General features: G+C 38.0%; 1 protein-coding gene and 1 pseudogene across 2 annotated transcripts; both read right to left on the reverse strand.

Moving 5' to 3' along the window:
* Positions 1–5,515: 5,515 nt before the first annotated feature.
* Positions 5,516–113,595, reverse strand: NTN4 (netrin 4). Of its 2 annotated transcripts, XM_028105452.2 has the most exons (11): positions 113,431–113,595; positions 110,086–110,615; positions 73,784–74,062; positions 47,669–47,795; positions 45,536–45,724; positions 33,096–33,158; positions 24,705–24,918; positions 24,244–24,359; positions 16,652–16,720; positions 12,407–12,577; positions 5,516–6,844 (listed from the first exon to the last, which is right to left on the reverse strand). In XM_028105452.2, exons 1-11 carry the CDS (start codon positions 113,483–113,485, stop codon positions 6,708–6,710), a joined length of 1,950 nt encoding a protein of 649 aa, XP_027961253.1. In that variant the 5' UTR covers positions 113,486–113,595; the 3' UTR covers positions 5,516–6,707. The 2 variants fall into 2 exon arrangements, with proteins under 2 accessions (XP_027961253.1, XP_027961254.1); XM_028105453.2 differs by lacking the exon at positions 33,096–33,158.
* Positions 70,019–71,406, reverse strand: LOC114210971 (aspartate aminotransferase, mitochondrial-like; annotated as a pseudogene).
* Positions 113,596–144,179: the final 30,584 nt, after the last annotated feature.

The raw sequence follows: 144,179 nt of genomic DNA on the forward strand, positions 1-144,179 counted from the left end.
AATGAGCCCTGGGGAGGAGATTTCCCCAAAGTAGATTGAGGAGCTAAGATATCAAAGACACATTTAGATGTTTCACAATTCTGTTTAAGGCGAGGTTAGGAAGTAGGGTACATAAGAGCTGGAGGGAATTCCCCTTCTCTACCATCTTAGTTCTTGGGTAACCATAACAAGACTAATGATTCCCTTATTCATAAAATAACATTATGATGAAGACCAAGTAGATTTATGACCAGAGGGAGATACATTTGTAGAACCAGAACTAATGATTAACTCTGTGACTTTGTTGAGACTATTCTGTAAAAGTGTTGAGAGCAGTGTTTCTGGTACTTATTAAATTGTCCATCCCTGGTCCCCAACCAGACCTTCTAAAACAGATGTTCTGAGGTAGGGTCCTGGGACTCTACTTTCTAACAAACATTTCTGCTGATTTTTATGAACATTATTTGAGGATCACCAGTTGAGAGGCATTAGTAGGTCATAAAGGTGGATAATTAAGGTTCAAATGCTAGCTTGGCTGCTTATTTCGTGGCCGTGGACAAGCTATTTAACCCTCTGGTTCTCAGTTTCTCCATAATGATAGTAGTGACTCTGCAAGGTTATTGACTGAGGCCTGAGGAGATAAGTCATGTGAAGTTTAACACCATACCTGGCACCTAATAAGGGCAAAAGTGATAACTGTTATTATGAGTACGTATATTGAAAAAGACCTCTAGGCAATGCTTACTGACATTAAATATTTTGTGGACTATTTACTTTGTAAAAGATAAATTTAAAATTCTGTTTCAATATGCGATAAAACTAATGGTTTCCTAATTTCCTAATTACAGTTACCTAAGGTTTCTCTGTTGCTTTATAATCTTTCGCTTTTCTGTGTCCTCAAACAAAACTAACAGCAAGAGACTTGGATGGAAAAATTTTGTAATAAATATTCAGAACTATCTCTCATAAATCATGGTATCTAGCAATGGAAGAATTGGTTAACTGAGTATATTCTACTTTGAAATATTTTGTGTATTGTTACTAGAACAGACTCTCTGGTTCCTATCCCAGCTGTTGCTTTCCTTTATTCTTATATATTTTTTAATATATTTTTAAAAATATCTTATTTTTAAGTAATCTCTACACCCAACTTGGGACTTGAACCCACAACCCCAAGATCAAGTGTTATGTGCTCCACCGACAAAGCCAGTCCCATGCCCCTATTCTCTTATATCTTTATGCCTTTTGTCCTGCCCCTTGCTTTCTCTCCTTGGTTGACAAAGTGCCTACTTTCTCTATTTTTTTCTGTTTCCTCATCTCTCTCTGGTGTAACTTCTTTTCATTCATCTTGTAAGCAGTATTACTCCACACAGCAAAAGTCAGAGCTGAGAGAATTGACTTGGAATGCTGTTGAATTTCACAGCAGCTTATTCAGAGTTGGTATTGATAAATGCACATACAGACCTTATGCCTAAATAGATCTCAGAATGCCAGACCAAAAGGAGAACAGCAAAGGTAAAAAAACAAAAAAAAAAAAAACAAAAAAAAAACCCAGACTCTTACTAGTTCATTTTGGTATAAATTATGGTAAACAGTGTTATCCTAATGGCAATGTAAAAATGAGAAAGTCAGTAGAAAATTATGTAATTGTAGGATAGAATAATGGGATACATTATAAGCTGGAGTATGGAGGAGAACTGAGAGAAATGCTGACTTTCAGTGTTCTTCCTTCAACTATGATCTAAAAGAAACAGGTAATGCGTTGGTATCACCTCCCATGAATTCCTTTCTAAAAGCCAGAATCCCTTTTTAGTGGTGGAAATATGAACTCTGGGCAGTAGAATTCTTGGGTTTAAATCCAGGCTCCACAATTATAAGCTGAGTGTCCCTGGACAATTTAGTTAGTGTCCCTGTGCCTCAGTTTCCTTATTTAGGAAATACAGATAATAATAGCACACACTTCAGGGGTGCTTAGGAGGATCAAACGGGAATAACACACAGAAAGCACTTAGAAAAGTACCACCTTGAAGTAAACTCTCAATTATCTATTGCTATTGGTGTTATAATTTGTGGTATTTTTTATTTGCTAAGCTTGAAATCCTTGGTGGTATCCTGACAGGGAAGAAGGTGTCCAGGGAATTTCTGAGCAGACCAATTTGCTCATACTGTGAGAATTTGCATGGTAGTTATTTTTCTTTCTGGGAAGCAAGGTTCCCTGTCTGGCGGCTGTTCACCCCTTTATTCAGTTAAGTGCACTATGATTTGATCATTTCTAGTATATCTTGGGATATTTTTGGATTTATAAATTAATTCATTGCTAATCTGCCTGTGACTACATATTAAGAAACCAGAGATATATTCAGCATGTACGAAAACCCTCCCTTAACAGAACGTGCATCTCTATTCTGGAAATATCTATTTGGTCCAGTGCATCTTTCCTTCTTTCTCATGACCAACATTCCGCTTTTTTTGTTATTCAGCATATGTGAATTGACTAATAGTAAATCTGGGAATTTGTCATTTAAAATATTGTAGGTCTCAAAAACAGCCAGTAATGCTCAAAAAAGTAGAGAGATGTTTAAATCCCTTTGGCAAAAGTGTAGGAAAGCAAGGTAAAGGGCATCATTTTTCAAAAAGTATTCTCAGACAAATCATTCTCTGAGAGACTTAAAATAACATCAGTCATGCAAGGCACACCCTTTTACTTCTATTCCATTTTTATCATATCAATCTCCCTTGAAAATTGAGGTTGTTCATAAATATTTTCCTTCCAAACTGTGGGAAATAAGTCATGAGTAACTTTGGCTCTTTGATAAAGTTAGGTTAGGGGACTGCTTATCATTGAAACAATGAACACAAAAGCATTTCAGTCCTGGGGCCTCTGACAAAACTCCTCAATACCCAGGCAGTGCTCACGCTCCTTGTTCTCAGGCATTCCAGGGGAGTGGCCACAGGACAGGCCGCACAAGGAATTTTCAAGGTCCCTTTTCCCACCCTTCAGAGTTGATAAGTCTCTGATCCTTTAGAAAAGGATTTGTTCTGCAAGAACCCAAAGTATCCCAAAGAACTATGTTTACCCATAACGAGCCTTGCTTTCCGTTTAATATAGCCAGAAGGACACTGCTTTTTGGACTCGTGGTCACATCCCCACAGATTTGACCTCATTTGGTGGACACTATTAAAAGATTATCCTATTATTGAGAATTTCCATTGCATCACATACTAAATATTAGTAACATTCCTCTATGGGGAAAGTGATGTAATAAGAGGGCATAGACTGAGTTGACCTCAGGCAAATTATATGGGTAGGTATGTGGACATTATGCAACTGATCTGCTGACTAATAAAGCCCAATGGTACTGGGAATAATGCTCTGGGGGCAGAAACTTTCCTAATAGCTCTCGAAGGAGGTGAAGCCATAGATGGAATTTTTCTTTGACTCTGTTGCCTTGGTACTGTGATTGTTGTTTTGCAAAATGCCAAGGAGGAGAAAGTGTAGATAGGAAGTGTGGCAGAACAATGAAATAATGGAATGGGAAGGGGGCCTTGAGGTGGCTTGCTCATACTTTGACTGGTGGGGAACATAGGTTTCTTTTTTTTCTACTTTAGAAGCCAAATGATGCTCATAAGGAATTAAAACTGCAGTTGGCGGGCTGCAGGTGATTTAAGAATGAAGATATTAAGAAACAGTTATAACAATGATTTTTTTTTTTTGAATGTTGCCAGAGAAGGTGTTGAAAGAGCACCTAAGGAAGAAGATTCCAGTTAAAAAGGACTGAGCCTGGGTGGCTCAGTCGTTAAGCGTCTGCTTTCGCCTCAGGTCATGATCCCAGGGTCCTGGCATTGAGCCCCACACAGGGCTCCCTGCTTGGCGGGAAGCCTGCTTCTCCCTCTCCCACTCCCATTGCTTGTGTTCTCTCTCTCGCTGTGTCTTTTTCTGTCAAATAAATAAAATCTTAAAAAAAAAAAAAAAAAGGAATGGGAAGACCCATTAGGGGCCCAGTAATTTGGCAAACTAGTTAAAATTAAACTTTTAGTTAAAACTTTGCTTAAACAGACTTTACAAACAATTGATTACATTTTAATTGTTAAAAAAATAAATTACAAAAGTAGTACATGATCAATGAAAGAATGCCAAGCAATATAAATACATGCAAAATAAAAAGTGAACATCTACCTCCTTCTTTCCCTTACGGGGTAAATACTGCTATGATCTATCTTTCGGGCCTTTTAGACCACTGTTTATATTTAAATGTGTTTTGGGGCAGGTGTTATTACTATACGTATTGTTCTGCAATTTTTTAAATTTAACATATTATGTACATTTTTCTACTCTTAAGAAATAGACATTATTTGTATTCTTTTTAATGGGCAATAGTTATTTTTATTTTTTTTTTTTAAAGATTTTATTTACTTATCTGACAGAGAGAGACACAGCGAGAGAGGCAACACAAGTAGGGGGAGCAGGAGAGGGAGAAGCAGGCTTTCCGCTGAGCAGAGAGCCCGATGTGGGGCTCAATCCCAAGACCCTGGGATCACGACCTGAGCTGAAGGCAGACGCTTAACAACTGAGCCACCCAGGCGCACCAGGCAATAGTTATTTTAAATAAAGTGAAATGGAAAACAAGGCCCCTTGGCAATTCTGAAAGTTAAGAAAATTCTATATTTGATGTATTTAAAATATTTTTCTTGATGTGATATACTTATCAACATGTTTGATAAGCTGCTTGTAAATCATCCCCTACTAAATGGCATTCCACCTACCAGGATAAGATAGGAAAAGATAAGACATGCTACAGGTTATAAAAGCAGATTTCATGAGAGTACGTATGGTATAATTCCAATTCTGTAAAAGGTATGTACATGTGTAGAAAGCAGTCTAGCAGCCTAGGCACTAAAATGCTAACAGCTCTCATCACAGGATGGTTTAAATGTAGGTCTTTTTTTTTCCTGATACGGTTTTCTGTATTTTCTTCTTTTTTTTTTTAAGATTTATTTATTTATTTTAGAGAGAGCAAGCACAAGTGGGAGGGGCAGAGGGAGAGGGAGAGAGAATCTCAAGCAGACTCTCTGATAAACATGGAGCCTGATGTGGGGCTCAATCTCACTACCCTTAGATCACGACCTGGCTGAAACCAAGAGTCAGATGCCTAACCAGCTGTGCCACCCAGGTGCCCTGGTTTTCTGTATTTTCAACAGTGAACTTTCATTGCTTTTTAACAAGTAAATGTAGTATAAAATGCACTTCATCTGATAAAAGTTCATGTCCAAAGGCTACAGAAACTAATCCCATCCGAATTAGCTTCCATGCTATCCCCACACCCCAGAGTAAAAGAGTAGAAATACCAGGCCCTTCTTTCATTTTCTTAATTTAAGGAATTAGGTTTGAGTTCCCTCATTAAGACAAAGTAATCTTTAGGAGAGTTGACCAGGAAATGAGACAAAAATCAGGAAATCATATTCCTTTATTACATATATGAAATATAAAAAATTAACAGAGCAATATATATATATATATTTTGCAAGTCCACAGGACCTCAGGAAAAAAAATATGTTCTGTATGTGAAGTTAATCTTATGACACTGTGGTTTATGTTTTGTATATTCAAGTACAGAAGAAACTGTATGTATTGTGGTTGTGCATGGGTACAGAATATGAGTAATAATGAAAACTGTAGTTTGGTGAACTATCACATACACTGTGTCAAAAAAATGAGTAAGTGTAATGGCCATATACTGTTAATAAAGATAAGGAGGAAACTGTTCCAACATTCAGGTTTAAATACTAAACAGAAAAATAAAACAAATTCTGTGTCTACAATAATTTCTGCCGTGTATACAAGTGCATTGCAAATAAATGAGCTTTTAAAAATTTAAAGTCCATTTCCTTTTCATCCAAGCATATTTCTACTCTTAAGATTTCTTCTTCCTCTTATTTTAAAGTCTCATTTTGTTTAGTTTTTAAAAAAATTTTTCATCATGGCTGGTATCTGTGGAATCTAACCTCTAGCCTGAAGCTGAGACTTCATATGCAAACATGTTCTCCTTTTGGGTTTTTTCCAAGTGTTCAGAGCTAACACGTACAACTTCCTTTTGTCCACACGTAGTGACAGTGCTTCTGTTTCAGTAGGTTTTCTTACACGCCCTTTATTTTTCTTTCTGTCAACCATGGTCTTCCAACTTTCCCAACACAAGTGGTAGGTAGTAAAGTGCTTTATACAAGGAAATAGTATATACATGTGGAGAGATTCCATTTAACACTCCATAGACCAAAGTTCACACACATCACACAAAGGCAGGCTCTTTTTTAAGAAAAACCTTTTTTTGATAGTAGGGTTGGGGAGTCCTTAAAATCTCCTTAATTACTTTAAGTAGCACAAATAGAAGTAACATATCTGAAGCTGGAAGGAGTCCTTGTTAGATGTACTCCTCTTAATGCATTACTGCTAAATATCATACTGCTATTAAAAATACTCTGAATAGTTATGAATTACAGAATCAGTCCCATAGGAGGCAGTTATCAGTGTAGGATTTTTCATTTGTCTTTATAAAACAAACTGTATTTAAACATGGCCCCCAAAGAGACAGGTTAGACTAGGCCCATGCATTGGAATATTTCTATATATTTTGGCACTTAAAAAATTCCAGTTTTGTTTTTGAGGTCTCCTTTCCATTAAGCTTGTGTTTTCTACATAGAGAAGTGTCATTATGTGCTATATACCTTTGTTGCTACTTGCACTTTCTTTTTAAAATATCCATGACTTTTCTTCCAAGGGCTGGCTTCCAGTGCTGGACAAAACTTTTCATATTCACGACTAGTTTGCCTGTTCTTACATCTTCATGTCCTGCCACAAGGTACTCCAAACCTAAAAGAGAACAAAGTTAGGGGCTCTATAGTATCATAATGTATTGAAGTGGGGGAGGAGATGTGACTTCAGTGGTTTTATATGCACGGTTCATGGTTTTATATATTCATAGTTGAAATAGGGAGTCCCAGGCAGTGATAGCTGGTACTTAATAAGCATTTACTATGTGTTAAGTGGCTTACATACTTAATAAGCATTTACTATGTGTTAAGTGGCTTATTATTTCATTTAATCTTGAAAATAACCCTATGAAGTAGGTATTTTTTTTTCTTGTTTTACAAATAAGGAAACTAAGGCTCAGCAAGATTACAAAACTTGTTCAGTGTCTCCCAGTGAATAGTAGCACTCTGACTCAAGCTCAGGTCTGTCTAGCTGTAGAATTTTTACTTTATGTTATACTACCTTCTAGGGTAAAGAAGGATCCTGTGGGTACTTAGCATACTGCTATAAATTAGTATTTCTTGGAGACTCACTATGTATGGTAGTGCATATTAAGGAGGATTTTTATAAAAGTGAGACAACCATTTGGAAAAACATATTGGAAGAGAGTTTTGAGTTGCTGGAGTGCTGGGGGGTGGGAAGGATGGGGTGGCTGGGTGATAGACATTGGGGAGGGTATGTGCTATGGTGAGTGCTGTGAATTGTGTAAGACTGTTGAATCACAGACCTGTACCTCTGAAACAAGTAATACATTATATGTTAAAAAAAAAAATAAGATAGCAGGAAGGGAAAAATGAAGAGGGGGAAATTGGAGGGGGAGATGAACCATGAGAGACTATGGACTCTGAGAAACAAACTGAGGGTTCTAGAGGGGAGGGGGGTGGGGGGATGGGTTAGCCTGGTGATGGGTATTAAAGAGGGCACGTACTGAATGGAGCACTGGGTGTTATACGCAAACAATGAATCATGGAACACTACATCAAAAACTAATGATGTAATGTATGGTGATTAACATAATATAATAAAAAAGTGAGATAAGAGGAGAAAAAAAAGGAGTTATGAATGATACAAAGTGACACATATCTCCTATAGAAAGTAAATGTGTTTTTGGAATATAGGACGTTTGTTTGTCATCTTAAAAAAAAAAAAAGATGAGACTTCACCAGACCTTTGTAATTCAAAATTCATTTCAGGCTTCAAATAAAAAATTTTGGTTGACATACAGAAATGAAAGGACAGTCTCATTACCTATACATCAAAAAAGGAAATATGTTAATCTCCTTCAGTAGGTGTTTGTAATACTATCAATATTGGTATTTTGAAACAGTTTTCTTTAATATTATAGGACAGAGCAAATAAGTAATTATGTTTATAAAAGAGAACTTTCCAAGATAAAGAGACATATATTTTAAAACTTAAGAAAAAATAATAGATGTTAAAATTAACCTGAAAATATCAATTTAAACTCATGGGTTTATATGTATATATATAAATATATATTAATAAAATAAAAATAAAACATATTACTATATTATATATATTTTTTGTTCATCCACTGAAATGATCTAAAAACAAAAGGCTCCAGCAGCAATGAACACCTATAGTAGACATACTGTGCTCTCTAATTAAACAGATCTCACTAAAAACAAAACAAAACAAAACAAAACAAAGAAAACAAGGCTTCTTGCAGAAATGCTGTTGCAGGCCCAGGACAGGAAGATACAATGTAGCATGGGATATCTTATTGTGCTAAAAATCGAGGAAGCTCTCAAAGATTAATGGGGATCATTGTAAAAGGACATGGGAGCTAGCAAGAAAGGGTTACAACTTGTTAAAGTTGTGATAATTTGAGCACCAAGGAACATAATGATGGTATCTATTGAAACATACTGAATCAACAAAAATCCATAATTCCAAAATGATACTCAAAAAAGAAAAATCCAGAAAAAAATTGGTTTGTCATCTTTTGAAGCAGCTGTTAAGACCATTACTTACTTTGCAAGGTAAGCACTTTGGGAGTTATAAGGAAAGAATTTAGCATTTACCCTGTGTTTAAATAGGAACTATATTGAATGGTAATCCATAGCCCAGATTGAAAGAGAAAATCCCCTTACAGAAGAATGTCAACTAGTAAATGAGGGGAATCAGAAAAACATCGTTTCTCAAGCTCTAATGAAATTATTGATTCAGGAAGGATTACCAGTTGGTGGTAACATCATCAAATCAACGGTCAATGGGAAACTGGATATTTGTATCATGACTAAATAACATCACACTCATTACTTTCTAATCTCAAAAGGGAAAACAAAACTGCCCAATGGAGAGATCAGGCTGTCATCACTCTAACCCAAGGGTCAAGTTTAGCAACCCTGATAGTGGGTTATCCAGGTCTTATGTGTCTTCCGATATGATTTAACATGAAGTACATACCCAGCAATATCTCTAGTGCATTCTAATCAAAATGTTTATCTTGAATCTATCAAGATTTTTTTAGAGATTACAAGAAACATGGGAGGTAGAGGGACAAGCTAAATGACATGACAAGGAACCAACCAGTCGAATATAGAAGGTAAGATAATCTACAGGACACTTGGCCTGGATTCTTCAACACTAATTATTTCTTCAACAACAATTAAAAAAGGAACTGTGCTTGAGTAAAAGAGACTTGAGAGTCTTAAAAACTAGATACAATGTGTGATCCTGGATTGAACACTGACAAGGACAAACCAGTTCTAAAGGACATTTTGGGACCAGTTACGGAATTGGAATACAGTGTGAGTATTAGAGTATATGAGAATAAACTATAATTGAAGGCAATGATCACTAACTAAATAAAGTAGGTTACAGAATAGAGCATACTATGATTTTATTTTGGTTAAAAAATATAATACGTACATGCACAGAGAAAGACCTTGAAAGATTTGCATTAAGCTGTCAACAGAGAGGATCTCTGGAGGTAAGAAACTGAAATTTTAAATTTTCCTCTAAATTTTTTTAATGTATATGTGATAGCTTCTATAATAAGGGAGTTATTTAAAATATTATTAAAAGAAATCAGCCCTAAACTTAAACATAGCTATGATGGTGTTTTCAAAAAAAAAAAGAGAGAGAGAAAGGGATAATAATGATAGAGACTTTAACACCAGAGAGCACAAGTGAAAGAAGGGTTATAAGGTATTTAAATTATTTAAAGAGTAACCTTAGCATCTGCATGAAAAAGAATCCCAATATTTAATTAATGGACTAATTAAAATATAATGGTCTTGATATTGTTTGTATTATACCTAAAGTAATAAAATCCTCATATAAAAATACAATAAATAATTTTTAGGAAACTTCATTGTTAAGTTTAGTATTTTAAATGAATTTACTTTGAAACTATCAAGAGAACAAATACTATAGGAGTTTGCCATTAATTTAAAGTATGAATATACATTGAACTGATAGAAATTATACTGAATAAATCCATTAATTATGGAGCAGCATCATGCCAAAAATTAGCATGGAAAATAACATTATCTGTTGTATCACTAGCATTTACTTTTTATTTTCTTATTTTTTGCTTTCAACATCTACTTTACTACATGTTTGAGGGCACAAAGTTTATTTTGTTTCCATAGAGAAAGAAAATATAATACTTTAGTGCTAGTCTTGATATCTTAAATTGATTAATGAATGAGTAAATGTATGTATGAATGTGGGAATGAATGAATTTACAGGGTTGTCAATTAGATTGTTCCTTTTCATAAAGTAGCAGAGGAAGCTAGTTGGTGTGTAAGGTTTCCGAATTTTCTTATCAGCTTTCTTTGGCCTTAGCTATTGAACTTGTAAAAATGGAAAAACAAAGTGAAATGAAAGAGTGTCTGGTTTTGCTTTGGCAGGTTCCAGTCTTTTCTTCAAAGTGAGTAAACATGTTTTTAAGAATTCTTTGAATAATTGCACTTATGTTTTCAATTGTGATGAACTCAGTGGATTCTTTGACTCTGGCAGAAACCTGATGAGGAAGTATAGTTTACTTCCTGGAGGGTGGCTCAGATGCCCAAAGCTTTTCTTTTTTTTTTTTTTTTTAATGTCTTACTAAAAAACTGGGCAGATTATTTTTTCTTTTGCCAAGATAATAGAAAGTGCTTATAGGAAGAGCCTCTACACACAGATTATTGGGAAATAGAACTTAAATTAAGGAGTCTTCATTTCCCTGTGTTCAAAATCTAAGATTCTGATTACTTCATTTGTTCTTCAGAAACATATTTATTATTTAAAATGTCTTCTTTTCCTTATTAAAATTTAAATGAATTTAAATAAAATATTAAAAGGGCATAAAAGGATATAAGAGATTAGTCAACAGTCAAAAAGTCAAGAGTTTTATATTTTAGATTGTTTAGGTTGGGGGGAATATTTCATTGAGAGTTTCCCTTTTTCTTTGTCACTCAGTTATCTGTTTCTCTTTGTTATTAGTCAAAGACTACAGTGACTTCTTAAGAACATAACTGGGGTTTCCTGGACTTTTATTTGAAAGGAATTAGATCCAGAACATAAATTATGTACCTGTATTAGCAGTGCAATTAAGAAACAGATGGCAAGTACATAATGTGGGAAATACAGAGCATTTTTAAAAATATGGTTTTTTTAAAGATTTTATTTATTTATTTATTTGTCAGAGAGAAGGTGAGAGAGAGAGAGAGAGAGAGAGCAAGCACAAGCAGGGGGAGCTGCAGGCAGAGGGAGAAGGAGCCTGATGTGGGGCTCAATCCCGGGACTGCAGGATCATAGGCAAATGCTTAACCAACTGATCCACCCCAAAATATGTTTGTTTTAATAGAACTTACTATCTGGGTACTGTGTTATTATTTAGGTACTAATGGTAGGTACTAGAGATGCTATGATCAAAAATCTAAATCCCATCCTCAAATTTAATGAAGGAGACAGAAGTAAGTAGCATATGACACAATATGAAAGTGTACTTGTAGAGTATAAAGGTAAGAATTCCACGCTTACTTGCTTGGCTCTTCCACCGTAATTACATTTGAAGATGCAAATTTCCCTTAATTTCAAGTTTCTCTAAGATTCTGTAGTGGTTTTGTTGTTGTTGTTTTAATTTCTGTTTCTAATTTGAAACCAGAATGATCATTTAATGAAAAACAAGATGATGAGAATTTGAGAGTTGTTTTCTATCCAGGAGACACAGATGCTTCTCATGCAATTGTAAAAAATTAATTCAATATTATTTGCACAGATGGAATTTTGCATTCGAATTTCCTTTGGGAGCAAGTTCTACCCAGGGCACCATAATAGGACCTAGCTTTCAGATGAAGTGTTAGTGCCATCCAAATTTATGAAAGTGTTTTCTATGCTACTGGTACAAGCTGAGACTTCTCTTTTAGGGCAGAAAATATTATATTGCTGGATTTTAAAATATTTTACTTTTATAGAACATGTGGAAGAGAAATAATTTTTTTATGTCAGTTCAAAGAATTCCATTTGGATTGTCCCCAGAATTCAGATGGTGAAAAGGAGAGATACTCTTTGGTGAGTTTATTTCAGTTGTGGTTTAGAGAACGTTAGGACAAGGAGCAAATCAGCAGAGACAAAGCAGTTATTAAGCTACAAAAGTCTAATGCTTACCAGGATTGAGGATTGGACAAGTGCAGCCTCTGTTAGTCCACGATTCTGGATATAATGTTCGTTTTCCTCGTAAAATTTTCAATTTGGTAGATTTTAAGACTTTTTTTATCTTCACATTGACCTCAGCATGAGACCCTTTGTCGTGAGCTGATAAAATCTTTATTTTTATCACTGTAACAACACAATCCCAAAAGTCAAAATGCATAGAATTTCATACTGCCTTTTGAACTTGGAATAACTTAAATATGCATTTCAGAGTATAATGGAAAAGTTAACTAATGATGATGCAAATGTGGAAATTTGCTTTAAAAATCATTAGGCTCATCTTGATAAGCACTGAGTAATATGTAGAATTGTTGAATCACTGTATTATACACCTGAAACTAATAAAAAAAAAAACCTGTATGTTAACTATACCAGAATTTTAAAAAACTCAAAAAAACCATTAGGCTCACTAACTTTTGCATTGGTTTCACCTTATTTATCTATATTAACTGTACTGTTCCTTCTTAGACATTTTCAACCACTGTTTCCCATTTCATTATGCTAAGAGACTGTCAGTCATTTGCCTACTACAAACATAGTCTTAAACACAGTTAGCTATCAAATCCAAATAGAAATAAGGTGTATAGGAAGAAGAATGCTTTCTATTTAGATTCTGACTATATTTTCCTCTGGTTCACTGTGTATTAAAGTTACAACAAAGAACAAACACAATGTTACTGCCAGAATATATTTTACATATTCTAAAGAGATTAAATAATTAAATATTGATTATTTAATCTTCTTCCCTGGATGAAAAATGCAAACTGACTGGGGTTAGGGTGGCTGTCTTTCCACAGGATGGCAGAGCTTCAGTATTCCCTATAACTCACAATTGTATTATGCTCTGCTCTTCCATCTATGAATTGGATATGGCTGGGGATTAAGCAGTGGAATAATTTGGGGTGGGGAAGAAAGTACACCGAAGGAACACTGGATGTAGTGTTCTATATTGTTAGAAGAGTTCTTACATGCTCATTTATATCTTGATGGAAAATTCTGTGTAATGAGGGAACTCTATATTGGCTGGTCCCAATTCATGAGAATATGGTTGTCAGATAGCAGTTTTTATAGAATCACCAAATTTTAGACTTTTAATGGGTCTTAAGAGTTCATCTAGTCTTGTTTTATGTTTGAGGAAGCAAATTTTAAGAAATTAAGTGAACTTCCCAAATTTGCATGACCAGTTAGTTAGAGGTAGAGTTTGGGCTGGAACCCCAATAAGATAAATGTATGAAGGGTATGTAGCATAGTGCTTGGCTCATGGCTAATGCTCAACAAATGTTCACTATTATTTTTCTACTAGACTGTATGCTCAAAGAGAACTGGGACCTCATCTATTCACTCTTATAGCTTAATAAATATTTGCCAAAGGAATAAACAATGAATCAAGTTTTTTTCCCCATTAATAGAGAGAATGGGGAGGGGGAAACCATTTTTTTCCAAGTCTGTGGGTGTTTCGCACCTAGTAAGAACAAAGTATTTAATTACATCATTAAGAATGTCCGAGTTTTCTTTTCTTTTTTTTAAGATTTTATTTATTTATTTGACAGAGACACAGCGAAAGAGGGAACACAAGCAGGGGGAGTGGGAGACAGAGAAGCAGGCTTCCTGTGGAGCAGGGAGACCGATGCGGGGCTCAATCCCAGGACCCTGGGATCACGACCTGAGTTGAAGGCAGACATTTAACCATCTGAGCCACCCAGGCACCCGTGTCCAAGTTTTCTTAAGGAGAAAATAATACAGTTGTATTAAAAGATGCCAGTGCAGTTGTTTGTAAATTAGAGAGCTACTAAATATTGAAAACCAGTTGGTATTTCCACTAAACTGACTACCTTTGGACTAAATTGTCATGTTTTTTGCTTCTGATAGTAAATACCATTTTCTCTAAACTAACTTTTCTTTATTGAGCACTATACATTTCAAGTTTTCTTCTGTTATTTAGCCAAGTTGTCAGGTGAAAGGAGGGAAATATGTATGTAATTTTAGATAAGATTTATGAGGTTTTTAACATTTACTTTTTTATCTTTTATGAGATTAAGTACAATGTTATCAAGAACCTAAACCCTTGATTTCAGAAATCATGACTCAAAATATTCTCTTCATTGTAATGTGTATTTCGGGCAGTATGAATTATGGAACAATAAAAAGCCTTAGATACTAGGCTTTTTAGTCAAGAATATGTTGGCAAGATAAGGCATCTAATTTGCTTTACTAGTAAACATAAAGCCATTTAGAATTTGAAGATAGTAACAGTCTTAGGGCAGTGACATTTTCCTTTATCTATATTTTCCTGGTACTTGAAAGATACAGGAGTCTAGAATATACAGAGAGGGCAGGGAAAAAGCTTGGATGGACAGCTAATCTCAGTGCTTCCCAAATATACACCCTCTTCCTCCTTCTTGCCAGTTACTGAGCATATAGTGTGTGCTAGATATTGTGTTGTGTTGAAAAAGTGCTCAACATCGCTCGGCATCAGGGAAATCCAAATCAAAACCTCAATGAGATACCACCTCACACCAGTCAGAATGGCTAAAATTAACAAGTCAGGAAACGACAGATGTTGGCGGGGATGCGGAGAAAGGGGAACCCTCCTACACTGTTGGTGGGAATGCAAGCTCGTGCAACCACTCTGGAAACAGTATGGAGGTTCCTCAAATAGTTGAAAATAGAGCTACCATACAATCCAGCAATTGCACTACTGGGTATTTACCACAAAGATACAAAGGTAGGGACCCAAAGGGGTACATGTACCCCAATGTTTATAGCAGCAATGTCTACAATAGCCAAACTATGGAAAGAGCCAAGATGTCCATCGACAGTTGAATGGATAAAGAAGATGTGGTATATATACACAATGGAATATTATGCAGCCATCAAAAGGAATGAGATCTTGCCTTTTGCAACGACGTGGATAGAACTAGAGGGTGTTATGCTGAGTGAAATAAGTCAATCAGAGAAAGACATGTATCATATGACCTCACTGATATGAGGAATTCTTAATCTCAGGAAACAAACTGAGGGTTGCTGGAGTGGTGGGGGGTGGGAGGGACGGGGTGGCTGGGTGATAGACATTGGGGAGGGTATGTGCTATGGTGAGCGCTGTGAATTGTGCAAGACTGAGCTGTACTTCTGAAACAAATAATGCAATATATGTTAAGAAAAAAAAAGGAGGAGATAGCAAGAGGGGAAGAATGAAGGGGAGTAAATTGGAGGGGGAGACAAACCATGAGAGACGATGGACTCTGAAAAACAAACTGAGGGTTCTAGAGGGGAGGGGGGTGGGGGGATGGGTTAGCCTGGTGATGGGTATTAAAGAGGGCACATTCTGTGTGGAGCACTGGGTGGTATGTACAAACAATGAATCATGGAACACTACATCAAAAACTAATGATGTAATGTATGGTGATTAACATAACAATAAAAAATTTAAAAAAGAAAAAAGATATTGTGTTGTGTGCTTTTCAAAAATCCCATTTTATGGGATAGGTGGCATCATCCCTATTTTACAGATGAAGAAATCTAGAGAGGTTAAGTTATCCATGTGATAGACCAGAAATCAAACCTATATATGTTTGAATCCAAAGCTCGAGCTCTTAATCACTGTGAAATAGTGTTTGAACTGATTTCTGCTTAGTATTACTACATGATAACTGGAACAGATTATTACTCGAAACTGGTATTACTACATGAAACTGGCACAGGAATCATTTTAGTGGCTAGAGAGTTCCCTTGCTTCTTTTCCTCATAGTAGGACGGCCTTGCCTTTGCTCTACAAGCCTCCTGCCCTCACCAGAACATTCAACAGCATCTTTATTGGAATTATTATATAAGACTAATGCTTTGATATATTGAGAATGTCATAGACTAAGCCTCCCAATTCCTAAAAAAAAACTCTTTGTACTTGGTTTGAATAGATTCTTAGAAGCATTCAAGGAGGGGCTCCTGGGTGGCTCAGTCGTCAAGCGTCTGCCTTTGGCTCAGGTCATGATCCCAGGGTCCTGGGATCAAGCCCCGCATCAAGCCCCGCATTGAGCCCCGCATCGAGCCCCGCATCGGGTTCCCTGCTCAGCGGGAAGCCTGTTTCTCCTTCTCCTATTCCCCCTGTTTGTGTTCCCTCTCTCGCTGTGTCTCTCTCTGTCAAATAAATAAAAAAAAAAAATCTTTAAAAAAAAAATAAGCATTCAAGGACTTCAAACTTACCATATGAATATTTCATTCCACAGAATGCCTTGGAGTTTCCTAACACCTGTTCTTTACATTCACATTTACCTACAGAAAGTAAATGAAAAATAGTTATTTAGAAACAAAGAAGAGGGAAAAAAAAACGAGCAAGTAAATCTAGGTAGCATAACTCATTTTTTTTAATTGAAGTATAATTAACATATAGTGTTATATTAGTTTCAGGTGTCAGGTTGTAGAACTCTAAAGCTTGAGTGATTCATACAACATAATCCATAAATACTAAGAAACCATACAAAGTCATTTAAACGAAGTAGAGTCACTTTCTGAATTGAATTAGTTATCATTCAATAAAATATTGACTTAGGAGAAATAGAGGTAGAAACAATGATATATTTTAATGCTTATAATTGATGTTACGATAGATATAGTCCAGTATTAAGACTCCATGCTAATGGAAAGGAACAATGGAATGGATAAACTATAGGAAAGACAACTGTCTTTTTACAATTAATGTTCACCACAGCAAAAGTCAAATATAGTAAAATAATCGAGCAGTCTTTTGAAGGTAATGCCATCCAATTTAAAAGTATTTATTGAACACCTTTTATGTGTAGGACATGATGCTATATACTTCAGAGTCTATAAAGATGAGCAATATACAATTCTTGCCTGGAGGCTTACAATTCAGTAAGGTGAATAAAGCAAGTGTACACACAGTGTTCTAAGACAGGCACAATATGTTTGGGTGGGAGGGCCACATGTTTGGGAAGATGGAAAAAGGCTACATGGCTGAAGAAGGATTTGAGATGGACTCTGAAGTATAAGTAGGATATTTTTTTGACAGTTTCAGTGATGTATGACAGTTATTGTGTGTCAGATATTTGGTACGCCCTGTGAAAGACTTTCAAAATGCCTTTGATAGAATCTATACACAGCATTCTCATTGATTTATCTGCTTCCTCTCTAAACTGTGATCCTTGGAGCGCCTGGGTGGCTCAGTTGGTTAAGCAACTGCCTTCAGCTCAGGTCATGATCCCAGGGTCCTGGGTTCGAGCCCAGTATCAGGCTCTGCCCAGTGAGAACCTGCTTCTCCCTCTCCCTGCCGCTCCCCCTGCTTGTTCTCTCTCTCTCTCTGTCAGATAAATAAAAAATAAAATCTTTAAAAATAAATAAATAAACTGTGATCCTTGAGGATGACAGTTACATCTTATTTATCTTTATATTCCTAGAACCCAGAAGGGGTAGGATTTCCATTCTTACATAACAATTAGATATAATTTTATCATCCCTCCCCTTCTGCCCTCACGCATTGCATTTTGTAGGCATTGAGTGGCATGAAAGTAGGTAACATTTACTAAGGAGCAGTTACTGTGTGCCAGGCACTATTTTAAGTGTTTTATATTTATTTACTCATCTAAGATTCTAACAGGTAGAAATTTGACAAGAATGTAGAGATATTAGAGTGAGGAAAGAAATGTAAGAGAGAAGGGCAGGGTGTGTTCATGGAAGAGTCAGTGGTTCTGTTTTTCTTGGGTACAGATTGAGTTGTGAATAGTAGAAGATATCATGGAGGACCTGGACTGTTAGGGCCTGAATTTAATGTGTTAGAGAAAGGGGATTTTTTTTTTTTTTTTAGTATAGTTCACACACAATGTTACATTAGTTTCAGGTGATTCAACAAGTTATATGTTATGCTATGTCACCACAAGTGTGGCTACCATCTGTCACCATGCAAGGCTATTGCAATATCATTGACTGTATTCCCTATGCTGTACCTTTATTTCCATGACTTATTAATTTCATAAATGGAGGCCTGTATCTCCCATTCCCCTTCCCCCATTTTGTCCATTGATAAAGGGGAATTTTCAAAGCTCATAAAAATTATTGGCATGGAAAGAAAATGGAAGCAGGGACCAGTTAAAAGCTGATGAAATTGATGACAGCAACAGTAACTGAAATGAGTGCCAACCACAAGCCATAAACTATATAAGGAACTTTATCCATATGATCTTGTTTAATATCTATAATAACCTTATGAGATAGGCATTATTAACAAATGAAAAAATAAAGGCTCAGAGAAGTTAATTAGCTTGTCCAAGGCAACATAACTAACAAGTAGATGGGTCTGGGTCTGGGAGAATCTGAAGCCCCTGATCTTTCCACTGTATTCTCTGTAAGTCAGATAAAATGTGGGTCTGAACAAAAGAGATGGCTGTAGGTCTAGAGAGGAAGAAATATTAAGGGAGGCTGCAGACTTAGGGTCTACAAATCTTGTCAATGGATTGGAAGAGGAAGCCTAAGAATGAACTTGGAGTTTTCCTGTCACCTTGCAGCCAAGGTGACAGAAGACTGAAGTATTACTAACAGAAATAGGGAAGTTAGGAGGAGAGCACTTCAGGGATGTATAACTTAAGGTTTTTTGTAGCAATCAGTGGTTTAACTTAATTGTTCAAAGGATATGGAGTAGCTCACAGGAGAAAAAGCTGAAGAACCAGAACTCAGAAAAGACAATCAGGAGAGCAGCAAAGATCTAGGTATCAGGAACTGTTGTGCAGTCCCTTTTATGGATTTGCCATCGGAATCGTGAACTGGGATCACTTTCAGACCTCGTCACTTTCAGCTCAAGATTTAAGTTCCGGGGAGAGCACATCTGATTGGCCTGGCCAAGACTGTATTTATTGGGCGGGGGGGGAAGGGTGGCTCCCTAGAGAAAAACTGGGTTGAGCTACCGCAGAAATAGCAGGAATAAAGGGGAAATGGATCTGGTTAGGCAAAAACAACAGAGGTCTAGCATGAGGAGAATATAATGAATTAGAGTTGCTGACAAAACATCCGCGTGGAAATGAGAGTATGATTCTGGTGAGATGAGGTTGGGTAGACATGGTGATGTGGCAAATAGTGACATACCGGCTCTAACTAAAGCTGCTCTAGAGACCAGAGAATGAGATGTGTAAGTGGAAAAACACAGTGGAATTAAATAGTGGGAATGAGAAATCTAAGGTTCTTAAAATTAGCTGTTGTGATTTGTTAAATAATATTGCATATAATCTAAACATAGCAGAGAGGGTTACTCATTCGGAAATTGGAGTAACCTAAGTAGGTAGCCCACAGCCTTTGATAATTCCACCGAAGCTGGAGAGTACGGTAACTACCGTGCTAAAAAACCTAATGGAGCTCCAAATGGCATATATTATTACTCAACTGATGTTCTTCTTTGTAGTCCTTCAGCCAACAGGAACATACAAAGTTCCGTTATTTGAAGATCTTCCTGTGGTTGCTTTCCAATACTCCCTTTTCATATGTTAAGAAATCAGACATTAAAAATTTTTTTCATAAAGATTACCATTGTAATCATTTTAAAAAAAGATTGTATTTATTTATTTGAGGGGGGCTGGGAGGGGCAAAGGGGGAGGGAGAAGGGCAAGCAAGACTCTGCTGAGTGCAGAGTCCTTTGCAGGGGCTCAATTTCACAATCTTGAGATCATGACCTGAGCTGAAACCAAAGTCTAACGCTTAACCAACTGAGCCACCCAGGCGCCCCTAAAATTTGTTTTTGAATGAATCTTTGTTGATCAGGCTTTAACCCAGATGTGTTGTCTTAAAGGAAATCTGGAAGGGGAGAAAAACCTAGTTAGTTAATATTGGGCTATTAGAACATTGTTTATAGTCCTGTGGTACTGGTTAAAACCAGTTTTCTTGTACAAATTCTGTAGTACTACTTAAAGCCAGTTTTGTTGTACAAGTTCTATGGTACTAATTAAAGCCAGACTTGTACAGGAGGCAAAATTTTACATCTAAGACGATGGACTCTGAAAAACAAACTGAGGGTTCTAGAGGGGAGGTGGGTGGGGGATGGGCTAGCCTGGTGATGTGTATTAAAGAGGGCACATTCTGTGTGGAGCACTGGGTGTTATGCACAAACAATGAATCATGGAACACTACATCAAAAACTAATGATGTAATGTATGGTGATTAACATAACAATAAAAAATTTTACATCTAATGTTCTCTATCTCCTAAGAAGTGGTAGAAATTAAGGGTATCTTGTTGGTATAGTGCATTATATTTCTAGTTTGAGAAACTATGGTAGGTAAATAGGTAGGTAGGCACATATATTTGAGAACGAACTATAGTGCTTAAAAAACTGACCATTTTTTTGTTGTTGTTTAAAAAAGGTGCCACGAGCACAGCACTCTTCTATACCCAATGGGAATACTGATATTTAGCAGGAAACCAAACAATGGCTTCCTCTATCTGGAGCTCCTCCAGATGAATTTCAGAGACTCTCTAGGGGTAGCACAGACCTAACAGCTGTTATGGATGTGAGTTCGAAGTGATTCTGATGCCAGCACGTTATGTGCTGAATTGGTGTATCGCCAATTCCCTAGTAACATGATTGGCTTAATGAATGTCCTATGGTCCTAAAAACTTGATTTTTACAGATTTGGCCAGCAGGCAAATTTGAATCATTATGAAAATCATTGTGTTAGTAAAATAGAAGAAAAGTTCCAAAAGTGGTTGAGTTAAAATTATAGAATTCAGACTATTTAGCATTGAGGCCAAAAATTAATGGGAAAGATTTTTTTTCTTTTTCAAATGCTAAAAAAGATAAATATGACTACTTTGTATTCCTTTATCTTTCCCACCTTCTTTCCTGTTGTGAACTAAAATGAAACCATGAGGAAAATGATCAAGATTATGTTAAGTGAAAAAAAACATGATACAGAATTACAAATACAGGTGTTTCTCAAATTTGGGTTCTTGGTCCTTGAAGAGTCCATAAGTTCTCTATGAAAGTGTATTAAAATTGTGGTTTCTTACTCTGCCCCAGTCACCCTGGTCTCCTTGCTGACCTCAGGGCTTTTGCACTTGCTATTTCTTCTGCCTAAACTCTCCTCCCTCTTTTACCTGTATAGCTTACTCTCTTAACTTTTTTAGTTTTCTTTTTTTTTTACCTCATATGTCACCTTTCACAGGATTTTCCTTGATCACCTTTTTTAAAAGTATGCCCCTCTGACCACTTATTATCTCCCTCCCTGCTTTACTTCTCTATTATATTAAAAAACATGACACTAAATATTTTACTTATTAATATTATTAGTTGTCTTCCTCCACAAGAATGTAAGCTCCTTGGAGGTTGGGATTTTTATCTGTTCTGTTCCATTACTATATTTACAGTACTGGCATACATTGTGGGTATTCAGTAAATATTTGTTGGGTAGATGAATGAATTTATAAGGAATTACTAATTAGTGAGAAAATGACAAATTGGAAATACACAGAAAAAGAGACCTGAATGGTTAAGAAAGCATGAAAAGTTACTAAAACTGTTAGTAATCAGGAAAATACAATTTAAAATGGCAAGGTCCCAGTCCATACTCATCAGATTGGCAAAAGTTGAGAGATTTGATAATGTTAACTTTAGAAGCCCCAAAATATTAAATGAGTTGAATTGTGCCTGAGTTGGTGAGGTAGAATAGTGCTTGGCCCCTTGTATGTGCTTTATAAAAATTTGTTAAATAAATACAAAGTATCAGTGAGGATATAAAGCAACAGGATATCATACTTTGCTTGTAGATGCAAATCTGTATAACCACTTTGGAGAGCTATTTGGCAATATGTGGTAAATTTGATAAAAAACCATACTAGTGGCCCAACAGTGGCTAGGTTTTACCCTAGGAGAAGATCAGCAAACTTTTTCTATAAAGGGATAGATAATAAAGGTGTTAAGATTTATGGGCTGAGACAAAATTAAAGATACTATGCAGGTATTAATATAACTATTTAAATTATAACTATAAACCTTAGAGCAGGTAGCTTGTGAGCTGTAGAAAAACAGTTGGCAGGCCAGATTTGGTCTGAGGGCCAGTTTGCCAGCCCTGCTCTAATGAAACTTTTTTTTTTTTTTTTTTTTTGGTGAATCTCCTTCTTAAGTGCACCAAGTCACATTTAAGAGAATATTCGTTGGGGCGCCTGGGTGGCTCATTCAGTTAAGTGTCTCTTTTCGGCTCAAGTCATGATCCCAGGGTCCTGGGATCCAGCCCCGCATTGGGCTCCCTGCTCGGTGGGGAGTCTGCTTGTCTCTCTTCCTCTGCCTGTCCCCCCCAGTGCTCATGCTCTCTCTCTCTCTCTCAAATAAATAAAATCTTTTTAAAAAATTATTTTAAAAAAAACATTCGTTATAACATTACATAAAATTGGAAATTAGAAATATCCTAAATGGCAGATAATGAGAGAATAAAAAGTGGCATATTCAAGTAATAGAATGCATAAATCTAAAAAAAATACATATTCAGATCAAAGAAAGTTTTAAAGGCATAGGTAAGTTATCATGTGCATGCAATTTTAAAAAACACTCTATTTATATATGTAGTAATAGTAAAAACATTAAAGATAATGATAAATACCAAAATTCAGGTTAGTGGTTATTCTGTGGAGTAAGGGAGGCTAGTGAAGTTGGAGATTGGTACAGGTCTTCAAATGTATCTATAACACTTTAAAATTGAAATGAAAATATGAAACAATTATGGCAAAACATAAAATTTGGTTAACAGTAGCTGGTGTGTATATGGGTGTTAATAATACATTTTTGGCATTTGTAATGTTTAATAAAAAGAATTTTTTGGTGACAATTTCACAATACACACAAATCATTATGTTGTACACCTAAACTAATATGTTATATGTCAATTATACCCCAATAAAAATTAAAAAAATTATTGTAAGTTTCATTTGGATCATTTTGGGAGCACTTTACAACCAAATGCTGACACAAGATTTCATGCCCACATTTGTGTTTGTGTTATGGAGCAAGTTGGTGCTGAACAGAACCACTTGACTTTCTATAAGAGAAGAATAGAGGCAGGATCAACACAGAAACCAGGTATTCACACCAATATCACAGCATGCTCATCAAACAAAGGAACAGATAAACATCATAGGAAAATAGAGTCAGGAAATAGTAGTATAGACTTCGTAGACCCAAAGAACCATATTTATGTAGGAAAGAGTGTTTTGGCTTCAGTAAAAATCATTCTTTATATTCAATTAATGGTGTTATTTTGAATTTTATTAGTTTTGTTATTTGGCTTATAATTAGTTTTATAAAATTATTTTTGTTTTCTAGTTGTAAAAAAGATATAAACATAAGGAGTTTACACTTAGCTTTGTGTATTTTAAGTTTCGTTAGGTCTATAAGAATATTTTTCCTTTAAATGGATCTCTACATTTCCAAACGTAATATATTCAATTAGCTCTCACCTGTGTAAAACAGTATGTTTTAGAGAGAGAGAAACACACCAAAACACTAACAGTTTGGGTAATGAGATTTGGGTATTTTTTTACTGTGATGTTTTGCATTTTCCAGATTTTCTATACTAATTAGAAATGTTATGCTAATAATCAGAAAATAAACAAAAGCTTGTTAAAATACTCTTTGGCTATCTTTTAATAGTTTTATGCTTATGGGCAGGGGTGTCACTATTTTATTAACCTCAGAACTAAAGAGTTTCCCTGGTAGGATCCAAGAGTTGTTTCCTGGTTTGTCACAAATCACTGTTACTCGAGACCAGACCTGGAAATATGATAACTGGTTATATCCATTGTCTCACCTGAGTGTCGAAGTGCAGAAAATCCTTGCTCATCCTCCCACTCCCAGGCTGGCTCGCTTTTATTGTGCATGGAATGGAAGTCAGGAATTTCTTGATACCAGTCTATGTCTGTGCTGCTAATAAAATAGAAAATGATGAAGTTAAGGACTCTCTTAGAACTTGAATGAAATGAACATATGTATGGAGACTTAAACCTAATCAGGTACCTTGCCATCCTTTTAGTTTTCAGAAATAGTGTTTTAAGGGCCTATTGTTAAGAATAATTTGTTCCGCAAAATGAACCAGACCATCTCTAGAATCTTGCAAGAACAAATGACTCTGCAGTTTGACAAAGATTCTTGAAAGAGCTGTGCAAATACATCTTTGCTGCACTGATAGCATGCAAGATTTTCCAAATCACTACCAGATCTTCAAAAGAATCTGAAGGACACATGGACAGAGCAAGAGCCACGAGCATTCACCTGCTGATGCAGTCTCCTGTGAGTGGGTCACAGCTCCCTGCGCAGTCACAGGGCCTGCAGCCGTAGTCTCCAAAGCCCCAGTACCCCACCATACACCTGTCACAATGTGGCCCTGCCACCCCAGGCTTGCAAGGGCAGTCACCATTGCTGGGGTCACAGAAGGTCACCGAGTTGAAAGGAAGGACAGCTGATCCAACTGGATGACAGGAACACACTACAAGAGAGGACACACAAGGATCAATGAGTAACTGGTTATCTGTGATCTGTAGAGATCAGTCCTGAAATGGTTTCCCTTCACCACCCAGCGTACCCCTCTGGCTCCTCCTTTAGCCAGTTGGTATATGCTCAGAGAATGAAAACTAATTAAATTACAGATGAGAAGATAAAATCAGGAAAGCACATTTGCTGCAAAATGAACTACATTATTTATTCTAAATTAGAGGGCATTAAATATGAATGGATTTTCCTTGGGGTGTTGAGAATGAATCAGCAAAGAAGACAAAGAAGGAGCAGTTAGCCAGAAAGGAAAAAAAATCATGAGAGTATGGTGTTCTGGAAGCTAAACAAAGTTTCAACATCAGGTAGGCAACATCAACTGTGTTAAATGCTGATAGTCCCAAGAAGATGGGGATTGGGAATATATTTTTGCATTTGACAAAATGAAGACCATTGGTGTCTTGACAGGAACAGTTTCACTGTAATGATGAGTGGTGAACCTATCTGAAGAGGACTCAGGAGATGGGAGTAGAGGACTTTGAGCATGAGAACAGACAGCTCTTTTGAGGAGCTTTTCTATAAGGGCACGGAAATGTGGTGGTAGCTAAAACTGGAGGGTGATATGAAAGTAAGTGGGTTTGAGTTTTTGTTTTGTTTATTTTAATATGAGAAAAATTGCAACAGATTTGATGTTGATGGGAATGATCCAAGAGAGGGAAAAATTGATGACCAGAAGAAAGCTGGGAGCATTGTTAGAGGGATATTTAAGCATAATGGAGTAAGGAAGATAGACAGGATCTGGTGCAGAAGAGAAGGTGCTGGCCTTCGGTAGGAACGTGATCAGTTCATAGTAACAGGACGCAGGGCAGAGCATATGGACTCAGATGCAGGAAAGTGGATAAATGCAAGAGTGGGAGCTGGTAGAACTTTTCTTCTGATTGCTTGTATTTGATGGATGAAATAGGAAGGAAAGTCATCAGGTGAGAGAGATGAAGAGCGGCAGTGGGAGAGTGAATGAGAGACATAGAAAGTGAATATTATAATTTCCAGACACCTTTAAAAGCCATACTTGAGGTTAGTGTAGTCATGAATTTATAGTGATACAGCCAAGAGGGTTCAGGTTTGAGATGGGAAGAAAGCTGGATTTAATTTGCATGGTGTTATGGACTGACTCTGTACCCTCCAGATTCGTATGTTGAAGCCTAGTCTCCAGTGTGATGGTATCTGGAGGTGAGGTCTTTGGGAGGTTTGGATGCGGTCTTGGGGGTAATGAGATTGGTGCCCTTATAAGGGGATGAAAATCTCCATGCTGTCTTCTCTGCGAAGGATGTGAGGCTACAATTAGAAGTTGGCAGTCTACAATCCAGAAGAGAACTCTCACCAGCACCCAACTGTCCTGAACCTCAGTTTCTTCAGTTGGGTATCTAGGTCTCATGGAAATTTCGAGGATGAAATGATTTTAAATGAAATTATTTCAGCAAGATACATAGCACAGTCTGACACTTACTAGGCCAGTTCTTCCTGCTAAATCTCAACTGATAATACTCTAGATGCCACTCCCTCCTTTATCCCCTTGGAAACATCTTCTATTGATTCATTTCTTTGTCATTAAAATCACAGTTTGGCTTCAGTCTGGCTTCAGATCTCAACTACTGACTGTGTGACTTCGGAAAGAGACCTAGCTTCTCGTTATCCCAGTTTTCTTGTCTTTAAAATGGAAATGAGAACCATATCTATCCCCATACGGTTGTTGTGTGGATAAAAGGAGATCATGCACGTAGTGTATGGCTACATTAGTGTGGTGTCTGGCACATGGTTAATTAATCGTGAACTAACAATTTAATTCAATAAATAATTCTTATAGAGGTATAGGATCTATGCTTGTCTAAGTAATGGTGTCAGTCCTTAAGGAACTCATGGTCTTGTTGGGGAAACAGAGGAGTAAATAAAAACTTGCCATATACTGTGACTAGGTACTCGAAAAGAGGCCTGTGCGTTCTACGGGAGCACAGAAAAGGGAACACAGGCTGACGGAATCACATGGGGATTCTTTCTTCTAAAATTTAATTTTATTTTATTTAAATTCAATTAATTAACATATGAGTGTATTATTAGTGTCAGAGGTAGAGGTCAGTGATTCATCAGTCTCACATAACAACCAGTGCGGACACCTGGGTGGCTCAGATGGTTAAGCGTCTGCCTTCGGCTTAGGTAATGATCCCAGGGTCCTGGGATCATTTAAAATGATGATCAAAATCTTTAAAAAATACAAACCAAACCAAACAAACAAACAAAAAAAACACCCAGTGCTTATTACATCACATGCCCTCCTTAATGTCCATCACCCAGTTACCCCATCCCTCCACCCCGCTTCCCTCCGACAACCCTCAGTTTGTTTCCTATAGTTAAGAGTCTCTTTGTCTCCCTGATTTCATCTTGTTTTATTTTTCCCTCTCTTCCCCTATGATCCTCTGTTTTGTTTCTTAAATTCCACATATCAGTGAGATCATATGATAATTGTCTTTCTCTGACTGACTTATTTTGCTTAGCATACCCTCTCGTTCCATCCACATCATTGCAAATGGCAAGATTTCATTTTTTGATGGCTGAGTAATATTCCATTATATATATACCACATCTTCTTTATCCATTTATCTGTCAATGGACATCTGGGCTCTTTTCATAGTTTGGCTATTGTGGACATTGCTGCTATGAACATTGGGTGCAGGTGCCCCTTCAGATCACTCCATTTGTATCTTTGGGGTAAATACCGAGTAGTGCAATTGCTGGGTCATAGGGTAGCTCTATTTTGAATTTTTGAGGAACCTCCATACTGTTTTCCAGAGTGGCTGCACCAGCTTGTATTCCCAACAACAGTGTAAGAGGGTTCCCCTTTCTCTGCATCCTCACCAACATTTGTTGTTTCCTGACTTGTTAATTTTAGCCATTCTGACAGGAGTGAAGTGGTATTGCTTTGTGGTTTTGATATTGTATTTCCCTGATGCCGAGCGATGTTGAGCATTTTTTCATGTGTCTGTTGGCCATTTGGATGTCTTCTTTGGAGAAATGTCTGTTCATGTCTTCTGTCCACTTCTTGATGGGATTATTTGTTTTTTGGGTGTTGAGTTTGATAAGTTCTTTATAGCTTTTGGATACTAGCCCTTTCTCTGATAAAACCTTTGCAATTATCTTCTTCCATTCTGTAGGTTGTCTTTTGGTTTTGTTGACTGTTTCCTCTGCTCTGCAAAAGCTTTTTTATCCTGATGAAGTCCCACTAGTTCATTTTTGTCTTTGTTTTCCTTGCCTTTGGAGACGTATCTAGCAAGAAGTTGCTGCGGCCGAGGTCAAAGAGCTTGCTGCCTGGGTTCTCCTCTAGGATTTTGATGGATTCCTGTCTTACATTTAGGTCTTCCATCCATTTTGAATTTACTTTTCACATGGGGATTGTAAAGGAGGGGTCATTTAGATAACTGAGCTGATCCTAAAAGATGAGTAGGAGTTTACAAGCTGAAAAGGAGGAGGAAGATAGGCAGGTGTGTATCCCAGTCTTTAGATACTCTCCCCATGGCATTTATTTTAAATATGAAAACAAAATTTAATTGTGGTAAAAAACACATACCACAAAATGTAGCACCTTCACCATTTTTAGCTGAGTTTTATGTGTCTGCATTATATGTGGAAGCTCTTACCGCTCCCTGAAAATGTGAAGCTCTTTCCTGCCCTGGTGTCCCTTGTCATTCCTGCATTGACTTACTCTTGTCCATCTGGACCCTGACATGCTTCCTTGTCCCACTCCCTCCAGACAAGTGTAGCACTCTCTCCTCTTTGCTGAGAGATAGTGTATATCTCTATTTTCTGTGCATCATAGTACATCATTATTATTCATTTTATGCCTGTTGCCCTTACGACTAGACTCTGCACTCATTGACAGAAAGCTCTTTATCTTCTTATTTTTGTTTTCCAGTCGCCAGAACAGGGTCTGGTATATCGGAGATGCCCACATCATCACTTGTGAAATTGACCTGAAGGATATTCCAGGCTGTGGGGGTCATGTGTGAAAGGGCATGGCCTCTTTGGGGAGTGTGAGAATTTTAGAGTGTACATTGAGTGGAAAGCAGTTGGAATTGGTGAGGCAAAAGAAAAAAGCCACAGAGTTAGGGTTGGAGCCAGACTGTAGAAGGGCTGAACCCAAGAAGTTGAATTTTACCTTGTGGGTATGAAGAGCCATAGAAAGTAACACTTTGAAAAAGCAGAATTATGACCTGGTTATAATTTAATTTTGAAGATACTTTTGTGGCATTGCGTGAAACAGACTAGAGTAGGGAGAGACTGATAGCAGGGAAATGAAAGAAATGAGAGAGAACAAGGAACTGGACTAAGAGAGTAGATGCCGGAGCAGGAGGAAAGGTTGAAATGATAGGAATGAGGAGGAAGAAGGCACTGTTGAGAGACAAACAGAAATTGAGGAAGATTTTCACATTTCTAGCTTATGAAAGTGAATGACTAATATTTCTCCTAAGTTAGCAAGGCATTGTTGATTTGTTATTTGTTTTTAATTAATTAACTAGGAAATAATTTGCAGTTATATAATATGTAACACAAAATGTATCAACATGTATCAAAGTGCTATGTGAAGACATTAAATGAAATCACATAATCCAAATATAAACATTTCATTGTTTTGAGATGACTAAAACAATAGTTACTGCAATATTCAGTTCTAAGTCAGCTTGGTTCATGACAGCAGATAGGGGAGCCAGAAAAAAGATGTCTTGGACTTCCATCCTATTGCCACCATTATCTTTTACTCTAATAGAAAATTCAAGCCTTTCTAGGATTTGACCTCTTTGTACTACCTTATACTTGAAAACCTACACACATTTCAGGAATGGCCAGAGAAGAATGTGATTCTATCACATGTGCTAGTGGATTTCTGTCAGTGTGACTTTTTACATAATTACAAGATAAAAATACCATTTGGAAACTATGCAGAACTAGCTCCAGGCAGACAGCACTGACACTTTTCATGACATACTTTTCAAACTGCACACCAAGGCCTGCTTGCATACCTGTCTCTGAAAGTTTGTGGAACAGTCAATATTTGACACATATAATCTACATTTCTTATTTTCTTCCAAAATGCAAATATATTTTCTTCTTGCTTGGGGAAAAAAAAAAAGGTGTGCCTAGACTCTGGTTCAGGTTGTGATTCTCCAACATATATTTCTTACTGATTATTGGTTCTAAAGTGCAACCCAAGCACTTAGCTTTTTTACATATTCATTTTTTTAAAATATATTTTTTTAAGATTTTATTTATTTATCAGAGAGAGAGAGACAGAGGCAGGCAGAGGGAGAAGCAGGCTTCCTTGCTGAGCAAGGAGCCTGATGTGGGACTCGATCCCAGGACCCTGGGATCATGACCTGAGCTGAAGGCAGACGCTTAACCGGCTAAGCCACCCAGGTATCCCTTTTTTTACATCTTCATTACGATGAAGGCCAAAGTTGCTGAAGTGGCAACCCAGTTAGCATGACATAAATCCTTGACATAAGCTTTGTCTTTTTGTTGGCAGATTATAGTAAAGATGGAACTATTATCATATACTATCATTCTGAACTTAATTATTTTTTTTATTATAATTTTTGGTAAAGCTCTAGTGAGTTGTCTTTAAAAGCCAAAATGGTGCTTTGAGTGGCAGCTAGATATATTTAAAAGCTATATGGCCTGGGCGCCTGGGTGGCTCAGTCGTTAAACGTCTGCCTTCAGCTCAGGTCATGATTCCGGGGTCCTGGGATCGAGTCCCACATCAGGCTCCCTCCTCGGCAGGAAGCCTGCTCTCCCTCTCCCACTCCCTCTGCTTGTGTTCCTGCTCTCTCTGTCTCTGTCAAATAAATAAAATCTTTAAAAAAAATAAAAAAAATAAAAGCTATATGGCCTAAATATTAAATGATTCATTATTGGAATACTTATCACCCCTCCCAAGCCTCTCCCCTAAACCATTTGCCCACTGCTGCTCTCTCAGCCAAACTGACAGAATAAAATTATTGAAAATATCACTTTGAATTCCTAAATATTGTCACAAGATTTCTTTAATAATGCAAATGACAAATTTTAAATAGTACATTCTGTACTGATGTGTTCTAAGTAATCCTGAAATAATAATACAAAGGATTCAAAACAGGTGAGATTGAAGAAAGGAAATGGGTACTTTTACAAAAGATTTCACAACAGGTTCCCTTCAAATAATGAATATATAATTGCTAAATATTATTCAAATTTTATTTACAGATACATGTTTGCAGCAATACATCTATTGTGTGAAACACTGTCCCTCTATGAGCATTTACAGAAAAGAGTTAAGACATGGGGCTGTTCTGGAGTATCTTCTACCAGGAAACATACTGTTCATGAAACAATGGTTGAACACATTTTTAAATAACCTTGTTTATCTACATGGCTCTGAAATTAATAATTGTTTCAATCACAATACAGCTTGTTCGGAAATTGCCTGTAAGATCTTTTAGGAAGACAGAAAATAAAACAAAGGCAATATAAGAGAATTCATAAGGGCACCAACTTAAAATCAGACTAGATGAGTTCAAATTCTGGTTATGAGGCTTAGTCTTTATAAGAGTTTGTGAAATTAACTTCCTCACTTCAATTTTCTTATTGATAGAGTAAGAGGAATAATACCTACACCATAAGGTACCTGTGTGAGGCCTGATTAAGATACTGTATATAGTTAGCAATATATCAAGAATTAATAGCATCAAATGCTCAGAGAGTAACTGTGATTATTATCTGGCCAACCATATTAAAACACTTTTTTTTTATTAAGTAATGTCTATGCCCAACATGGGGGCTCGAACTCATGACCCTGAGATCAAGAGTTGCATACTCTACTGATTGAGCCAGGCTGACACCCCAACATATTAGTTTTTAGAAGTCCACCATTCATTCATTCATTCATTCACACCTTCACCAAAGAGTTTTTGAACTTTGGTGTTAACATGAACCAGAGGCTGAAGATATACAGGAATACAGAGTCATAACTAACTCTTCAGTGAATCAAGAGAGATATGCAAATACATAATTACAGACAGTAAATGTTGTAACAGAGGTAGCCCAGGGTGCATGGGAACACAGAGAAAAGAGCAATAACTGCCTTATTGCAGATATGAGGGTTTTTTTTTAAACAATTTTAACAATTTGGTTTCCAAAATAGGCTGAAATTATTCACTTTGCCCCTGGGAGGAATTTGGTGACAAACAGCTTTCTTGATTGTCTTACAGAATTAGGTTACTCTCCTACTACATGTTCTTTTCTTTGGATCACATAAATTCCATCTGCTCTTACTCTCCTTTTGTGGATGAGAGTATACTGAAAAAAAGTAGGGTATGATCTATGATCCTCTTGTTTATAGGGAGATATCCCACCATGTAGTCTAGGACCAGAGTCACAGCTGTCAACCTACATGAACATAATAAATATGTAAACAGGAATACAAAATGGCCAGGGACATATAATGGGAGCGTTATGGCTTCCTTTATTCTGATGGGGTTGCTAAAGCTTTTGGTGGTGGAGTCAAAGGAAACCATCATTCCCTTTTCTCTTTATTCCTACCTTCACCCGAACTCTAGGAGTCGTTTGCACACCTTTCATTCAGAGTGATCCGTGATGCCAAGCTTACTGTTGAAACAACCAGTTGAGTTCAGCATCTTACCCCTTTTAAAAATCACCAGGACTCCTTAGTATTACCTGATGGCTGTAGCTTTTGCTATTCTGTTAGTAAAAGCGACACTGGGAGCAAAACACCCTGAAAGTATTTGCTCCTGATTTAGCTTTTCTAAAAACAGAACTCAAAGTTCAAGGCCCTCAGCTGGGAAAGAAGCAGCTTGTCAAGCAAGGGCTTTCATGGCTGCCCAGTGGCCACTCCCTCAGCAGAGCCTCCCAGCCTCCCAACACTGTCTTACTCTGAAAAGGCCAAGGCCCTACATAATATCTGATGGGGAATTTTAAATATCAAAGCCACTTCAAGAGCTACCCCCTGAGGTTCTCAGAATTGGAGTTAAGGGCAATGACTGAGATGCAGCTCTAAACAGAAAAGAGACAGTATGATCTGTTATTACTGTATCAAGCACAAAGTTAAATGTTAGATAAAATGAAGTCTTCTACCTTTTTTGGTACTGTTTTCTCCTTTCCTTCTACTATCAGTTATTTTCGCTAGCGGTTGAACAACTATGGAAAAATAAAGAAAAATCTGTAAACAAAGGCAATTGTCAAAGGTAATATGGTTTACCCCTTTACTCTCCTAGGGAACATTTTTTTTAATTCATCCTTTAAATATAATATACATTGTATGTTGAATGTATACATTCAAAGGTAGCTAGTGCCACAGTATTCAAGATGAATGTTAATTTCAAATAAAATTATGCAAGAATAAATCTACTAAGAAAATAATCTAAATTAAGACTTGCCTTTCGCTTACTGAAGTGCAGTGTCTCCTGAGTTACTGTATATCCCACACTGAAGGAGATTCATGTATGCATAAATCTAGTCATTTGTGCCCCTACTAAATGCTTTAAAAAAATAAATGTAAGGTATTTAAGTATGTTTCCTATGTTTTCTATAAACTTTAAGAGTAATGAAAATAAATACAAAAGTCATACCCTTTATTTTTAATGCTTTACTATGTGACCACTGCTCAGACCCTCAATTTGATTTCTGTATCTTTCCTTTCCTGTTTACTAGTTGTAACTGAGCCAGTTACTATTTATTCCTGGGTATATCTAAAAGATCTTAGACAGCCAAATAGCCAATTTTATATTCCTGGGTTGCTACCTCAGTTAAAACTGAAGAATTTGTACTTTTGAGTGTACAGACAAATTCCATTACAGGAAAACTTTTAAGTGTAATTTTAGACACTGTATTTCGCTCTGAGGAATTTGGTTATATCAAACACCATTATCTTTTTGTTGAAGAAAGCCTCCTGTATTCCCAATCCACGCAAGGCACCATCTACCCAGGCGCCCAGTCAGGAAACTGGGTCATCCCTAACTCCTTTTTCCTTTGGATAAGGAATCCCTATTGACCCCATCTACCTTCTCCTTTGAATTGATGTGGTTCATCCCTGCTATAATCTATCATGGTACCCCTTTTTTCATAATGTATTGCAGTTTTGTTTTGTTTTTTAAAGATTTTATTTTCAAGTAATCTCTACACCCAATGTGGGGCTTGAGCTCACAATCCTGAAATCAAGAGTCACATGCTCCACTGACTGAGCCAGGTGCCCCTGCAGGTTTTAATTACATATTTATGTGAATAAATGTATACTCTGTTTCTATGGCATTAGGGACTCTGTTTTGTTGTATATACAGTGAATAGGATAGGCCTGCCACAAAGTAAGCACTGAGTAAATCTGTGTTGAGTTTTAAAAAATGGATGAATTATTGTCACTTAATATATATTTCTTAATGATTGATGTTCTTCTGGCCTCCAGTGTAATCTCTCTATGATTTTTCACCTCCCTGCTGTCTCTGTAGTACACTGTGAAGGCCTAGAAGGTAGAAACCACATCTTTCATCTCTGTATCCCCAAAACCTAGGACCCATGCTGACCCATTTTAGGGACTCACTCAATCTTTGTTGAATGAATGTTCCTCTGAATGAGTGACAACCATGAAATATGTGTTGAGGAACCTACTGAAAGGCTCATATTATTTCTTTTATACGTTTTTAGTATTTTAGCACCACAGCATTGCAATCACAAGACACTAGAAACAGAGCAAACAAACAAAAACACACACAACAGAAAAAAGCATAGAAACAACAACAGAAAATTGAAATGGTTCAACAGAACAGATTATCCTGAGTCTTCCCAGTGCAAGACTGTTCCCTACGTTTAATGCTTCACTCAGTCGAGTTTTATTACTTATTATTTGTGATAAAAGTTCTTTATTCTAACTCTGTAGGAGACATTCCCCACCCACAAATGCCTTTCACTGGCAGTGCAATTTTTTTTCACATTAATCAATCTTTTTTCCTCACTTTCATCCAATTACATCTAATTACGACTCTTTGTTCTAGGGAAGTAAATTATGTTTTGCCACTCCCTATGTCCCCTTACACCTTTTGAGTGTGTGAAGAAAGTTGTGTTCTTCCTGAGCAGTTTCCTAGTTAAGTTGAGAATATTCAACCTCTTTCATATTTATTCATTAGTATCTCTCTTTTCTTGATTGTTCTGTAGGCCTACATGGAACACTCCTCAGTTGTCTCCATATTTCTTATACTAAGATTCCTTAAGGTAAATGTAGCTCTTTAGGTTCAAATTTTACATGGCTATTCATCGGTAAGCAGGGTCTTATTCAAAATCCAATACCATAAATTTCTTCAAAAGTCTAAGTTCCTTTAAAAATTATTTTTGGTTCTAATACATATGTCCAATTATTTCTGCATTTTAAAACTCATTTTGTTTTCATCAACCAGGACACAGTGCAGAATCAAAAACACCACCTAACTCCTAAAGATTGCTCAATGAGATAGCTTATGTAAATTGCTTAGCACAGTGTATGGCCCATAGTAGCCATTTAATGAATACTACTTCTCTTCTTTATAGCCCATTTAAATTTTCCAGGCTTTCTGAGAGTTTTGACATATCATAATTATTTGTTTATTTATTGCTTGTTCTCGTCAAATGCAGAATGGCATATTATTTACTTATTCAGTGAATTACACTTGCTGTTTTGGAGACATGTTAGAGAACTTCGTGACCTCTCCCACTTCTCTTCACAAATGTGACTGACTTTTATTATTCATCAGTTCATAAAATTTCTCCTTTTTGGGGAGGTGATTTTAATTTATGTCATGTGACTTTTTTAAAGGATAGTCCCAGTATGATTACTACATTGTGATATATGATTTTTTTCTATCCCTTTCACTTCTCAACTCTCTGGTTGTACATCCTGGATTTTTTAAAAGCTGAGATTAAAGTTTCCCAACTATTATTGCCAAGTGACTGGTTCTATTTAAAGTTTGCTTCTCAAAAACAGTTACTTCATATTGATTCTATGCTGAAATCATTGCTTTCAGCATAAAACAAGGTTGTCTATGTTGTTTATACAATGTAAAACGGATTCGTGTGGCTTTGTTGAAACTATAATTTGAAAGAAAAGCCCACTAACCTGCTATAAGTAAGATACTTTAATGACCCTTGGGACACAATCCTTTCCTGATATGGACTGGAACATAGGTACATCAGTGAAAAGTGGAAAGCATTGTGGCTTTACCTAAATGTGTCATTGTGGTAAGGTACTCTGAATTTAATTAACTTCAAAATTTTACTTCTGGGACAATTTGAAGGGAAAGAATAACCATCCTAAAGGTAGAATGAAATTATTATTAAATAGAGGTACAAACAAGCAGAGAAACACAGAGATTCTTCTTGGGAGCATGATAACAAGGTGATATTTGAATAGACTGTGAAGGATGGAAAGATAGTCTGCAGCAAGATAGTCACCCACTCTAGGCACTGTGTTTCCATCAGTTGAGCAGTTTTCACCTAAGATAGAAAGAAGAAAAGAAAAAAATAAAAGAGATAGATTTGGATGGATGATAGAGCTCTTTAGAAAGATAGCCGGCTAGGCAGGGTAACGGTAACCAAGTAATAAAATGGTATCTTGGTAAACACTTCGTTTAGGTTTTGGGGCAGAAGGACCAAGTTTATTTTTATTCATTCTCTGCTGAAAGGCAATTGACTACATTTATTTTGGCCCACCAGGGAGGAAGGAAGGGCATGTCAGTTTTTCAAGAAGTTGTTTACTTTGACAGGGAATAAATCCTGGTTTCTTTTCCATTTGCTGATTTTTCTTTAAATATGGAGAGAAACTATGCAATAGTTAAAAATATGTCACAACATAAAAGTCAATAAACTTATTGTAAAGGAACTAACTGGCTGTTTCCTAAAAAAGAGAGCTAATTTTGTTCTATAAAGTGTTTCTTCAAACATCATTTCAACCATGTGTTCTATTAAAGCCTGAGAAATTTTCTGTAGAGAAGTGTCATGGAATAGCTAGCTGTCAGTATTCCACACCCAATTTCCCATGCATCTAACATTTAAGATATTCTTTGGTGTCAAAACGGGGTTGGGGGGAAAATGGAGCTTCATGAAGACCTATAGTCAATGATTATTTAATCCAACACAATAACATACCTATAGTAGTTTAGTGCTATGTTCTGAAGTGTGTGAATGCAGAAGTAAAAATAAATTGTCAGTGTAATGGTAAGCTAATTTTATTATAAATTCCAGTCTCATTACACAATAATGCACTTTAAAATATGAGGCATTTATGGTAAATCAATTTATATACTACGAATGAGAGGGAGTTCTCTGAATGAAATTGCTAGGTATTTATTTTGAAACTGTTACATGAAAAACAGACATCTTAGAATTCTGCCAGAAATATTTTTCTTTTTGAGAAAAGCAGAGGTTCTAAGTTAGACATTCTTCAGTGGAAAAGATAAGTGACATGAAAGCTTATGAGCATTTATATCTATCATTGAGTCAGGAAAAATGTCTAGCCAGAGTTTTAGTAATCCTTTAGGATTTTCTGTCAGAGATATGGCTAAATCAGTGAGTAGATTAAGTTATAGATGATTATTAGTTCAAAATCTTTCATCCAAGGATGGAAGTGAGTAGAGCTCATACTAGAAACAATGGTATATATAATGGTTCTCAAATGCTGGCCAGGTGACCAAAAGGCTGAATCAGAATCACCAATGATGTTTTTTAGAAAAAAATACAGATTTCTGCCCTCAGTTTCTGTTGGAGATTCTGATTCAGAAGATCTAGGGAAGGACTCTGAGAATTCATATTTTCAGTAAGTGCTCCAAGTGATTCTGATCCATTGACAGGTTTGGGAACTAATGACTAGATTGGAGCAGTGCTTGAGATCAGAGAAAGAGTCAAGACTTCATTCAAAGGAGAAAAACCATTCCACTTGTGGTGTAGAGTCTGAGTCTATCTGAGTTCATGATTTGAAAAATGAGCTGATAGCTTGAAATTGGGGGGAATACTTAAACCATAGAAATTGGCCAATGCTACAAATCAGGGCATTTCCCCTCTCTAGAAAGCTAGCACACTACTTTCAGTGGGGTTATTCTCACATTTTTTTTTCAAAGATTTTATTTATCCATTTGAGACACACACACACACAGAGAGAGAGAGAGCATGAGCAGGGAGAGAGGCAGAGGGACAGGGAGAAGCAGGCTCTCCGCCGAGCCAGGAGCCCGATGTGGGGCTCGATCCCAGGACCCCGGGATTATGACCTGAGCCAAAGGCAGACGCTCAACCATCTGAGCCACCCAGGTACCCCTATTCTCACATTTTTAATATGTCTGCCAAAGGAAAATCTACTTAGGTGATAGGATACAACTGGTACATAAGTGACATTCAAGATTTCAAGTAAGTTACTCTAAAAGAGACTGCTCTTCTAAAAGAGAAAGACAGTATTCCTCAAAGTATCTTAGTACACAGTCATAATTATATTTTCCCTTTTACTTCTGTACCTTAGCAACCAACCAGGTTGAGCCTCCATTCTCCTCTCAGCCCTGGATTCAGCTGGAAAGATTCACATTTTTCCCTTGTGTTTACAGACCTTAAATGCACTGTCCTTTACATTTTTTTTTCTGAGTTGTAGAATAAATTTAGTTTCAATGATCTCTACTAGCTTTAAAACAACAAACATCTCTGGAATCCTCAGAAGTGCTTTCTTGGCTACAGAAATGTGTAGTTGATTGTTTGGGTCCCACAGTTGGTTCTGCTTAAGGCTGGAATAAAGAGGAAGGGAGAATAGAGTTGATTTAATTATTCACAGGAATAAATCTTTTGGCTAGTAGATTTGGTTTAGAGCTTTTTTTATTCAGGTTTGATGAATTTATGACCATCAATTAAAAATGTATACATAAAGACAATAACATTTAGCAAAGTGCTTGTCAGGAGAGCGGGAGGGAATAAATAGCCTGGAACATGAATGGTGCCAATAAATCCTTGGTTTATTTGGCAAAGAGCTAACTGTGAACACAGTCCCAAGATTTATGTCACCAATATTTGAATGGAATAATGTGTCCAGGTAAGTATTATATTAAATGTATTCTATGAGGAAGAATAACATGAGTTCATTTCACTTTCTAGATCAATTCATTAAAGTCAACAAGGGCAATCATTAAGAAGTAGGACAAACACTGTGTTTGTACTTTTAGAGGATAAAATAAAAACAGCCCCCAAAGAAGTATCAAAGGCATCTCTTCAAGGCAAGTCTTCCCCTAATTGCTTTCACCCTACCCTACACTTTCTCTAAGACACTCACTAAGACACTCACTGTAGTGTCTCTGAGACACTACAGAGATACTCACTGTATCTCTTTCATTGCATTTTGCTCATACAGTGGGAATGATAATAGTACCAACATCAAAGAGCTTTTGTGAAAATTAAATGAGTTAATACACATACAGACTTTTGAAGAGTAAACAGAGACTAGTAGGCACTCAACAAATGTCAGCTATTATTTATTATATCATCATCATCACCACAGTGTATTGAAATAATCTGTTACTTACATTTCTCCCCATTTAGAATTAAAGAGCTTTTAGGGAAGACCTTTTCATCTTTATAGACCTAGTGGTTTACCACAGTGCCTGGCATAGAGGAGGTACTCAATTAGTGTTTCCTGAGCTAAACTGAGGCATAATTTATACTTCCAGTAAATTTTGTCTGGGCTGCTGCTTCAGGCTTTCAATGGTTCCAAACTCCTGAGAAGATATTAAGTAGGAAGTAAGGGAGAGATGTTTCCATAAATCATCCCTGGCAATCCAACAGACTAGACTGCTAGCTTTAGTTACCATTATGTTTGTGATTATTCCACTGATAGAAATGTAAGGTTTATTATTTCCTTGATATACAATTGTAGGCTCTAGCACTTAGAAATGAGGAACAAATATATAGAAGGAATCTTCTAGGATATGTCTTTCCAAGTGAAGTCATCATATAGATACGTCTCTTTACAATAGCAGTATTTTCCAGTGTGTTCTGTAGAACACAGGTCCCACATGATACTCTGTAAGAAAAGCGTTCTTTGGTTAAATTTAAGAGATACCTCAAAGCTTTATATGAAGTGTAGAATGAACATTAGCATATTAAATGCTCTGAGAAATCCTGAAGAAAGAAATCTTTGATTGATTCACCATTTCTTAAATTTGAAGGTCATAGAAAAAATTTTCCTTATCTAATTCCTATTGACATCTCATGTAGTGTTCCATTGAATCAAACTTTGCAAAATGTTATACTATGGAAACATATTTATCCAGATACCCATTTTTTCTCAGTAAATGTCTATGTAATTCATTTTTATAAATTCTAAGTCCATATGCACACAAATAGAAATGCAAAGCTTGGTTAATCTGGATGCTCAGGGAATAGTGGGATGTTCCAGCCAACTTAACTGTAGAGTAAGTGCTAAGATGCATTTAACCTTTGTTGAAAAGCATTCTGGGGATGCTTGTCTGGCTCAGTTGGTAGAGCATGTGACTCTTGCTCTTGGGGTTGTGAATTTTAGCCCATGTTGGGTGTAGAGATTACTTAAAAATAAAATCTTTAAAAAAAAAAAAGAAAAGCATTCTGAAGCAATCTTAAACTTTAGTATGATACAGTCACCTGGGAATTTTGTTAAAGTGCATATTTGATTCAGTAGGTCTGGGATGGGATAAGAAGTTCTGCATTTTCTAATCAGCAACTGGATGATGCCAATGGGGCTGGTCTATGGACCACACACTGAGTAGCAGGTTACTTTTCTGCCTTGGTAAGCAAAGTAGAATAAATATAATAAAATTGTTATTTTGAATAACATTGTACATGTTGATATAAACACACACTGAGATAGTTTAAATTTTTTAATATCATATCATAATATTGACTTGTTTTCCTGATACTACCTTCCTCAGAAAAGAAAAGTGGGAACTAATGGGGAGAAAAGTCCTAGTTATAGCAATATTTCTAACAGCATCTAGCATGAAATCTGGTACACTGTAACATTAATGTTATGTACAGGGGCCCCCGGGTGGCTCAGTCAGTTAGGCATCTGACTCCTGACTTTGGCTTAGGTCATCGTCTCAGGGTCCTGGGATCAAGCCCCACATTGGGTTCCGCACTCAGCAGGGAGTCTGCTTGAGATCCTCCCCTTCTCCCTCTGTCCCTTCCCCTACTTGTGCACGTTCTTTCTCTCTCTCTTTCTCTCTCTCATAAATAAAGAAATCTTTATAAAGTAAAATGTTAGGTACATTAACTTATTGATCATAAACTTCATTATCAGAATTAATAATTCTGAAGGTGATACATGGACACATCCATTAAGGAGGTGGTCAGTAATATGAAAATATTACTAAATAAAAATGAAAAAACTCTCCTAAACATATTGTCAATCCAATAATACCTTACAGAGTATGAATATAGGGGAAAGGATTAGATGTTCTAATAAATGTTGGGAGTTACCCCTGGCTCAGAAAAGGGAAGAGAAGAACAAAAAGAATAATATTCTGAAAGAAGGTACCAGTAAAGAAATCCATGCTAGGGAAGCTGATGCAGACAACTTGTCCCAAACATATGCTGGAATATTAATAAAATGAATGGAGATGTGTCTTCCTCAGCTGTCTAATCAGTGGATCAGGGCGCTGTCCAGAGAAGGAAAGAAGGAAACACAGATCTTCCCCACTAATCCATCTACCTCCTACAAATTATGCTAAAAGGACTAAATTGGTATCAGTTATTTTCATAACCTCCTTACTTGGTGCATTAAATACCATGAAGGTATTTGTTTAGGAGTGATTAGCAGTTTGACTCATTAGTAGTAGTTTCTATCTTCAAGTCTTTCAGAATCCCATGACAACTTAAAGTGTTGAGGAACTAATTCAGAAAAAATTTGTTATAATTACCTTGTAATGTTTCCTTTTTTAAAAAAATACATTAATGTGGTCTTGATGGGAGTTTTCACTGAAATGGCTTTGATGCTTTTGGTCTTCTAATACTTAGATAATGCCTATAAATATCAACTTGGCAGGGCCCAGGAAAATTATGCTAACTGATATTTATTGGCTGATTATCAACTACTTGTGGGTAGTTCAGTCAGCTCCATGTCACTGACTGAGATGTCCAAGATGAGGACATCTCCAGCCAACCACCCATCTTTCCTACTACTCTCATTCCTTTACCTTTTCTTGCCCTCCCCCCTTCTTTCTTGCCTCTATGGGCATTCTGCATTTTTTTCAGTTCTCAGAATATGTCATGTTCTTTCTTCCTTCTGTTCCTTTTTGGCACTTTTTTTTTTTTTTCCTCCAGACGGAATACCCTTAGCCATGTTATGTTGATTCCTATTAAACTTCAGGTCTCAGGACTTACATCAAAACTCAAAACACTCAACTCTTGTTAATTGCTCCTCCTATGAGCTCTCTTCCATACACTCTAACACAATACTGATCATACTTGTGTGATCTAACATACATGCACACACATATATACACTATTTGCCTACATAAATATATGTATACATACATATATACATTTACACACACACACACACACCTAAACATTGTGAAAAGACTGTGTCTCTCTTATGTGTTTGTTTTAGCTACAGTCTCACATTTTGCTTATTTTTTATAGAACTGGTAGTTTGGGGACCAAAACTTATAAATTCTTTTTTTGTACAAGTCTCTAGAATAGTTATATAAGTAGTGACCATTAACAAGGAGTCACCTTTTAACTAATCTTCTTTTTCATATTCTTTTTATAAAATTCTGAAGTGGTGAGCTCTCTAGGATATCAACAGCTAGAGCTGTTAACCTTTTTATATTTTGTAAGAATATGAACCATAGCTTGAACATAGCACAGTAACAAAAAGAAAACAAAACAAAAATTTAAAAAGGTATTTATCTTGGCTCCAAGTCTGCCAATAAATCTTTTCTATTTCTGTTTTTAATGGTTTTTTGTTTTGTTCCCTGATGTATCCTAAACACTTGGCACATAACAGGCACTCGATATATATCCATTGGATGACTGAATGAACAAATATGTAAGTTAGATACATTGTACAACATACTGTTTCAAGTGAATGCTATTTAATTGTATCTTTGAAAATGTATTTTGAAAATGTTGCCTGTTTTCCTACAAGATAGTTACCTTATCTAAGTCACTTAATGATAAATTAACTTCCTTTCCTATTTTATCTGCTTGGTAGTACATTCTCGTTTTTAGACATTTCTACTAGTGGTCTGAAGAATGCAATACACATATCTATCTATCATCCATCCATCTATCTATCTATCTCTCTATCTATCTATCTATCATCTATCTTTTTTTTAAAGTAATTTTTAAGTAATCTCTACACCCAACGTGGGACTTGAACTCACAACCTCGAGATCAGGAGTCGAATGCTCCACCAACTGAGACAGCCAGGCGCCCTCTTTTTTTTTTTAATCTTATTTCATTTTATTATTATTATTTTAGTAGGTTCCATGCCCAACTTGGGGCTTGAGCTCATGACCCTGAGATTAAGAGTTACATGTTTTACTGACTGAGCCAACCACATACCCCTCTATTTATTTAAATATATCCTGGAGAAAATGGTATTAGGACTGAATATATTGTGAATCTAAGCAATTTTATAAGCAGACCCTTCATTCAGCCCTTGGGGTTAAGAAGCCTTTAATTTATTCCCTAAGGCCCTGTGGATTTTAAAGAAGTAATTACCTTTGACATAGGTATTTTTGATCAATAAAGAGTAGAGACTCTGTAATATTATTTCCCACCTTCTATCATATACGATAATAATAGTTGTTTTAATACTAGTTTTCATTTCTTGAGGTAAGCTTACTATAATAGGCAATGTGCTAAACAGTTCACATACTTTATCTTTTTTAAAAAAAAGATTTTATTTATTTACTTGAGAGAGAAAGAGATAGCAAGAGAGTGCACAGCGGGGAGGGTGGGGTAGAGGGAGCAGGTGAAGCAGACTCCTCGCTGAGCAGGGAGCCTGATGACTCCTGGGGGGTGGGGGGCTTTATCCAGGACCCTGGGATCATGATCTGAGCCGAAGGCAGATGCTTAACTGACTGAGCCACCCAGGTGCCCCTCACATACTTTATCTTATATAGTTCTCATTACAACTCTACAGGGAGAAAAAATATCAAAGTCCAAACAGCTTTAATAGCTGGCATAGGGTCACACAGTCATAAGGAGCAGGGAAAGCTTCTATTCTAGATCTTTTCAAAGATTATTAAAATGAAAGTCTGAGTACAGACAAGGAGCAAGAATAAAAAAGAATTCTCAGAGAAATATTAAGATGTAGATAGAAATTTTGAGCTCAATGTTGAAAGTGAGTGGGGCCACCTCTGTCTTCTACAATTTGAGAGAGAGCTTGTAACAAGCAAGCCCACTCAAATTTCATGTAGATATCACCTATCTGATGTTAAAAATATGTATTTTCCAAGAGCAACAGAATTTTTTCCTTTAAATTAAAAAAACAACAAGATTTTAAATGATTATTTCCCATTGTATTGCTCCCTTCCTGTCACTGTTTTTGAGCTAGAACATGGAGTCCTTGGTGGGGAAAGGAAGTGCATGTTCATCAATCTCCATTAACAATCTTGAGTGTTTTTTGTCATCTAATAATTTCTGAGTTGATAGATGTATAACTACTCACATAGTTAGATGAGATATTCATCCACATTGGACATCTACTGAAGCTCCAACTGTACCCTTTATGGTCACGTTTTAGATAATGTCTCATTAATTAAGCAGATCTTTTAAAATTCTACTCTTTTTTTCATATAAACCTCTTGGAACTATGCTAACAAAAAAGCAAAATCCATTCTATAAGAATTTAGTATTTTGGGGGAAGAGTAGGGGATTATTCTTATGTTCTAAATTAGTTTATGATACAGGGGTACATAAGGGCAGTGTCAGCTGAAGTGTATTCATAATGACACCAAAACCCGTGGTTTTTCAGGTGTTCAAATTCACTGCAGAGATGAAAGCTGGAATGACCCAAGTACAGATAACCACTCTTTATTTCATCAGTTTGAGTCTGCTTATTGCCTACGTCCTACACATATATTTAGTCTTAAGATAATTTCACATACTTTTTTTTAAAGTAATCTCTACACCAAACGTGGGGCTTGAACTCATGACCCCAAGATCAAGAGTCACATGTTCTACCAACCACGGCAGCCAGCTGCCCCTTAAGATAATTTTAAACATATCTCTCTCTCCATCATCCTTTTTTTCTGTTTTATTTGTCTTCTTGTTTTCCCAAATGTGGTGCTACGGGAAACAATTTTACTTCATGCAGAGTGATAAAAGAGATTACTCTTATGAATATTGTACTCTTTTCACCCAACAAGTTAACAATCCATTCCTCTTATCAATGAAGAAATGAATGTGTGTGTGAGTGTACTGTCTGAGAATTTCATGACCTCTCTCCCATGGACCAGCGTATGAAGGATGGCAAGATTCATCTCTTTTGTACAAGTCAAGCTCCCCTCCCCCCCCCCCCCAGTAATCACTAGTTCACTTACTTTTGCAAGCATCTGGAGCAGAGAAGGGTCTCCGGAGGTCCCGGTAGAAGCCTGGCTTACATCGTTGGCAATGCTGACCTTCTGTGTTGTGCTGACAGTCATTACAGACACCACCGCTGCGATTACCTGATGCCTCCCACACATTAATGTCAAAGTGACAGGCATCAGCATGCCCATTGCACTTGCAGGCTGAGGGGGGAAGAGGCATGGGAGGGAAAACAAATCATTTAAAACGACAGGTTCTCTAATATTCAGGCAGTTAAAAATGGGGTAAGCTGATTGCTAATTTTTTTTAATTCAAGTATAATTAACATACGTGTTAGTTTTTAATTTGATTTTTAGCTTTTTAAATAGTGCACATTTTCACAGTACAAGAATCAAAACAGCATATAAAAAGGCGGAGCCTTTTATTTAATTTAAAAAATTAAAAAATTCAAATTAAAAAAAATTAGGTTTTAAGATATGCCTGAAAATCAGCAAAGTGTAGATCTGTCTTCTTAGGCAGAGGTAGGACTGTTTCCTTAGCAACTGGGGTTGACACTTATTTTGGAAAGACTATTTGAGTGGCTACCCATTTTTTTCCCTCTTTGACAGTAATACTTCACCATTTCCATTCCTGCTGCGTCCCAAGGACCAGTATGTCATCACTAAGAGTCCCCTGACTGTGCTTAGAAAACTCTACATTGTCAGACGTTATATGAAAATGAAAATTCATATTGCAGATATAGGCCTGAATTCATGCTCTCTAATGAGCCTCGAAGGAATTTTGTAGTGGACAGGGGTTAGTAGCTTGGCAGGTAGATTGATTTCTCTCATGAAGCACTATTCCTCAGCTATTGATGTACTGGTGAGTACAAGACAGTCTCCTATAGAAGCCTAGGTTCTTTGTGTTTTTGTTTTTTTTTTTTTTGTAGAAGAGGTTTGCATTGTTTCTTTTGTAACAATTTCTCAAAGGCATTTATAAGATTATCAATAGCACCAAGGGACAAGTCTCTGTGTTCTATATGTATTTAGATACACAAGTTGGTGTCTGTGGAAAGAGCAGAATGGCACTCTAGGAATTTAGGAGAAATTCTTTAGATTCTCTTGATGAGTGATTTAGAATAAGAATCCAGACTTTTTCCTGGAGGTCAACTGTGTTTGTGCTATTGTTTTTTCATTGTTTCCTTGACATGTTATGATATTTTGACGAGATTCATAATCTTTAAAAAGCATAATATAAGATAATTTAAAATTTACGCTTAGAGGAAATCCTTTACATTTCCTAGAAACTAAAATAAATCAATTAGGATTCCAAATTATGTACGGGAGACTTCCCACAATGTTACTGACAGTGCTTGCCTTTAAATCCTTGTAAAACTGAAGTTTGTGAGTATAAACATTGTTATGGACATGTGTATTTCTCTGAACATTTTGAATTGCAAAGAAAAAAATGGTTTGTATTCCTGTATTTTTTACCCTCTTATCTAATCTCCAACCTCAAACCCGAAGTTAGCCCTAGTAATGCAGTCTCATTCTTGACTAACTGGCTTAATTTCAAATCTGATTTGTCATTTCAAGTACCATAAGTAAAAAGAAAGGCATTATGGTATTATGGAAAAAACATTTAATTTGGAGACTTGAAGAGCTGGGATCAAGTCCTATTATTTACTAACTTTGGCAAGTTACTTAATCTTACTGAGCCTCAATTTCCTGATCTCTAAAGTGGGATTAACACCACCTGCTTGCTTTATAGGGTTGTTTTGAGAACTGAATTTGAAATAGCTATTGTCATGATTATAATTCGATATCTCAGCTACAAGGGTAATTGTATGCCGTAATCGTCAGTTGCTCTTGTGTCTAGCCATGTTTTTATTATGTCAACTTCTCAAGAACAGTGCTTAGGTCCTGGTCCTGCAAAGTGTCCAAGAAAATGGGCAACACATTGTTGGCAAAATAGTCATATTGGCAACTTTGCAAGCAGTGATTGCTTCCAATGGTTGAGGTCATAGTGAGCAGTGATATGGGCTATATTTGTGTAGGTTACAGTGCCTGTCACCCACCACTTTATACTGTGTTTCTAGAGACAACACGGAGTCCACAGACAGTTGACTTTACAAAGAAGGCTTTTAGTCTTGTGGGCTTGGTACTCACTTCTGCACTCTTTAGGAGATCCTGTTTTGCCATCAGCTGCTTCCCAGGGGCGATCGTTGTATAATGGTGCACAGTGTTGGCAGTGGGTACCTGCTGTGTTGTGCTTACACATACACTTTCCATGGACCTACAAACAAAAATAAGTAAGAGCTGTGAGGCACAAACAATGCTGGGAAGGAATATTCTTCCCACAATCTTATCTCATTGGTTGGCTGTATCCATGTGACATTCATTCACTTTCCTAAAGAAATCGTCAAGATGTGAGATCCTTTATTTAGTTTGTCCTGTGATTAATTCAGAGGATTACATAAAAGGGGCACCTGGATAGCTCAGTCAGTTAAGTGTCTGACTCTTGATCTCAGCTTGGGTCTTGATCTCAGGATTATGAGTTTAAACCCTGAGTTGGGCTCCACGCCCAGTGTAGAGCCTACTTTAAAAAAAAAAAAGAAGTTTAGGGCGCCTGGGTGGCTCAGTTGGTTAAGCGACTGCCTTCGGCTCAGGTCATGATCCTGGAGTCCCGGGATCGAGTCCCACATCGGGCTTCCTGCTCAGCAGGGAGTCTGCTTCTCCCTCTGACCCTCTTCCCTCTCATGCTCTCTATCTCTCATTCTCTCTCAAATAAATAAATAAATAAATCTTTAAAAAAAAAAAGAAGTTTACATAATATATTTTTCTTAACTGTCAGTTGTGTGACCCTAGTGAGTAATTCTGAGGTACTGGCTAGATATTTACTTAAATTTTTAACACCTTAAAAAATTTTAAATTCTTTACACAAAAGTACTACATTTTCACTGTAGAAAATTTGGAAATCAGTAAATATGATTATTTCATGTCATAATCAACATTTGAAGTTTATATTTCCAGTACTTTAAAAATACAATTATACACATACATACATACATATATATATTTTTTAAATATTTTATTTATTTATTTGACAGAGAGAGAGCGAGAGAGCACAAGCAGGGGGAGTGACAGAGAGAGAGGGAGAAACAGGACCTCTGCTGAGCAGGGAGTCCCACATGGGGTTTGATCCCAGGAGCCTGGGATCATGACTTGGGCCAAAGACAGACACTTAACTGACTGAGTCACCCAGGTGCCCTGATATACAATTATATTTAAAACTTCTTTTTTCATGTAACAATATATTGATATCATCTTTCCATTTCATTAAATATTCTTGTATAGCATACTTTTTAATGGCTCCCTTGTATGTTGTACAATTTATTTGGCCAATCACCTGTTTTTGGTTATTTAGGTTTTTAAATATTTTTACATATTATACTTTAGTTCTATAACAAATATCCTTGTAACTATTTGTGTACATCTTTATTTAGAATGTGTTTTCCAGAAGTAAAACTGATCAAAAAAACGTGTATTTTTAAGACTTTGAATATATTTTGTCATAATGACCATAATGATTTTCTTTTAATCCCACAATTCAGAGTAGTCGAGTTTATTAAAATAGTGTTTCTCACAAGGAGGAATACGTCAGTAGAATTCTCTAGGATCTGAGAGTTTTATGTTGGATTTTAATATATTTTTTGAATCTTACCAACAGTTTCTAAAAATTAAGATCTTGATCATCTTGAATATTCCCTAATAACTAAGGATTGCCATTAATTCCAGTACCAACATGCACTTATTGACACATGACGTCGTGACTGTACAAATGAAAGCTTTGTAAAGTAGCTCAGAATGGGGTTTCCAAATTTGGATCTATGAGATTTTTTTTGTTTTTTCTTTGAGAAACAGCATAACAGGTAAATTAACATGAAAGTAATAGATAATATCAACTAGTCAACAGATAATTAATGTATATCTACCAGGATAGGTAGTATGTTAGGCAATGTTTGGTACACAAAGCATTACAAAACAATTTCTGTGTTTAAGAATGGTATAATGTAGCTGGATAAAAAAGATTTACATAGAAAAAATTTACAGATAAACAAGACAATAAATACGGAAGAAAAGAAAAGGATGTTGGAATTTAAAAGATGCAGAAATTACCAGAGATTGGCAGTTGTGGAGGGCTTTAGGAAGGGGGTTGGGTTTTAAGCTAGTTCTTAAAAACGGGCAGTGTATCTGACAAGCAGAAGGAAAGAGACTTCCCAGGAAGAGGAAACAAAATGAACCAAGGTATGGTGTTAGGAGGCTAGGGAGAATCTGTGAACAAAGCTTATTTTAATACAGCCAGAATATTTTGACTGCAATGATAAAGGAACTACTAGAAATGACATGAACTTGGAGTGGCCGGAATCAGAAGGAATCAATCCCTAGAGTTCAACAAATCTGGAAATAGCTACACCAGTACATTGATGTACTACTCCTTGACCTCATTTAACACCAGAGTAAGTTGTGTTTTCTTGCCCAGGAGCCCCTTTCTCTTTCAATTCTCTTAGCACAAGTCTTTGGTTCCACTGGTAGAGGCACTCTGGATTATGCATTACCCAAGTCTGATATGACTACTATAGACGTTATGCTCACAAAATATTCAAGTGCAGGAATTATATAGGGCCCAGAGGACTGCAGCCTACTTGTGAATGATCCACGTGAGGCCTAAGTGTTATAATCTGGAAAGTTTCATAAATAATGATTTTGGTGGCCATCTTGCTAAATTTCATTTCTGCATATTGTAAGGTTTTTGTACTTAATGAAAATTAATTATAGCTGTCCCTTTAGTTCTTAGGGATTAATTAAAGTATAATTTTTTTAAAGATAAGATCGGCTCCTTAGAGTACAATGATGTTGCAAAAATTTTTGTTAATTTTCCTTATAGAAACTGAGCTGGTGTTACAGATTCAACTTACTGACTTTGGTCTTGGAATACCCAAGTGTGAGTTGAGTTACACTTGAATACACTTGAATACCCAAGTGTTGAGTGTTTTCTTGGGTTTCTCTTTGTGACTATCTCTCCTAGGAGCTGTTTATATGTAAAGTCCCACAGAGTTGTAAGATACATCTCCATTCACACATGCAGGTGAGTTCTAAAGACAAATGTGCACTTAAATTTGGATATCTGCAGGAATTTAATTTTTACTGCTCTATAAGAGTGTGGTCTTTTGGGGTGCTTGTGTGGCTCAGTCAGTTGAGCTTCTACCTTTGGCTCAGGTCATGATCCCAGTATGCTGGGATCAAGCCCCGTGTTGGGCTCCCTGCTCAGAGGGGAGCCTGCTTCTCCCTCTCCTCCCCGCTTGTGCTCTCTCTTGCTATCTCTGTCTCTCTCTCAAATAAATAAATAGAATCTTAAAAAAAAAAAGGAGAGTGGTCTTTTTATCCCAGCTCTTGGAAATCTGATTTTTCATATATTCTGGGAGAAATGCTCCAGTCTTACTGCTTTTATTAAATCTTTTAAACTCAACATTCCTTATCATGATGGAAAAATAGAAACTCTTTTTCAGATAACTTTGGCATGGGAAGATTCTCTAAAGGCTCTCAGTAAAAGCTGGATGCCGATTTCTAGCAAAATAGAGTCTTTGGAAAAAATGAATATGAAAAATCTCCCGAAGTTGAAGAATTTAGTAAAGTGAAGACACAGTTCTACCTGTGTGACACATTTCCACTGGCAGAAGTTGGTAGCATAATGAAAATTAGTGGGAAGAGTAGTTTTGTAATTGTCTAAATTCTATAACCTGTAAAAAAAAAAAACAAAACCCACATACAGAACTCCTAGGATACAAATATTTGATGGAATTAGAGTCAGAATTCCTAGAATAAGCCACCCCTAATTCACCACTGCTGTTATGTGGAGTACTATCTGAGGGGGGCATTTTAGAAAATGTTAAGTCTAAAGTAAATATGGTAAAGACCAAGGTCCATAAATGCTATTTGTATAAAACTTCTTAGTCCTCAAGGCTGTGTCTTAAAGAACACATAGGATTTTCCTTAGGGACAAAGACAAAAGAAGATAAGAAATCCAAAGGAATATTCTGGGAAAAATCCATAAATAAAGAGGGCATGTGTTGGGGAGGTGGGCTCTAAATAGATCGTGGAACACATTAAATATCAGCTTAGGATGCTGGAATTTACCCTGTAGGTACTGAAGATCTGCTGAAGATTTTTGAGTAAGGAAATGATTAAAAGGTATATTAAATACACTTTCTTTTCTTCTTTCTAAAAAAACCTTCTTTCTACCTCATTCCTATCTTGTCTCTTGTGTTCTTTCTTCTACTTCCTCTTTTACTATTTCTTTACCATATATATATATGTTATATATATATACATACACACACACACACACACACACACACACACACACCAGCTTATGGTTGTTTCTTTTTTACCTCAGTTTATGGTTTCCAACAGCCAGTGGCACTCACATGTATTTTCTGATAATGCTCAAAAATTTTAAATGCTGTTAATTCTTATTTTATTGCCTTTTAGCATTCTTTCTCCTTTTAAACAACCTTTTATTGAATATAAAGATAGATGTTGTGAAGTATTGTTCGTTTTCTTTAGAGGAACTAAACTATCATTATAGGTCAATTTATCAGGTTTGGTCTTAGAATGCCCAAGGCCTATAAGTAATTTCACCCAGCTCCTAGGTTAGCCCTGGCCCACAAATTCCAGGCCTCAGGAGGCCACAGACATCTAGGGAAACCTCATCAAACATTCACATGTATCACAAGAAAATGGGGACAGGTCAGTTCCCTCTGGAGTAAAGATTTCAGAGCATTCCCTTGCTCCCACATGCTGAGAATTGGGATGAACCTCCCAGGGTCTGAAAAATGCCAGTCCAGCAAATTTTTCTGCACACAGAAAAATTCAAGGAGCTGTCATTTTGAGAATTACCAAAAATAGCTGTAAATCATTATCTAGACCATCTGAAACAAGAAGTCCTTCCTCAGCGATACAACTGTTACTGTTCAAGCTTGAAAGATCACCCACTATTTGATGCTCGTGAAAAATGTGCAAGTAAAACTAGGTCTTTATTGAAAAAAAAAACCAACAGAAAAAGGAAACTTTAGTAACAAGTTAAACATAGCTCTAGTTTGGTACACAAACATGAATTAGATAAAGGGCAGGAAAATGGGATTAAGTACCTAAGGTGTAGCTGAAGAAGAGTGGTGTCTGGTTGTCTAATTGGAAAAGGAAAAATTGACTTTAACAACAAGTTTATATAACTCCTAATTATCTAAGAGGTACACCTTGGCATTTTGGTTATTCTATGCATTTCATAACCCCCTTTCTTATACTAAGTACTTTATTCTGTTAATGTCAAAAATTTTCCTACTTGTATCTAATATTTATTTGTTGTTAATATTAACCTATTTGCAAGTCATTTTTAGCATACTTAAGCAATTATTGGAACAGCATGCTCATTAGAACAGTATGCTCATTAGTAGCTATGCACTTTAGTGACAAATATATATTAGAGCCAAATAGATAAGGAGAGAAAATGCAATTTCTTCATATTTGAGGCTACAAACATGGGAATCTAGGGTGGGGGCAAAATGAGGAAATCATTATCTTTCACATCCATCACTGAAAGATAGATAGGTCTTGCCTCGAAAAGCTGCTTCTTCATTGTTGTTCCTTTTTGGGCAGGAGACCTTCTAGTAGTTTGCAACCTTGGAGTTTAGTAAATTGGTCACAGCAAGAGGTTGTGAGAATTGTGAGAATTGGGGGCACCTGGGTGGCTCAGTTGTTAAGCGTCTGCCTTGGGCTCAGGTCATGATCCCAGGGTCCTGGGATCGAGCCCCGCATCGGGCTCCCTGCTTGGCGGGGAGCCTGCTCTCCCTCTCCCACTCCCCCTGCTTGTATTCCTGCTCTCGCTATCTCTCTCTCTCTGTCAAAAAAAAAAAAAAAAAAGGTTGTGAGAATTGGATCATTGGCAGTGTGAGGTATATGCGTTGGACAATCACTTATCAAGATGTTGTAGAATACTTAAATATCAGGTGGGAGATTGGCTTAGACAACTTTTAGGGTCCTACCAGTCTTAAGGTTCTATGATTTTAAGGCCTGCGTCTCTGTGTTGGGAATACTGATTGGTTGCAAGCAACTATCCATAATCTTTTCTGAACTACCAAAGAAGACTTATGTGGCCGGGTCTTGCTGCCATCTCACAAAAGCAGAACATTTCCAGATCATCTGAAAACCAAACAAGGGAGAGAGCTAGGAGAATATCTCTTTTTTGCTGCAGGCACTTCTTGTGACACAAATGAAGAAGTAAGTAAATGTTAATAGTCTCTGCAGACTTTCATTTGTTGATACTGACTATACCTAAATGAACATAAATTCTATTCTTTTTATTTTTCTCCTACTGTTTTCCTGCCCCGCTGCATTTCCCCCACTGCTTGTGACTAAAGAAATTATAGACTAAATATCATTCTAGCTCCTACCTTCCAAATAAAGGTATACTTCATCATCCAGTGATGCTTGCTACAGACATTCACCATAATGGAAATTAACGGAGCAAAAAATCAATCTGATTAACGCTTTGGAGCATTAATTCAATTCTTTTAGGAATGCCTGATAAAATTTGCTTCCCAACTGCTCTCCAAGAAAGAAAGGAACAGCTGTTGTTCATGTCCTACTAAAAATTAGAATGAAAATTAGTGGGGGGAAAAAGACTTTACAGCTAAATATTCAGAAATTCTTGAATTTCATAAAGTAAGTGATTTTCTTGTGCTTTGGTGCCATCGTTTACATATATATGATTTTATTTTCATCTTTCCCATTCAACTTTGAATTCCAATGGCAAATGAGTCTTCTTTTCATGCTGTCATTGGAACTTTAAAAAATGTTTGTGAAAAGAGAATGCAAACAGTGCCTATTCTATGAACCAAAGGAAAATGCCCACTTATAGGCAGCTGCAGCAATTCACGGAACTCCATTTAGCTATGACAAATGATTTAGAAGTGGAACAATGCTACACAGCAATTTAAGACAAAATGTGAAGGCAAAAACTGATTAATTTCTAAAGAGATAGTATGTCCCTTTTAGAAGAAAAGGATTAACTTCTAAAAGAATGAACTTCTTATGCATGCAAAGAGATAAATTCTAATAACGGGCTAGGCTGTAAGAGCCTGCTCCTCTTATGTGGGACAAAAACGCAGACAACAATGCTACAGCACAAACCTTTGAATAGAAGGCATTGTGAGGAAAACATGTCTTTTCATTAACAAATAAAATATTCCTTTTTCCCATTAAAGGTTTGCATGTTTTAATTTAACAGAAGATGTGGGAGTTCTATGGTGAATATGAAGCATAATAATCGAGTTCGGTGGAAAAGGGGGCTTGAAACATACTGTCAGAATGGGGCAAAAACGTTGAAGGCTGAGTATGCTAAACCCTTGCCCAATAATATATATAGCAAGAATGCAACCAACTGAAAAGTTTTACAATCCGTTCATTGGTCTGAACTTGGACACTAGAGAAAACAGCTCTTGTAAGAAAGTACAGGCAATAAAATAAAGATAGGTATAGAGCAGAAACAATTATGATTAAAGAATGAAAATTGGCCAGTACCTTGAGACTTCTGTCGTCTCAGTTAGCCAGTTGCCTGAAATTCTTCCCGTAGAAACTCATTCCTTTAGCTTTAAATGGGGTTGTAGGTCCAGGAGCTCCCTACAAAAATGCTCTTATGCTCAAAAGGGGCAATTGTTGTTGCCCCTTAATTATTAGCAACAAGCATATCAGCTGGGATTATAATCATCTGTTCTCAATCCTAGAACTGGACTCAGAGTTGCCTAGAGGAGGAAGTGGCTTCCTGATTGAGGGGAAGGGAATGTCTTAGGGGGAAAGGGAAGGAGCCAAAGACAAACCATGCCTATGTTCTCTATCTTGCCAAGAACCTTGCTTTGGCTGATAGGGCTGGAAAAAAACATGAATGTAACCAGTGCAAATTTCATAGGAAAACTGTATTTAATACACCGTATGGTAATTATGGGTTTATCTGCCTCTCTCCACTAGACTGTAAGCACTTTGAGGGAAGAAACTGTGGGTTAAATTTCTTCGAATCTCCAGTAACTGACATATAATAGGTTTTCAATAAATATGTGTTAATTTTTTTTCATTCGGTAAATATATTTTAATGGAGCATTGATAATATTAGTTACTGGATTTAGTTCCATTTTATAAACTTCCCAAGAAGGCAGGGTACCAGTTATGCATTTGAAGTGGGAATAGGATACTTTCAATTGTTTGTCACGAAGCAGGATTTTGGTTAGAATAGGACTGAAAGACATTCAGGTTTGTCCAGAGTGCCTCCTATAAGGTGTATACTAGCTCACATTGGGGCAAGGCATGTTGGTAAATATGTTCTCATCTGTAGTAGTCATTTCTAGTTGTTCTGGAAGATCTGTAAGGTTAAGGAACATGGGTCAGTCATGGAGAGGAATGAGAATAATAATAACAATAACGATGATGATAAATAATAACAACAATAGTAGTAGTAGATAATATTGAGTAGCACTATGTACTGGGCACTGTTCTGGTTTACTGTATAAGTATTAACTCCTTGGATTTACACAAGAACCCTCTAAGGTAGGTACAATGATCATTGCCATTTCACAAAGGAGGAAACTGAAGTTCAAAGAGTTTAGATAATTTGCCTAAGGTCACAAAAGCCAGTAACTGCTAGAGCGACAGTATTTGAATTCTAGCAGTCTGACTCCAGTCATCATCTTAATCCCTAACCTATGTTACAGACAAAACCCTAGGGAGTAGTATGCCAAGTCCCTTTATGGTGTCATCTCAACAAAGCAGATGTGTTCCAAAACAATTTGTCCTTGAAGAGTTCTTCAGGACAGAGGTTGGTTTGGACTCAAAGTGAGTCATTTCATGGGGGTTCTGGTCTTGAGTAGATTATTAGTCCTATTCCTCTGGGAGAAGCCTAGCAGTTTTGGAGATAGGAGAATACTGGAAGATTGGCCCCCATCTCCCACACCTGGCATGAATAAGTTGAGGGCATGTAAAGGATCTCATTGGTTCAGTGTAAAACCTGAGTACTGAAAATTCTAATGCCTCCTAGGGGCATTTCTGGGCCACTGCAAGTTTTACTTCTCAGAAACTCCAGTGAATAAATTTACAAATGAAGATGATAACAAGAATGTAAATGAACTCTAATTAAAGATTTGCTCTTTGTGGACAGCACCTCTTTTATATTATTTACTCTGCCTATTAGATGTGATCTGGCAGGGATAGCAATATCATATAGTGTGGTGATTTTTATAGTCAGTATTATTTTAGGTTATTAATAGCAGTAATAGTAGTATTTTAGGTTATGGAGAATGGTTAAGTGAGAACACTGTACATAACCTAATGATTCAGATATATTTTTAGATTTGGGTTGCTGGGTTATTTCCATTTTTTTCAAGTACAAAATTTTGTATGCCCCCAAACTGTGATTTGTGTACCTAAATGGCAATTTATTTGTGCCATTGTGCATGCTCTTTACCATAAAAAATCAGGAGTTGAAGTATTCAGAAGCATGCATACACAAACACACAAGATTTTCAAATGCTACCAAATTTGTGTACTCCAAATTGTGTACATTTATTCCAAGATTGTTTAAAAATGTGGTTCAGCAGATCTTTTTTTAAAATAGTAATACAGCTAAAGTAAGAACTAAAATCAAGTTTTGTGGGTTATCTTTCAGCATACATCATGGCCCCTTTTGAAAAAATTAGATGATTGGTCAAAACCAAAACAAAAGAAAGCAAAAACAAACTCGCTAAACATACCTGTCTGCATAAAGGAGGGCAGAAACTGCTTCAGGGCAGAGAAGAGCAAAATTTGTGCCTTTAGATAAATTACAAAACACTTTTGGGTTTAAAAATATTGTTAATAAAGTAACCTCATTTAAAAAGCCAAGTGAAAGAAGGTCTTAAAACATTCCCATTGTTTTAAAATGTACTATTGACTCAACAATGTATTTTTTTGTAAGTGAGCACTTTAGTTTAAATTTGGGGTCCTTGAGTAATTTTAGGTAGGATTCTCTCTCATCCTTCAGAGTAATGACTTCTTAGAACAAAGAAAATCTCTTCTTTTTGTGAGTCCAGGGATAGGGATTACTTTTATTTATTACCAGGGGGTTAAGAGGTTTAAATGTACTGTCTTTTGAGAAAGATGCTTTGCATTCTATCTGTAAGTATATTCAGTATTCTTTATTTGTCTATAGATGTGTGGTTCTTTGAATTTTCCTTTGAATAAGTTGTAATGTCTTACTGGTCCTTCATTAACTAATGAGTTAAATAAAATTTTTGACTTGTGTTTATTTTATACCTGAACGAGAGTCATGACTTCACTCTTAAAATTATCCTTGGGGCGCCTGGGTGGCTCAGTCGGTGAAGCATCTGCCTTCAGCTCAGGTCGTGATCTCAGGATCCTGGGATCTAGCCCCACATGGAGCTCTTCGCTAAGCGGGGAGCCTGCTTCTCCCTCTGCCTGCCACTCCCCCTGCTTATGCTCTCTCTCCTCTCAAATAAATAAATAAAATCTTTTAAAAAATGTATTCTTTAACACTGCCATTTCTTATCCTACACATGTTCTTCCATCTATCAAGACTGCTTAAACATATACTTCTAAAAGTGGAATTTCAACTTGCTTTATATAGCCAAATGGGTTTTGATGTCTTATATTTTCACAAGATTGATTCTACTGGCTTCCTCTTTTCAGTATCATCAGGTACTTTATCTTTCCTCTGGGGACTGTAATAAATATTTCTGCCATAAAAATACAAATAGCATGGAACTAAATATTGTGATGCTCAGGAGGCTTGTGAAGATTACACTTATATAAGATCATTCTATTACCAACTTATGCGATTTTCCCCCCACCTTCAAAATACTTCATTGCATAGAACTGTTTTCTATTTGTTATTTCTTTCCAATGGGTTTTAAGAATTATTTCTGACTACTGCGTTTTTAAAAATGATGTATGTCCAACAGACATATTTATTTGGATAAATCCTACAAGTGAATAGAGCTAGATTATATGCATAATTTGGTTTCAGATTTGCATGTGTACAATGACAGTATAGTAAGGCACTATGATTTTAAGATGTTCATTTCATGTATCTAAGGCTTTCTTGCCTTATAATATCAAATTGGCTTCTCTTCTCCATAACAGCCACAATTTTTTCAGCTTTAAGATATAGAACAAGAGGGGCGCCTGGGTGGCTCAGTTGTTAAGCGTCCGCCTTGGGCTCAGGTCATGATCCCAGGGTCCCGGGATCGAGTCCCATATTGGGCTCCCTGCTCGGTGGGGAGCCTGCTTCTCCCTCTCCCATTCCCTCCCTGCTCTGCTTGTGTTCCCTCTTTCACTGTGTCTCTCTCTGTCAAATAAATAAATAAAAATCTTTAAAAACAAAAAATATATAGAAGAGAAGATTGACAAATATCATTAGATTCTTGCTGTAGTTCTTGTCCTTAGGCAAAGTTTGAGTTTTCGACAAAACTGTGTAAGAAGCTATGTCATTATATAGCTAAGTAATTTGAAATTTCTTTCAAGCCAAATTGCTCTCTGGTCACTGTGTCCAGTTACTACGACAGTTGCTATGTAGCTATTCAACCTGCTCCATCTCTGTTCATTTGATCTCAGTTTTGTTTTCATAACTTCACTTTGCACTTGTCTTTATACACTGAAACTTTTCCGAGGTCACAACGCAAATCAGTGACAGAACAGGGAACAGGGCTCCCAAGAGAGTCCTCACAAAAGGCCCTGTCTTAGAACAGTGATGTAATCAGGAGGATTTTTTCCCTTCCCACCAACACCTAAAATAGCTTCTCACGATAAAATCTCTTTGAGGGGAAAAGAGATCATATCACTTTCAATTTCTTAGTACCTATTTAATTTTAATAATTTTAGAAAAAAAAGCAAAAGTGGAATTAACAGTGTATAACTTCTAATATACTGTTAAAATTATTAACACAATAACTATGAGACAAGAACCTGGGAAATTGAGTGAAGGCAAAAACTAGAACTCATTTTGTAAGCAACCTATCTGTCAAGCAGCATTTGACACGAGAACGGAGGAAGGATTTGTGGGGTTTTATTCAATGTCTTTTCGGATTTAGATGGTTTTTATAATGAGTTGGGGGCCAGGTAAATTCTATCAGAAGTGCTGTGGGGGATTAATAAGTACTTTTCATCCTACTGACATTCACTTGCTCAATGTGTTCACATAGCTTCTGGTTATTTTAAAGGAAAATTCCTTGTCAGAGACTATTTTGCATTCTCTTACAAAGTTTTTTTTTTTTAATTTAATTCATTCCAGTTCACATTTCCCACTGTTTTCCTTCTTTCTTGACAGCTCTGTTTGATTGTCACTCAGTATTCTATACAGTACAGAGGGTATTACAAAAGTTGACTTGTTTAAGATAAATGAGCCCCTGATTGTGGTACAAGAAGCCAGTTGCTAGGGCATGTTTTCTTCCATAGTCTTTTGTTGTTGAATTAATTAATTCATTCAGATGCTTCTTTTCATATCGGAAAATTGCTTGTTTCTAGGTGAATCTTATAAAATGTAGTCTTCATGATTGAGTATGCTCATATTAAAAAAAAAAAAACCTAAAGCTTGTTTGGCAACTCTATCAGAATTCAGAGTCATTACGAAATCTGTGATCATCTGTATATGGCCAGAAACAACAGCCAAGGTTTTTGGAAGAATTAGTTTTCTTCAATACCCATCCATTCAAAGCTATCGCTCTTAGAAACAGTCAGCTTAATGACCAAGACTTTAAAAGAAATATATTCATTCTACAAAATTCCTCTATAACCAGCCATGGGTTTTTTGTTTGTCTGTTTAGCTATTGATTTTTCTTATTGCAATTATATTCATGTAACATAAAATCTATAATTTTAACTATGTTTAAAGTGTACAATTCAGTGGTCTTTAATATATCAAAATGTTGTGCAATAATTACCACCATCTAATTCCAGAGCATTTTCATCACTCCCCAAAAGAAACCTCATGCTCATTAAGCAGTCACTCCCCATTTCTCCCCAACTCCTGGCAACCACTACTGTCTTTATGGATTTGCCTATTCTGGACATTTCATATAAAAGGCATAATACAATATGTGGTCTTTTGTGTCTGGCTTCTTTCACTTAGCATAATGTTTTCAAGGTTCATACATGTTGCAGCATGCATCAGTACTTCATTCCTTTTTATGGCTTGGATAATATTCCTTTTTAAAAAAATACATAGCTTTCTTTGCATCCATTATTTTTCATTTATTTTTTTATGTTTCAAGTTTTTATTTAAATTCTAGTTAGTTAACATACAGTGTAATATTAGTTTCAGGAGTAGAATTTAGTGATTCATCACTTACATATAACACCCAGTGCTCATCACATCAAGAGCCCTCCTTAATGCCCATCACCCATTGAGCCCATCCCCCATTCCCGCATCCCCTCCAGCAACCCTCAGTTTGTTCTCTATAGTTACGAGTCTCTTTTATGGTTTGCCTCTCTTTTTCTACCCCCCCACCATGTTCATCAGTTTTGTTTCTTAAATTCCACATATGAGTGAAATCATATGGTACTTGTCTTTCTCTGACTTACTTTGCTTAGCATAATATGCTCTAGCTCCATCCACATTGCTGCAAATGGTAAGATTTCATTCTTTTTTATGACTAATATTCTATTGTGTATATATATATACATCTTTATCCATTCATCAGTCAGTGGACATTTGGGCTCTATCCATAACTTAGCTATTGTTGATAGGATAATATTCCATTGTACAGATATACCATATTCTGTGTATCCATTCATCAGCTGAAGGGCACTGGGGTTGTTTCTGCTTTTTGGCTGTTGTGAATTATGCTGCTATGAATGTTCATGTCCCAGGTTTTATGTAGATATAGGTTTTCAATTCAGCTGGGTATATACTAAGGAGTAGAACGGCTGGGTCATATGGGTCATGTGTTAGGGTTCCAGTTTCTCTACATCCTAGCCAATATTTATTATTACTTATCTTTTTGGTTATAGTCATCCTACTGGGTTTGAAGTGGTATTTCATTGGTTTTTATTTGCATTTCCCTAGTGACTAAGGATGTTGAGCATCTTTTTTTTTATTTAAATTCAATTAGCCAACACATAGTACATCATTAGTTTCAGACGTAGAGTTCAGTAATTCATCAGTTGCATATAACACCCAGTGCTCATCACATCACATGCCCTCCTTAATGCCCACACCCAGTTACCCCATCCACCACCGACCTCCCCTCCAGCAACCCTCAGTTGGTTTCCTATAGTTAAGAGTCTCTGATGGTTTGTCTCCCTCTCTGATTTCTTCCCATTCAGTTTTCCATCCTTTCTCCCATGATCCTCTGTGCTGTTTCTTATATTTCACGTATGAGTGAAACCATATAATTGTCTTTCTCTGATTGACTTATTTTGCTCAGCAGAATAACCTCCAGTTCCATCCACGTCAATGTAAATGGTAAGATTTCATCCTTTCTGATGGCAGAGTATTATTTCATTGTATATATATACCACATCTTCTTTATCCATTCATCTGTCAATGGACATCTGGGCTCTTTCCATAGTTTGGCTATTATGGACATTGCTGCTATAAACTTTGGGTGCAGGTGCCCCTTCAGATCATTCCATTTGTATCTTTGGGGTAAATACCTAGTGGTGCAATGCTGGGTTGTAGGGTAGCTCTATTTTTCACTTCTTGAGGAACCTCCATACTGTTTTCCAGAGTGGTTGCACCAGTTTGCATACCCACCCACAGTGTAAGAGGGTTCCCCTTTTTCTGCATCTTCGCCAACATTTGTTGTTTCCTGACTTGTTAATTTTAGCCATTCTGACTGGTGTGACATGGTATCTCATTGTGCTTTTGATTTGTATTTCCCTGATGCTAAATGATGTTGAGCATTTTTTCATGTGTCTGTTGGCCATTTGGATGTCTTCTTTGGACAAATGTCTGTTCATGTCTTCTGCCCATTTCTTGATGGGATTATTTGTTTTTTGGGTGTTGAGTTTGATAAGTCCTTTATAGATCTTGGATACTAGCCCTTTATCTTTCATTTGCAAATATCTTCTTCCATTCTGTAGGTTGTCTTTTGGTTTTGTTGACTGTTTCCTTTGCTGTGCAGAAGCTTTTTATCCTGATGAAGTCCTAATAGTTCATTTTTGCTTTTGTTTCCCTTGCCTTTGGAGACATATCTAGCAAGAAGTTGCTGCGGATGAGGTTGAAGAGCTTGCTGCCTGTGTTCTCCTCTAGGATTTTGATGGATTCCTGTCTCACAGTTAGGTCTTTCATCCATTTTGAGTTTATTTTTGTGTATGGTGTAAGAAAATGGTCCAGTTTCATTCTTCTACATGTGGCTGTCCAATTTTCCCAGCACCATTTGTTGAAGGGACTTTTTCTCATTGGATATTCTTTCCTGCTTTGTCGAAGATTAGTTGACCATAGAGTTGAGGGTCTATTTCTGGGCTCTCTATTCTGTTCCATTGATCTATGTGTCTGTTTCTGTGCCAGTGCCACACTGTCTTCATGATTACAGCTTTGTAATATAGCTTGAAGTCTGGCATTGTGGTGCCACCAGCTTTGGTTTTCTTTTTCAACATTCCTCAGGCTATTCGGGCTCTTTTCTGGTACTATACAAATTTTAGGATTATTTGTTCTGGCTCTGTGATAAATGTCGATGGTATTTTGAAAGGGATTGCTTTGAATGTGCAGATTGCTCTAGGTAGCATAGACATTTTAACAATATTTGTTCTTCCAACCCATGAGCATGAAATGTTTTTCCATTACTTTGTGCCTTCCTCAATTTCCCTCATAAGTGTTCTGTAGTTTTTAAGTACAGATCCTTTACCTCTTTAGTTAGGTTTATTGTTAGGTATCTTATGGCTTTTGGTGCAGGAATAAATGGGCTTGTTTTCTTAATTTCTCTTTCTGTAGCTTCATTTTTGGTCTATAGAAATGTAACAGATTTCTGTACATTGATTCTGTATCCTGCAACTTTACTGAATTCGTTTATTAGTTCTAGTAGTTTTTTGGTGGAGTCCTTTGGACTTTCTATATAGAGCATCATGTCATCTGCAAATAGTGCAAGTTTTACTTTTTCTTTGCTGATTTGGATGCCTTTTACTTCTTTTTGTTGTCTGATTGCTGTGGCTAGGACTTCCAGTACCATGTTGAATAAAAGTGTAAGAGTGGGCATCCTTGTCTTATTCCTGACCTTAGGGGAAAAGCTCACAGTTTTTCCCATTAAGGAAAGCTGGGGGTTTTTCATATATGGCCTTTATTATGTTGAGGTATAACTCTGTCTTTTGATTGGAATATTTGGTCCATTTATATTCAAAGTAATCACTGATAGATATGTATTTATTTATTTATTGCTATTTTATTACGTGTTTTGTGGTCATTTCTGAAGATTTTTTTCTAGTCTTTTCTTGTCTTTCTTTCATGGTTTGTTTGTTTTCCTTAGTGATATATTTGGATTTCTTTATTTTTATTCTTCACATATTTATTAGTGGTTTTTGATTTGTGGTTATCATTAAGTTTGTATATAACATTTTCTGCATACGACAGTCTATCTTACGTTGATGGTCATTTAATTTTGAACCCATTTTTTACTCCTTTCCTCCCTATTTTTTAGGTATAGGTGGTTATATTTTACATCCTTTTATTCTGTGAGTTCCTTGACTGACTTTTTACAGAAATATTCATATTTACTGCTTTTGTGTTTCCTACCTTCATACTGTCACTTTTGGACTTTCCTTCCCACTCAGAGTCCCCTTAAATATTTCTTGCAGGGTTGGCTTAGTGGTCATGAACTCCTTTAGTTTAGTTTTGTTTGTCTGAGAAACTCTATCTCTCAGTGCGGGGCTCGATCCCAGGACCCTGGGATCATGACCTGAGCCAAAGGCAGACGGTTAACCGACTGAGCCACCCAGGCGCCCCTGGGTGGCACAGTTTGGAGCACAAGTCTCTCCACTGCCCCTACTTCTGGGTAATCTCAGAGTTAAGTTCCCTTTTCTTTACACATGAGAATTGGATTAAATTGCAAACAAGAATTACAAGATAAATATGTTACAACTACAATCTTTAACCTCTTTTCAGCACACTATACTATGGAAATACTGTGATTCCACCTTCTCTTTAATTTTAATGCCTACCAAGGTCTTATCTGGGAACAAAGAAACGTCTGCCCTTCAGGAATTCTGAGAGCTGACTCAGCCAGCTAAATTGCATGCCTGGTAGTGGTGCCCTTAGAGATGCAAAACTAAAAGGCAAAGAACACCTGATCAGTGTTTACTCTTACAAACTTCATAATTGTTCATATTATATATAAAACATTTAGTAGCGGAACAAATGTAATCAGTTTTCCATTTCTAATATGTGAGCTCTTTTAAAGTTAAAAATATATTTTAGTTTTTGAAACAATAATTTCCTGCTTTTTTTTTATTTCTATCTAAAGAGCTAAAAAGATATCAGAATCCCTTATGTCTAAAAAAATCTTATTATGAGTTAATAAATACTATAGTCCTTCCATCTGCCCATACATGTACTATTTTATTCCATAAGGTATCTATATCGCTAAGATACAATATAACAGTAGTTTCAGTTATAGTTTTAAGGTTTTGAATGCCAAAATTAACAGACTTAGTTTTCCTCACTATTTGAAATAGCTGTGAATTTTCTCTCTTTTGTGGAATGATTATGATATTGTGTGTGTGTGTGTGTGTGTGTGTATTTTAACCTTATGTGTCTGATAACTAAAAATCCTTGTAAGAAGGAATAAGAACTTAAATTACAGTTTATCTTCTACTGAATGTAATTGTTTTAGGACAAATTGAAGTACATTTCCAGCTCTTACAAAATTGGCAAGACACAAATGAAATACCACAGAGATATGAGTCCTGGGGTTGTGAACCAGAAGTGAGATATCTATCTGTAACCTCAGCTTTTCTCTTTCCATGTAGCTCCCCCCCACCTCCCTGCCATTATATTAGCCGTGAAATTGCAAGACTAGGCCTTGCAGACCCAGAGATCTCCCAGCTATCTGTGGGATGGATCCAAAAATGCTACACTGAAAAGGAAATATTCATAAGAAAAATTTTCAAAGTGGGATATGCCTTGAATATTTGAAGAGTACTTTATAGCAAGAAAAATGTCAAATTTAAGTTGTTTCTTCCCAAATTTATACTAGCAGCTCAAACTTGTTAAAGAAACTTATTTTTGAATCTTTTCAGTGCTCTAATTTTGACCTAAATATAGATGTTTCACTTTCTGCAAAGCATGTTCATGAACAGTTGAATGAACAAATATGATATTTTGGAGAACCAAGTTTACTTTTCTACTGGCTTATGTTTCACTTTCAGAAATGTCAGCTCTGGCACCAGCAATTCAGCTTTCAGTTGTTTCATTTAACCTTTCTGTGAAATAGTCAAAGGCCTATAAATAAATATGTAAATGTTCTGGGGGAATTTTTGAAAGGAACCCCATAAGTAATTCTTTCATGAATGCAAAAATGGTTTTGTAATGCCTCGGGTTCTGAAGCCTTCTGGTTTCCTGATCATCAAATAAAAAGAATAATCTCAGGCAACTTTTGCCACTAAGAGTATATCTTACTGTGTCAAGAGAAAATAAGCTAGATTCATTGGGAATTTTACAGTCAAAACACTGACAATTTCAGCCATGAACATATTTTACTGGCTTGCCCTTCTACTAGAAAACACAAGGTAGTAAATGAAGTATAATCAACATTCTGTACACCTTCTATGGCATCTGTAGTTACTCATTGCCAAGGGGCTATTGGCAAAGCTATAACATAGTAATACACAGGAACATTGTCAAGACCTTGAAATGGATTGAGGATAATCTCACACTAACTGTATCAAATTGGCAGGCTTAATTGTATGTTAATATTTGGAATAAAACACTGTGCACCATTTTGGTGATAGGATTACCCTTTCCTCCAGAGCCTTATGTGACAAATGAAATAATTGGGATTGCTGCTGTCTTTATTGTTTTTAAGTCCTTGTTCTTTTCCTTAATACCCCAAAGAGTCAAGAGCTTTCTAATTCTTACTTTTGGGCTTATATCATAGCACATTAAAAATTTTTTTTAAAGATGAAAAATGTGGTCTTTAATCTGTTCTCACTATATAAAACTTGATACATGAGATGTGCAAACATAAGTATATGATTAAATGTATTCAGATTCAGATGAGAAAAACTTTTGTAATGAAACTGTACAAATACTTCTAAAATTTGTCTTACACAGCTAGGGAGCTAAGCAACAGTTTCCTTAAACCCCACTTTCTGGTCCTGCATATGGTTTCAATGTTTACTCTTAGATTTAGAATATGCCAGTTAAAATATTGATACTCTTTTATAATGAGTTTCTGATTAGAAAAGAAAAATCCACTTTAACAAGTATAGCACAAGGCATCTAACCAATTCTTCATGGTATTCTAAGGCTTCCATGTTGTGCAATGGGTGATATGTTAGCAAAACAATGAAACGTTCCACGTTCCCTCTTATTACCATCCAACAATCCAACAGCTGTAAAATCACCAGCTGCTAGGAAAAAGAGAACTGCATCAGTCCTCTCCAGCTGCAAAGAGAAAAAGCTTAAGATCACCTTTTCATATAATGTCTGGGATCCCAGCAGGCTGGAGTCAAAGTATGGTTTTCCTTGTCACAAAACCCCTAGCCTTGTAAACATGTCAAACAGCACATAAGCTACAATTTATTTTTGTTGTTATTGGGGAAGAAGTGTATGTGGGAGAAGTCGTAGAAGAGGCTGAGGTAATATAATAGAGTGACAGCAATGTGAGCAGTGGCTACCATATGCCAGGCAGTGGCTATCATAATTCTAATCCTCACAATAACTATGGAAAGTAGATCTTATTTTCTTGGGAAACTGAGGTTCAGTGAGACTGAGTAACTTAGCAAATGCTGTGGTGAATCAAATCCAGATCTGACTCCAAAGCTAGGGTCTTAATCACTGCCCTGGTCTGCCTTCCAGTAAAATGAACAGATGAGGAAAAAACTGAACTGGTAAAGAATAAATGGAATGTACTGGGAAGAAGGGGAAGCATGAAGAAGACACAGGAGGAGTGTTTCAAGACAAATGAGGCTGCCAACTTGCACTCTACTTTGTGCCTTTTTCTGCTCCCCCCTCCCACAGAAAGAAAATGACCCTAAAATCTTAGAGAGCTTGAGAAACAGACTAAGTATCATTTCCATTAACTGTCATTAGCCATTAAAAATTCTAGCGCATAAAATCAGACCTTGGTAATTAATTACCATCCTGACAACAATATTAGCTGTAGATAAACTGGCATAGTCTATAAAGCAGTAGCTCTCAAACTTTAGCAAGCACTGAAATCACCTGGGCCCCATCTCTAGATTTTCTGATTCAGTAGGTCTGGAGTAGGGCCTGAGAATTGGTAATTCTAACAAATTCCCAGGTAATGCTGGTGCTGCTGGTTCAGGACCACACTGAGAATGACTATTATAAAGAAAAGCTGGGCTAAACACAGATTTATACACATATACCTATGACAAGCTGACTAGTAAAAGAATTGCATTTCTCAAGAGGGTACTTTCCATTGTGCAGGCACAATTTATGAATCCAGTTGTTTATAGCAGCATATGTAAAATGAATAGAGTTCATACAAATGTAGGACAATTGACCTTGTGGCCATGTTATTAATTAGGCAAAAGGTTATGCTTTTAATGTGCAATTTGCTCAGCTGAGCAGTTCTAGGAATAAGAATATCACATTTAGAAGAGGCAACCATATCCAAATTTAATACCAGCCCTTTATAATCCAGAAAAAAATACATAAAAATAAAATGCACTTAGGGATGGAAAAATCTGAAACCAAAACTATTCCCATTTCTGACCATAAACCTCTGCTGGTCCAATTGCTATGGCTTAAAAAACAAACAAACAAACAAACAAACATTTTAAGAGAGTAGAGACAACAAGAATATCCATAGAACTGGATTCCTGGAAGCTAACATACCTTTGGCCACTTAGCCTCTTTCTTATCCCTTACCCCACCCTGGCTCTAAGTTTGACTTAGTCTTGCCTGGTTTTGGCACATGCTCTAGTTATAACACTAGGGTGCTACCACCACTGCTGCTGAAATCAATATGAAAATTGGGGAGCAGGATGTCACAAAACTAGCATTCTTTTAAAAGGCAGTTGCTTCCAGTTTCAAAGTGACCTGAGAGTAGTAAGGAAGTGTGGTTTCTATCCCATAGGGTCTTCTAGGATAGAGACTTCTCATTCCCACATCCTTTTAAAATAAAAAAACACTAGATAATCCCCTTTACTTGGTTATCCAGATCCTTTCAATAGGCTAACAGTTTTCTTTTGGGGGGGCCGGGAGAGGGGCCTTGCAGTAACTTTATTATAACAGAGAACCCAGGCTGCAATAAGTCTACATGATTAGAGCAGATGGTTGTTATCTTTCCAAGGGTGAAGACTGAGCCCGGCTGGCAGCACACTAAAGTTAAAGCCAAGGTCCAGAATATCCTGTTTCCTGGTATTACCCGCATGATGTGAGATGATGGACTACACAACCACACTGAATGGAAGGATGAGGTCCCACTGGGCAGAGGCAACAACCCAACAGGAGAAAATTAAACAATCACTGAAAAGGATGCTAAAATAAGGTGCAGTTGCCCACTCTCACTATTCTTTGCTGAGAAAGATGAGGTTATGGGATGAATAGCAAATTATGCCCTTCATTCTTCAAATAAATAAATCCCGAGAAGATGGGGTCAATGACCAATCAACCAGTAGAACAGGATGAAAATCGAGGCTAGTTATAGATCTTCGTGCCTCAGGAAAAGGGCAGCACAGATAAGGGAAAAGAGAGGAGCATTAAAATGCCTGGAAGCATTAAAAAGGCGAAACTTCTTTTTTTCTTAAACAAAACAGGAAACAATATCTTTTATTTTCCTTGCTGTAGTGGCAGCAGACCCTGGTTTTCATAAAACACGATTTCAGTTAACATGGTCTGTTGATAAGATTGCTCAATCATGGGAAGACAAGCAGGCTGACCATTAATGTTAGGATTAGGTCTTCTCACAAAGCCTCTAACAAGGGCTATGTCTCATGCTGGGTTCACCAAGGACCTCTCAAGACCATAAGGTACTTAAGTTAAAGCTTCTGCAATATTGCAATGGCATGATTAATGGGTTCTTTAAGGATAGGACTTTCTCATACATGTTAACTATTTCAGAAAAGTTGTGGATAAAAAGGTGGGGGAGAGTTCGGTTTCAAGCCACACACTTCCAGACACCAGCTATGGATGCCTCTGCCCTGTTGAAGTACATGTTCTTTTCTGAGGAACACATTCAATCACTGTGGTTGAAAGAAATGATCCACTCATCACCTCCATCCTTCCTCATCCTGTGAATCTCACATGTGCAGAGGCTGAAGACAGGACAGTTTTCTCTGTTCCCTCTCATCAGGGAAATTACTTGGTGATCTGGTGATCTCATGAGCAAGGTAGCCCAGTTGTCCAAGATGACCCTGGCCACAGAGATGCGGCCGACCTCTGTCATGTAGATGGAGACCTCCTCGGTCAGCTGCTCCACCTGTTCAGGCTTTGCCCTGTGAAACAAAATATGCCAGTATAGTTGGGGATGTGCTGCCCATTGTGGGAGAAGTCCTCCTTCTTGTGGTTGGAGACCAGCTGAATCCGCATACTAATGATACAGTTGGCCATGACTTGCACTTCCTGCAACTACCATTTCTGAAAATCCGGGCTGGTCAGAATGGTCAAGGTAACCTGAGCGCCACTGAGGGGAGGGCTGGAATACAGGGGATGGATCAAGGTCTTCAACTGTGGCTCCACGCCTCTGACTTCATCAGCATCTTTGCAGAGCACAGTCAAGTCTCCCACATGCTTACCATAGAAGCCCATGTTCTTGCTAGAGGACTGGCAGAGACAAACATTAATGCCCTCTTCAGTGAAGTGTTGCACAGCCCAGGCATCCTTGTTACCATCACTACTGGCAAAGCCTTGGTAGGCCATGTCAAAGAACGTAGAGAATTCTCTTTCTCGCTGCTATTGTTGTTGCCTCCTATTGCTCAGGATGAAGGTCCACTCCCATGGGATTGTGGGCAGGAGTGTGCAGAACACTTCGCTCTGGCATTTTTGAAATGTCCTCCCTAGTGCCTGTGAAGTCAAAGCCACAAGTCTCGGGGTCATAGTATTGATAACCTTGTAGCTGCATGCCGGTGTGTCTGATGGTTTGGCAGAAAGACATCTTGGCTGAACTTAAAAAATCTTTGCAGAAAACTAGCTCTGATCCCTAAGGCCTCAGTTCCAGAAATGGTCTGCACAGTGACATTCTAGCCAATTTCCAACACTTCGCAGTTCTCATCCAGGATTAGTTCTAAAGATGCCTTGCAAAATTCAGCCAGTCCTGCAAGGGGCATATTTTGTTTGTTCAAATTTTTTGCAGCAATCTAGGCCTCTGCCTTCCAGACGCTAGGAGGACATAAGGCTTTTCCATGATATTGGTAGGTACCACCTACAAGATTCTTCTTTTTACTGCTGGTGTCTCTCTTATAGGCTTTTGTGACTCCCAGGATTGGATGTTGGGGCCCCATCTCCACATGGGCTCACCAGGAGCTGACTCTTGCAGAGGCCAGCTGGTGAGGTTGGGGTGGAAGGTGGCAGTGATTTTGGACAGGACACTGCTGGAATGCACAACGCCATGGTGGAAGCAAGAAGTTTGGTGGGTAGTGGCAGAATGGAGTGGCGGGTCAGCAGTGCAGACATGGAGGCTCAGGCTCATAGCCTGACAGCTTTCTTACTGGCAGAAGACTGTATAGAATAGTTATATTTTAAGACTTTTGCAAAAGTTTCTGTTAACTCTGTCTATTTATCCCTTTTTGAATTTAGCAGAATTAATAGAATTCTTTTTTTTAAGTCAGAAAGCCATTTTTTTAATTTCTAAAACTCTGGCATATATTTCTAGGGGGTGCTGATGGTCACCTGCCACACCTGTACCAGGTCATCTGCGTAGCCAGCAAAGAGTCTGGCCATCAGCAGACCAGACCAAGGAGGAGCACTGGGGCAGCCCTGACTTGCTGCTGGTACTGATAACTTCTTGTTTCCGTTCATCTGCAATGATCTTGTCCTTCAAGTCTCAGATCTTGATGCTGTGGCCTGTGGCGGCCCAGAGCCAATAGTGGTGGGGGCTGAATCCCAGGGCATTGATGGTGTCCCTGCCATCTAGTGTATGAAGGTACTTGCCTTTGTGGAGGTGCCACAGCATGGCCTGGCCAGCCATGCCTCTGGAAGCACAGAGGAATCCATTTGGGGAGACAGTCACAGCCCATGTGGCCAGTGGGGTTGGTCTTCAGCTTGCAGTTTTCCAGGCTTTATACCTTGACCAGCTTGTGGCTTATGAACAAAAGAAATTTATTTCTCAGTTATGGAGACTGGAAGTCTAAGATCAGGGTGCCAGCAGCGTCAGGTTCTCGTGAGGACCCTCTTCTGGGTGACAGACTGCTGCCTGCTCACTGTATCCTTACGTAGCAGAAAGAGAGCTAGCTAGCTAGTGCTCTGGTCTCTTAAGGCCACTAATCCCATTCATGAGGTCTCTACTCTCATGACCTAATTACCTCCCAAAGGTCCCACCTCCACAGCCCATCACATTGTGATTAGGTTTTCAACATATGAATTTTGGAGGTGCAGAAACACTCAGCCCATTGCAGCCTGAGTGAAAGTCTCCTTTCACTCATTCACTGAAATATAATGGCAGACATTTATTGCATTCTACCTCACACCAACTTTCTAGTTTATGGTCTAGTAGATTGACACATCTCTAGAATATCTGGGTTATTTTCTAGGTGAATCATAGCTAAACCCCATTAACTTAGGTATTACAAATTATTCCATCCTTTATTTGAAGCAATGCTAGCTCAAAGATCCATTTGCATCTGCAAACTAGTAGGTGTCTGCTGGGTGAGTGCTCCATTTTCTCCAACTTGGAAGCCCCAGCTTCGTTTCTAAAGGAATAGCATTGTTCCTGTTTTTGAAACTCTGGTTGCTGCCCTGGTCATTTTCGTCACCCCAAAGCTGTCGTGCACCCCAGGGACTTAGCCCAGCAAACACAAACTCTTCTGCTGGCTAACTGGTTAATGGTCCCTTATGGCCCTGTCCTCTATCAGGGCTGGGAGAAAGACAAATGTGGAAGTCTCCTCTCTAGGAAATGAAGTAATGAAACATTGAGGTCTTAAATTTTTATTTATTTTTTTGCTTTTAACAGAAGTATCAGAGCAAAATATAAAATTTAAAAATTGGAGTGCTCTCCTCCTTGCCTTCTCTTTGCCCAGTCCCCAGCCATAGCTCTGGGTGCATCCCAAAAAGGCACTTGCTGTCTGAGCCATTTCATGTCTTTTTTTATGGGGGTGGGGAGAGGAGAAGGTGATGTGAGGACAATGACTGTAATTTTTCATCATTTTTCTATTCCTGTGTTGATATCATTCAATCAAACATCTACCAAACACCTAACTCTGGCTCAGTTAACACACTGTCCTGAGGATACAAAGACCACACATTCCCCGTCCTCGGGAGTTTGTGATCTCCAAAGAGATGCAGACAAGTAAAAGTTCAGAGGAAAACACAAGGGGATGCGTGACCATAGAGGAAAGAGGGTTTAACTCTGCCTTAGGGTGACAGGGGGTCAGGCCACTCTTCACAGAGGAGAATTATTATTCATTCTATTAGCCGGACAGCAAAAGATACCAGGCATTAAACTGAGGTTCTTGTTTTTTCCCCTTTAAAATCAACTCAACAATGGTCCCCATTTACTGTCCAAGCTGGCTCTGTGTGATAATACCGCGAGTATGATTATGCCAACCCCTCCTGCTCCTCACCTTACACTTCATATCTGAAGGTCATGGTACTAACGATTGGCATGGATGTGTTCCCCGGAATCTGGTTATCATGCCTGACTATTTATAATTCTAAAATTGAAGATTAAAAAACAAGTTAACTGGCACTTTTTAGGATGAGTATGGAGTCGGAAGAGTGAATCAGCCAAGGGAGAAACAGGAAGGGCTATATGAGCACAGACAAACTCTGAGGGAACTTAGATTACCAATGCCCAAAGCTGAAGGTAACTCATGGTTTGTTTCTCACAGGGGAGGACCTGTTTTACATACCACGTGGAATGCTCCTGGGGCCTTGACCGGTCTGAAGCCATCAACAGGTACGCATTGATCAGCATGGCCGTTGCAGAAGCAGCTGCCCTTGACGATGAAATCATAGATTGCATAATGTGTAAAATGTTGAGGCTTTGAAGTCAGGTCATTTCTCTGACAGGGACAAGACTGCCGTTTTAGCAGCTGCACGCGGAGGTTGGTGATCTTCAGCTGCTCCTGCACTTTGGCACTGTAAGGGTTCTCTGCATCGTATGGCGGTGACAAAGCTCGGAAAATAACCTGTAAAGAAAAAAAAAATTACCGTGAGTATATAGGACTGTGAGCAAAAACCCCAAATCACTTGCCTCATACAGGCTTGATGTGATTTATACCTTTTATCACCTGCAAGTGATAAGAGGCTTTTTGACCTTGATCGCACAGGTGTGCTGCCTGTTTGGATGTGCAGAATAAGTACAAACTGAATAGCCGCCAGGGACCTGACTCTCGAGATGAAGGCAGCCAGACAGAGACTGGGAAGAGCATTCTGGGCAGAAGGAAGAGCAAGTTTAAAGGCCTGGAAGCTGAATCAAGCCTGGCTTATTAAAGGAAGAACAACAAGGCCAGTGTGACTGAGGTCCAGGAAACAAGGGGACAGTTTTCAGAGAAGAGGATGGAGCCAGTACATGACAGATCATGAATAGAGAGTCCTTTAAAGGCCACAGTAGTTGGAAGGTCATACGCAGAGAAGTGATGTGATCTGATTTACATTTTTAAAAAAAGATAACTCTCGCTACTGTGAGGAGAATGGATTATTAGGGGTGAAGAATAGGAAGGAGGAGGAGGACCAGGTGGGAAGTGATGGCAAAATCAAGATGACCCTTCTATTTCCAAATGAGGTGTGATCCTTTCGAAGACTAATCAGTAACTAATTGGGGCCACTGTTGCTACAAATACCTTTGGTTCTCCCTTTCTGAATCTGCCTTCTAAGCTGTGGCACATTCTTGGAATATTATTACTAGTAGTAAAAATACAGTCCTTTCAAGGGGGATTTGATTTCTGAAATCAGTTAAAAGTCCCTTAAATCCAAATACAGAGAAGTAAAATGGCTGATCAAGTTAGTTAACAGTATGGTTAAATGCAAAGTAGAAGTAATAAAACTGTTTTTATTGTGTATGTTATAGATAGACTCAAAAGGCAATTTAAAACTTTAGTTCTGAGGAGGAAACCAGAGGGAGGAAGACTCAGAAGGGACGGACTTTGGGCGTGTGTATGCGCGTGTGTGCACGCATGTGTGTGCGTGCGTGTGCGCGCGCGTGTGTGCACACATGTGTGTACGTGTGTGTGCACGCATGTGTGTATGTGTGTGCGCGCGCGTGTGCGTGTGCGCACGCATGTGCGTGTGTGCGTACGTGTGTGTACGTGTGTGTTGTGTGTGCGCACATCTGTATACGTGTGTGCGTGTGTGTACGTGTGTGTGCACGCATGTGTGTGTGCACGCATGTGCGTGTGTGCTGTGTGTGTGCATGCATGTGTGTGTACGTGTGTGTGTGTGTGTGTCTATACAATGGGGGTAATAAAAGGGGCCCTGGACTGGAGTGGTACAAACTTCTCTAATGGGTCTGTTAACTTTGAGGGAGTAGAGGCTGGTCGAAGAGGATATCATTGCCAGTGGAAACCAATGAATATAAAAAAGGAATTCCAAACTACCTCAAAACATAAACCAGTATTATAAGGAGGCCAACACTAAATTATACTTTATTATGGAGGTTTAAAAAAAAACAGTACAAAACTTCAAACAATCTTGTTAATTTATATAATAAGAGACAAGGCTCCCCTGAAAAATTCTTAGGTATCTCTTGATTGTTTAAAGATATGTGAGGGCGCCTGGGTGGCTCAGTCATTAAGCATCTGCCTTCAGCTCAGGTCATGATCCCGGGGTTCTGGGACCGAGCCCTGCATCAGGCTCCCTGCTCAGCGGGGAGCCTGCTTCTTCCTCTGCCTGCTGTTCCCCCTGCTTGTGCTCTCTCTCTCTCTCTCTCTCTCTCTGTCAAATAAATAAATAAATAATCTTTAAAAAAAAGAGGTATGTTAAAACTCCATTCAGAAATATTTTGATAACCAAGTAGTTTGAAAGTAAAGTAATTACTAAAAAGTAGGCTTTGGATAAACTCCCATTTAGAGAGAATGTATCTAAAAGTAGTTTTCCAGGAAAAAAATTTCTTTAAGGAATACTTTGGATATAAAAATTTCATTTTAGAAACTGATTTTGCACTGAGAGTATGCAAAGGCAAGAATCAACTGTGAAGGATCACATCTCCAGGCCCACTGGTGCAGAACTGTCCTAAACGAAATATAGTTTGGGGGAGGGGGTAGTAATTCAATGGATACTCTCCACCCCACAGCCAGAGTGATTCTCTATAAACAGAAGTTGGATCATGTCATCCTGCTTAAGTCTACCCCCACCCAAAGACCTCCCATTTCTTTCAGAATAAAACACAAAGTCCTTATAGCAGCCTTACATCATTTTTGTTCTTCATACTTATTACCAATTGACACATTGTAGTGGTAGTTGTGTATTGATTTACCATCTTCCCAGTCTAGAAAGTAAACTTCTTGAGGGTAATCACTGATCCCTGGGCAGTGCCTGGCACAGAGTCAATATTGAATAAATTTTTGGTAAATGAATGGTTGACTATAACATTGTTTTTGGCATTCAAGTTAATAGGTAAATTTTAAATAACTTAACTTCCTCTTATAAGGTCTTAAACAGATTCATACACTGAATTCATGTTATTGCACTAGAAGGGAAGAGGTAGGAACTTGTGTTATAAAAACAGTTATAAATAACTGAATCATTAACCAGTTTCTGCATTTCTAGCTATTTTTGAACTTGCAAAACTTGGAAAAGTTTGTACCCTAAACTTTAACAATATTCCACCCCATTTACTTACATGTAAAGTGTGGAAAACAGTATATGGAAGAAAACTTTCCAACAAATAATATGTCACCTACTCAAAAGTCAATATATTACTAACATCTCTTTTTACTTTTTAAAAATTTTATTTTATTTAAATTCAATTAATTAACATACAGTGGATTATTAGTTTCAGAGGTAGAGTTCAGTGATTCATCATCAGTTGCATATAACACCCAGTGCTCTAGAAGTAATGTCTCTTTTAAGGATAGCCCATATCACCACATAATTTTACATTTGAATCATTAAAAAAATAAAAAACAATGAATCCATTGTGAGTTTTATGTGGGGCTTATTTTTCATATAATATCCCAAATACTGGCATTCTGTTAGAAATGTGTGAGGCACTCTAAATAAAACCAATAATGTGGCTACCTCCTGGTTTATTGACCACAGTAATGCAAGGACATGGAAAAGGTCACAGTGCCAACCACGTAAGGGTTCCACTGCAAAGTCTATAGCATACTTCTCTTAAATTGTGGCCCACCCTTCCTTTTCCTCCACATTGGTGGCAACTGTTTGCTCTCTCAGTTCCTGTCACATATTTACCCTTGACATTTACCCTCGTTCCCTCTCCCTCCCTCCATATAACCCCTGCCTCTTGAGAACTGCTTCTCACATGCAAGGCTAGAGGAAGATCTGTCAAGGTTTGTAGGAACTTAGAAGCTCTTTGGCTTCCTGAACCCAGACTGTGGAAGCTGAATGGCGGCTCTGTGCTCAATGTGCATGACACCACAGTTGGCACACTGATATCAGCGGGGTAGGGACATCATGACCCCTGAGACTGCATGCTGGAACGGAGACAGCAAAGTGCCACAGACAAAAGTCAACGGGAATTTAAACCATGAAATCTTTTTTCCAGAAAGGAGACGCCTTAATCTGATACTCTGGGAAATGGATCTATCCTGCGTCAGGAAACAAAGAGTGCGCCAATCCAGATGCTTCAAGCTTCTGGCAGGTCGCCCTTTGGGTCCCACCCAGTTTTTCTTCAAACATCTCCAGAAGAAGCCTGCGTGGCACTACTAAAATGAAGTAAGAAAAAGCGTAGAAGCCCTCCTGTAACATCAGCCTCTTCTGGTTTTGTCCCCATCAGGAACAGGATATATCTGTGAGCCCACCACTGCTCCTCTGTCAATGACTGCTTCTGAAGAGACATTCCTGACAAGACATAGAAGACAGAAGGGATCGGACGCCTGGGTGGCTCAGATGGTTAAGCGTCTGCCTTCAGCTCGGGTCATGATCCCAGGGTCCTGGGATTGGGTCCCTCATCGGGCTCCCTGCTCAGAGGGGATCCTGCTTCTCCCTCTGCCTCTCTCTCTCTCTCTTTCTGTCTCTCATGAATAAATAAATAAAATCTTAAAAAAAAAAAAGACAGAAGGGATCTAAGACCAAGGCTGCTTTGATGATTCCAGCTTGTTAGTGCTACTGACCAGGACTTCCTGATCTTATTTTTCAAATTAAGAAAGTTGATTATGTTTCAGTGGCTAATACTCTCCTTACAGAGAAATCTGTCACTCAGAATGTAGGCGACATTAAGAATCTACAATGAGATCCCAAAGACAACCAGGAATAATACCAACTCCACAATATTTTCCCATCTACGCTTCTGTATATATACATGTAGAATATAATGTAAACAGCTTTGTTTCAACTTAACAATGCCTTGTGAATTTTTTCCGACTCAATGAAAATAACTCTCCATCAGTGGTTCTCAAAGTGTGGCCCCCAGACCAACAGCATCAATATCAAACCTGGGAACTAGTTAGAAATGCAAATGCTATCTATCTATCTATCTATCTATCTAATCTATCTATCTATCATCTATCTATCTATAAGAGAGTGAGCGAGACCAGAAGGGAGAGAGAATCTGAAGCAGACTCTGTGCTGAGTGCAGAGCCTGACTCGGGGCTTGATCCCACGACCACAAGATCATGACCTGAACTAAAACCAAGAGTCAGACCCTCAACCAACTGGGCCACCCAGGCTTCCCAGAAATGCAAATTCTTGATCCCTATACCAGGCTGACTGATCCGAAACTCTGGAGGTGGGGTCCAGCAATCTGGGTTTCAACAAGCCTTCCGGATGATTCTGATTCACAATAAAATTTGAGAAACACTGCTACATTATTTAAAAATCTGGTTAGAAATCCATTGTGTGGATATGACATAATTTATTTAACCAGGCTGCTGTTCTTAGGCATCTAGGCTGTTTCCAACTTTTCCGTATAACGAACTACAGTGAACAATCGTATAGCTAAAATGAAGAAGTTTATAATAATATCCTGAAGATACATTTCCAAATGTGAAATCAGTGTTTTAAATGAAATGCATAATTTAAAAACATCTCTGAATCACAGATCCTCTCCTACCTAATCTTTGGAATCTTCACATTTCTCTGGTCTTGCCTTACTTTCTAAGCCTGGAATCCCTCAAACTTTGCCTAAGGATCTGGATTTTTGGCTTAGTTTCTGCCATTTCTTATGCCCAAGTATAACAAAGAGATCCTTAAAAAGTTCTAAACAGGTTAGAATTACCTATATGTTCTTTCTTTTCTAACTCTCAGTAATACTGAGAATTAGTTAAAATAGCATTCCATATGTCTTACTTTTACTCTGATATGAAACTTTCAACAGACTATTAACACAGTATGAACAGAATAAGAAGTAAATATTAGGTACATAGTAGTCAAGAGGTTCTTTTAGTATCAAACTCATACCTTACATGTTGCTCCATAACTAAAATGTTATTGCATATGTTATTAGATCACAATAACCCAAGAAATGTAGTTATCACATTTAAAAAATTCTTTTTAGCTACTAGCTTGTGGAATATTTCAGGTCCAAGTTGATTACCCATCTGTGGACTCTGTTGGCACTTGTCTTTCCGTGACAGCACTTTCACACTAGTACATGTTATTGCCTATTTACTTGTCTGTATCACATAATAGAATCTTCTCAGTGGGCAGGGATCTTGTTTGTCTGGTTAACAGCTGTGTCCCCCAGCATGTCCCACAGTCTCTGGCATATTGTAGCATTTCATAATTACACTGAATGAATAAATGAATGAAGTGTTTTTCCAAATAGTATTTTTAAAAAGGAGAAGCCAAATAGGGAATAGGATTTAGAAGAATAAAAAAAAGCAAAATGTTCTTACCACAAGTTCTACACTCTTGATGAAAAGTGTATGAACACACACACATATATGTATAAATACCTATGTAAAAATATGTAATACGTTTCAGATGGTTTTATAGATTCCTTCTCTTCATTAGCACACAAGATCTTTTCATATTCTTAAGAAAATGGATGAGGCAGGCATGATCAAGCACACAAACACATAGAAATATTAGGTCTTTTCCATGGTTTCTGGTGTACTGTTCTTATTTACTAAAAATGGAAGCTTTTAGGATCATAACTGCAATGGTTCTTTAATGGTTTTTTAAAACTCTTGAATCTTCATGTTCTCAAAAAAGCGGCTTTACTTTCAATGACTTTCTCTCGTGTTTTTCTATTTCATTTTTGCTTTTATCTTTATTACTTTCTTCTCCTTACTTTGGGTTTAATTTCTCTTCTTTTACTAGTTTCTTAAAACAGAACTGTAGATCATTGATTTGAGGCCTTCCCTTCCCCACCAAAACCTTCTTTAGTTGCATCCCATAAATTTTGATATGTTGCATTTTCAGTTCAAAATCCTTTTGAATTTCCCTTTTTATTTCTTCTTTGACCCGTAAGTTATTCGAAAGTATGTTATTTCCAAATATTTGTGGATTTCCCTGGTACCTCCTGTTATTGATTTCTAACTTAATTTCTTTGTGGTCAGAGAACATACTTTGTATGATTTGATTCTTTTACATTTATCCATATTTGCTTTATGGTCTATCTTGATAAATGGTCCTTATGCCCTTAAAAAGATTGTGTATACTACTGTTTTTGGTGGTTATATAGATGTTAATTAGGTCAAGTTAGTTGACACTGTTAATCAAATCTTCTGTATCCTTATTGATTTTCTCTACTTGTTCTATGATTTTTTCCAGGAAAAAGATCTGGAAAACTCTCACTGTATTTATTGACTCATCTGTTTCTTTTTGCAGTTTTTGCTTCATGTATTTTGAAGCCTTGCTATTAGGTGCATTAACATTTAGGACTGTTATATCCTCTTGATGGATTAGCTCCTTTATCAATATGCAGTGTCCCTCTTTATCTCTGGTAATATTCTTTGATCTGAAATCCACTTTGTCTAACAATAATATAGCCACTACCATAAGCTTTCCTTTGGTGAGGGTCAGCATAGTATATCTTTTTCCATTCTTTTACTTTTAAGTTATGTCTTTGTATTTAAAGATTCTATTTATTTATTTATTTAGAGAGAGCAGTGGGAGGGGCAGAGGGAGGAGGAAAGAATCTTAAGCAGACTCCCCGATGAGTGCAGAGCCCGACATGGGGCTTGATCTCACAACCCTGTTGTCTTTATATTTAAAGTGAATTCCTTGGGACACCTGGGTAGCTCAGTCAGTTAACTGTCCAACTCTTGATTTCAGCTCAGGTCTTGATGTCAAGGTCCTGAGTTCAAGCCCTGCACTGGGCTCCATGCTGGGTGTGGAGCCTACTTTAAAAAAAAAAAACAAACAAAGTGAATTTCTTACAGTTGCAGCTTTTTAAAAAAATTTATCCAATCTGATAACCTATGCCTTTAATTGGAGTGTTTAGACCTTTTACATTTAATGTGATTGTTGATATGGCTGTGTTTAAATCTGCCATCTTGGTTTTTGTTTTATATTCTATTCCTCTTTGTTTTTTCTATCTTCTGTTGGATTGACTACTCTAGGGTCCTTTTTACTTCCTTTTTTATTAGTTGCAAGTTTTTCAAAAAACAGTGGTTGCTTTATAGTATACATCTTTAACTTAACACAGTCTACCCTTAGGTAATATTTGTTACTTCACATATAGCATAAGAAACTTAGAACAGTATACTCCCTTTTCCTCCTCTTAACCACTGCTCCATTGTTGTCACATATTTGACTTCTTTACATAATTTAAACTTCATAACACATTGTTAGTATTTTTGCTCTAAAAAGTCAATTATCTTTATTTATGTTTATTTTATTTTTTTAAGTAAACTCTACCCCCAACGTGGGGCTCAAACTCATGACCCCAAGATCAACAGTCACATGCTCTACTGATTGAGCCAGCCAGGTATCCCTCAATTATCTTTCAAAGATATTTTAAAAATAAGAAAAAAAGTACCTTACATGTATCCACCTATTTCCCCTTTTTGATGATCTTCACTCCTTTGTGCGGATCCAGATATCCATCTGGTATCATTTTTCTTCTGTCTGAAGGACTTCTTTTAGTATTTCCTGCAATGCAAGTCTGCTGCTAATGAACTTTATTTATTTATTTTTTTGGCTTTTCTATGTCTGAAGAAGTTTTTATTTCATCTTAATTTTTGAAAGATATTTTTACTGGGTATAGAATTGTAGGTTGACAAATTTTTTTTCTTTCAGTACTTTTAGGATCCTGCCCCACTGCTTTGCCTTGTTTATGTCAAAAAGGTTTCAGCCTTACATTTGTTCTTTTGTTCATCATGAGTTATTTTTTTCTCTGGCTGCTTTAAGATCTTCTCTTTATTATTCCTTGTTAAACAAATTGATTATGATGTGCCTTGGGTGTAGTTTTCCTCTTGTTTCTGTGTTTAAGGTTTGTTGTACTTCTTAGGTCTGTGGATTTATAGTTACAAACAAATTTAGAAAAATTACAGCCCATCTTTCTTCCTTCCTTTCTTTCTTTCTTTCTTCTTCCTTTTTTTTCTTTCTTTTTTCTTTTCTTCCTTCCTTCCTTCCTGCCTTCCTTCCTTTCTCTCCCTTCCTTTCTCCTCTTTCCTTTGTGAACTCCAACTACACATATATTAGACTGCTTGAAATTGTTCCTCAGCTCATTGATTATTTTTCTGTCTTTCTCCCCCCATGTTTCATATTGAATCATTTTTATTACTATGTATTGAACTTCACAAATCTCTTCTACTAATCTCATTCTTTATATTTTTCATCTCAGACATTCCATTTTTTCAACAGTGGAAGTTCTAGTTTAGATTTTTGCTATATTTTTCACACTCTGCTTAACACGGTCAGTCTTTCCTCTACACTCTTGAACATAAGGAACATAGTTATAATAACTGCTATAACGTTCTTGACTACTAATTCCATCATTTGTGTCATTTTTGGATCTGTTTCTATTAATGTTTATATTCATTATGAGTTGTATTGTCCTGTTTTATTGCATGGCTTGGTTGGCTGCAAGACACTGTGAACTTTATTTTGTTGAATGCTGAATATTTTTGTATTCTTGAGCTTCTTTCTGGGTTGCAGTTAGATTACTTGAAAATAGTTCAATCCTTTTGAGACTTGCTTTTAAGTTTTGTTAGTTGGAACCAATGTATCCTTTAGTATAGGGCTAATTCTGCCCTTTTATTGAAGCAATACCCTTCTAATTACTGATGCATACAAGGTTGAATTACAAGATTTTCCACTCTGGCTGACTATTCCTAGTCCTACATGACCTCTGAGGATTTGCTCCCTCTCTCTTTTAGCATAGTTCTTTTTCTGGCCTCAGGTAGTTTTCTTATACAAATGTGTTGATCAGTACTCATCTCAAGACTTGAGAGGGACCATCTGTGGATCTCTGGAAGTCTCTTCCCATGCATTGCTCTCCTTTCTGGTACTCTGCCCTGCAAACTCTAGCCATCTTTCCTTCTCAGACCCTCAGCTCTTTAATTTAAAAAATCCACTAGGCTCCTCCTAGGTTCCTGCTCTCTGCACCCAGCCTGGAAGCTCTCTCTAGGTAATAAACTGGAACAATCATAGGGCTTACCTCATTTGCTTCTGTTCTCTCAGGGATTACTGTTCTCTGCTGGTGATGTCTAAAACCTGAAAACAGTTGTTTCATGTATTTTGTCCATTTTTTTATTGTTTCAGGCAGTGGAGTTGGTCTGGTTCTTATTACTGCATATTGGCTAAGAGCTAAAATCTAAAACACCCTAACTTTTCTGAAGTACAATTTATAAAACTGTAACTGGATTAAGCCCTTATTTTTTTTAAAGACTTATTTATTTATTTGAGAGAGAAAGAGAGAGACAGCATGAGCAAGAGGGGCAGAGGGAAAGGGAGAGAGAATCTGAAGTGGACTCTGTGCAGAGCATGGAGTCTGATGTGGGGCTTGATCCCAGGACCCTGCGACCCCGACCTGAGCAGAAACCAAGAGTCAGTCACTTAACTGACTGCACCACCCAGGTGCCCCAAGCCCTTATTTTTATATAAAAATTTCATAGAAATGACATATTGCAAGTTTTGTTTTTAAAGATTTTATTTATTTGACAGAGAGAGAGCATGAGTGAGGGGAAGGGGCAGAGAGAGGGGGAGAAGCAGGCTCCCTGCTGACAGGGAGCCCACCCCAGGGATGATCCCAGGACTCTAGGATCAGGACCTGAGCCAAAGGCAGACACTTAACTGACTGAGCCACCCAGGCGTCCCCTGGAAGTTTGATAATAAAGCTGGAAGTATGGTTAGATTTAGACTAAAAACCCTGGGGAAAAAAATTAGTTTTCTTATTGGCATCTCAAACTAAGAAATGTGAAAAATAATTTAAAATATAGGCATCTAAATATTGTAAGTTTATTCAATAATTCTATTTTAGTAATTTGTACCTTTTAATAAATGTGTAAACCCTCACTATAACTTTCTTGTCTATCTTAGATTTTTTATGTTTATGCTATGCTTTGATTCATCTGCATTGGGTTCTGTGCCCAGCATGGAGTCTGCTTGAGATTCTCTCTCCCTTTCCCTCTGCCCTTCCCACTGTGCTCTTTCTCAAATAAATAAATCTTAAAAAAATATGTATTGAAGGAGTGAGTCATTATAGAATTATGTTAAGACAGGTCTATTTAAATTTTGTGACATAAGAATAATAATATAAATATAATAAAATTTATTTGTATAATTGCATTTTATTCATAAAAGAATATACTAGGTACATAGTACTTCACAATAAATCTACTATCTTACAAAATATCTTACTGTATGCTAACCTTATACCATGTCCAACATGACTAGTAAAATTTTACTTTATCGAAAAAATGAATTTAATATTAATAATTATTAAAATACTTTTTGAGTGCCAAATTTGAATAATGTATTTTCAGGAATAAACTTACACCAACTGCAAGAATGACAGCAACACACTTAGAGAGGAATCCTGGAACTCTGGCCTAATATAATCTAATAAAAAGACAAATCACCTCAACAGTAAAAATGATTTCTACAAGAAAAATAATCACAGTTCTTCCTTACTCTATTTAAGCCCAGTTAGAATAACATGTATATTGAGAAACACTTCCAATTGTATTCATTTGTTTTATGTGGTTGTTTACAATTAGCATCTGGTTAATTCAGTTGAATCTTGCTACACATTGACAACTGTTGTTTATTGTTAGGTGGATGGTATACCTAGGACCTAAACATGGAAACTGATATATTTGTTTCCATTTCTACTCTTTATCAAGCTCTGTTATCTACTGTTTATTTAATATCAAACTTGATATTAAATATCAAGTTCCTGAAATTTAGTAGGATTCACACATTCCAGTTTTGTACTGTCACCCCACTAACAAGGAAGGTTTTATATTAACTGACTTCTGAAGGCAGTTGTTGGCACCATTTAAGTTGAAGTTGTAGGTATTTGAGATGAAAGAGCATAGACTCTTTGAATGAGTACGTGTACCCTAATATGTTCTTGAAACAGGCTTCCTGCTTTTTTGGATAGGCACCTTTGGGAAAGTATGTGATGTTTCAGCTTTTAAAGGGTTGTGGCGAGTGGGAGTTTGGGTTTCATGAAGAGAGAAGACTGGACAAGGAGAAGATAGCAAAACTGACAGGTGGGTGTCTGCAGCTGAGCAGCTGGTTGGTTTAATTTTAGAACATTCGTCCTTGACTATGCCACTTTAAGTGGAGCACCTACTTGTCTTGAGAAGTGTGTCTGTCTTTTGGGCGGGACCGAAATCCTTTTTGCTTATACTCTGGAACATTAGGCACCCTGTTTCATCAGATAGCCCACCTTTTAAAGTGGGAGAGTCTTATCTACTCAACTAGTCCTTCTAAGAGAGGACAATATAACCTAATAAAGCTTTCAATGGAGCAAGCTGAGGAATGCAGTGCACTCAAGTGACTTACTTGTACGATAATAACCTCGATTTGGAAGTACACAAAAGCCTCTTTGCATGTTTCAAGGGCATATTTACAGTTCTAAAGTGATGAAAGGCAGCTTCTTAAATATCTTCAGGGGCTAGGGAAGTGACAGAACTGCAAGGAGGGACAAGAAACTAGACAGAAGACCAAAATAAAAATAAAGATTGGGGCTAAAAATAAAATATAAAATTCTCCAATACATTTGGAATCCTAGCTTTTCCTTTCCCCTCAGTACTTATAGTCATAGGATTTGAGTGTCAGAAAAGTCCTTGCCAATCAAAGATCTAGTCCAACTAGAGGAAACTGAAGCACAGAGTAAAGTGACTTGCCAAAGGTCAACCAACAGGTTTGTGACAGAGCTATGACTAGAACCCAGTTTTCTGACTTCCAATTTAATGACTTTTCTCCTATATTCCACTCTATACTTGTTTGACAGCTAGCCATTCCTGGATTAAAGTTAAATTTAAAATGTAGGATTAAAGAATATATAACATATGATTTATCACACCTCCACTCGTCATCTTAATAATGGATAGGACTAACAGTGCCTCCTTTATTCTAGTAATGGATGTGACGAACTGTATCCTTGATAAAAGTAATGATACCTGCTTCCAATTGGCTCGCAGGGATGCAGTGAAGATTTTTAAAAGGTATCAGATGTAGAAATGCCTTGAAAAATCACCGTTCTCTGTAAATACAATGGATTAATAGCCTTTTACTGGGGACCTGCCTTGTTTTTGCCAGTCTTCCTTCTTTGAGCCCTATCAGTGAATGCAGCCCAGTGGCTAGGATTCATTGATGGGCCTTTCAGATACTACTGATTGTTTGTCTACCTAGGTAACTACCCAATGTTGATCACCTCTGTTTCTTATCACCAGACTTGCTTGGCCCACAGTTCGGAACACCCTCTACTTCATCCTGGATCACCAATACCTTCTGTTTGCCTGATCTATGCCGGAAATTGCAGGCATAATCTCTCTGCTTTCACTGCCCATCACTTCCAACTCTTGCTCCCTCTCTTTGTACTCAACCTTATACTCCAATCATACTGAACTTCTTTCTGTTCCTAGAAAGCTCCTTGGTCTCTGTCCCTTCCTGGCCCTTACCCATGCTATTCCCCCGGACACCTCTTTGTCATTGACATGCACCGCCCCACTCCCTTACTTGGCCCACTTTTACCTATCTTTTAGGTGTCATCTTAAATGTCATCTTATTCAGGAAACTTTCTTCACCATTCCTCTCCCCTGCAAGCCTCGATGAGATGCTCTTCCTATGGGCTACTTCAAGCACCTATTTTTTTCTTTCAGACTTAAAACTTGCCATGTCTATTTTAATTGCTGTATTCCTTTCTAGACTGTCAGCTCCATGTGCAGAGGGCCTTGTCTGCTTGCCCACTGCTGTAGAGCCAATGCTGGGCACATATAAGGGTTAACATGTTCATCAAAAGATCATACTTAAGCTTAATAATGATTTACATTTTATGACCTGCCTGTATTTTTATTTATCTCAATTCATCCTTACAGTAGAACTATGGCATAGTGTTATTCATCCCTATTTTTCAGATACAGAAACTCTGAGAAGATGTTCATTGACTTGTCCACGGTCACCTAGTTAGTAAGTGGCAGAACTAGTATTTGAACACAGGTTGTTGGAATCCAAGTTCAGGATTATTACCATTCTATCAGAGCTAACTTGGTTTGGTTATAGAATGATTGAAGGTCTTAATCAGGTGATCAGGGGAGTGAAATGATCAGAGCTTTCCTTCAGGAGAATAAATCTCACAAAGGGAAGAGCCTGAACCATGGTGAAAGCAGTGAGGGCAGGGTGGGCAGAACAGCCGCACATGAGAGGCAAAGAAATGAATATCAGAACAAACACTCAGAACTAAAGGCTAAGTCTTAGGGGCTACTCATAGTTAGAGGTCAGAAGGGAAGAGATGAGCCAGAAATAATACAAAAAAAAAAAAAAAAGATCAGTGCGAAATGTAGGAAAATAATGAAAATTCATTGTTATAGGAGCCAAAGAAAGTGAGAATGCAAAGAAAGAAAATGTAATTAATAATGGCAAATGCCATTGAGGAGGCAAGAAAGACGACGAAAAATTTTGGGGTTTGGCTGGCTCACAGAAGACTTTTGAGAGCCTAGATGGAATAAAGGACAGTTTGTAGAGCTTTCAAGAAAGAATAGGGGACAAGGAAATGGAAGCAAGAAAGAAGTGATTGAAGAATTTTGGCAGTTTGTTTATTCACTCATCAGTTGCTCGACATTTGGGTTATTTGCAGATTTGGGCTATTACGAATAAAAGTGCAATGGACAGTCACACAGAAGTCATTGTGAGAACATAAGATATTTCTCATGGGTACTTAGGAGAGGAATTGCCAGGTTGTATGGTAAGAGCATGATTAACTTTATAAGAAACTGCAAGACAGTTTTCTAAGGTGATCGCACTATTTTGCATCTCTACTAGCAATGTATGATGAAAGTTAGTTTTATACATCCTCATCAACACTTGGTATTGTCAGTCTTCTTAATTTTAGGCTTGATAGTGAATGTAAACAGTATCTCATTGTGGTTTTAATGTTCATTTCCCTGGTGACTAATGGTGTTGAGCATCTTTTATCTGCTTATTTGACATACATCTTCTTTGGTGAAGTGTCTGTTCAAATCTTTTGCCCATATTTTTTTCTTGCTGTTTTTCTTCTTGTTGAATTATAAGAATTCTTTATAAATTCTGATATGCAAATATATATATTTAGAGATATGGTTTGCAAATATTTTCTCCCAGTCTGTGGCTTGTCTTTTCATTTTCTTAATAGTGTCTTAAAAGCAAAAGTTTTAAATTTTTATGAAATTCGGTTTATCAATATTTTCCTTTTATGGTATGTGCTTTTTGTATGCCATTAAAGAAATGTTGCTTCATTCAAGGTCAAAAGTATTTTCTTCCATGTTTTCTTCAAGAAATTTTATAGTTTCAGCTCTTACATTTAGGTCTATAGTCTACTTCAAGTTAATTTTCTGTATGATATGAACTGAGTATTGAGGTCCCTTTTTTCTTTTTGTTTCTTGAAAATGGATGTCCAATTATTCCAGTACCATTTGTTGAAAAGACTATCTTTTCTTCATTGAATCACCTTAACAACCCTGTCTGATATGATTTTCTTTATGATTCTTTTGTTTGAGATTTATGGAGCTTCTTAGATCTGTAGATTTATAGTTTCTATCAAGTTTGGAAAAATTGTGCCTACTATCCTTTTAAAGATTTTTTGGTCCTTTGTTTCTCCTTTTAGACTTTAGTTACATGAATGTTAGACCACTCAATATTGTCCCACAGTTTACCAATGCTCTTTTTATTCATTTCTCTTTTCTCTGTGTGCTTCATTAATTTATAGTTTCTATTACTCTGCCCTCAGATTCACCGATCTTTTCTTCTACACAATCTCATCTGCTATTAATCCCTTGTAGTACATTTTCATTTCAGATATTGCATTTTTCTTTTTCTTTTATTTCTTTTAAAGATTTTATTTATTTGACAGAGAGAGATAGCGACAGCAGGAATACAAGCAGGAGAAGTGGGAAAGGGAGAAACAGGCTTCCCGTGGAGCAGGGAGCCCAATGCGGGGCTCGATCCCAGGATGACCTGAGCCGAAGGCAGATGCTTAGCAACTGAGCCACCCAGGCGCCCTAGATATTGCATTTTTTATCTTTGTAAGTTCCATTTGGGTCTTTTTTATATCATTTATTTCTGTCTTCAACATATTTGTTGAACATGTGAAGAATATTTATAATAGCTGCTTTAATGCCCTTATCTCCTTATTTTACCAGTTATGTTATTTCTGGATGTGAATCTATTAATTGATTTTTCTTCTAGTCAGGAGTGATATTTTCATTGCTGTTAGTTTCTGATTGAACATTAGACATTGTGAATTTTATGTTGTTGGTTGGTAGATTTTGATGCATTTCTCTATGAAGGATTAGACTTTGTTCTGACATGCAATTAAATTTACTTGGGATCAGTTTAATATTTTTGTGGTTGTTTTAAATTTTTGTTAGGGTGAATCCAGTCTAGCTTTTATTCTAGGGCTAATTTAATCCCACTGCTAAGACCATGTAAGGACTATGCACAGCACCTGTGAATTATGAGGACTTCCCACTTTGGATGGTAGCAACATGAACTATTCCCTGCCTTGTGGGAATACTAGGAATTGTTCAGTTAGCTATTACTTTCTGGTGGTTCTTTCCCCACCCTCATACAGTTTTAGCTCACACATATGCACCTCAGTATTCTGCCAACAATTTGAGGAGATCTTTGTACAGATCTCCAGATTTCTCTCTTTTTGTGCTGCACCTTCTACTCCAGTATTCTACCCCACAAATCCTAGCTGCTTTGGCTTCTTTCAGCACTGATCTCTTGTCTCTTCAACTCCATGAGACCACTGGACTCTGGTTCCTCTTCCTGTGCTGTGGTTTGGAGATGCCCTGTTAGTAAGCTGGGCAATCACAGGGCTTGTCATGTTTGTTCTCCCTCTCTCAGAAATCAGTCTTATGCTGCCTGTTGTTCAATGTCTGAAACAATTGTATCAGACTTTTTTCTGGTTTTCTAGTTTTTGTTTTTGTTTTTTTAATGTGGGAAGGTAACTGCCATAGCAGTTACCTATTTCTGCTTCTTCTCCATTAGGAGAAGAAGCAGAAATCTCATTTCAAACTGATAACTTCTAAGATGTTGCAACTTGTGAAGCATCAGAAATGAGAGAAAAGGAGAAACTTTTCTGATTTTAAGGAGATCACTTTGAATACTTAAATATAATTACTCTTTCTTTCTTATATCTTCTCTACCCATGTCCGCTTCCTTCCTAAAGGGTAGAGGATCCCACTTGAGATTTTTCACTTGAGCAAATGAAACTTGCAAACGAAATTGCTTTTGATATAATTTGTTGCATTTGGAGGTGTACTTAGTATATAAGTAGCAAAAACTATAGTGTTGCAGATATCCTTTTTTGTCCAAAATAGATGAAATTACAACAGCTCTGGGTGGCTGTTTCACTTACTGTATTAAAAGTTCCTAGGATTTCACTTTGTCCCTGCTTTCATTCAACATGATCAGAACAAAGCTATTTACACTCTTCTATGCTTCAGTCACTTAATTGTGATATCAAGGTAATTTAATGCATAATGTGAATTTATGCATATAGTAAAAGTGAATTTTCCTACAGCAGAACAACAGAGATATTCCTTTAAATGAAGTGCACTAAAAGAGTAATCCTTGGATCTCTAGTTTACTTATAAAATCTAGGCACATTAGAAAAAAGATAGGGCGCCTGGGTGGCTCAGTTGGTTAAGCGACTGCCTTCGGCTCAGGTCATGATCCTGGAGTCTCGGGATCGAGTCCCACATCAGGCTCCCTGCTCAGCAGGGAGTCTGCTTCTCCCTCTGACCCTCTTCCGTCTCGTGCTCTCTATCTCTCATTCTCTCTCAAATAAATAAATAAAATCTTTTAAAAAATAAAAAATTAAAAAATTAAAAATAAAAAGACAAATTGTTAATATCCAATTGTTGTTAATATCCAGAAATTCTCTGGGTCTGCCTAACTATATCTACATTTCTATAAACACATATTTTTCTTTTATCCCCTTCTTAAAGAGTAAGACAACTCTTAAACCCTAACGAGACCAAATGCGAATGAAATTACCCATTGGGGCAAAAGCTTTCAGCCATTTTTTTTCACATTAAAGCCTAAAATGTTTTTATCCCCTTCTGTTTATTCCTTTGATTAATCTTCCTTATTAAAATGCATGTATATATGCATTAAAAATAAACACTTTGTTAAAAATATTATAATAATGTTAAAAATAAACACTTTTCCTAGTTGGATGCCATAGAAAACCACGGTTGGCAATGAGTTTGACTTTAAAACTAGCTTTCTTGTTGAACATGTGTGTGCCTATTGGGGGATTTCCATAATACAAACCTACACTAGAATGTGCTTTCAACTTTTTATTCAAGACAACCAAAATGTCCTGATTAAGGTTTAAAAAAATATCAAACTTTAAACACTGTTACCCTGGTGGGGAGATCCTGGCTACCAAACAAATAGACTTCAAAGGGACCTCCCAACTTTCTATAAACCACAGACAAATGTTTGCTATTACTGTAGTACTTGGGTAGCCTAGGGCCACTTTGTCCTCCACTTGTCAGAGACCTTGAAGATAGGATTAATCACTACCATGAAAAATGTTTCCAGTAGAGATGAATCTCATATACCTTTTCCCATTAAGTTCTAGTTTGACAAAGATTAGTTGCAAGAGTTAAATTAAGGAAGAGAACTGAAAGCTGGATGATAAGGAGAGACTTGCAGAAATAAAGACCAGTAACTGGCTTAAAAAGCAAAAAAACCCTCCATATATTATTTTCTTTACTTTGACCTATATGTAGTGAGTTATAATCAATTCAACTAAAAGACTGGTGCCCTAATTTATATAATTCATAAAATAGAAAACAATAAATTCTTTAAAATTAGTCTATGTTTCCTTCTGCTCCAGAGTAGAGGTTATTTAGAGAAGAGCTAGAAATATAGAATTTTTCAGGATGTTTAAATCATTGGGTTTAGAGAGCAAAAGCTCACATAGAAATTCTGACATCTAAGGAAAAACAGGCCAACAAATTCAATCTCATTTCAGTTTTTGAGAACTTCTTTCTTATTCGTTAGAGAAGAAAAAGGCATTTCCAACTGATAGATTGCAAGCTTGCTAATATAAATTCTAAATGTGTCTCTTATCATCAGTGTCATTTTTGTTTCTAAAATTCCAGGTCTCTGTTACATTAAGCCTTTTAATAAAAAAAATCACTTATTTATTAATTCAACCATTACTTAACTGAGGAAACATGGTGTCAGGCATTGTGCTAGGTACTCTGGATACAAAACTGAATAAGAAAATCAAGAATCCAGAGGATGTCAGTTGTCCCCTAATTCCTGAAAACTGAGCTCTGTCAGAAGTGGTGCTAGAAGACACCTCAAAATATTGTTAGAAATCAGAAGAGAACATAAGGCCATTTAACCTAAATTTCTCAATGCAGGACATTTCCTCTAGAAGAGCTGATAACCATCCATTCTCTGCTAGAACCCATACCCTCATGGGGCAGCATGTTTCATTTTTTTAATGGTTCTAATTATTAAAAAGTTCCTCTGTGTTAAGCTAGGATCTGTCCTCTGTAACTTCTAACATTGGTCTTGGACCTATACAAAAATAAGCCTATTTTATCTTCAATAAGGAAGTCCTTCAAATATTTAAGGCCAGCCATCAACTTAAATTCTCCAGGTAAAATATTTGCAGTGTCTTATATCACATAGTTTCTAAACTATGGCTGAGTTGCAAATGACCTCAGTTTTATTTATATGTGTAAGCTACTGATGACGATATTTTCCAGACATTTTCCTTCCATAAGATGTCAAACCAACTCTTAATTTCTGAGCATTCCTTTTTCTAATTTTATCTTATTTAATCCAAATGTATTTCAAAGTTTTTTCTGTAAACCTAAGCATATTCAGATTTTTAAAAATTTATAATACTTACAATATAGCAGTTTGGGAAGAAATGGGGTTGATGAGTGGAGATGAGTATGAGAGGAAATAGATGAATTCTCTATGAGAATACCATTCACATAACCTCTTGTGCACCCATCTCCAATCATGGTAAAACAGGGAGGCAAGATTGCAGTTCCAATGTCATTGTTTTGGGAGGTGGGGAAGGGGAAGAAAAGATCACCTTGACATCTGAATAGAATGCCGTGATACCTGCATATTTCCATAGCATCTGTCATTGTATTATTTAGTTCATGAATAAAATAATATTTCTGGTTACATGCCAACTAAACTGACAGGCAAACTGACAGGTAAGGCTGAGGTTACAAAAGGGGGTGGGAGAGGCTACAACAGTCTAAAGATTCAATAGCTCCTAACAAAGGAGAATCCATTCTCCTCATCACCAGAGAGAAGGGGTGAGGGAGAAGCAATTGATGACTGAATGCAGAATGCAGGTGACTGGCTGGAAACTGACCAGGGGATTAAAATGGCCTTTGAGGACAACAGTACCATGGGACAGCTCCATAGGTAATATATCCTCCCAATTACACTCATGTTACCTCTAGACCATCTAGAAGTAGCTAAATGCTTTATCAAGTGGACTTTTTTTTCCTTTAAATTTTTTATTGTTATGTTAATCACCATACATTACATCATTAGCTCTTGATGTAGTGTTCCATGATTGTCTGTGCATAACACCCAGTGCTCCACGCAGAACATGTCCTCTTTAATATCCATCACCAGGCTAACCCGTCCCCCACCCCCCTCCCCTCTAGAACCCTCAGTTTGTTTTTCAGAGTCCATCATCTCTCATGGTTCGTCTCCCCCTCCGATTTTTTAAAAAGGAGAATTAAAAAGGAGCAGAAATAATTTATCACTGAACTCTTGACTGAATTTCCATGGGCACCTGGGGCATGTTTTATAAAGTTCTAGGAAAACAGGTGTGTGTGAGTTCTGCTTACAGCGTTGCAAATTGATAATCTTTTAAATATAATTCTTTAACTTGAACAGGACCTCAAGAGAGATTTTTTTCAAGCATATTATTTTAAAATCATTTAACAAATCTGCCACACAAAATCACAAAGAGTATATGTTGTTAACAAAAGAATGAAGGCAAGTCCAAATAGGGAATCCAGACAAGAGCCAGGAACCTAACTGTTTGCTCACTCTGAGTTTGCTACCGAGCAACCTCTTACTAGGATCACTTGGAAATTCTTCCATGAGTCTGAAATACCAACAAGGTGTAGATGGATACATTTTTTTCAGTTTTGATAAGAAATTTTACTTTAAGTTCATACTTATGTCTTACTGTAACATTGCCATCTAAAAATATCTTTAAAAACTTATTTTCTTATCTTGTACTTGACATAATATAGTTTAAAAAGAATCTGTAGAGTCACAGTAGATATGTAGGACTAAATATGGAATGGAGAGACATGAAGTGCCCTTCACACATCTGATTTGTTCATTTTTCTCTAAATCTAACTCCTCCCAGTCCATTTTTGCCTATGAAGATGACTCGGCTACTGCTTTAATACCAAGTACATAATTCTTTATATTCACTTTATCTACTATTAAATGACCAAGGCTGATGTTCTCTGTCCAAAAGCACTAAACAAAAATACATACCTTCAGGACTCTTGGAAACACTGACAGTTTGCCAGTGTTAATATGCAAAGTTCCAAACTCACAAATGGTTTGTGCCTAGGCTTTATAATGCATTTTGTCTATTTTTGCTTACTACTCTATCTCCAGAGCTTGGTATTGTGCTAGACACATAGTGGGAACCCACATATTTGGCTGAATGACCAGATAAGCTGGCCCCAAAGTCCACTAATAATATAATTGAATTATATCATTATTAATAATTAGTATTAATATAGTACTTAGCCATTTATAAAACACATTTATATATGCCCTGTCTTACTCTTTCTCACACTGATTCAATTTACAAATGAAGAATCTGAGGCCCCTAACTGAAAAAGAGAGGCTATTGAGAGGTTCGAGTGCAAGATAATGGAACTTGAACTAAAGTGGTGACAGAGCAGATGAGAGCTCACTTAGAGATGCAACCACCAGAGCCTGGTGAAGGGCCAAAGGTGGGTCTCCAACTCCTGTACTTGTGCTGTCCCATTTCATCTAGTGATATTATAAACTACACATAAAATGTCATCTCTGAGTATAAAATAGAGACTCAGGGAGTAGGGACTCATTTCTTTTTCCCCTGCCTCCCTTCTCTTCAACAGCTAAGTGACTTCCTTTTGCTCAGTGGTTAAGGACCATTCACTTTGCCAAAAATGAGATATCCCCCAAAAAGTTTACACCAAAACAGGGGGCTGTTGCCCAGCTAGCCGGAAGGACAATGTGACTAGCTAAGCAGTGCTCATCCCAGGACCTGTGCTATTGGAGTGGTTTGGAGGTAAAGGATTTTCTTAGTCAGTTACTCACTCAATGGCATAATCTGTGTGTTCAGAGGTGGGTGAGACACTAGAGTCCTGAAACAAACCTTTAAATCTGTACACGATCACTCAACCTTTGCTGACACATTTCATGGGATGAGAAATGCAAGGGAATTCTGTCTCTTGGATACATCCAGTTTTTAAGAAAGTCTTTCTTTGGTCATATTCTTGCCTTCTGAAAGCATCAGAGTCCATTTAATCCCTCTTCAAACATCTGAAGAATGCTAGCAATTCCTGAACATCCATAAATCCTCCCTCATAAGCAAAATATCCTAAGTTAATTGTTCATTATATAATGAGATTTCTAATTGCTCTCACCAGTTCTGCTTGGCTTTCTCTAAATAGGAATATCTTGACCTGAACATAATATTCTAGCTATGCTTTGATGAGAAAACACAATAGAAGGACTAGTCTCTCCTTTGTTTGAAACATTATTCTATTAATGTAGCCCAAGGTTACATTAGCTTCTATGGCAGTCATGATATACTGTTGACTCATACAGAGATTACAGTCAACTGAAACCCTGAGGTCTTTTTCACATGAATGGCTGATAAGTCACACCTCTCTGGTGGTAGAACAGTTGATCTTTGAAAAGAGGAATTCATATTTATCACTATTAAGTTTAATCTCATAAATTTTGCCCAAGAATTTTTCACACTGCTCCCTGAGTTGTTTTTCATAAACGTGCTGATTAGGCTATCCCTACCCAGAAGAGCTATTGATTGGTCTCCACTACCTATAGGCTCAAGTCCAAAATATGGACACACTAGACCATTTATAGTCTGACTTGATCCTCCAAGGCCAGCCTCATCTTTCCCCCATCCCTCACCCTTCCTCACTCCCCACCATGCCATAGGCTCCAACCATTCTGAGGGTTGATTTTCCTTATACATGTGCACTTTTCCATGGAATTCCCTTCTCCACCTTTCAATTATTAGTCATCCTTTAAAAGACAGCAATTCAGAAGTCTCAATTGGGATCAAGGTCCTGGGATTGAGCCCCGCACTGGGCTCCCTGCTCAGCAAGGAGCCTGCTTTTCCCTCTCCTTCTACCCCTCTCCACTGCTCATGCTCTCTCAAATAAATAAGATCTTTTTTTAAAGATTATTTATTTACTTATTTGAAAGAGAGATAGCAAGAGAGAATATGGGAGGGGGGGGGAGAACAGGCTCCCTGCTGAGCAGGAAGCCTATGTGATGTGGGGCTCAATCCCAGGATCCTGGGATCATGACCTAAGCCAAAAGCGGACACCCAACCAACTGAGCTACCCAGGTGCCCCAAATAAATAAAATCGTAAAAAAAAGAAGTATCAGTTGGACTGTAAACACCTTAAGGCAGGAATATACTACAACGAATTTCAGGCAACTGGAAAGAGATGTAGCTTCCAAATCTTATTTTTAAAAGTATTTTTGTCTGTTTTGTCAAAGGAAATAATATTTAAACTTCTTTCTTCAAAGCTAGTTTCTCCTTTGAACTCTATAAATGCAGGTTACTTGAAATAGCAATTCTCAGGGAAAGGGAGTAACAAGGTTTTCAGTTTTTCTAAGTGAACCAAGTAGCTACCCAAGTTTGTCCAGAGGCGTGGCCATGAGGTGACTGTTTCCTAGAATCACGAAATAACCACCCCTGTACCCAACATAGGATTGTGAGAAGAATCCCAGCTGGAAACACTGCAGAAGCATAATCAGGAGGCCCTCTATGCAATCATTTCCAATGACACTGATAGACAATTAAACAAAATCCCCCAGTTAACCTTCCATGCACCCTTCACTGTCTTTCGAGAGGTAGTGATAAATTCGTACCTTTCCATCTGTGTCAGGCCTTCACAGATTAGGAATAGAGCCTGTGGTTTGGGTTTGCAAATACACAGAACCTATGACATTGTCCTTACTGAGAAACTGTACTGATCAACTGCCTTAGGATCTGTCATCCTAAATGGTAACTTAGGGGACATGCAGCAAGTCATCTCCCAGACTGTTTAGTGTATCTGCATACCAGAGACTCTGCATACAAATGCTTCAAGCCACAAAAAGCAATAAGTAGTTATCATTGATAATATTAACAACAATAATGCCTCAGAGTTCGCTTACTTAAAAAATATCTATTTAACATGTCAGGCAGCATGTTAGATGCTAAGATAGTATGTCTCAAAGGGCAGTCTGAACTACTTTAAGGGGCTCACAGAACAATGTGATAAATGCTGTGACAGAGGTGAGCATGCGCCATGGGTGCACCTGTGTGACACACAGGTGTGGTGCACCTACCCAGAATCTCAGGAAGAGGTGAAGTTTAAGCAGCCCTTAGGGATGAATAATCTATCCCTCAACATATCCATCCAAAAAAATATTTGACTGACAACTGAGCTAAGTGAATGAGGTAGGACTGGAGGAAGGGAACAGAAGAGAAGAGCATCAGGACAAAGAAGCACGTGTGCATGGCACAGAGGGTGGGAGAGAGCCTGGCGCCTTGGAGTAATACAAGTAGCTCAGTAGGGACAGCTGGAGGAGGGCAGAAGGGGCAGTGATGAGAGGCAAGACCAGGGCATTTGGAAAGAGCCTGGCAGGCCACAGTAAAGAATGTGGACTATGTTATGGGGGAACTGGGGAGTCACTTAAAAGTCTCTTTTAAGCAGAGAAGTGACATTCTGGATTTTAAAAAGCCCCTTTAGAGTGTGGCATAGAGAAGAGATTGGAGAGCAAGCATGACAGAACAGCGAGAACATTCGGAAGAATATTGCAATAATGTGTACGGGTGACAAATCACGGTGGTTTGCACCAGGATGGCTGTGTATGGACGGAGAGAAGCATGCATACTCAAAACAGACCCCAGGAGCAGAACTGAACAGGTCGCGGTAAATGACTGCCACGGGCTGAGGGAGAGAAAGGAATTGAGAATGAATCTCACCTTTTGCCTTGAGGGGCCTTTCTGGGTTAGCCTGTGATGCCATTCACACAAGTTTTTATTTTCTCAGTGAGGTAGGAGGCAAGCTCTTTAGCTGAAAGCAAGAGGAAGTGGGGTGGTGGTGAGGAGGGATCTCAGGGAGAGGAGAGAAGCTCTGAAAGACTCACTCCAGGAATGAAAGAGGGCTAAGAATAAAGGATTTCCAGGGAAGTTTGAGGGCCAGATTAGACTGGAAAACATAAATTCGTAGCGGCATCTCTCAGCACTGTCGTGTTTTGAATTTTTCCCAGCAGAGTTCAGCTGTCTAGCTGAAGGAGCAAGACGGTGAACAGTAGAATTGGAATGTGATGGGAACATAAGGGGGCAATGGAGATGAGAGAAGCAATAGAAGATTCCAGAGAGAAAAATCATGGGGGCAGACTCCATGTTCATTTCACACGTTCTTATTTTGAGCCAGAGGAGAGATAAAAGAACTGGTCTGATGTGACAGAACTAGACGCTTTGGGGAAAGAAATGAAAATTTGAAAGAAAACACACCGGAATTGACAGCGCACTTGGGGAGGAAAGGAATTGGGGAGCAGGTGTTGACAGTCACCTTGCGATTTTTTTTTTTTTTGCAAATTATACCTCCTCACTACACTCCACCCAAAGGAACCCCAGTGGGCTTACATTCTCCTGAACTTTGATAATCATCATGGAGGAAGCTACTCTTACAAAGAGGTGAGTTGCACCCCTTTGGGTGGGAAACAACAAAGATGAGGGTTCTTGGGGAGTGAGGTGCCTGGTTCTTCTAATAGATCATTGGTTTGAAATGTCCTCCATTGACCTTTGCTTTCGTTTAGAGATAGGGCCAGAGAAATATAGCATTGAGAGAAATATAGCATTGATTACAAGAGAAATTGATGGAAAACCTCAAAGACCCCCAAAGGGTCAGATTGGTTGGAATAAAAGGAAACAATAGACCTTAATGGAGATTAAACAGTATAAGAGAGTGACTACATTTTCTCCAATCTAATTTGAAACGTAGAAGCTCTTTTCAGTGGCAGCCAAAAGATATAATGTTAGCACAAATGAACATGATGTCATGTAGAAAGCATGTATTTTTCACAATTATTTTATTGTTTTAGGAACTGTAATTTTAAAGTGTAAAGTAACATCAGCAAACACAGCTGATGCCTGAAAAGGCTTCTGTTCCTCTATCATTTGCAGGAAGTTTAGGAAGAGAAGAGAAATATAATGTAGAAAGAGGGTTGGTGTTTTTTGTTTGTTCCTTAACAAGACAAACCATCCAGGAAAAGAGTTTTTTCCTTAGAGATACAGCAAGATGGACGCAAAATGCCTGGCACAGAAACTGGCACATTCTACCATAATCTCCAAATGTTGGCTTCTCTTCTCCTCCTTGGCAAAATAATTAAGCATTAATACAGTGAGCATTAATTAAAATATTAATAACAGGGGCGCCTGGGTGGCTCAGATGGTTAAGCATCTGCCTTCGGCTCAGGTCATGATCCCAGGGTCCTGGGATCGAGTCCCGCATCAGGCTCCCTGTTCCTTGGGAGCCTGCTTCTCCCTCTGCCTCTCTCTCTCTCTCATGAATAAATAAATAAAATCTTTAAAATAAAATAAAATATTAATAACACATTTTAAAAATTGTGACAATGTAAACACATGTACTTAAATGGGATTAACCGTATAGTTCCTATGCCTTAGGTAGCTGCCCTCCATCGCATTCTGCAAATCAAATTTCACAACACACTAAGGAAAAAATGTGTACAATGCTACATTTTAATTTCTGATACTGTGATGGCTCAGGGGCACTCAAAAAATAATTTTTTATAATCATTCTAAAAAATTGCTCCTGCAGCTGCAATTTTGAGTCAGAGAGGGTGAAGGGTGGGACAGGTTAAGATGAAATGGAATACGAGGCACTTAAAATCTGAAGGTCGCTAAAATCAACTTTTCCCTTCAGTACTCTTCCCTCTCCCTTTTCCATCCTCATTCAGTCTACAATCAGCACTTTTCCTTCTCCCCATTCGTTCTGGTCTTTTGATAACCTAGAGTTGCAGCTCCTATGACTTCCCTCACACTGTCATTTTAGAATTTGCATCGGCTGTCCTGACTGTGGAAAGTCAATGTTATTTGATGCATGCTGGTTCTTTTTCTTTTTTTTTTTTTTTTGCATTTTTTTTTAAGATTTTATTTATTTATTTGACAGAGAGACACAGCGAGAGAGGGAACACAGCAGGGGGAGTGGGAGAGGGAGAAGCAGGCTTCCTGCCAAGCAGGAGCCTGATGCGGGGCTCGATCCCAGGACCCTGGGATCATGACCTGAGCCGAAGGCAGACGCTTAACGACTGAGCCACCCAGGCATCCCTGCATGCCAGGTCTTAATTAAACAAACATTGGACCCCCAGACTGGCAAGACTGGTTTTCATATAAGCCTTGGGATTTGCAAGTGTTTTTTTTAGTAATGGCAGCATCACTGAACTGAGTTTGATCCTGCCCTGGACTCAGTCCTTGGACTTTCCTCTTCATCCACATGCACTCCCTGATAATCTCATCCAGTTTCATAGTTTTCAATATCACCTCTACACTGATGACTCCCAAATTTATAGCAGTCCAGACCTCTCCTCTGAACTCTAAACTCACAGATCCAGCTGCCTACTCAGTATCTCCACTTGGATGTCTCATAGGCAATTCATACTCAACGTGTCCCGAAATGAGCTCCTGGCACTCCTCTCCAAATCTGCTTCCCTAGAGTCTTCTGCACCTCAGTAAATGGCCTTTTTTATTCTTCCAGGTGATCAGACTAAAAGCATTCTTACTCCTGTCTTTCTCTCCCACGCTGCATCCCACCTGTCAGCAGAGGCTGTTGGCTCTCTCCACAGAATTGATCTAGAATTCAACTACCTTTCACCATTTCCGTTGCTCCCCGTTGTCCATGCACTGTCAGATCTAGCCGGAATGATCACAGTAGAATTCTAGCCAGTCTCCCAGCTTCCCTCTTTGGTCTTTTCTTAACACATAAGCCAAAGTGATCCTATGAAAAATAAATTGACCATTTCTTCCCTCTGCTTAATTCCTCCAAATGGCTTCCAATCTCATCCAGAGTAAAAACCTGTGATCTTATCATAACAACTTATAATACTTTATAGTCCAAATTGGGACTACTTGGAGAATGAAAGGGGATGCTAAAAATAACTAACAGGCTGATTGAGGTGTAAATTTGGGCTGTCCTGACACCTACTCTGAGGCCCCACACTCTAAATATGTCTCTGATCTCTGACCTCACCTACTATGCTGTACGTCCACCCCTCTGCTTCATCACCAGCCTCCTCACTGTCCTGGTGGCATCAGGCACACTTCCTTGGGGGCCTCTGCTCTTTCCCTATATGTCTACTGCTCACTTCTGCTTTCCTTCAGGTCCTTATTCAAAAGTCTTGGTGAGGCTTTCTTTCCCTAGGAGTTCTTTCTAAACATTAAAAACCTCCCCACTTTCTAGCCCCTTCCCCTGCTTTATTTTTTTCCTTTACGCTTATCACTGTTGAGCATTCTATATACTTTACCTTGTTTAGCATCTTACATTTAGAATGTAAGCTCAAGGGCAGGAATTCTTTATTTTTTGCTCTGTATCTCCAACTCCTAAAATAGTAGCTGGCATATAGGAGACACTTTATAAATATTTACAGAAATAATGAATGAATCATGACTACTTTGAAAAGATCAGCACTTGGTAGTAGATGTGTAACATCCAAGATAATTAATAAACAGAATTATTATTTTATATGTAGTTATTGTCATATGATTCAATTCAATAAATGTATTTTGGACAGTTATGCCTCGCACAGACCTGTGCCAGGTACAGAGGTTGGGGGGCTGGGAGCCACAGGGCATATACAAGGATAGATGGGGCAAAGTTCCTCAGAAGTGAACACTACAGGAGTAGAAGAGAGAGGGGACATGATATGGTTACGTGTGAGTGACACAGAGTACCTGGGGGTGCAGAGGAGGGAGAGGTTCTATTTACTAGTTTTCAGACACTTCTCATTACTGATCGGAAGCAATAACTTCTGTATTCTCTGTCATGATGCATTTTCCTCATCTTCCAATGCCCCCAATCCCTACCACCACCATTCTGGTTTCTAGGGTTCTCCATGCCTTGGTAGGAAGCGCCTCTTGTATGCCTTAATATACTTGACCTCCAGGTGCCTGCTCCTCGTCTGCTCTTCATTGTCTGGCCTTACTTTTTCAGTGTGAATCATTCATTGCTAACTCAGCATTTTATAATCTGATTTCTCAAAGTTTCCAGAATATTTTAACGAAATACTGGCAAAGTTAAACCACCAATTGAACAAATGCAAAGTGAACAAGCAAACAGATACTAACAGACTTTTTTTTTGATAGCTAGAAAGGAGGTATTTTTGGAGGAAGAGTCTACTCTTTGAAATCAATAAATCAAAGTTTATTGATTTAATCTGTGGGTTGGTTCTCTGTTCTTATGTAGCCTCTTTAAATAATTTTAATTAACAACTACCCTGTGGATTTTCTTTAAATTAAAGGCTTTTTTTTTTTTTTGAAGAACGCTATTATAAATTTCTAGCCCCACCCCTACAGGAAGGGAGTATCCCCAGGGTGTTAATAATCGAAACACTCTAAACAAATATATACAACATTTTATTTTCAAGGAAGTTCAACAAAATTATAGCTAGGAATATGCTTCCAAGCAAAACATTAATACACTGGATGAATAACTTTGTTAGGAAAATTACTTAAAGCAGTTACTAGCTAGTTTACTTTTTAAGAAAAATTTTAGATATAATAAAACTTAATCATATAAATAATTTTAAGGCAAGCTAATAATCCCAGCTCTGGCACGGGTTGGCTCATTGCTTATTTGAGTCTTACCAAGTTACTCAGACTCACTAAGTCTCAATTTCTTTTTCTGTAGAATGGGGTTAGTACTGGACCCAACTACCAGGGTTCTTGTGAGAATAAGGGGTAGGGTACATGCTACAGAATGCCTGGCACATGGATATTAGCTGCCCCCATGACTCATGGCCATTGCTACTGCAAAAACAGGCACAAGCAGATTTCAGTGATTGAAGAAAACAAGTAGCTAACCAAAGAGAAAGCATTCCGACTCATGTATTTATCTTTTCAGCTAAAAGCCTAAATATTGCTTAGCATATTGTAAATGTAAATACCTGCAAAAACATGATTAATTAATCATTTTCTGCACACTTGTGCCAGTGACTTTACCACAAGATATTAAAATGTGATCTCTTCTATGGCCAAAGAGACATCCTTCAAAGAGACAAATGAGTACTCAGATTCCAAAAGGCATATTATTTGCACAATGTATCTGGGAATTAATCAAGAACCATCTCATATTATTTAATAAATCAGCCCCCCAATGATCATGTTCAAGCTCTTACCCAGTGGATTGTAAGGACAGCAAAAGAAAGGAATGTATATTGTTTTTGTATCTTTCACACCACCTGACTTGGGACAAAGGAATTTCAGACTAGTATAGTGGAAATAGCACTGGGCTAAAAGTCAGGAAACACGGATTTCAGCTGAGTAATTATAGACAAGTCATTTAACTCCCTTTAGGCTTCAGATTACTCATCAGTCATGTGTTTTTCCATTGATGACATTTAGGTTCCTTTTCAAATGCTCTCATTCTAAGAAACACTAGCAAGAGGGATTTTTACCGATGTTTGTCGTAATACACAACTTCATTTTTCCATATCTACAGATTGAAAGACACGGGACCCTTAATTATAGATTTTGTTCGCTCAGGGAAACTTGGCAGGAACTCAGAGTTCTTGACTATTCCACCAAACACAAATCCTTCAATCTGTTTCAGGAACAGCAAGCCCTCCCTGCTAGCACTCCCTATCCTCTACCTTGTTTTATTTTCTTCTCGGTCCTTATCACACTCTGACATACTGTATATTTTACTTAAATATTTGTTCTCTGTGCTCCCTCCACCCCCCTCCCCTAGTACCTAAGCTTCGCAGGGACAGGGACTTTTATCTCTTTGGTTCACCACCATATCCCCAGCACCTGGAATGGCACTGGACACGTAACAGCCCCCAAATTATTTGATGAACAGATGAATGAATAAACATAATTTAAGGTCCTCAATTGCCTTTCCCCAACCACAATTTATCTCATATTTTTACCAGTTCAACTTCTCCATGTTAACCAGGGTTTCTGAATCTTATCCCCCCTACCCAAGGCTTGTATTCATTTCTCCCTCTGTGTCATTTAAGGATATTCTCTTACTTGTCATCTCTCTCATCTGTTCACACTCGTTTATTCAGTTACAGATTTACTGGATGCCTACTGTGATCCTGGCAATGTGCTCACATGCTGGGCATACAGAGGCAAATAAGGCCGACACAATCCTTCCCTGGGGCTTCATTTGAGACCAGCTTTCTTCTGTTCTTGGCTTCTCTGTGCTGCTGCCTCCCTTTGAATGTTTTATATTCATAGTGCCCCAGAGGGGAAAAGAAAAAAATCCGTGTGGTTTGGTTGGTTGCTATTCAATTTTGAATAGAGCTCTTCTAGCAACAAGTTAATAGAGCAAGGGGCAGCAATGCGCACTTCGAAGGAGATGATGACTCCATCACCCTAGAGGTACTGTGGGGTCACTGGAACATTGCTGTCTCCTGAACAGTAACAACTGAAACTCCCGTTGCATGAGGCCTCACTGTGCAGAGCCTAAAATGACTTGCTCCATCTCCTCACTTCTGTTTTCTGTACCCAGAGGGGGTCCAACGGTGCTTCTCTGAATCCCCCCAAAGCCTAACTAACCTCTCATCTTTAGCTTCAAAGTTATTATTACCTACTGCTCCAACTAAGTAGAAGATTAAGCCCCTAATAGGCATAGAGCCTTGATGTCAAACCATGCCAAGCACCAGGCCTCTCTGTGCCTTTTTAAAAATTACTGAGGTATATGTGAAAATTGAGAAGTGTATACATATATATATATATATTTAAGGAGTATGATTTGACAATTTGATGTACACGTGCATTGTGAAATAATCACCATGTTCAAGTTAATTAACATACCCATCATCTCAGAGAGTTACCACTCTTTTGCATATGTATGGTAAGAATACTTGATATGCCCTCTTAGCAAATTACAAGGAAGTATTGTTAACTACAATCACATTGCTGCACACTAGATCTCCAGAATTTATTCATCTTGCATAACTGAAACTTTGTACCCCTTGAACATCTCCCCAATTTGTCCTTTTACCAGGATTTGGGGAGCATTAATACCTCCATCCCAGCACTTCCCAACTTGTGATCTGTGGATCTCTGGGGTTCTGAAACCTAGTAATTGGAGTTCTGCAAAAAGAGGGTTCTTCTGTTGGGTACATAAGTTTGGGAATGTCACATCCTATATTTCCCACTTGGGAACACAGGACACATAATGAGAACATTTATGTATTTACAAATGTTAATTTTGCTAAACCCACTCAGTGTTTCCCAACCTAGTCTGGTCGTGGAAACGTTTATTCCCAGAACACCACTGATATCTTAGAGGACACTCCTGCTCAGGAGAAAGCTGTTTGGTACCGCCTTTTCCACCTTCATGTCACATGCAAATGAATAACAAATTGTGACAGAGTGAGTAAGAAGAGAGATATGCAGACATCTTTCTGCGAGCAGTTCTTGGGAGTTAATAATGATGAGAGAACATAGTTTTGTGGAACAAACACTAGACTTACAGTCAGAAGACCCATGATTTAGTCCTGCTTCTGCCATATAACTAACTAATGCAATGTTGTTGGGTAAATCGCTTCACCTCTGAGCCTTAGTTTCCTCTCCTGCAAAGGAGACACATTATAGGAGAAACATTCATTGTAACTGTTGACCAGTTTAGGAAGTTGTTGTGTAGCAGATTAACTTTGATTTTAACTTTAAAAAGTATTCTTCCGGGTAGCTTTTGGGGCCCATTTTTTTTTAAAGATTTTATTTATTTATTTGACAGAGAGAGAGACAGCGAGAGAGGGAACACAAGCAGGGGGAGCGGGAGAGGGAGAAGCAGGCTTCCCGCTGAGCAGGGAGCCTGATGCGGGGCTCAATCCCAGGACCCTGGGATCATGACCTGAGCTGAAGGCAGACGCTTAACTGACTGAGCCGCCCACGCACCCCATTGGGGCCCATATTTTTAAAAGTCCTCTTTCAGACGACTGGTGCCTTCAACTCCGAAGATGGAGGTATCTGATTTCTTTGACATGAAGCTGCAGGTCTCTCTAAGGCCCTAAAAGCCCAAAGAAGTATTTTGGAATGAATAATGGAAACAAATTGAGTCTGGGATATATTTATGTTAGCCTGAGTAGTAGGACAATACCTAGAGAAGTCCTAAGAAGTCTTACATTGAATGTGGGAAGACACAGGTCTATAATATTATAAAGAAGCAATAAATGAAATTTGAGACGACTTATTTGACCCTAGGGTAATTGGCTTATTTTTCTAATCAATTTCCAAAGATGGAGATTGGAGATAGAGAGTTGTACTGCAAAATTAATTTGTAGCTCAGCACTAACTTATATTCCACAGCAACACAGGAGACATAGGTAGTAATCCCCTCCAGGGAGGTGTCCTCTGATCCTTATCTTTGAGGAAGACTCTCTTCTACTCTCCAACTCAGGAGGGAAAGATTCACTCCCAGACCTGTCCTCTGAAGGGAAGATTATTCTATGATGGTTTGCTGTATACTTGCAAAAATACTCTAGAGGGAACCAGATGGCTCCTGGGTTTTTTTTTCTTGTCATTGAATTATAAGTCTACTGAAATAACAGCTACTGTGAAAAAAAAATTTTGACTGGATATAAAAGGCAAAGTAACATAAATTTTAGTCTCTCTCTGCTTGAAATTTGATGTAATAAGCTTGATGACAATAAGTAGTTTGGCTTTAAAGAAGATACGATTTTGCTTCCACTCTAAGTTAAATAAATGTTACTTTAGTTATCTGTAAGTAATTGCTGGGCCACTGTAATACATTCAATGTGAAATTTGCTAAGCAAGCATGCCTGTCATCTGGTTACTGAAAGACTGTATTTTTGCAACTTCATAGATACACATGGCCCAGTAGCACTGAGATGTAGGGAACCGATAGGAGCATATGGATCAATTCCAAAGCAATTTGAGAGTTCAAGCCATTCATTTGTTTGCAACACAAAGTGTTCTCCACATAAGAAAACAATGAGTCTAACTTATCTGTCTCTTTCCTGTCCTGGTATCTTTAAAAATGTCCATCATGACAGGGTGCACAAGGGTTTACAATATGAAGCCAACTTTAATTTTTTTTAATTTTTTTAAAAAGATTTATTTATTTATTTGAGAGAGAGAGAGCATGAGCAAGAGGGGCAGAGGACGAGAGAGGCTCTCAAGCAGACTCCACACAGGGCTCCGTCTCACAACCCTCAACTCATGACCTGAGCCCAAACCGAGAGTCGAATGCTTAACTGACTGAGCCACCCAGGTGCCAACTTTAGAGACCAGGAAGATCATCTGTGTGCTGTTTGTGCCACATCCCACTTGGTTTCCATGCCAGCAGCACTGTGCCTGGTCCGCAGAGAGCACACAGAAGTATCTGGATAATATGGCTAAGGTCCATATGTGACTTTGGTAGTAGGGGGAAGAAGTTCCCAAACCAGTTTTTTCATTAGGCCACTCGCAAGCACCCCTCTCCCCAAACCAAAGGCAGAATTAGTGGCACTGACTACGGTGCCTAGCACTAGTAGGGGCTCAAGAAATATTTACTAAGTACAATCATCTGGGAAGCCGGTGAATACTAACACAAAGGACTACTAAAAGAGAGCTTACCTTGGTCTTTGTAGATATTGTACTACATACATTGGACATAAGCCTCACACATAGTCCAGGCTTTCTCAGCCCTGGTACTATTAACATGTAGGGCTAAGAATTCTTTGTTGGGAGCGGGGAGTGGTGCTATCTTGGGCACTGTAGGAAGTTTAGCAGCATCCCTGGCCTCCACCCACTAGATGCCTGTAGTGTCCCTCCCCCCAGCAAAAATGTCTTCAGGCATTGCTGTACGTCCCCTGGGAGGGTCCAGGGGGTGGCAAAATCACCCCTACTTGAGAACCACTTATTTAGTCTGTGTGTTCACAACACTGCCAGAATTAGAAAGATTATATTCTCTCTTCTTTTTTTCTGAATCATTTTTTAAACATGATTTTATTTATTTTATTTTGTAAGTAAGCTTTACACCCAACATGGGGCTTGAACTCATGACTCTGAGTGAGTTCTACCGACTGAGCCAGCCAGGCACACGTCTGAATCCATATTTCTTGATCTACATGATGGTATTTTATTCTCTTAATCTGATTTCACTTAATTTTAGTTTTCTCTAAATGTTTTCATAATGCTAGGTGGGGGTGGGGGGGGACTTTCTAGGTATATCCATATAAGTTAAAAAGACCTGTTTTCCCTTTAGGGAAGGGGAAATATGAAACGAAGAGAAAACATTCCATACAGGAATTGGACTAGTAGCTAAGAAGGCTGTTTTGCAAAATGAGGTTGAGATGGTTTTGGGCCCAGGGTAGACAGAAGTCCCTAAACTGCAACTGTGAGTCCAAAAAGAACTTTTGTATCTTAAAACACAGTACCCTCCATTTGTTTGCGATGCATTCTTGTAATCTTAACAATAAAACTCCACTGTTATACAAAAGTATCCTTCTGACAAACAGATTTTTTTTCTCCCTTGGCTTTAGTTTTATTTACTTCCTATTTATGTTAACAGTTTCAGGAAGATACCCAGCACGCATGGACTCCAGGAACAGGCTGTCTTGGTAACTCTTGTTCCTTCAGAATTACAGTAAGTAGTCCCGCTAACTGAAGAAATCATTAGCCTTTAAACCTTGAGGATAGTGATGATGCCATGTGTCTACTCTTCCTTAAAATTAAGAAAATTAAAACCTTAGAATTCCAGCGCAAACCCAGCCAGTGGACAACCTGCTTGAAAATGACTACGCATCCATATCTAAGGGTGAGAAATAATTTATGACAAATAAAGCTCATGAAAAATTCTAATTTCATTCATGTTGCTACAAGTACACCTTCATGCTTTAAAAAAAATGTGGGCTGGTAACATTTTTCTACCTTACTTATAGCATAGAGTTAAACGTGGGCTCTTACCTCTCCTCCAGTGCATGGAAAAGGATTGGAGTATCTCGAAGTGCAAATAGCTCCCTTCTTGATGACATCATCTTCCAGGCCAAACGTAGCTGAGCAGTTAGTTGCAAAGTACTTGTAAGGCTTCCATGTCTTCCCAAAGTCCTGGGACCGGTCCAGCACCATGGCTGCTGGCCTGGGGGACTTGAACACCATAATTAGATGAGTGAAGTAGAATTCAGCTTCCAGGTCTAACTGGATCTTTTCTCTGTGCACATCCTCAGCAGACTGCCACCACGTGCGAGGAAACCTGAAGGATGAGTCCGCCATGGCGGCAGGCAGGTGAGCCAGGTGAGGCTGGGCAGCATGGCATTTGTCACATTTGGGCTGCCGACAAGTCAGATCAGCATTCTCACTATAGGAGCAGTACAGTTCGGTGGCGTTCTGACCACAGGTGGTGTCTGCCCAGAGTTTTCTCCCTAAAGCCAAGTTCCCCATCCGAGGGTTGCAGGCTTTTTCACAGCGGGAACTCACTCCAACTACTCCACTCAGTCCTGGGAAAGGGAAAGCCTATGTTATTCAAGACAAACGCATCTGGAAAGCTCTTCTGTCTTCAACAGTCAAGTTATCCCCAAAGAGCTTAAGACTTCCACTAAAGAGGACATTCTATCAAATTTGAGCACGAATACCGTTCTGCATTTATAGTGCATTTGTCTATACCAGTGTGTGAGCATGCATGTGTGTGTGCATGCATTTCATGTCCAGATACACAATTCACATAAAGGGAGAAAAATCACTTCAGATAAAGGGTGAGAGGAAGGAAAATGGAAACACTGGGGGAGAGATAATGGGCCTAAACCTTTTAAGTACTTTGCTTTCTAAACATTCCCTATATTTGAAATATACACGTTTGTTTTGAAGTCATGACTTAAATAATCCCCCAAAACAATAATGTTTTTAAGATCACCCAATTTAGTCTTTCAAATATAATTTGAGTCCTTAGCATTATCTAAAGTGCTTATTAGAATGCATCAAGGAGGAAATGTTTTATTCTATTATATTTTTCATCCGAAAATGTGAAGGGACAAATTCCCTAGGAAAAGCAATACGAGATATTTAATCAATATACAGTGGAATCTCACTTAGGGAGGCAAAACTAGACACCACTGGAGCTCAGAGGCATAATATCTATTTTTAATACTGAGTAAATATAACTAAGAAAAAAACTCTCTAAACTGCCAAATGGCAGAAAAGCTTATTTGACATGCTCTCTGCCTCTTGAGTGCTTCTACCTATGACAGATTATATAGTAGTTGCCTGTTTGCTTAACAGGATAATGTTTACAGTCTGGCAGCCACTAAGAGCACCTTTAAACATTATCTGTGAACTAAAACACCTTCTTAAAGAAACATGTGCTTCCACCCAAACAAAGGTCCAACAGACTTTAAGGTTTCAAAATTGCTTAAAATGATAAACATTATCCACTTATTAACATCCTGACTACGTATTTTAATCCTTTAATTTGGGTTTGTCATGTTAATTATGAATACCTTAAGCAAAATCATCTATTGTAAAAGTTAAAACAGAGAAAGAAAGAAGGAAAAGGAAGTCAAACCCCAAATTCTGGCTAATTGAACGTTTCTGCTTCTTAAGGGAGAGCACCTCTGAACTGTTATCACCGTGCTATTGGAGAAGCCCAAATGACAGCTTAGACTAGAACAGAGACATTTCCCATGCTGACTGACAATCACCAGCCCCACATAGCCTCTGCAACCAAAAGAAAGGGCTTCCTTAGGCATATATTTTTTTAAATGTCAATTTCAGATGTGCATTATGCCTGGACTCCTGTTTGCCACTGTTCTGATTAGCTGGAGCAACAGTTGCTTGTGGCCAGGATCACCCAAACACACAATCTGCCATGACTCACCTGCAAAGCATTTCGGGGAAAATCATATACTGCCCGTACAAGTATTTTTGACTTGAAACAGTTGCCTTGTGATATTTATTTACAACCTCTTGATTGCTTGCATGTTTTTGCCATAACATGGTTTGAAAAGGGAAAGGTTTAATAAAGTTCACTCTGTGGTTGGGGAGCATGCATAAATACAGGCAGGGGTGCATCCTTAAGAAGAATTAAGGTAAAATCTTAGCCCTCTAATGGCTCCTTGGGGGAAAGTACTGAATCATTTTAAATGCCTCCGAAGTAATAAGTACAGAAAAGATTGTGGAGCCAGATAAATTGGTGGACAAAATACTTGGAGATCCCTAAAGAAGTAACTATCCAAATATAGCAAGGATGCTCCTGAGTCTGCCCGATTTGGGGTGAAGATTCTAAAACTTTGCTTTACTAAAACTTCCACTCTACCCTGAGGGCAGAGTGGAAGAAGCCGAAGGGAAGGTACAGTGCGCCAGTGCTCTCTGTCCACCAGTCCGTCCCTCCAGCCCACACTCCCCTTTTTAGAGCAAACGAGAAACGTTTGAGAGATTGGATGGCTGAAGAGTCCCTCACTTTCTTTCCCCTTCACACCCTGAGCTGCACTTACCCCTAACTGGAAACCAGGTGACCCGCAAGGGGGAGGGAGAGGAACAGAAGGGGGGCTCCCAATTTTAAAGAAACGGCGCGCTAGGAACGGGTGGCCAAGGACAGCCCAGGAAAGCCGGGCTGGGAGTAGGAGGGAGAGAGCCTCTGACGACGCCTCTGCCGGTCGTCCAGTTACCGAGACAGGGAGCAGACCCGCCTCCGACCTCCCACGGAGCCTCAGCCAGGGTACCAATTCCCTAGGGGAGGCCAGCCAGCTCGTGCAACCCAGGGTGATCACCTATCGTCCCAGCCCGGGGTCTCACTGCATTCCAGCCACTGCCGCGGTGAAAGGGCACACACCCCGCCCAGGTGTCCCTACCTGGTTCCTTCGTGCCCAGTAGGAGGTCGGGGACTAGGGCGATCGCTCTCCACGAGAGAGCTTCCGCGGCCCACGCGCGCCCAGGGTCGCTGGGCCATCCCTCCCCATCATTCCTCAGGCCATGAAGTGCCGGGGGATGGCGAGCTTGGTCCTTTGTTCCCTCACAAAGTGGAAAGGCAGTTTTTTACAAGCCCAAACCGAGAAAGAAACCAAGGTCGTGGTATCTCCGGCAGGACGCACCCAGGATATCGGGTTATCCAAGGGCATGTGTATCGCAGTTGCAAAAAAATCAATAGTATTTTAAACGGCAGAGACCCGGGGGAAAGAGGCGGAACATGGCCACTCATTTCATCCTCGGGAGCTGAGCTTGGCGCTCCCAGCCCGCTCTCCCCTGCACCCCCGAGTCCCGAGGTGGGGAACAGAAAGAGCGAGGGAAAGGGGGTGGGGGCCCAGCAGCGTCACCACCCACCTGCGGCCACCGCCGAGCAGCCCCATAGCAGCAGCAGCCGCGCGCAGCTCCCCATGGCCGGGACGAGCCGGGAGGACCCGGGCCGGGCGGGTGCGCGAGGGAGCTGAGCCCTCTCGGTTGTGGGATGAAGCGCCAACAGTCCTCAGGAAGAACTGGGGCTCTTTATTTCTTCCCCCTCCTGGGGCGCCAGGCTCGGTCAGCGGGCGCCGGCTGCCGGGAGCCGCGGGCCGGGGCCGCGCCGGGCGGTGGGGTGACCCTCGCGCACCGGCCTGGAGGGGCCCGGGCACCTCGGGGGCGACTGGAGCCCCCGGACCATAGCCGGCCTGGCCGCGCAGCCCCTGCGGAGCGTCCCGCGGGCTCCTCCGCCGCTAGCCGGGGGCTCGGCGCCCGCAGCAGCCGCTGAACTTTGCGAGACCTTTCACTTCCCGGCCGCCGCCGCCGCCGCCGCCGCTGCCTCCTGGGCGTCCTCCTCCGCTTTTACCACCTCCTCTCGCTGCCGCGTCTCGGTCCCGTCCTTCTCCATGGGCAGTTCCATGGGATGCATTTTTATTGCACCGACACCGCGGCGCTCCGGTGCCAGCCCTCCTCCCCTTGCACCTCCACCCCTTCCTCCTGCCCGCCCCCCGCGCTCGCTTGACAGCCGGGGCGGTGCAGCCTGCGCAGCCGGGTAGCCGCCGCCGCCGCCGCCGCCGCCGCCGCCGCGCCCGGGGAGGGGTCTTCTGGACCCACGGGCCGCCCCCGAAGCCTAGCTACCAGCTCGTTCTGCCCGCCTTAGCCCCCGCGGGTACGGGTCACGTCGGCCCCCAGCTTCCCTCGTGCCCCTCCCGGCGCTTGCCCTGCATCTCCCTGCGTGACCCCCCTGGTGCCCTCCAGCACCCACAGGCCTCTTCTGGGAAGCAGTCTCCCACCTTCTCCCGGAACATTCCAGAGAGCAGTTGACTCCCTCTTGATCAGGTCAGGGCATGCCAAGGGGCTTAAAAAACCGCGAAACAGGCTAGCGCCTACTTCCCACATCCCCCAGCAAAACAAACCCTCCCCTCCACTCCCCATCTCCGCCACCCCTTCTCCCGGAGTCTCACGGTCCAGGAAAGGAACCCCCCAACCCAGCTCCAGGTCGTGGGCTTTGGAAAGCGCACGAACTGCTAAGTGGCCTTCGCAGCTTCTCTGCTGCTTTGGTGGGGGGAGGGGTGCGGGGGAGGGCATCCGGGCTAAACACTCAATGCTTACTTTATCCCAGGTGTATCCATTTTGATGTAAAAGGTATTCCCTAATTCAAACTCAAGGTGCTAAAAGAAAAGGGTCACAGGATTGGCTAATGGGCAGTGTAAAACATTCTTATCTAGAGGCAGGGGCATGACAAAGAGAAATTGGTCTTTCCAAGCACTCTCACTCCATACAGAATGTGTTGTGCTCTGAAACAATAATGTTGTGAAATAAGTTGTGGGGGGCAATTTAATAGCAACCAGAAGCAGCTAATTGTGGATAGGATTGCTCAGGACTTCTGCTTATGGAAGGAGATTAAATAGCACTTGAGTCTGGGACATCTGCAAGTTCTATGAAAATATAATTCTAAGCACACATCCAGGAGGATAGGCAAAAGTTAAATAGAAAACCGTGTTTATTGCCATGTTCATTTTGTGCCTTTGAATATTTCCCAGAAAATTAACTACATTACAGATACCATTCAGTTGTGTTACTGATGATGGCAATTCAGAGTTTAGGGTGTCAAGTACACATTTTTCATGACTCACCTGGGGATATATAAGAAGTTTGTATCTCCCAAGAAGAACTGGGATGAAGTCCGCTTCATCCGTTTGGAAGATATTAAAATTATTCCTCTGGCCAATACTGGGGAGCGGCAAAAGTTACGGGACAGCAGTTTGCATAACACTTTAGGAAATAAACCCTTTGAGTTTTCAAATATTGGCAGTGTTGGGGTTTTCTTCATATCTTATGGATATGCTCCCATCAAGTCACTGAAACACCTCTCCAAATTATTCTTTTTACCAAATAAATGATAGGAAATTATAATAGCCAAAGTCTCATGGCACCGATGTTAACCTAATGGCCAAAGCAAATTAAAGAAAGAGCACATTTATTATTAACCTCTGAGTCTGCTGTATTGAGGCAGAACTACTCCATTTCTCATTACAGATTTCAAAAACATTTACTATCTGTGCCAGTCCTGCCTGGATAAGATACTTCCCTGATTGCTCTATAACTCGTTGTTTAACAAGACATTAAGTTCCTTAATGGCAAAGTAGTCTTTCATACTTAGTTTATATAAAACATTATTATGTTTTTCTTTTTTTTAAAGATTTTATTTATTTATTTATTTGACAGAAAGAGAGAGAGAACACAACTTGGGGAAGCAGCAGGCAGAGGGAGAGGGAGAAGCAGGCTCCCCACCGAGGAAGAAGCCCGACACAGGCGGGGCTCCATCCCAGGGCCCTGGGATCGTGACCTGAGACGAAGGCGTCCGCTTTAACCGACTGAATATAAGATGTTTATCTTATATTCTTCATTATTCTTAACTGAGAGCACCTGCTAGCTATATAAGTTTTCATTAAATATTTTTGAGTTATGTTTGAACTATTGCTATATATAAGTACAAGATTAAGAAGAAAACCAATAAAATCAGAATGATTCCCCATATTCTAAAGGAATCTGTACCTTTACACCAATACTTTCCATATGAAGCAGCTCAGGAGATAAAAGTAGTTAGCATTCTAATTGATTTCATTTGGTTATATAGTCTAGTTATAAATTCGACTTCCATTCTGAAGAAGCTGTCCGGGGGAAGTTTATCTACATAAGGAAAATCTTGCTCAGTGATGAGTATATCACTGCCTATGATTATTTTTGGAAAAATTCAGTAATGGATTCAGAATTTTCTTTTTTAATTTTATGAATTAGTAGGAAGCTTAGCAAACTTATGGAATTTCAATAACAAGGTTCCAGAAGCCACATACTTGACAAATTAAATCTAGAACACCCCCAAGAACTTGGAAGAAAGCTAAAGGGACCTTTAAGAACTAAAACATGGCAAAAAGTCCATGTACCAAAGACCTTATTCATGGGAGAGCTCTTCAGACGTTCATTTAAATTATTCATGCAATGTTAATAAGTTTGGTTATTAGCTGTTTTCCTAGACCACAACATATTAGAAGTAACAAATTAGAATGAAGTGGGATGACATTAAAACAAGGAACGACAGAACTATAAAAAGTAGCAATAAGGACAAAAAGCCATACAGCAGTCTGAGTGAGGCCTTTTAGTGCAGAGGCAAAGCACCAAAAGGCTGAAAAGTGTCACTCTGTTATAACTTATCACAGTGAGTGAGGTTCCTAATGGAATATAGGATATTCAGCATCAGAGGGGACCTTAGGGATCTTTGAGCCCAACTTCTCACCCCATAAGAAACCTCTCCACAAAAATCTCTGTCCAATAGTCATCCAGTTTCTGTTCTAGAAATCTCAGTAAACAAAAGCCTTAAGGGCAGCCCTTTTCATTTTTGGTAGAGTTTTATTTAACTGTGACATCTCTCTTCTTAAAATTCTACCTATGTTTATAGTTTACTTTTCTGTGACTATGCAGAGTAGGTCCAATTTCTTTTCTGATAGGTATTCAGAGATTTGAAGTCACATTTTATTGCTCCACTTAACTATTCTCTTCTGCAAGTGCTCGTTTAATTGTCCATATGGCTTGATTTCCACAGCTTCCACCATCTTAGTCACCCCCTTTCAGATATACTACAGTTTATCAGTGTTGTTCTTATACTGTGCATCCAGGACTCAAGTCCAGGTTTATCTGGATTGGTGTAGAATAAGAACTAGTACTTCCCTTAATTTAGGTCTAGGGCTTATATTTCTGTAGCTTAAAAATGCATTAGCTGCTTTGTGGTGTTGGCTGATATTGTCCTTGAAGCAAATTATATGGATGAAGGGTCATTGATAAAAGATAAAATACATTTTGTTTAATCAGAAGGAAAGAGTTCTATTAATTACCTACATTGCAGGTAGTAAGCATTCAACAAATATTAATTATAGAATTAATTAATTAATTTAAAGAAAAAATCAATAAGTTCAAATTGGAAAATTGGAAAAATGGCTAAAATTTTAAAAAGAAACTGTTAGTCCTGAATGGGATAAATATCTATTTTCTGAAAAAAAACAATCACTTCTATGGAAAAATTTGATTCTTCAACAACACTGTATACATGTGGTATTACTATACATTTCCAAGGAAAGGAAGAACTTTGCAATAGTGATATTTTTAGGATACCTAGTATCTTTCCTCATTGAACTATAAACATGATCTCATTTATCCTTGAAGCATCAATGTGTGGGAGGGAACAGGAATAGTTGCATGCATTTACAGAGAGAGAAAGTGATGTGAAAGATGTAAGTGCCAAATTTAGATCATCCAGTAAATATACACTGGAGATCGGACATGGGTTTTCAGATCTTTTTTAAAGAAATCATTGTTTATCCATCAATTTTCCGTGAATACGATCTTATCTTTCTTGGACCTAGAAGACCGTTGGGAGAAAATTAAATGGAGAATTATTTCCATTGAAATAAGCCTATATTTTGTTTCCTACCTAGGTCTATGCCCTTTAAAAACATCCTCTTGGGAATTTCCTTAAGCTTTAATCCAAGCCTCCTGTGCTTCCTGGCTACGGCAGCTCATTCCTAGGAAGGGAGTGAGAGCCTTTGAAACTACGTGTGCTCTTCGAGGAAGGTAAGCAGTAGTTTTCTTAAAAAAAAAAAAAAAAAAAAGCACGCATGCTCTCTCATGTTTAAATTAATTATATGGAGCCTAGAAAGTTCAAACAAACAAGAACAGTGTTATTGTTACAGAGATAGCTACTCTGGACAGCACTGCATTGACACAAATTTTAAACACTTGTTCCTCTAAATAGCTCTTAACTAAAACTTTCCATACATATTGCTATTCCTAACAGTGATAAAGAGATGCTCAGAGACAAATTACTGTTCTTTTAAATGTAAGAAAATAGACAAAGCAACAATGACTAAAGGCTGCATGAGGATGAAAGAACAGTAAACAATATGGGTAATTCCTTTTATTTATTCATGTCTTCTATGTATTAGTGTAGTGGTTAGGAGCATGGACTGGCCTGATGCCCCAGGTGTGAGCCGGCTCCACCAGCTCCTAGCTGTGTGACTATGGGCAATGATAAATAAATAACCCATCTGTACAACCATTTCTTCATCTGCCATATGGGAATAACAATAGCACCTACTAAGATTATTATTAATATGAAATGAGTTAATATTTATGAAGTAGTAGACAAGAGCAAGACCCAGGAAGCACTTTAAGTTTTCTTAAGTACATACAATAGTAAAATACAAATCCATCATGTACATACAATCTCTTTTGACCTGCCCTGGAATTTTATCTTCAAGTTGTATAGAGATATTTAATAGGCAGAAGCTAAATTGTTGCCCTGGCTTAATTTTAAATGTTGCATCACATCTATGAAAGCATCACACAAGAAATGAAATTATGAGGCAACCGATCTTCTCTAGCTGGAAGGAGAAGGACCTTAGCATTGATGGAGCAGCTAAAATTTTCAGGCACGGTGTGGAGTACGTTACAATTCTCACAACAACTCACTAAGGTTAGGTTGTCAACTCTTTGATGGGGAAACTGAAGGTCAGAGAAGTTAGATGCCTGAGCCAGGTCACAGAGCTAAGTAAGCAGACCAGTTAGGATTTGAGGTCCGGTGTGTCTGATTTTAAGTGGAGTCTTCTTCATTGCCTTTGAGAGAGGTGGCAGAGCTAGGCAGTTAAAGGAAAGGATCAAAACTTCTTCATTGGTTAAAAACACTCCTAGAATGTTTTCTCCTTTGAAAATCACAATTTATTAACCCCCATCTACCTGCTTATTTCCAAATCTCACTTAGGAGATTCAGGGCTATGTATCCAACTGTCAATGGACAGTTCTACTTAGACACCTCAAATTCAACACATTCAAAACTAAATTCATCATCTTTCTCCCCTAACTTATGTTATTCCTCCTATATTCCCTATCCTGTAGAATGTCACGACGACTATCCACCTACTAGATAACACAAAAAGAGTAGCATTTTTCAGACTTCTGCAGAACACTCATGTTACAGTGAGATATACTAAGTATTGTGAGGGAAAAGAGTTCTGTAGTCAAATAATCTTAACAGTAAGTTAAAGTTAAATAGGACTTCTCAGAATCTTTAAGATGCTAAGTTCATTTCAAATCTCTGAGAAATGGGGGCGCCTGGGTGGCTCAGTCATTTAAGGGGCTGCCTTTGGCTCAGGTCATGATCCTGGGGTCCTGGGATCTGGAATGGAGTCCCACATCGGGCTCCCTGCTCAGCGGGGAGTCTGCTTCTCCCTCTCCCTCTGTCCCCCGCCCCTGCTAGTGCTCTTTCCCTCTCTTTCTCTCTCAAATAAATAAAATCTTTAAAACAATCTCCAGGAAATGGATATGATATGATATTAGATAGGATTACATTCAGTTGCATGAACCCAACTCAGTAGCTTAACCAAACTAAGATTAATTTTCTTCTCATGATAAAAGGTATACTAGGAGGTGTATAGTCCAAGACAAGTACAAGTGCTCAAGAAAGTCATCAGGACTTGCACAGTTTTCTTCCTCATGGTCGAAAGATGTCTGCTCTACCACTGGGACTTGTGTCCATATTCTAGGCAAGAGAGATGGAAAAAAAGAGAAGGAAAAAAGATATAGGCCAGCTAAGTCTGCTTTCCCAGCAACCTTGCATAACTGCTTATATCCAGTTGTCCAGAACTGGGTTATGTGGCTTCTCCAGACCATAAGGAAGTCTGGGGAGATGAGTATTTTAATTTGGCTTATTGCCACCCTTAACAAAATCAGGCTTCTATTAGAAAGAAAAGAAGTTTGAATACTAAGTAGACAATTAGCTGTATATGTCATCAAAAGTTAGCAATTTCACCCATGTATTTGGCCCAAGCACTTATTAATATATCCTGTGGCTACCCATCACTGATAGATGGTATTCATGTTGCTGGCTTGGCACCCAAATCTTCTGTGATGTATCAACTCCCTGCAACAGGCTCTCTAGCGCCACCCACAGTAAACTACCTGCCATCTCTGAGATGCACAGCAGTGCTCCATGTCTCTTACTTGGGCACACTCTCTGCCTTTGCCTCCTCTTCTCTCCTCCTCTGGCTAACTCTGGCAGGTCCTCAGAAATTCAGTTACACTGCCATCACACCTCCTTTTTTACTCTCTACCCTTCCAAATGGGTTAGTTGTCCCCCTATCCTCTCCTGCATTACTATATTATCATCAACTATAGTTTTTTTTCCCCCTTATATATTGAGTAAAAAAAAAAAAAAAAAACAAACCCTGGAAGCACAATTGTATTTAGGCTTTAATTATATCTATAGGAAATATACACATGAAAAAGGCATGGAATAGATCAAAATGTTAGAGATGATTGGTTCTCTGGCTTCTAAACTTTTAGCAACACTATATAATTCTTATGATTCCATTTTTATTTCAAAAATAGAACAACTTAAGGCAGAATATGATAAAGCAGGACATGAAGAGTGGTGTGTAAAGTAGGCAGTTAGCAGCAGGTGGAACACCGTGGGCTCAGGGGGTGAGAAAAGTCACATGGAGGATGTGGACTAAGCTGGGTCCTAACAATTAGATAGGTTTGGATGGATGTGGTGGCAGGTGCGGGCAAGCCTTGTTGGTGATTGTCACATAACTGCACAGGCCACACCTATATGTTCACAATATGCAAAGTGCCTCCTGGACAGTGAGTAGCACCCATTAAGGGAAGGGATTCACGGGGATCAGTGGGAGATGGGGAGGAAAGAGTAGATTAAGACCAAACAGTTAAAGGCTTTGGTGAGTTAGGCTGATTTGTATTGGGAAATTACATTATAGTTGTCATTATCTGGAAATGGCATATAATAGATTAGAGAACAGAGGGCCTAGAAGAGTGAAGGGCTACTCTATGACAAGAGCTGGATTGAAACCAAGGTGGTGCTGGGAAAGTGGAAGAAAAGAGAAATTGAGGAAAAAGCAAAATATGAAGAATTGACAGGACTTTGTAACCGTTTGATGGTAGAATTGGCAGAAGAAGTTAAGAAGGCTTTGGTGGGAAATCAGAGGCAGAGATGAACCATGAGAGACGACGGACTCTGAGAAACAAACTGAGGGTTCTAGAGGGGAGAGGGGTGGGGGTGGGGGGATGGGTTAGCCTGGTGATGGGTATTAAGGAGGGCACGTACTGCGTGGAGCACTGGGTGTTATATGCAAACAATGAATCATGGAGCACTACATCAAACACTAATGATGTGATGTATGGTGATTAACATAACATAAAAAAAAGAATGCCTGAATCTGGTTAGTTGAAAAAAAAATGATAGTTTCTTTTCAGAAATAGGAGAATGAGGAAATGTAGCTAGTCTGGGAGGTGGGACGATAGGAGATGGCCAACTGCTTGTGAAAAAGTTGATTTAGAGAGAATGGCACTCCAGTCACGTCCAGCAGTTAACCTGGCTTTGGAGCTTAGCAGAGCGAGTCAAGTCTCCAGATACAGGTGTAGGAATCATTTACATAAAGATACAGTTGAAACAGTAAACAGAAAAGAAATCCCCAAGAGAAGCAGACTATCTTAAGAACATTTACCATCAGCATTATAACTTTAGATAATTTATAATTATCATGATAAAACATTAGTGTAGGAAAGATCTTGGAAGTTATTTAAGCCAATCTCCTTTTTCAACATGAAAAAAAAACTAAGGACCATTGAGATTATACATTTAAAACCTAAAGCCTATTTATGATAGACTCCAGGGTATTCAGTTATACAGCTAGTTAGGATTAGTGACTGAATTGGGACTGAGCTTTCTCTTTGCCCAGTGACTCTTACATCAGCAGTCAAGAACACAAAGATTCTACTAAATTTTTCTGGCTCTTTAGCTTAAAATCAAAGAACCTATTGTCCAAAAATTAGAACACCATTTTTAAAAAAGTCCACAATTTCCTCCATCTGAGACTCCTGATTCTGGGGAAACAAACTGAGGGTTGCAGAAAGGGAAGTGGGTGGGGGGATGGGGTAACTGGGTGATGGACATTAAGGAGGGCACGTGATGTGATGAGCACAGAGTGTTATACACAACTGATGAATCATTGAACATTATATCAAAAGCCAGTGATGTACTATACCTTGGCTAATTGAATTTAAATAATAAAAAAAAGCCCACAATTTCCTAAAGGAGCAATTTGATTTCCTAAAGGAGCAATTTGACAAACCTTTGTCTATAGGTGGGATTTCAAAAATAAATAATCTAGGACAATGTATTCAAGCTGCTATTTAAGCTAGCTATGCTTCTGGTTTGATTTTAACTATAGGTCTTAATTTCCCTGGATATTTATTTCCCTTAATTTCCCTGAATTACGCTGCAATTTCAAACATAAGCATGTTTCTGGAAATTTTTATTTCAAATCTCACAAGATTACAATGGATTTTGGAGGCAAATCTATGACACCATCTGCTTTAACCCTAAATTCAGTATAATGGACCTTACCTTAGAAGAGAGATTCAGTTACTAGGAAAATCAGAAGAACTTCATTATGCAATGTCTAATCATAACATCTTCAGAGCTCAAGGTAATAGCTTCTGGGTATTGATGCCTCTTTTAAAGATTTTATTTATTTATTTGAGAGAGAGCACAAAGTAAGAGAGAGAGAGAACATGACTGGGGAGAGAGGCAGAGGGAAAAGGGTAAAGGGGCAGAGGGAGAGGGAGAAGCAGACTCCCCGCTAAGCAGGGATCCTGACTTGGGGCTCAGTCCCAGGACCCTGAGATCATGACCTGAGCCAAAGGCAGATGCTTAACCAATTGAGCCACCCAGGCGCCCTGGTATTAATGCCTTTTAAAAACCTGCAAATAAGTGGTAAAAGACGTTGCAAGACCATAGTCACCCAAGGTTACAAAAAAAGTTCATTTATGTTCCTGCAAAATCCAAATAACACCTCCAATGTTCTACCTTAAATCTTCCCTATTTATAAATGTTATCTACTCACAGAAATATTCCCTATTAAATTTGAGGAATTAGAACCTTAACGCCAAAGTTAATACAAAAGTAATATAAAAATATTCATTACTCGGGCGCCTGGGTGGCTCAGATGGTTGAGCGTCTGCCTTCAGCTCGGGTCATGATCCCAGGGTCCTGGGATCGAGTCCCGCATCGGGCTCCCTGCTCCTTGGGAGCCTGCTTCGCCCTCTGCCTATCTCTCTCTCTCTCTCTCTCTCTGTCTCTCATGAATAAATAAATAAAATCTTAAAAAAAAATATTCATTACTCTGGTGAAGTCCAAGCACTTTTTCATGCATGCAGTTAATCTCTGTAACATAACTATAGAAGATTTCTTCATCATGAAGGACAGTACATCATTTTTCCACTTTCTTCCCTCCTTTAGGAATGTTTGAGTAAATGCAAGTTTTGTTGCAAGCAGAGAAGATGGAATCTTTTTTAAAAATTATTAATTATTTTTAGGATACATGATATTCCTATTATGGACAGAATTCTGTTTTTGGTAATAAAAACATAGAGAAGGGGAACCTTAACTCAGTCAGTTGAGTGGCTGACTCTTGGTTTCGGCTCAGGTCATGATCTCAGGATCGTGAGATTGAGCTCTGCTTCGGCCTCCACACTCACTGGGGGGCGGGGGGAGCCTGCTGGGGGATTCTCTCTCTCTCCCTCTCTCTGTGCCTCTCCCCACTCTCTCCCTCTGAAATAAATAAATAACCCTTTAAAAAAAAAGCCATAAAGAACTGCATTAACACTGTTTAAACAACATTGAAATTTATATTAAAAAGAATCCTGAAGCATCAGGGAATTTCTCGGTCTACTAATGACCCTATAAGAAATTTGTTCTGTGGAAATATCATATTCTCTGGCCTCCCATCCAGCCAGCAGGGGAAAAGAAAGAAGTACAGATTACTATCTCCTACTCTGAAAAAACAAAACAAAACAAAACCTGCAGACTTGAGGTAATAAGTAGCTAAAGCCAGTAGCTTCAAATTCTTTTCTCAATCTCACTGGTGTGGCCCTGGGTATACCATTTTTAAATACACAGAGTCAAATACACTTAAGGTTTCCGAGTGTATATTTTCTTTCTTTTGTTTTCTTTCTTTTTTTTTTTTTGGTACACAAAAGGATATTCATTTGCCCCTTTATGGACTCAAAATATCTTGCAAAATATTGCAAATACATATCTTGAATATGTATATTATCCGAAGGGATAAGTAAATAGAGTTGTATATAGAAGTAAACCCCCCTATGCAAATATGGATGAACTTGAAATCTTGACAGGACTTTTTTCTGCACTTTTCTAACCAATAACGATAGCTAGCATTTACTGGGGACTTAATGTATGGCAGGCTTGTGCTAAACACTCTACATACATTCTCTTCAATCCTCACAGTCACCTAGGAAGAGACCTTGAATCATCATCCTCACTTTACAAATGAGAATTAAGACTCACAGCAGAACCAAGACCATAACCCAAGCCACAGATCTCCAAAACTCATGAGCAAAACCGCCATGTCCATCAGGGGTCTTTGGGAAATACAGAAAAGCAGCAAGAAGGGCAAACCCATTATCCCAAGAAACTAGTTTTCATGTTGGCACATTTTTTCTGATCTTATTTCTATCCATACAATTTTTGTTCCATACTCTTTTTCACTTACTGTTGTTAAGTTATTAGAAATTCTCCCAAAATATCAATATTCATGATCACATACTGTTCCAGTGAGTGCTTGTACCTTGTTCTACTTAATGCTGTATTTATTTGGACACTTGGGCTATTTTTCAAATTTTTGCTTTTTTAAATAATACTTTTATAAATATCTTTGTGAATTATTTCTTTATATTCATTAAAATGGAAATACTAGGACAAAGAAAATGTATGTTTAAAGCCACATTGCCAAATTTCTTTTTCAAAATGTTTGCCCTAGGGGTGTCTGGGTGGCTCAGTCTGTTAAGTGTCCAACTCTTAGTTTCAGCTCAGTTTATGATCTCAGGGTCCTGAAATCGACCCCTAGTTGGGCTCCACACTCAGCTCGGAGTCTGCTTGTTCCTCTCCCTCTGCTCCTCCCCCTGTTTTTTTTTCTCTCTCTCTCTCCCTCATAAATAAATAAAATCTTTTAAAAAAAAGTTGCGCTAATATATTGGGCCTGTTTCATCTCATCCATATCAGAACTGAATATTATATTTTAGAAATACAAATTTCCTAATTCAGTATGTTGAAAAGTAATATTTTAAAATTTGCATTCCTCTGACTGGATTGTATGTAAAACTGAAAATGTTTTCTGTGCTTGCTAATCAGTTTTATTTCACCCTTTTCACTAGTTTCCTAAGGTGGAAGCTTACCTTTTGATTTTAGATCTTTCTTCTTTTCTAACATATGCATTTAATGCTATAAACTTACCTCTAAGCAGATTGATTTTGCTCTGTTCCACAAATTTTGATAAACTGTACTTTTATTTTTCTTTAATTCAAAATATTTTAAATTTCTCTTGAGATTTCTTCTTTGGCTCATGGGTTATTTAGAGGTATATTGTTTAATTTCCAGATATTTGGAAGTTTTCTAGCTATCCTTTTGTTATTTATTTCTAGCTTAATTCCACTGTGGTACAAGAATGTACTTTGTATGATTCCTGTTCTTCTAAATTTATGATATATTTTATGACCCAGATGTGGCCTATCTTGCGTATTCTGCTATGGTTGGTTGGAGTGTTCTATAAATGTCAACTCAATTAAACTGATCTGTTCAAGTCATCTATATTCTTAGTGTTTTCACCCTTTTCAAATTATAGTCATAAACAACCAGTGAACAAGACAACAGAAAAGTAAATAAAAAGCTAAATTATACTTAAAGTTTATATTGTAGGAAACAGATTTCCATATACACTTTTCATGAGGTTTCTAGTTTTTGTCTATTACCTCTTTCTAACAATGAAAAGGATGTATGAGAGGAAAAGCTGAGTGAGAGGGTGAGCCAGAAACACAGAAGAAAATATTGAAAGGGAACACCAGTCACGTCACTAGTCTGAGATTTTTCCATATTTTGAATGATGCTCTCATGCCTATTGAAAAAAAAAAGCTTATTGCCAAGGATTTTACCTTTTTAAAAAAAAAGATTTTATTTATTCATTTGAGAGAGAGAGAGTGCACAAGTGCACGGGGAGGGGAAGTGAGAGAAGGGGGGGAGCAGAGGGAGAGGGAGAGGGATAAGCAGACTCCACACTGAGTGTGGGGCCCCATGTGGGACTTGATCCCATGACTCTGAGATCATGATCTGAGCCAAAACCAAGAGTCGGACACCCAGCTGACTGAGCCGTCCAGGTGCTCCACCAAGGATTTTTATCTTTATCAGTCTTCTTGAGAATTCATAGTTTTAGTGAAAAAAGTAATAATGTAACACTTAAAAAAGAGCATCTGTAATCTTGTGTTTTGAACTGAGCCTGTTTTCACTGTAAAATATCACAAACTCATGGTTATAAAGTTGGAAAGTACTGCAGTACAGAAAGTTCAGCTGATTACATAGTATTATAGTTTTAAGAGCTGCTTCAAAAGCAATCAGACTATTTGGAAAATCTTTTTCGTAACAAATGTGTTCTTCCTCTAAAATGTAAACACTGAGCCAATCTTAGAAGCAAACATTGACTGCATACTTATGTCAAGTCAGTTGTTGTAAGTATTTTAGTTACAACAATGCAAAAACGTGAAGCATAGGTTTACTTTTTAACTCCAACCCTGTTCAAAGATCACTTATTGGCCTCTGAAGGAACAGGTGGCATGTCTGTTATAGTTTAACAAGTGGCCTTTCAGTGAGGTATAGTCATTCAGATACCTCTGGATGCTTTGGATGCTCTCATGTGTGGCAGGGTGCACTTGCTAAAAACATTCTCCTCTCTAGATCTGGAAACCTAGATTCTGTATCTTAGGCATGGGGCATGTATTCCAGACTTCCCTTTTGAGTCATAAATGAAAAATGTCATCTTGCAACTGAGACGGCAATTCCTTTGCCAAGAAATCACATTCTTAATTTCTTAATATTGACATAAATATTTTAGTTCTTGGTAAATCAGATAGTTTTCTGTTTGCGGTATATATCTGAGCATTTCATCCTTTTGATAGAGTTTACATGGATTTTTTTTCTATTAGAGGTACTGTTAATTACACTAAGCTCTCCAAAGAATTTCAGATTCACCTCAAATACCAGCAACTCGATTCTGTTCTACTACTCACATTTGTTGGGTTGGGTTGAATTGGAATTATCTTATGTTTATAGCTAATTTTAGGAATGTTTACATCTTTAGGAAATTGAATTCACATTTTTATGAACATGGTGTAATTCTCCATGTATTTAGTTCCTCTTTTAGACATTTCAATAGAATTTTATAATTTTCTTCATAAAAATCTCACCAATTTTTTATTAGACTCACTCCTAGACACTATTTTTGGTTGTTTTTATAAATGATATGTTTTTTAAGTGATATTTTTTAAGTCTCTGTTTTTGGTATATTGGAATGTAATATGTAATTTTTTTTTTGTATATTGATCTTTTATCTAGCAACCTTATTAGAATCTTGGTTCTACTAATTTGTAGGCTTTTGGATTCTTCTGTATAAACAACCATATCATATGCATATACATTCAGTTTGTTTCTTCTTTTCCAGTCCTTTCAACTTTTATTTGTTTTCCTTTGCTAACTATGCTGGCTAGAGCATTTCTGAGCATTTCATCCTTTTGATAACAGAGTTTACATGGATTTTTTTTCTATTAGAGGTACTGTTAATTACACTAAGCTCCCCAAAGAATTTCAGATTCACATTTAGTGCATTTTGAATAGACACAATATTGGAAGGCTGGTGATCTTCCTTATTATCATGTGAGGTAAGCAGTGTGTTTAAAAGATGTTTTTCTTCTTTTTTCACCCAGCACTAGGTGTTTTGTACTGAGAGAATTAAAGTTATCTAATCTTCACTATTGCCAGACTCATATCTTATCTTTAATCATTTCCCATATTTTTATCTTTTCTACTAGTTGAGTTGGTCTTTATACACTTTCTAAGTCCATGTTCTAAATTAAATTTTCTCATTTCCAGTGGTGTATTTTTGTGAAACTGAATATTGATTGTGAAATCAATTCCCTACTGAGAAATTGTTTTTCTCTTTTTATTCAAATTACTTCTTTTTTTTTAAAGATTTTATTTATTTATTTGACAGAGAGAGACACAGCGAGAGAGGGAACACAATCAGGGGGAGAGGGAGAGGAAGAAGCAGGCTTCCCGTGGAGCAGGGAGCCCGACGAAGGCCATGATCCCAAGACCTGGGGATCATGACCTGAGCCGAAGGCAGACACTTAATGACTGAGCCACCCAGGTGCCCCTCAAATTACTACCTAACATTCATTGCTTCCAGGAAAAACTTAATTTAAAAATAAAATTTCTTTCAAAGACAATGAGAGGACTATGGGTCTACCTAACACTTTTAGTGAAGTGTTCTTTATTTCTTCCTATAATGTTTCCAGTACTTCCAAACAGGCAGATTGCTTGGTTGTACAACATCAGAGCCACCACTCACATCATTGTCTCTGTGAATGCCATGCCCTGGAATTATGTGGTGCACAACCTGCAAGACTGATGTGGTAACCTCGCCTATGTATTTTACTTTGCTGTCTAATTAAGACTGTGGGTTCTGTCCCAAGCAAGTGGTGATATTCTACAGATATCTGACTCCAAAAGTAACCCTAAATGTGTTTCAAAAAGATTGTTTGGCTGTAAGCAGAAAAATATTATGTTTGGGAGACATGTTACTATAATATAGCTTTAGTATGGCAATCTCCTTCTACCCCAAATCAGTAATGATTTGGTGTTCTTTACTTTAGTATTATGTAATTAAGTAAATCATCACTCTGTTAGTATAAATACAATTAGGTTGAGAAAAAAAATGGGAAGAGTGGGGAGGAATTCCTTGGGGGAAAGAATCAACATAAAACTAACACAATTATAAATCTCATTTGTAGTAATAATATTTGTGATGAGATAATAAGAATGGTGAGATGGTGATAATAATGAATTCTAGTTGTTATACTTAGTTCCAGATTTAAGCTACATTGGGGCTTAGATTCTGACATTAAAAAATATTTTAAAAAGAGAGTGAGAAAGGATTACGTACCATAGCTGCTAGTTTCTCACTAAGAAATGTATGCCAAACATACAGTGGCACCAGATTTTCAAGTGTAACCTTTTGAACTCTTATCTCATGCCCAAGCGAGGTCAAAATTAATTTTATCTAATTGAAACCATAGAGTTCTCTTTAGAAAGGCAGGTCTTTAGTTAGAGACTAAAAAGGGCAAAGACTATAGCCAATTCATCTTTGTAGCTGCCCATCCAGAGCTTTTTTTTTTTTTTCCTCACTCACATTCATTCAGTATCGGATAGCACAGGTCTAGACCTCTCAGAAGGGTAATGTCACAAAGGAAATAACATGGGGTAGGTACTTTGGTAAGCACATGTACTAACTTTCACTATCAGAAAAAAACACCTGTCAGATGGAGCCAAGATAAGTGTAAATCAATCATGACCTTGATAGAAAAGGATAAATTTGGATGCTCTGACCTATTTGCAAACAATGATGCTAGCATAGGAGCTAAACAGAAGGCAAAAATCTAGATTACAGGTTATAAGGAAAAAGTTATGAATAGTCAAGAGTTGGAAAGGAACTTAAGTTTGAAAATAAAAAAAGTCTGCCCTGGTAACGTATAAGACGTATTAGGCTCGTCGCTCCTAGGAGGTGCCCAGGGAGTAGCAGCTGTGATTCATTCATCTTTATATCACTGATGCTGGGCACAAATACGTTCTCAATAAATACCTGTTGAAAATGGGGGGAAAAATGATCAGTTAGATAGCTATGTGACCTAGTTAAAAATATTCCAATTCACCAATGTCATGTGGTTAAAGCAAATCTGTTTCTGAGTTTTTTCTGTGGGTGTGGCTCTCAGCCCAGGATTGGTGACACATCAGGAAAGATGGCAAACAGACTTGAGAACAAGTGCTGCAAAAAGTGATCTCACTATAACAGCCTGGATGGGCCTGGTAGGTCAGTTCTCATAAAAGCACATTCGTTCTAGAAAGTTCTTAGATGACTAAGAAGAAGCTGACAGAAATTTGAACAGATTTCATCATTAAACAAGTAGAAAACATCAGATAGGTAATGGGAAATGTTGAATGACGGTAGGAAGAAACATTTTTAGGTACTTCCATAACGTCCTGCGTCTTTCATTCCTTTTTACACTCAGTTTTCTCCTCCCATCCCCCACATCCCTCCCACTCCTCCCTTACAGGGCAGGGATGCTTTAATCAATTCAAGAGCACTGTCTTTGGAGGTTAAGAAACTTGCCCAAAATTCACCTAAGAGACAGAGCCAGGGATTTGAAAAGTTGGCCAGGGTTCCTGGCCATTACCATTCTACAAAACTAGATTATGCAGTAGTTACATAGCAGGTAGAAAGCAAAACGCCTTAAAGGTTTTTTGTGTTTTTTTTTTTCTATTCTGTCATTAAGCAGCAATTATCCTTCAACCCAAAGATTTCAACCGTCCTTACCAGAAAAAGGCATCTAAAAGTTTCTGAATTACCCACCAATATAAAACAAGAAAACACCAAAGATCCAGAAATCTCCAGGTGGGAGAGGACAGGGTGAGCATGTTACCTCCCACTTAACCTCATTCATTACGTGGGAATAATAATAATATGTATCTTACAGGTTTTGATAGGATTAAATAAGTTAATAAAAGAACTTAGAAAAATGACACATAGTAAGCATTTAATAAAAGTTAACTATTATTGGGGTCCCTGGGTGGCTCAGCTGGTTAAGCATCCAACTATTTTATTTTTTTTAAGATTTTACTTATTTATTTGACAGAGAGAGACACAGTGAGAGAGGGAACACAAGCAGGGGGAGTGGGAGAGGGTGAAGCTGGCTTCCCGCAGAGCAGGGAGCCCAATGCGGGGCTCGATCCCAGGACCCCAGGATCATGACCTGAGCCAAAGGCAGACACTTAACGACTGAGCCACCCAGGTGCCCCTAAGTGTCCAACTCTTGATTTCGGCTCAGGTCATGATCTCAGGGTCCTAGGGTGGAGGCCTGCCTGAGCTCAGCGGGGCGTCTACTTCAGGATTCTCTTTCCCTTTGCCCCTCCCACTGCATTCTCTCTTACTCTCTCAAATAAATCAAATTAACTATTATTTATCTGTTCCCTATCAGGTACAGCGGGTATTTTTTTTCCTAATTAGCCTAAAGAAAACTTCAAAATCACTCTGTGTCTTCAGTTTCCATAGCCCAAGAATGTGATTTCTAGCATATACCCATGTTTTTAAAAACTCTATGTAACGTATTTGGATATTCCATGTGGTAATGGAATACAACATACCATAATTTACTGTTTTAACCCGACACTCATACTGCTTTAACACATGTGAATTAACAGATTATTGATCACACTGCAAAGGCAGAATCGTAAAATGGCTAAGAGCCCAGACTCTGGCATTCCCATTCTAGTTTAGAACCCCAGATCTTCCTCTCACAAGCAGATGGACTTTGAGCTAATTATCTCTCCTCTGTATGCCTCAGTTTCCTCATCTGTAAATTGGGGTTGTAATAGTATCTATTTCATGGATTTGTTATGAGGATTAAATGAATCATTACATATAAAGTTCTAGGAATAGTGCCTGGCACATACTATGCACTCATGTGAGTTATTATTTTCTTTTATACCTTCTGCATCTAGTTGAAAAATTATATGTCAATTGATTTTTTAACATTTATCAGTAAAATGTTCATAGAGAAACATTCAAGTTTCCCCACTCTAAATGCCTAAATATATTTAATATGTGGTTGAAATTCAAGCCTTTCTACCTATCTGACTAATTTTAATATATTGCAATCATTGCTTTAATCTTATTTTAATCCTCAGGTAGTTAGTTGGAAGTTGTTGTCTTTTATTATCTCAGCCTGTGATTTCCCCAAAATCCATGCATATGTTTAAACTACAATATTTATATAATTTCCTAATGAATTTCCTGACTAACAAAACAAACTGTTAGAATATAGTAAATGCAACGAATACTTAGAATATTTTATATTTTCATACAGACACTGCTAAACATCTTAACTCTTAGGGCTCAAAGATAAAGCAAAATACATGTACATATTTTTAATCTTTATGCTTAACTACTGTTTATGAAGTATTGAAAGGAACAACAGGCTCAAAGCAAGCAGGGAAATATGCTAGTGACTCATCACATTTTAATGCTGCTTAATTTTCAGACTTCCTGTGTGAATTAGCTAAGAGTTACAGCAATTTGAAGAATAATGACTAAAACCTTTTCTATTTCCTGCTTAATTTCCTTCTAAAGGAAAGCATTCGTTTTTAAATATTACTCGGACATTCTCTATATAAAGAAAACCAGGGAATTAGAATTCTCTCAATAAGCATATCTTTTAGAATTAAGAATTTCAGATGAAGGAACAAGTGAATAGAATAAAAACATTTTTATAAGTTCAGAAAGAATGGGTCTGTGTAGATCTGGATAAAAAAGTTCAATCAAATATCATCTGTGTCATGTTTAAATTATTTGTATTGCTGCTGTTCTGTGAATCTTCCAGTCTTGTCCCAATGTCTGGGGACATTGGGGACACATACCTGCACACCAGATGTTAAGTGACATTAGGGCAGCCCAAGAGAGATAACTGGGAAAAAGAATGAATAAAGAAGGTTTGCCATTTGGATCACTCCTTGGAGAATGTCAGAGGTATAGTAGAAAAAAGAACTGAAATTACAAAGACATTAAAAAAACACTTATAAGGAAATCAAAGTGATCAGCTTTCTTATTTGTAATTATGGAAAAACAATACACTCATATTACTAAGGGTGTAGATAAGGTTTTCTTTAACTAGGGCAAAGTCCTCTCAGTGGACTGGATACTTTTTAATGTTATATACAGAGTTTCTAAATTCTATTTATTTGAAATCAATGTCTACCCAAAACTTTGTGTCTTCCTCTGCTTCCATTTCATGAGTTATAAGGAATTAGCTTTAGCACTCTTATTAGAGCATAGGTTGAAAAGGCATTTTAATTTCCACCTCAGAGTAATTCTAAAACCACATCAATTATTTTTCATGTGCAGCTGTTTTTTATCCACAAATTATTGCTCTAGGCATTTTTACTTTACCACACATTTCAGAAGAGAAGGAATGAAGGGGAACCAGCTAATCTACAAATGTTTCACCAACAGCAGATCAGGCCCAAAAAAAGTGTGTGGGGGGATTATGAACCCAAACTTCTTTAGAAATAAGAACTGCTCATTAATAGTCTAAACATTGTATATATAATCCACTTAACTTGCATTTAATGATCACTCAAAGGTCGATTCCCAATTTGCTTTTCCCCCTACCATTTATGCCTTCGAAAAATAATTTACTTTTGTGCTGGGAAACATAAGTGAGGAGGACGCCTATTCTCAAGAGACTTTACAATCTGATTGGGAAGACAATAATTGCACATTAAACAATGAGAGAATATTATAAAGCAATAAAACACACTAGAGTCTGGGATGCCCAGAAGAAGAGCAGTGGGTTGGAGAGGATGATAAGATTTGGGTAAACTAAAGCGGGGCAGGGAGGTCACGCTCCAAAGGCACGAGTGAAGGTTTAAAGTGAAGAGAGAATGTTTGGGATACGCTGGGTCCGGCATGTCTTAGAGGAGCAGGGGACACAGCGGTGAGTAGAATAACAGAATTCAGGGCTGGAAGAGAGTTTAGAGGTCATCTTTCTGAACATGCAAAAATCTCTTTTATAACATCTCTGGATGAAAGCCATTTGACATCTACTATTATGCATTTCTTGTTTGTTTGTTTGTTTGTTTGTTTAGCAGAACACTTGTGTTCCAGTTACTGTTCTAAAGACTTCACAAACGTGAGTTCAGGTGGTCTCGTAACAACCCTATGAGAGAGGTATGATAATCATCCCCACTTTACTGATGAGGAAGAGAGGCAAGAGGAAGATATGTCATTTGCCTCAGATCACAAAGCCGGTGAGCCGCTGGTCCAGGATCCTCTCACAGATGGTCTGGCTGCAGAGTTCACGCTCTGACCAGGTGTTCACCCTTTCCCAGGGTAGATGGCCCGTCCACTGTTGGCCAGCTCAAATGAATAGACATGAGGCGGAAAAGCTTCTAAAATTTTCCAGCATTATCTGTGATGTAGATTTGCCTCATAAAAATCCAGAATTCAAGCAAAGAACGCTTTTGAACTCTAAGGATTTGAGTATGAGTGAGTTAAAACAGTCACGAAGTATAGTTACCTTGTACTTGTGTAATACTAAAACCAGTGATGTCTATGATTTTTTATAAATTCTCCAAAATATATAAAGTGAATCTACTTTGACAAATTTCGTGATTTCTGTGTGTAAAAATAGATGTAGTTGATGTATTCACTTGTGAAAGTCTTCAAACGACTTAGTGGCTTGGGATATTATAAAATATGTAAAGACCATGGGATCACTTCAGAGGTAGAATTTTCTCTGTGAATTTGAAGAATGTTTATAATTAAGAACCTTGATGCTACTTGGGGACTTGGGCTTCTATCCCAAAGCCAGCTTCACATAATCCTAAATATTGGATTTGCTTCACTCATTCATTCAATCGATTCTGACTGAGTTACCTCTAGGTGTCAGGCATTGGTTCAGGCACTGAGGATTCTGTAGGAAATAAAACAGACCAGGTTCCTGCTCTCATGACAATTAACACTTTTGGTGTGAAGGGTGCAGATGGGATATAATCAGGAGCATAACATATTTTCTGTCTTGCCAAAATTATTGGTATTGGATTTCCATCTGCCCCCAATTACTCCTATTGTGTTATCTAAGAAGGAGAAAAGACTTAAGACCTTGAGATACATAACTTAATAAAAGGAAGATATAACTCGAGCCACAAAGAAAGTCTGTTTTTCCAAGGAGCAGCAAAAGGAAGTGGAACCAGCTTTCAGGAACACCTGGGTCTAAGGCTCTCTCCCAGCAGTCCTCACTGAACTTCTCCCCAAGCTAAAAAATTCTAAACTTTAAAAAATGCAATTTTTTTGATTGTCAAGAATGATGATAAAATAAACACTTAAATTCAACATCTGGTATTAGCATATAAACACAAAATATTTTATCATAGAACCAGAAATTGTCAGAATGATCACATGTTATTATTGGATTGGAATGTGGATCTTGGCTATAGAACTGGAAATATGAGTCTATTGATTAAGCCTCCTGTGATTCATAGAGGATGATTTCCTCCACAGAAAAGGTTGATCATTCAGTTGAGCACTTATGACAATAGTTTTCATAGAGAGAAGTAAGATGTTTCTAAGTTCTAAGGCCAGCACGAGAGAGTTACATTAATAACTGGAAATCTACAGATTTTATTGGATAAATGGTTAAATATTTAACCATTTATCCAATATTTAACCAATTATCCAACCATATTTAGTTGTGAAAATAGTTTTTCTCCATGGAATTAAAATGTTTATGCTGACCACTTTCTTTAAGAAAACATTCTAGGGGCATTATCAATTATAAACAAAGGAGGATCGGTACTCAGGCTCTTTGTTTTAAGGAAGCAGAACTCTGAATTTTTGTTTAACTGCCTAAATTAAACTGCTGCACAGAGCCCTTTCTATCTCGGATAAAAGCCACATGTTCTTCTCTAGCTGTTAGAGAGGGTTGTGGAAGTTTTTGGTGGTCAAGTGGTTAGAACCCAAGATAGGTTCTGTTCTTCTAGAGCAATTTTCCACCTGTAATTTCACAATGGGTGCTATAGCCCGCTGTTTCCACACTGCACCATACCAGGTCTCCAAAATACTCTTGTCTGACTCTACCAAGGCCTAACCCTTAGCGTAGAATTGCACAGTAGGAGAAAAAGAAACTCTGGTACCATCTGATACCCTTCTTATAGCATTAACATAATCTCTATAGAATAAAACCACAATTTTAAAAAAGTGGTCCATTTCGCCTATTGTAACTATGGCCTAAGTAGTTCAAATAAAAGGGTTATCATGATAAAGAAGAATCCTGTTTGTCATTGAACACCTAATAATGGTAGATGGAAAATGTGGCTAATAGAAGAGGCCTTTTGAATAAGGAAAAGATCTAGAACAAAGAAGATAAAAAGGTTTCAAGTTTATTTGATTTTGAGTGTCTTTACACTGTGTAGTGAAATTTCATTAACTCGTATTCATAAAATCAATTACCATCACCTAGTTTGGGCTAAAGATTACTTTAGAAATATTTATGATATTATATTATTGATTTAAGAAAATCAATAATAAAATTTTTAAAATAGTTCTTTCCAGTTAGGATGTGTATAGTGAAAACAGTTGGACAAACAAGCACAAGGAAATATTTTTAATTCGTGGAGCAATTCTGGGATTTTAGCTTGTTCCCCAGGGAATATCAAGTTTCTAAATAAATATTTTAATAAATAAATATATTATTATATTTTGTTCTTAAATATTCTCTTTTTTTTAAAGATTTTATTTATTTGACAGAGAGAGACACAGCGAGAGAGGGAACACAAGCAGGGGGAGTGGGAGAGGGAGAAGGAGGCTTCCCACGGAGCAGGGATCCCGATGCGGGACTCAATCCCAGGACTCTGGGATCATGAATGACCTGAGCCGAAGGCAGGCGCTTAGTGACGGAGCCACCCCAGGCACCTCTTTTCTTAAATATTCTTATAGAAAAAAAAAAATATATATATATATATAAGTAGTGATTGGAATCTATAAGCCAGATATTTCCAAAGTAGATATTGCCCATATTTGGTTAATACCTGAATTTACAGGGTTAGTATCCATACTATTTATTCACACAATTAAATTGTGTAGCCACATCATGTGTACAGGCCTCAACCACATGGTCTCAGTTGTGATTTCCATTCTCAGTTATTGCCAGAGTGAATGCAGAGTTTAAGAAACTTGGGGTAAGTACCTGGGCAAGTGCTTTTGCCTATCTCGGGGATTCCAGTCTGGGGTCCATGCATGAGCATTAACCACCTCTGCAAATCTGCAGAAATGGCATGAAACAATTTTTTATGTGCTTATATAGAAATCTTCAGAAAGTCCATGTTTTTTTTTTAAGATTTTGTTTATTTGTCAGAGAGACAGAGAGAGAGAGAGAGAGCACAAGCAGGGGGAGTGGCAGGCAGAGGTAGAAGCAGACTCCCCACTGAGCAAGGAACCCAATGTGTGACCCGATTCCAGGACCCTGAGATCATGACCTGGGTAGAAGGCAGACGCTTAACCGACTGAGCCACCCAGGCGTCCACAGCAAGTCCATGTTTTTCATGATTATCAAAGGTCTTTATCCCCTTAAAGGGTAAAAATTATTGATTTAAGGAGTCCTTACCTACCTGCTATTTGGAAGAAAAACTACTCCAAATGTAACTTCATACACTTTGGTGATATTAAACATTTTTTCTGTAGTTTCTTGTACCCTTTGTTGAGCTAACAGTATTTCTATAACCCTATTATGTGCAGTAGATGTTGAGAATAAAACTATGAACCAAAACAGACATGTGCCTTGCCTTCCCGAATGGTTATATAGCAGAGAGCACTCTTAGTTTTCCTCATTCTCTATATCAGCTGGAGGAAAACAGTTATAAATCATATTTCTAGTTGAAACTAATTTCAACTAGAAAGCTCTCATATTAAACTAAATGCATGAAGTAAAGTGACATCTACTGTTGGTTAAGTGGCAGTGAACTATGGGTAATTTTAACTTATTCTTTGGAAATTATGTTAAACTTGGCTTGATCAATTCTTAAAAGCATAGTTTTGTTTCTTTTTTTATATTTTAGAGTAATATTGAAATAATCTGAATTTAAATGTTAATAACATTGTCTTTTCTTTCTTTTGTTTTTCTTTAAAGATTTTATTTATTTATTTGACAGAGAGAGAAGACAGCGAGAGAGGGAACACAAGCAGGGGGAGTGGGAGAGGGAGAAGCAGGCTTCCCGCGGAGCAGGGAGCCCGATGCGGGGCTCGATCCCAGGACCCTGGGATCATGACCCGAGCCGAAGGCAGTCGCTTAACGAACTGAGCCACCCAGGTGCCCCTTGTCTTTTCTTTCTTAAAAAAATAGAATACTCAAAGTGTAGAGAAAAGTTTAGAGAACCAAATAATACTAATGTTTCTATCACCCAATTTTGGCCAGTCTTAACATTTTGCTATAGTTGCTTTAGACGGTTTAAAAGTAAAACATAGTAGACATATTTGAGGCCCTATGAACTCCTTCCTGATTTTATTTCTGTCCTTTTCTCCTCAGAGGTAACCACTCTCTGGTTTATTGTCTCTGTGACTGTTTTCATACTTTCATTATGTATTTGTGTACCTATAAAGTTTATAATATTGCATTTTTTACACTTGATATAAACAATGACATACTGTATAAATCCTGCTGCAACTTAATTTTTCTAGTTTTGTAGTATGCTTTTCAGATTTACTCATATTGGTCATTAGGTCTACTCATTTATTTTAATAAACTGGCTGGATTATACCATAATTTATTTTATCGTTGATGGACATTTGAGTTTTTTTCCAGTCTTTTGCTCTTAGAAACCATGCTGCAGTGAATACTCTTGTATGTGATCACTTGTGTGTACGCGAGAGTTTCTCTAGTCTCTATGCTTAGAATGTGGTGCTCGGGTATATACTTCTAAAACATCTGTAGATACTGAGAATTTGCTCTCCTAAAGAGTTGTACCAATTTACACCCTCATTGGCAGCATGAAAGAATTTCTATTGCTTCTCACCAACACTTAGTATTCTCAGGCTTTTTAATTTCTGACAACCTGCTTGGTGCAAAATGTTATTTCGTTGTCATTCGATTTGTGTTTCTCTGATTCATAGTAAAACTGAGCTCCCTAAAAATTATGGGTTTTTTTTTCCCCACAAAAGTTTCCCCTATGAGTTTCTTTTTAAGATTTTATTTATTTATTTGACAGAGAGAGACACAGCAAGAGAGGAAACACAAGCAGGGGGAGTGGGAGAGGGAGAAGCAGGCTTCCTGCGGAGCTAGGACCCTGGGGATCATGCAGCTGAAGGCAGACACTTAGCAACTGAGCCACCCAGGCACCCTGAATTGTTTATTCCTCTCATGTGTCTGTTGGATTGCCGACATTCTCCTTATTGAATTGTTAGGGTCTTTAACATACTCTTGATATAAGTACTTTGTAGGTTTGATGTATTGCAAATATTGTTCCCTAGTTTATGGCTTGGCTTTTCACTATGTTCATGGGATATTTTCACTTTAATGTAATCAACTTCATCAATCTTTCCCTTTTGATAGCGTCTGTAAAAAATCCTTCATTAAGCTTTTCTCCTTTATTTCTTTCTAAAATGTTTAAAGTTGTGATGTCCATATTTAGACTTCTGTGTTGATAATTTTTGTGTATTGTATGAAGTAGGCAATTGTTCCCTCCCTTGTGGATAATAATTGTGCCAGCATTACTCCCCAAAGAGACTATTCTTTCCTCATCGTTCACTTTTTCTTTTTGAGAGAGAGAGAAAGAGAAAGAGAGTGGGGAGGGGCAGAAGGAGAGGGAGATAGAATCCCAAGTAGGCTCCACGTCCAGCACGGAGCCTGATGCAGGGCTTGATCTCACAACCCTGAGATCATGACCTGAGCTGAAATCAAGAGCCGGACACTTAACCAACTGAGCCACCCAGGCAGCCCCACGTTGTTCACTTTAGTCTCACCACCACAGTCACTCATCAAATTAGTTGTGTGACATTTCTCTTGTATAGGTTACTTGTAGAGCATCCTGAGTTTCCCTAATTGGGCCAAGTCTTTCTACTGACCTCCACCTGTGGCTTTATCCCTACTCACACTCCAAGCCTGGTTTGCCATCTGTCTGAGAAATACTGGTCAATCTCAGGACCATTCTTCCTAATGTTCCCAAGCTCCCTGTCTGCGTTCTGACCACTAGTTTTTTCCCAGTGATTTGCACTTCTATTTTGGGTTATTCTATTCTATTTTGAGTTAGGGTGATCAACCACCCCACTTTGCCCAGGACTGAGGAGTTTCCCTAATGCAGGACTGTAGGTGTTAAAACAGCAATGGTTGCTGGCAAAGCAGGATGGGATTGGTCACTGTAGTTCTTACTTCCAGTTTCAGCTTTCTTCTATGTTGACTCCTTGGCTCTTGAGTCCAGGTGTTATCCCTGTGCTCACTAATTATCTTCACACTGAACTTACATTTGTTGTGGTGCTACTATGTATCAGAGGCTGTGTGTGACGTGTTTCACATCAGGTAGTATCTCATGGAACATTTACAACGGTTCTCTATGTCTTCCTTTTACACATGAGGAGAACTGCATTTAATTGGCAAGGATCACAAAATTAGTGCCATGAGAGAATGAACCCAAGCCTTTTGACTAAAAATATTTTATTTCTATAAAACTTGCCATCTTCCTAAGCTGAGGAAAACACAGCTGTAATTGCATGAGTGGATCTACACCTCCACTAACTGGACTTCTGGGTGGAACCCTATCATACCTAGTCTCACTGTCTGTATATTTTGGTCTAATTCCTGCCACATTTGACAGTACATGAAATCAACTTCATATGTTAAAAAGCATTAACAGTACAAACATATCAAATGTTGCATTAAGATAATAACTAAGAAGAAAGATAACATGAATACTATCACATAGCAGCTCACATTGCCACATCAAAGTGTATCCCTCCAGTCAAAATGTCACTGCATGGATATGGGACCTTTTTATTCTAATGCATCTCCTTTATCAATCTTTTCCTTTTTATAGGTTATTGAAGAAATCTTGCAATAAGTTTTTCTCCTTTAATTACTCCAAACTCCAAATGTTATTTGTAGATTAATACAAAATTATATACAAAATACAAAATACTATTATTTGTATGTTAGTTCCCCAAATATTAACAGGAGTTAGGGAAGGGAGAAAATGGTCCAATTAGTTTGGGAAACAAATTTATTATTGAACTTCTCAATTTTTTATGTCAATGTGCATTGTGATTTCCTTACACAGAGATAGTGTAGCATTTTCCAAATGATTTGACCGGGAAACCTTTTTGTTTTGTTTCATGACTTCTCCCTAGGTTTGAAATATACACAGGGAGAGGGTGTTTTCATCTGTAACAGCACAATATCCTCCAGAGGGCAGCATGTTCCCTTGGCATATGGCCAATCACCTGTTTGTTCAACAGATTGACAAAGGTTTTGGAACATGGTCTATTATATTTCTAGTAATGGATGTAAAATTTCTAGTGTAAAATTTCTAGTTCCTGTAGTAGAAATAGGCATTGAAATTTAACTTAAGGCCTGTAATAAAATAGATGTATGGCACTGACATATAATACTAAAAAAAGAAACCAATTGGGTCTCTGGTTGATCACAATTACATCATTGGACTGTAAAGTTCAGATCACAGACCAATCTTTTCCTTCTTATCTTTCTTCTTATCTTCAAACAATAAATATTAATTGAATGTTTCATAAGCAATAAATTGAAGTATCAGAATCAGTTCCTTTTCCAAGGAACTTACTAAGAGATCGGGGAGATATTAAGATAGCACATTAATCCATTCACTTTATTGCCCAGCTGCAAATTGGAATCACCTGGGGGACTTTTATTTTTTATTTTCTTTAGATTTTATTTATTTGCTAGAGAGAGAGTGTGAGAGAGAGCACGAGAGCAGGGTGAGGGGCAGGGGGAGAAGCAGACTCCCTGCTGAGCAGGGAGCCAATGCAGGGGTTGATCCCGGGACTCCAGGATCATGACCTGAGCCGAAGGCACACGCTTAGCCAACTGAGCCACCCAGGCGCCCTGCACCTGGGAGACTTTTAAACAATAGTAATGCCCAGGTCCCACCTCAGAACAATTAAATTGGAATCTCTGTGTTTGGTTTTAGGAATGGCATTAAAAAAAATGTCCTCTGATGATTTAATGAGTAGTCAGGATTGAGAACCACTGTATTAAAATGATAAAATAATGTTTTAGGTAAGAGGTTTCTGACATTTTCAAAGAGGAGGAGAAATTTAGGCTTCCCCCCTCCCAGGGAGAATGTTTTAAATGTAGAAGAGTACAAAAAGAAAATGGTCTTTCTTACATCCTCTGCCCAGTTAACCTTTGTCAACATCTTTATTCTTTCTTAGCCATCTGGATTGCATACAGCAAAACCAAACAAAAATCCCACATCTTATAGTTTCTAAACTTAACTTCAGAAAACATTTTCTAGTCTTAGAGCAAGACATCATTTTTTTGCCTTCAAAAATTTATTATAGCTCACCTTAGTTAACAAATAGCCTAGTACAGTCCAGATAGATCCATTGGACCCATGGACCTCATCTGGCAAAAATAAATTCTGTTCACTTGCTCCTTGAATTGAGCTAAAAAGCTTATTTTTGCAAAGACTAACTGGGGAGGCAGAGGAGGAGAGAGCAAGAGATCAAGAAAATGTTAGTGAATATATACCTTCCAATTGCAAAAAAGATATGGAAGAAACACCTGCTTGGGTGGTTAGAATGAGTAAAGGCTATGGTTATGGATTGGAGGTTTTCTTTATGCAACATTAACTGGCTTATAGTGGGAAGTGAATTCATGGTCATGTGTCTTATTAATCTCATGTTTTTACTGCGAACTCAGTGTCAGTAACCTGATAGGATGGCTGTTTTTAGGGCATCACTGGACTGGAGAACTCCTGAAATGTTCTAAGGTTTGATAATGACCTTACAACAATGATATTAGGAAACCGTTTTGCTCTCATAAATCTTCTACATCCTAGTAGGAAAGGACACAATTATTGTTGTATTTACTATGTGGTCAGCACCAGGCAAGTCACTTAGAGTTTAAAGATGAATAAGATGTCTTGCCTGCCCTTAAGTAACTTACAGTGTAAAAACTAGCTATCTAATAGTTCAAATTTATTTGTAGAAAGTCTCTTTGAAAGTTGTTTATGTACTTAACGAGGTAATTAAAGCATTTCTATTTGTGTCTAGTAAAAGATTCAAAGTAGGTAATCCAAAATATTCGTTGACTCCAAGTGGACTGCAAATCTCTTCTTTCAAATTTGCTGAGCCTTCTCCCAGTTTTTTTTCATTTTTTATTAAAAAAAATTTTTTAAAGATTTTTTCTTTTAGCAATCTCTAGACCCAACCTGGGGCTCAGACTTAACAACCCTGAGATCAAGAGTTGCATGCTCTACAAACTGACCCAGACAGTTTTTTAAAAAATAGTTTTCCTTTGGGGCACCTGGCTGGCTCAGTTAGAGCATGTGATTCTTGATCTTGGGGTTTCAAGTTCGAGCCCCACACTGGGCATAAACATTACTTTAAAAAATAGTTTCCTTCAATAAAAATAAAAATATTCCTTAAAAAATAGTTTTCTTTTAAAATTTTTATTATAGTGGGACACCTGGGTGGCTCAGTCAAGTGTCTGCCTTCAGCTCAGGTCATGATCCCAGGGTCCTGGGATTGAGCCCCACATTGGGCTCCCTGCTCCGCGGGGATCCTGCTTCTCCCTCTGCCTGCTGCTCCCCTTGTTTGTGCATGCTCTCTCCCTCTGACAAATAAATAGATAAAATCTTTTTTAAAAATCTTATT

This window comes from Eumetopias jubatus, unplaced genomic scaffold (genome assembly GCF_037043125.1).
Source record: "Eumetopias jubatus isolate StellerSeaLion01/CBP00866 unplaced genomic scaffold, mEumJub1_p1.0 scaffold_8, whole genome shotgun sequence".
NCBI classification, from domain to species: Eukaryota; Metazoa; Chordata; class Mammalia; order Carnivora; family Otariidae; genus Eumetopias; species Eumetopias jubatus.

Bases quoted from the DNA above. Each gene is read 5' to 3' on its own strand.
- NTN4 (XM_028105452.2), bottom strand. From the start codon at position 113,485: ATGGGGAGCTGCGCGCGGCTGCTGCTGCTATGGGGCTGCTCGGCGGTG. The intron at 74,063-110,085 runs GTAAGAGCCCAC...TTTTCTTTACAG, and splicing joins TTCCATGCACTGGAGGAGAG to GTTATTTTCCGAGCTTTGTC. The intron at 6,845-12,406 runs GTAAGCATTAGA...GTTCTCTTTTAG, and splicing joins TTGTCCAATCCTCAATCCTG to GTTTGGAGTACCTTGTGGCA.